The sequence below is a fragment of the Lactuca sativa genome, chromosome 7, assembly GCF_002870075.4.
Source record: "Lactuca sativa cultivar Salinas chromosome 7, Lsat_Salinas_v11, whole genome shotgun sequence".
NCBI lineage: Eukaryota > Viridiplantae > Streptophyta > Magnoliopsida > Asterales > Asteraceae > Lactuca > Lactuca sativa.
Window position 1 is genome coordinate 137,639,459 of NC_056629.2, and position 144,179 is coordinate 137,783,637.

At 36.8% G+C, this 144,179-nt stretch overlaps 8 protein-coding genes across 10 annotated transcripts; 4 read left to right on the forward strand and 4 right to left on the reverse strand.

The window, feature by feature from the left end:
- Nucleotides 1-29,539: 29,539 nt before the first annotated feature.
- LOC128127042 (uncharacterized) lies at nucleotides 29,540-31,272 on the reverse strand. The gene is made up of 2 exons (XM_052765275.1): nucleotides 29,852-31,272; nucleotides 29,540-29,705 (listed from the first exon to the last, which is right to left on the reverse strand). Exons 1-2 carry the CDS (start codon nucleotides 31,259-31,261, stop codon nucleotides 29,688-29,690), a joined length of 1,428 nt encoding a protein of 475 aa, XP_052621235.1. The 5' UTR covers nucleotides 31,262-31,272; the 3' UTR covers nucleotides 29,540-29,687.
- Nucleotides 31,273-32,100: 828 nt separating this feature from the next.
- Nucleotides 32,101-34,360, forward strand: LOC111913639 (protein WHAT'S THIS FACTOR 9, mitochondrial). Of its 3 annotated transcripts, XM_023909358.3 has the most exons (3): nucleotides 32,101-32,424; nucleotides 32,512-32,601; nucleotides 32,737-34,360. In XM_023909358.3, the coding sequence occupies exon 3, from the start codon at nucleotides 32,757-32,759 to the stop codon at nucleotides 33,915-33,917; it is 1,161 nt and encodes a 386-aa protein (XP_023765126.1). In that variant the 5' UTR covers nucleotides 32,101-32,424; nucleotides 32,512-32,601; nucleotides 32,737-32,756; the 3' UTR covers nucleotides 33,918-34,360. The 3 variants fall into 3 exon arrangements, with proteins under 3 accessions (XP_023765126.1, XP_042752612.1, XP_023765125.1); XM_042896678.2 differs by having other exon boundaries at nucleotides 32,101-32,601; XM_023909357.3 differs by lacking the exon at nucleotides 32,512-32,601 and having other exon boundaries at nucleotides 32,104-32,424.
- A 28,182-nt stretch (nucleotides 34,361-62,542) lies between these two features.
- On the reverse strand, nucleotides 62,543-64,177 carry LOC111913640 (glyoxylase I 4). Its single transcript, XM_023909359.3, has 3 exons — nucleotides 63,845-64,177; nucleotides 63,149-63,477; nucleotides 62,543-62,782 (listed from the first exon to the last, which is right to left on the reverse strand). The coding sequence occupies exons 1-3, from the start codon at nucleotides 64,027-64,029 to the stop codon at nucleotides 62,691-62,693; spliced, it is 606 nt and encodes a 201-aa protein (XP_023765127.1). The 5' UTR covers nucleotides 64,030-64,177; the 3' UTR covers nucleotides 62,543-62,690.
- A 7,674-nt stretch (nucleotides 64,178-71,851) lies between these two features.
- Nucleotides 71,852-74,960, forward strand: LOC111913641 (primary amine oxidase 1). The gene is made up of 4 exons (XM_023909361.3): nucleotides 71,852-73,094; nucleotides 73,209-73,322; nucleotides 73,979-74,511; nucleotides 74,597-74,960. Exons 1-4 carry the CDS (start codon nucleotides 71,952-71,954, stop codon nucleotides 74,754-74,756), a joined length of 1,950 nt encoding a protein of 649 aa, XP_023765129.1. The 5' UTR covers nucleotides 71,852-71,951; the 3' UTR covers nucleotides 74,757-74,960.
- An 18,062-nt stretch (nucleotides 74,961-93,022) lies between these two features.
- On the reverse strand, nucleotides 93,023-94,314 carry LOC111913630 (zinc finger BED domain-containing protein RICESLEEPER 2-like). Its single transcript, XM_023909345.2, has 2 exons — nucleotides 93,135-94,314; nucleotides 93,023-93,045 (listed from the first exon to the last, which is right to left on the reverse strand). The coding sequence occupies exons 1-2, from the start codon at nucleotides 94,312-94,314 to the stop codon at nucleotides 93,023-93,025; spliced, it is 1,203 nt and encodes a 400-aa protein (XP_023765113.2).
- Nucleotides 94,315-115,671: 21,357 nt separating this feature from the next.
- On the forward strand, nucleotides 115,672-117,823 carry LOC111913642 (uncharacterized protein At5g49945). The gene is made up of 3 exons (XM_023909362.3): nucleotides 115,672-116,922; nucleotides 117,174-117,377; nucleotides 117,452-117,823. The coding sequence occupies exons 1-3, from the start codon at nucleotides 115,840-115,842 to the stop codon at nucleotides 117,680-117,682; spliced, it is 1,518 nt and encodes a 505-aa protein (XP_023765130.1). The 5' UTR covers nucleotides 115,672-115,839; the 3' UTR covers nucleotides 117,683-117,823.
- A 9,679-nt stretch (nucleotides 117,824-127,502) lies between these two features.
- Nucleotides 127,503-130,559, forward strand: LOC111913643 (uncharacterized). The gene is made up of 11 exons (XM_023909363.3): nucleotides 127,503-127,659; nucleotides 127,984-128,232; nucleotides 128,333-128,413; nucleotides 128,532-128,627; nucleotides 128,805-128,888; nucleotides 128,980-129,049; nucleotides 129,158-129,240; nucleotides 129,326-129,504; nucleotides 129,622-129,730; nucleotides 129,963-130,052; nucleotides 130,343-130,559. The coding sequence occupies exons 2-11, from the start codon at nucleotides 127,987-127,989 to the stop codon at nucleotides 130,379-130,381; spliced, it is 1,077 nt and encodes a 358-aa protein (XP_023765131.1). The 5' UTR covers nucleotides 127,503-127,659; nucleotides 127,984-127,986; the 3' UTR covers nucleotides 130,382-130,559.
- Nucleotides 130,560-133,293: 2,734 nt separating this feature from the next.
- Nucleotides 133,294-134,294, reverse strand: LOC111913644 (primary amine oxidase 1-like). The gene is made up of 2 exons (XM_023909364.3): nucleotides 133,884-134,294; nucleotides 133,294-133,798 (listed from the first exon to the last, which is right to left on the reverse strand). Exons 1-2 carry the CDS (start codon nucleotides 134,057-134,059, stop codon nucleotides 133,639-133,641), a joined length of 336 nt encoding a protein of 111 aa, XP_023765132.1. The 5' UTR covers nucleotides 134,060-134,294; the 3' UTR covers nucleotides 133,294-133,638.
- Nucleotides 134,295-144,179: the final 9,885 nt, after the last annotated feature.

The following is a 144,179-nucleotide window of genomic DNA, read 5'->3' on the forward strand; positions in this document are numbered from 1 at the left end:
TCAAAGGGGCCAGTGTTGGAGCCTACACCAGTCTAGCAACAAGCTGTGGACTGTTAACCCTTTAGTGTCCAACCTGATGACAATGATAACAAATCCTCATATCCTGAGCTGGGACCGACTGACGGAAATCCCTTGCATAATGCCCCTCTTTCCCACACTTGAGACACACACCACCGGACCTACAAACTTTGGCATGATCCTTCTCACACTTCTCAATAGTGCGGCTGCTCTGACCTCTGATCCTAGAGTCAACAGTTTTGGATCGTTTCGGCGCCGGCTGCGACTGCACCGGGGCCTGCCTCTGCTCTCGCAACGGTAACTCCATCTCTAACTCCCGCCGCCTGGCGGCCTCCTGTAACTCTAACAAGGTATCACATCTCTACGTAGACACAAACTGTTTGATGTCCCTCTTAAGCATACTCAGATATCGGGACATCTGAGCCTGCTCTGAAGAACAAAACCCTCTCAGTGAACATCCTGGTGATCTCTGTCACCGACTCTGAATCTTGCTTCAGCTCCAGGAACTCCGGAGCCAACCTCTCTCTCTCTCTCTCAACCCGTGGAACATAACGAGTGTTGAACATCTCATGGAACTGATCCCAAGTAACCGTAGCCCACTGCGCATCTGAATAAGATCCCGTAGTCAACCTCCACCAATCCTTTGCCCCAAGCCTCAAAAGGTTCAGAGCACACCTAACCCTCTAATCCGTAGGGCATGAACACGTGGAGAAACAACCCTCCACGTTTGACAACCATCTCATAGCAACGATCGGATCCTGAACTCCATCAAAAGTAGGGGCTTCGTATTATCGAAGTCCCGATACTGAAAACCTCGACCGGTTCCTCCCCCTGCCGTTGATACAACCACTGTAGCTGCCACAGCAGACGCCTCCGCAAGAGTTGCATAGCACTCATCAAAGTACTCAACCATGGCGGTCTTGATTGACCCAAACGCTCCGGAAACTTAGCTCGGAACATAGTGTGACAACCCGAAATTTCCATTCTGTACAAACCATATCCAGCCAATAGAAGTAGAACAGTTACAGAGAATTTCCAAACTTTTAGGTATAAGTTTGAGTATTTCAGGATTTACACTTAAGGAGATATCAGGAGAGTGGATGCACTAGGGTTTTGTGCAACACTGGTATTCCAAAACTCTATGATATTAGAGTTCATTCCAGGAATAAAATATTTTCTGCCAAAAATCCCAGGACTATATATAGAAATCTGAACCATATTCATTCATTAGTTACATTTCCAACTAGAGAAAAGTCAAATTCTCTCTCACGGATTTTCGGTTTTTCATCCCAAATAGTGAGTACTTCTATCTAGTTGTAATATATAGCTTAGATTGTGCCTAATGACATCAAAATCGGATCAAAACCCCAAGATTTGAGAGTTTACCGCCCAAGAACACTTGGAGAGTAAACTCCTTTTTAAGAGCCAAAGTGTGCCCAATATCCCTCCAAGCCTTGGAACTCAACCTAGAAGCTACCATTACGTGTTTAGACCACGAAACAATTAAGAATCAAAGGCTAGAAGTGAGTTCACGGCCAAGGATGTTCTTGGGCCGTGAACTCCATTTTTAGGTGCCAAAACACCCTAAAATCCTTCCTTAAGCCAAGAGACTAATTTAGACATGTACCCTAATGAGTTTAGGACTAGCAAACACCCTTAGAACACCAAGAGTAAGGTGTTCACGGCCCAAGAAGTTCCAGGGCCGTGAACTCCAAACAATAGTACCAAATGGTGCTATAAACTATTCTAAAGCCTTGTACACTAGCATAGTTTAGTTCCTAGTTAAATTAGGGACTTGAAAACACCACAAACACCCATCCAAGGGAGATTACGGCTGTAATCTCCATGGGATTTGGTTCATGGGCCGTGAACTCCTCACAGGAGTTAAAAAGAAGCCAAACACTTGTTTAAGCCTAGAAGCACTTCACCAATTAAGTTGTAATAGCTCTGAGCTTCATTTAGTGCCCCAATGGAGAGTTTATGGCCGGGAGTTTACTCCCCTAGGCCATAAACTCCAACACACATGGTCTTTAGACCATAAACTTCCGTATGAGGTCTTGCACTCCTTTGTTGCAACCCATTAGCCTCCTAACACTTGACCAAAGTGTTTTCCGCGCATTAGGATATTTATACATGGTTAATTAATGTTTTAAATCACTAATTATTTATATACATATGTCTTCATATGTATTTAGGATCATTTTGTGTGTCTAAAGTCTTCACTTGACACCTAGCGGTCCTACCTCTTCAGTTCATCCGTATCACCCACAACAGGTGAGTTCATACCCCTTAATCAATGTTTTAACTATTTTATGGGGGGGGGGGTGGGTACAAGTAGAATTATGCTAATTATTATATCAATCGCATGTGACTAATAAGCATCATTCAAATGATTGGCTACTCATTAGCCGTTTTACCAAACAGATTCCTTCAAATGTTTTTCATAAACACTTTATGTGTTTAAAACTCTTTATTACACTGTACATATTACTCTGTATGTTACATTTCAAACTTATTTACAATTGTGTTTCAAACAAATGTTTCTTTATACTAAACTGTTTTATCAAACCCATGCCTTCAAAACTGCTTTACAGATTGACATCAAGTCGATCTTTTCTTAGATAATAATTATGTTCAAAGGTTTTACGAAACCTATTTTATGCTTTTATATTATCAATTGCATGCCTATATATGTATAGATATATAAGAAATGTTTAAAAGACTTAGGAAGGCTATCCACCTTATTTCCTTTTCGCGCTTGAGATGTGGTCTGGTGGGACATTGGGTATCCGTCCGAAGGTTGTTTAAATATTAGTTATATATCATATGTGCATATATAGTCATAAAGGTCCTTCTAGTTCATCCTAAGCCATTGGGTAGCAAGGGTATACATCCATGTCCATACGTACCAGTTAGATTACTAGTAAACTACCATATGGGTAGTTTAGGAAGATACTAGAACTATTACTAGAATGCGATATCATACAATGAGTCAGTTCATTCATGAGTCAATACTTGCTAGATAGAGAGAACATACATTACAACTAGAACATTATAGTACATTACTATACTTGCCTTCAAAACTGCTTTACAGATTGACATCAAGTCGATCTTTTCTTAGATAATAATTATGTTCAAAGGTTTTACGAAACCTATTTTATGCTTTTATATTATCAATTGCATGCCTATATATGTATAGATATATAAGAAATGTTTAAAAGACTTAGGAAGGCTATCCACCTTATTTCCTTTTCGCGCTTGAGATGTGGTCTGGTGGGACATTGGGTATCCGTCCGAAGGTTGTTTAAATATTAGTTATATATCATATGTGCATATATAGTCATAAAGGTCCTTCTAGTTCATCCTAAGCCATTGGGTAGCAAGGGTATACATCCATGTCCATACGTACCAGTTAGATTACTAGTAAACTACCATATGGGTAGTTTAGGAAGATACTAGAACTATTACTAGAATGCGATATCATACAATGAGTCAGTTCATTCATGAGTCAATACTTGCTAGATAGAGAGAACATACATTACAACTAGAACATTATAGTACATTACTATACTTGCTAGATAGAGAGAACATACATTACAGCTAGAACATTACAGTACATTACTATACTTGCTAGATATAGAGAACATACATTACAGCTAGAACATATACAACTATACTAGAAGGAGAACATATACAACTATACTAGAAGGAGAACATATACAACTATACTAGAAGAAGAACATATACAACTATACTAGAAAGAGAACATATACAACGATACTAGAGCGAGTAACAATACATTACATATACATGAATACGTTGACAAAATTGTGATCCACTGTATCGGAGCATGCCTTAATTGTCATGGCCCGAGTTGTAGCCAGAGTCTCTTGGAGGGAGAGCATGAGTTTGCGTATAGATCCATACTGGATTGACTATCCTACACCTTGCTGCTAGCTATAGCCGGACCTGCAGGTCTGCGGGTGCCAAACGTCATACCTTTTTACGACCTACATCTGTCGTTGTTACTCAGTCGATAGTATGGTACAATTAATCACATGATGCCTTAATATAAATCCGGTTTAAGGTAGTTAGTACAGCAGTAGTTCCTATAGCACTACACTAAAGTACTACATTAATTTTCCCTTTACATATATTTAGTGATCTTTTCACTTAAACATTAAATGTAAAAACTATATTTTGTTAATGATAGTTACATTTGGGAAAATTACACACTTTTACAAGAAAAAGACATTTAGAATAGTTAAGTCTTGGTAGAAGACTACATTCAGAACAGTCGGGTCTTGGTAGAAGACTACATTTAGAACAGTCGGGTCTTGGTAGAAGACTACATTCAGAGCAGTTAGGTCTTGGTAGAAGGCTACATTCAGAGCAGTTAGGTCTTGGTAGAAGACACCCTTATATAATAGTAGGAATCATAGGGATTTCTAGGGTTTTTCAAACATTTACAGTTGTTTTACAAAACATTTATTATACTTACAGTTCATATACATTTTCAATACTTACAATTCGTATACATACAAATACTTACATACAAATTAAGACACTAAAATACTTATGATCTCACCAGCTTTAAAGTTGATACTCTCTTTCAAAATAACTTGTATCCTCAGGTCAACCATAGGCATGTACCGATGCAAGGTTCAGAGAAGATGGTGCTCGTTCAAGACTCATCTTTCATTTTGTTTATACTTTAGTGTCTATTATAATTTGACAAAACACTTGTATTAAAATTATAGACTTTTGAATATCCAATCCAACCCTAAGCTCCTAATCATACAAGAACAGAACATAAGGCCAAATCAAACATTCTCAGGCTATAAGATTTTAATTATGTATAACCTTGATTCATACACTAAATAACTACAGTAATGATGTCAATTTCATACAAGGAAACCCTAGGCTAGCAGGCATCATATAATCAAACAATTCTATCATGCAATTCCTGAAGATCCCTAGCCTAGTACTAGCATGTTGTTCTAACATACCACATAATCAATAACTTGTATGGTATTCTGTGGTCAACTTACTGGCTCTGGCTGATCGTACCCTCTGCATCCTCCTTACTTATTTCAAAAAAAAAACCTTTTGAAAACCATTTTGAAAATCCCTCCTTGGCTTGAGATTGGATTCACATGAATGTTCCTCTAATTCACTCAAACCAAGGCTCTAATACCAACTTGTAATGACCATAAAATTTGAGCCAAATTAAAACATTTTATCTCATTCAAAAACCATTAAGTTAATACATCTTGTTTTTCCAAAATAGTTTAAACATCAGAGTATCTCCCAAAACCATATCACAGAAATCATAAAACATGAGGAGTGGTACGATCACGCCTTCGCCTTGCCATGATCTCCTGAAGTACCTGAAACAATACACTGAACTGTAAGCCCGAAAGCTTAGTGAGTTACCCCCCAAAATACCAACCACCCATAAACATACTCGTAACATATCGCAAATAGAACAGCCATGCACATCGGGTCTACTGTGTTACTGGTCCGCCCGCATCGGGCCTTCAGTCCAACTGGTCCACCCTCATAGTCTATCCATGTACATCGAGTCTACAGTGTAATTGGTCCGCCCGCACCGGGCCTTCAATCCACCTGGTTGTAACATCCCGAAATTCAGGTTCAACCATTTAACGCTTCATCTTTTCCAAGTTGTCATATTAGGTCCCTTGTGTTGAGTGTTAAGCATGTGAGTACGCTGGGCGTACAAGGAGTACGCTGCGCGTACTCGCACACTTATATTGTACGCGGTTCCATCCGGGTATGCTGGGCGTACCTAAGGTTATGCTGGGCGTAACCGGCCTAGACTCAAAACCCTAATATGACTTGACGGCTATAAAAGGAATGAGATGGTCTTGTCCCTCAGCCACCAACTTTCAGAAAGAAACCCTAAGAGAGTATTTCCTTCGTTTTTATCTTGGGAGTGAGTTTTGTACGCTTCAACTGTCATTCCAAGGTGGTGAAAGAGAAGAGGAGGCCGTTGTAGAAGCTAGAAGTGGGTGGACAAGTGTAAATCTGAGGACTACAAAGGTTGGAGCTTCTTCCTGAGGTAAAAAGTTCAGATCTTGCCTTGTAGTTTGTGTGGTGTGTTTCTTTGACCAATTTCTAGGGTTTTTGGTCCCAAGATGGAGACTTTATGAGCAAATAGTCTCCATTGGCCTAGATCTATCATATTCCAGGACTATATGAGTTGTATGTTCATAAAAATGCAATCTTGGACGTGAATGTTGAGCCATGCATGAGATCTAGACTTTTAGAGGAGAAAGGAAAGGTGTTAGAAGGTGTGGGAAACCTTTATAGCCGTGCAAAGGCTTAAAGATTTCGACTTTATGGATTAATAAGTATTAAAATGGCCAGATCTGGAATATGGGGTTATGTCTTAATCGTTTAAGACATTAGAATGAGGAAGTAAGAAACTGGGATGTACGTTGGGCGTAATCCTAGTACGCCCCGCGTATAGGAGCTGGTACGCCCCGCGTACTGCTTGCTGTTGACTTTTGTTGAATTTTAGGGTGTTGGTCAACATGTGGACTTTCGAGTCAGGGAGGGGTGAAATGGTCTTTCACCCTTCTGTGGGATAGTGGAAAAGGGTGTAGCATAGCCTTGAAAGCCGTTAATAATTAGAATGATTATTTGTTGTGATTAGGCGGGCTAGGTCGTCGTTTCGAGATTCAGAGATATCGAGCACGTGAGATTCTAGACATCATACGAGGTGAGTCTTCTCACTATACTGTACCTGGAAAGGTACTTATGTGTGACCGGAAGGTCTGGTGTGCTATGAGATATATATGTTACATGCTATGAGTTGTCTGTTTTGTATGCGCTATGTATGTGATATATATATATATATATATATATATATATATATATATATATATATATATATATATATATATATATATATATGCTATGTTTGATATGGGCCGGAAGGCATTATGATATGGACCGGAAGGTCAACACGGGTAAGACCGTAAGGTTTACCGAGTTGGGACGGAAGTCCCCAGAGACACATGGACCGGAAGGTCGTGTGAAGTATGGCCTGGAAAGGCGAATGTTTGTAAGTGGTATTTTGGGGAACTCACTAAGAATTTATGCTTACAGTTGTTGTGTTATGTGTTTCAGGTACTAGCGAAGATCGCGGGAAGGCGCCGACATGATTCGTACACACACACATTGAAGTTTATATATATTCTGATCTTGGGGTTTTGTACTGATACAATGTTGATACAATGTTTTTAAAATGAATGTGAATGATATTTTATGGTTTTCAAAAGTGAAAAATTGTTTCAAATTTTTATGGTGTTACAAGTTGGTATCAGAGCCATGGTTTGAGGGATTCGGATGCATCTTCGGGCGTATCTGAACCCAAATTGAGGATTTGAGGAAAATTTTTGATAATGAAGTAAATTTTTTGAAAAGAGTAAAAAGAGTTTTGAGACAAACAGAGCAGAGTCGTGTGTACGATCAGCCAGCGCCCGAACGGTGAATCCCCAAAAGTACCCTTACGTTATATGTTATGAGATATGTTATGTTACATTATGCATGCTAGAGTAGGCTAGGTATACATATTAGGACTAGAGTGGCCTGATTTGTGATGCCTTAGCCTAGGAGATTTCTGCTGCTGAGATGCTTTAAGAGTGAATAGATAGTAGTTAGGAGCTCATGAGAGTAGAGTACACGTAATCCAGGATCCAAGGAGGAGGACTTGGAGTGAATGTTGATGCGGTGTGGTCAGTAGTATTGGGCCCGTACTACTGAAGACACCGGATCAGTGGACATTCCAAGTAAGAATCTTTTGGACAACAGAGGACGAGTAGGGTTGCGTTATCGGGTATGAGTATGCTCGATCGGGTCTCTGATAATTATTGTTGCATTTCAGAAGCATCATGGTTGGGACTCGACACACACCTGAGAGCAGTGGTGTCAGCGACGAGGAGATCCGTTGATTGATTCACGAGGAGGTGGCTGCTTCCATCCGGGCTGAGATTCCTGAGATGTTTGGGGACATCAAGACCACACTGATTGAGACTTTTGATGAGCGGTATGTAGCGCTAACTGAGGCTGCTGCAGCTGCAGCTACTGCTGCTGTTGCTGCTGCCAAACCTCAGGGAGGTGACTCGTTGTTGTTTCGGGAGTTCAACAACACGAAGCCACCAGAGTTCGACGGGAGGCAGGACCCGATTGCCACTATGAGATGGATCTCTGACATCGAGGGATGTTTCTATACGTGTTCTTGTCCAGAGCACTTGAGAGTTCGGTTCGCCCTGAACCAGCTCCGCTTGGGAGCGAAGGATTGGTGGAAGTTTGTGACGGCGAACTTCACTTTGGCTGAGATTTCCAAGGTGACCTGGGAGAGGTTCACCGCTATGTTCATAGAGGAGTATGTTCCCCTAGTGGAGAGGGAACGGTTGATTCAAGAGTTCTTGAACCTCAAGCAGGGTACTGATTATGTGACAGTGATCACCCGGAAGTTTCATAAGAGGGCGATGTTCTGCCCTGAGCAGGTTTCTACTGATCAGGCACGGATGAGACGGTATTTGGGCATTCTGAGGAGGGACATTCGGGAGTTCGTGTCGAACTTGACATACCGGACATTTGCTGAGCTCCAGGCAAATGCCCAGAAGAGGGAGAATGAGTTGGAGACTCAGGCCAGGGAGGAGGCCGAGTCTCAGAGGATGGATCTGCAGCCGGCTCAGTCTCAGCCGGCAGCCAAGCGGACCAAGTCCGCTGATTTGAGGACTGGAGGCCAGAAGGGCCGCACTTACGGGAAGTGCGGCAAGGGTCACGAGGGGGCCTGTCGATTAGGTGCTTGCTACAAATGTGGCAAGGAGGGGCATATCGCCAGGGATTGCCCCAAGGGATTTATGGTTTGTTTCCATTGCAACCAGACCGGCCACCGGAAGGACGAGTGCTCTCAGCTACACCAGGGATCAGTGCAGGGATTTGCGCCTGCTGCTAGGGTTACCGAGGTTCGACCGGTGAAGGTCGAGGCTCCGAAGGCTCGTAGGAGAGCTTTCCAGTTGACTGCGGAGGAGGTTTGCGCGGCACCCGATGTTCTGGATGGTATTTATTCTGTATTTTATCTTTTGTTTGAGATATTACGCTTATATGATGATATGCGTAGGTACTTTTCTTGTGAGTTCTGTACCTGCTTTGGTATTATTTGACTCGGGTGCGAGTCGGTCATTTTTTTCCTTAGCATTTAGTCAGCACATTAGTATCCGTCGAGGGCGTTGAGTCGACCTCTGCTGATGAGTGAGCAGTGTATGCTTCGGAGGTGATTCGAGGGTGTATCCTCGAGATCTTCGGTGTGGAGTTCTCGATAGATCTGGTACCGATTGCGATGGGGGACATGTGTGTTATAGTGGGCATGGATTAGTTGAGCCGATTTGGAGCTGTTATGGACTGCGAGCGTTAGTTGGTGACGATACGAGACCCCAGTGGGGGAGTGCTTTCGGTGTATGGCGAGGGGACCCGATGTGGGTCAACATTTTGTTCGGCTGCCAGGGCGAGACAGAGTTTGCAGCAAGGCTGCAGTGGATTCGTAGCCTATGTGATGGACACACGAGTGGCCGTGAGGAGGCCAAGTTCGATTGATGAGCTTCCGATAGTGTGCGAGTTTCTGGATGTTTTTCCCGAGGAACTACCGGGTGTGCCACCTGAGAGGCAAGTGGAGTTTCGTATCGATTTGGTTCCGGGAGCAGCACCTATTGCCAAGGCGCCTTATCGCCCCACACCGCCAGAGATGCAGGAGTTATCCTCACAGCTTCAGGAGCTGTTGGGAAAGGGGTTTATTAGACCGAGTAGCTCGCCTTGGGGAGTGCCGATCCTTTTTGTCAAGAAGATGGATGGTTCACACCGGATGTGTATTGATTACCGGGAGTTGAACAAGTTGACGGTCAAGAACCGTTATCCGTTACCGAGGATCGACGATATGTTTGATCAGTTGTAGGGAGCGTCTTGGTTTTCCAAGATAGATTTGAGATTGGGTTATCATCAGATGAGGGTTCGAGATGAATATATACAGAAGACAACGTTCAAAACTCGTTATGGGCATTACGAATTCGTGGTGATGCCTTTTGGGCTCACCAATACACCGGCTGCGTTCATGGATCTGATGAACAGGGTGTGCAGACCGATGCTGGATCGGTCGGTGATCGTATTCATTGATGATATTTTGGTGTATTTGAAATCTAGAGAGCAGCACGAGGAGCATCTGAGAGAGATTCTCAGGGAATTAAGGTCGGAGAGGCTTTATGCCAAATTCTCCAAGTGTGATTTCGGGTTACGAGAGGTTCAGTTCTTGGGACATCTCGTCAACCAGAATGGGATATTGGTCGACCCGGCCAAGATTGAGGCAGTCATGAGGTGGGAGGTGCCGAGATCGCCCACAGAGATCAGGAGCTTTCTAGGATTGGCTGATTATTATCAGAGATTTATTAAGGACTTCTCCAAGATCGCCGTGCCACTTACCAAGTTGACCCGGAAGGGTGTTGCATTTTCATGGGGTCCGGAGCAGCAGACCTCATTTGAGACACTTCGCTAGAAGTTGTGCGAAGCCCCGGTGCTCGCACTTCCAGAAGGGATGGAAGATTTTGTGTTGTACTGCGATGCATCGATATCCGGTTTGGGAGCGGTGCTTATGCAGAGGGGGCATGTGATAGCATATGCTTCGAGGCAGCTGAAGCCTCATGAGTCGAGGTATCCCACCCATGATCTGGAGCTGGGGGCTGTGGTGTTCGCCCTCAAGATCTGGCATCACTATCTGTATGGGGTTCGGTGTACCATATACACGGACCACAAGAGTCTGAAGTACTTGATGGATCAGCCCAACCTGAATATGCGCTAGAGGAGAAGGTTGGATGTGGTAAAGGATTATGATTATGAGATCCTGTACCACCCAGGCAAGGCTAATGTTGTAGCCGATGCTTAGAGCCGTAGAGCGGAGAGCGCCCCGATTCGAGACGTTTGTATGAGGTTGACAGTGATGACTCCGGTGTTGGACACTATACAAGGGGCCCAGGTAGAAGCAGTGAGACCGGAGAACCGCAAAAGGGAGCGGGTGATCGGGCAGGTATCAGAGTTTGTTACCGATAGTCGAGGACTTATGACTTTTCGGGGCCGGATTTGGGTATCGTTTGTGTGCGGGGTGCATACCATCTTGATGGAGGAGGCCCATAGGTCGAAGTTCTCGATCCATCCCGGGGCCACTAAGATGTTCTTGGATTTAAAGAAGGATTATTAGTGGCCCTGTATGAAGAGGGATGTTGCATGGTTCGTAGAGAGGTGCTTGACCTGTCGCAAGGTTAAGGCCGAGCACCAGCGTCCGCATGGTAAGCTGCAGCCATTAGAGATCCCCGAGTGGAAGTCGCAACAAATTACCATGGATTTTATCACCAAATTGCCAAGGACTGCTAGAGGTGTCAATACAATTTGGGTGATTGTGGATAGGTTGGCGAAGAGCGCTCACTTTTTTGCTATCAGTGAGAGCTCTTCTGCTGAGAGGCTGGCAGAGTTGTATGTGAGGGAGGTGGTATCGCGGCATGGAGTTCCGATCTCGATTGTTTCAGATCGAGATGTGCGATTTACTTCCAGATTTTGGAAGAAATTTCACGAGGAGTTGGGTACGAGGCTGCATTTCAGTACCGTATACCACCCACAGACGGACGGGCAGAGTGAGCGGACGATTCAGACGCTCGAGGACATGCTTCGGGCGTGTGTTTTGGACTTTGGCGGAAGTTGGGACACGTATTTGCCCTTGGTTGAGTTTTCCTACAACAACAGCCATCACTCAAGCATTGGTATGCCACCTTTTGAGCTGTTGTATGGGAGGAGGTGTCGGACCCCCATATGCTGGGGAGAAGTAGGGCAACGCGTGATGGGTGGTACAGAGATTGTACTCCAGACGACAGAGCAGATTCATCAAGTCCGATAGAGATTGTTGACCGCTTAGAGTCGCCAGAAGAGTTATGCGGACAGGCGACGGTTTGAGCTCGAGTTCCAGGTCGGTGATTTCGTGCTGCTGAAGGTATCTCCTTGGAAGGGAGTGATCCGATTCAGGAAGAAGTGCAAGCTGGGGCCCCGATATATTGGGTCGTTTAAAGTGATTGCGAGAGTAGGCAGAGTAGCATATCGTCTGGAGCTACCTGCGGAGTTGATCCAGATTCATGATACCTTCCACGTGTCTCAGTTGAGGAAGTGTATAGCCGACGAGTCGGCAGTAGGGCCTCTTGAGGATATTCAGGTGGATGTGGGCTTGAATTATGCCGAGAAACCAATCGCGATTCGGGATCGGAAGATCAAGGTTCTGAGGAATAAGGAGGTGCCATTGGTGTAGGTTCAGTGGCAACATCGGAAGGGGTCCGAGCTGACGTGGGAGTCAGAGTCAGAGATGCGGGAGCAGCATCCGGAGTTGTTTTCAGTATTAGACTTCGAGGACAAAGTTTGGTTCTAGTGGGGGAGAATTGTAACATCCCGAAATTCAGGTTCAACCATTTAACCCTTCATCTTTTCCAAGTTGTCATATTAGGTCCTTTGTGTTGAGTGTTAAGCTTGTGAGTACGCTGGGCGTACAAGGAGTACGCTGCGCGTACTCGCGCACTTATTTTGTACGCGGTTCCATCTGGGTACGCTGGTTGTACCTAAGGTTATGCCGGGCGTAACCGGCCCAGACTCAAAACCTTAATATGACTTGAGGGCTATAAAAGGAATGAGATGGCCTTGTTCCTCAGCCACCATCTTTCAGAAAGAAACCCTAAGAGAGTATTTCCTTCGTTTTTAGCTTGGGAGTGAGTTTTCTAAGCTTCAAGTGTCATTCCAAGGTGGTGAAAGAGAAGAGGAGGCCATTGTAGAAGCTAGAAGTGGGTGGACAAGTGTAGATCTGAGGACTACAAAGGTTGGAGCTTCTTCCTGAGGTAAAAAGTTCAGATCTTGCCTTGTAGTTTGTGTGGTGTGCTTCTTGGACCAATTTCTAGGGTTTTTGGTCCCAAGATGGAGACTTTATGAGCAAATAGTCTCCATTGGCCTAGATCTATCATATTCCAGGACTATATGAGTTGTATGTTCATAAAAATGCAATCTTGGACATGAATGTTGAGCCATGCATGAGATCTAGACTTTTAGAGGAGAAAGGAAAGGTGTTAGAAGGTGTGGGAAACCTTTATAGCCGTGCAAAGGCTTAAAGGTTTCGACTTTATGGATTAAGAAGTATTAAAATGGCCAGATTTGGAATATGGGGTTATGTCTTAATCATTTAAGACAATAGAATGAGGAATTAAGAAACTGGGATGTGCATTGGGCGTAATCCCAGTACGCCCTGCATACAGGAGCTGGTACGCCCTGCGTACTGCTTGATGTTGACTTTTGTTGACTTTTAGGGTTTTGGTCAACATGTGGACTTTCGAGTCAGGGAAGGGTGAAATGGTCTTTTACCCTTCTGTGGGATAATGGAAAAGGGTGTAGCAGAGCCTTGGAAGTCGTTAATAATTAGAGTGATTATTTGTTGTGATTAGGCGGGGTTAGGTTGTCATTTCGAGATTCAGAGATATCGAGCACGTGAGATTCTAGACATCATACGAGGTGAGTCTTCTCACTATACTGTACCTGGAAAGGTACCTATGTGTGACCGGAAGGTCTGGTGTGGTATGAGATATATATGTTACATGCTATGAGTTGTCTGTTTCGTATGCGCTATGTATGTGATATATATGCTATGTTTGATATGGGCCGGAAGGCATTATGATATGGACCAGAAGGTCAGGGAGTTATGGACCGGAAGGTCAACACGGGTAGGACCGGAAGGTTTACCGGTTTGGGACGGAAGTCCCCTGAGACACATGGACTGGAAGGTTGTGTGAAGTATGGCCTGGAAAGGCGTATGTTTGTAAGTGGTAGTTTGGGGACCTCACTAAGCATTTATGCTTACAGTTGTTGTGTTATGTGTTTCAGGTCCGCCCTCTTGGGGCCTTCAGCCTATCCGGACCGCTTGCTAGGCCTTCGGAATATCCGGTCCGCCCTGGATATGTTGGCCTATAGCACAAAGCAGGACCCGCCTCAACCCAACCCCCGTCAATCAACCATGTGCACATAAAACAATTAATCACATAGCCAATCCTTAACCAGACAAATAGTCTAACATATCACATAGCATACCATCATCCTAACCAGGATTCCGACCTAACCGGTCTCTAGCATAACATTACCGTATATACCGAGTACCGACCTTAACCAGGTCACTAACATAACACCATCCTAAATACCAGGACGCAAATCTAACAAAGCAATAACATAACAAACAATACCCGGATTTCCATCCGATAAAGGGTCGGCCTTAGTGCCGTAGACCCTGTCGATATAGTGAGGATAACTCACCTGCAATTGCTGACTGGAAAGATAAGACCAAGATGCTCCGACCACCGACACGATCTTCACCATAGAACACTACCAAAGAACCAATTCCATAAATACCCAAAATTACCAAAATACCCATGGAAGTCAAACTGGTCAACTCTTGGTCAAAGTCAAAGTCCTCAGTCAAAGTCAACCTTCCTGGTTGATTCTACTCGCCGAGTCAACCCGTCGACTTGTTGTAAAGTCCAAATAAATGATCTTACCAGAGATCAATAGCAAACACAATCACACAAAGCAATAATAGAAGTGAAAAGAGAATAAACCAAGCTTGTACACGTTTTATATCAATAAACGTCTGGTGCAACTCGATGGAAAGCCGTGAACACTAAGGCATCAACAACCACAAAACGTCTGACTAACCCTATGTATATAGGGACCACGACCAAGAAGAGTTTATGGCCATAAGGTGTTTACGGCCGTAAACTCATTACAACCGTAAACTAACCAAAACACACTACTAACACACTCCCTACTATTACATTGAAAAGCCTAGACCAAACCACTAACTTGAGCCCTTCAATCTCCCCCTTGGTTTGGTGCTAGCTTGAAGTTAACCTTTGTTGACCACCATAACGTCTGCTTGCCCCATTGCCCCATTCCACATGCGCTTCTTAAGAATCTCAGCAACCATAGTCATATAAACCTTCACAGCATCTTCAAAAGTATCCTCTGTCACAAAAATCTGATAGTTGCTTAAGTGATGAATATCCCATTTTTGAAATTGTAACAAATCTCTTCGATCATAGAGTCGAATGCATCCATTCTTGAGCTTGATGACCGCAGCGGAAGTAATTTCATCGAAGACCCAACACTCCATTGAACTTAGAGATCCATCTTGATAATTTTGAAGCACAGGGAACTGTTTGACCTGCTTTGTCGCGGGCCACATCACAACTTGCAAAGGCTTGTCAGTTTTAGGATCAATGATGTCAGGATGCTCTACTATGACGGATTCAGCCGTTTTCATGGCTGGAAACCCTTTCTTGACTTGATCTTCAAGGAAGTGCTTAAACTGAGTCACCTGAGGATAGTTTGTGAGATTTAAGAAAGGAGCTCGAGATAATTTTGACAAATCGACCCTAGTCCATGAACTGAATTTATGACTATCTCTGTAGAGCTCAGAGTTACCACTTTTCCTTAGCACTATCCACATCTTGAGAGGATCATGAAATCCCCACAAAGAAATTCCCGACCTATCACCGAAAGTATCTATGAATCGAACGACTTCGAGATCAGTCATTGTAATCGCAGGTTCATCCCAAGAAGCATTTTGATTAAGGTTTCTCTTAAACAGCAGTTGCCCTTTCTTAGCTGCTTCCTCTTGTGCATTGCGAATGGTTGCTGAAACATGGGGAGCTTGAGGAGGCTCATCTTCAACATGATTAACAGCTCTTGATGTTTGACCAGTTGGCAGAGAAACAGGAAAAGCTTGGACATGTAGATTAATCTTGTATTCATCAGCAGACGTCTGGTATTTATCACCAAGGTCTTCCTCAAGTTTCTTCTTCAGCTCAAAGTAGCTTGAAGTCAAGAGATTGAAGTGATCTTGGAGATCGAAAATCTGTTTTGACTTTAGCTCTTTGTCCTTAGGAAGATCAGCAACTTACCAAGGTTTAAATTATCAGATTGAAGCTCAGACACTTGAACACTAAGCTTTGAGTTTTCAACTTGAAGACCAGACACGCGAATATCAAGCTCAATGTTTTTCTGACTCATCACTGATATCTCCTTCTGTAGCCCTGAGATAATTAGGTTGTCTCCTCCAGAACCATCATCCCTATAGCAATACCTTTACCGCGAGGAGATGGCATTAGAAGTTGCTCCTCAACCATAATTTTAGAGGAGATTAAGACTCAAGCAGCAAAGTATGTAGCTAAGTATAATGGGGAAGGAAAGTACCAAGTTGCAAGCACATGGCAGGATCAGTATGTGGTGAACCTAAATGAAAGAAGTTGCACTTGTAGGTTCTGGGAGATTACAGGTTTTCCATGTAGGCATGTTGTTTCTGCTATATGGAACAAAATTGAAAATGGAGAAGATGCCCCTAATGTTGAGGATTGGGTCCATCCTTGCTATAAGTTATCAACACGGAGAGCCATGTATCTAAACAAAATTGATCCAATAAATGGTCGTTCAATGTGGCCAAAAAGTGATTGTCCATTCACTTTAACTCCACCAAAACATCACACACAGGTTGTTATGTCAACTAGGCTAGATATGTACTTTTAATGTCAGCATGTATGTTAATGTTTTAAATATAATAAATGCATATGTGTAGGTTGGGAGGCCAAAAAAGAAGATAAGGAGAGGTGTTGATGAGCCCAACAGCCAAACAACTAAATTGAGTAGGAAATTTCTTGCAGTCACTTGTTCAAAGTGTCATAACAAGGGGCACAATTCCAAAACATGTAAAGGGCAGGGAGGCATTGGTGAAGCTGGATCAAAGGGGGAGACATAGGGAAAAAGGGAAGACACAGGCAAAGGGGAAGACACAAGGAAAGGGAAAGGGTAATTTAGGAAATTCTGTTAAGTAGTTAGTTGGATGTTTGGGTAGTTAGGTCTTTTGAAACATAAATTGTGGTTTGGTTGTTTAAATTATGGTAATTAGGTCTTTTGTAATGTTTGTATGGGTTAAGACCTTCCATCAGTAAGTATGTTGAAAGTAAGTCTCATGTTTGTATGGGTTAAACACAGACTTGTAATGATTTTATGAACATTTTGCTTATGAATTACCCTCTCCAAACCTTTCTCAAAAAGATGCATGTATAACAATGTAGATTTGAAATACCATTCCTAACCATTTGCAAGATGCAGTTATAACAATGTATCATACGAAAATGCACATCAACACCACTGATTTATAACAAAATACATAATCATCATTTCCATTAACTTAATGTGTTACACTTCATACAACAAAAAGAAACCAAAAATACTCATTCCATCACAATCCAAAACCCCCTGAACTAGTTAGATGCGTACAAAAGAAACCAAAAACCCCCCATCCTATTACCATCCAAATCCTTACTGGTTAAAATAAAACTAAAAAAAACATCCATGAACAGAACAACATCAGCCGGTAGTTCCACAGTTCTGCACTTGCAATCGCAACCCTCTCTTCCAATCGATTCATTGATCTTATCAGACCTGGAATCACCACCAATGCCCTTGCACACATCGGAGGGTCAACCCACCTTACGAAACCACATCTTGAACAATTCAAAATTTGCCTTCCTGGGTTACGATCCGTCCATGAGGTAAACTTCGTTGTTTCCATTCCACATCTACAAATCGCCATCTTTGACACTCGCAGAAATCGTTTTCCAATTGGATGCACAGTAGAGTGAGAGTAGAAGAGGGTGGGTACGAGAAGGGTTTTCAAAATATAGAAATGCATTTGGTTATAAAGAAGAGGGCACGGGTGAAAAGACCGATTTACCCTTATATTATTTTAATGAAATAAGGGTTAACGGTGGGTTTCTAACAGTGTGAGGGATAGGGACCATCTGTCAAAAGTTTTGAAAGCACAGGGACCATATATGAGATTTTTAAACCACAGGGACTAAACTTCAGAATCTGGAAAAACACAGGGACCATTTATGATGTTTTTTTTACGAAAAAATTGTGACCATAAAAATTATAAAAAGATATTATAATTTTTTCCAATTACACATTAAAATTTAAAGTTTTTGTAATATTAATCCACATTCAAAATAGCCTATAGACACGTTTTTTTTTCAACCCTAAAATAAAAGACGCCTTTTTTTTCTTTTTCCCTGCGTGCGTTCACCTTCAGCTAGAGATGGCAATGGGGACGGGGAACACAGAGGACCCCAATCCCCATCCTCATCCCCGAATCTTCATTCCAATCCCCATCCTCATCGGGGAATATAAATAAACCACCATCCCCACCCCCAACGGGGACTGGGGATCCCCAACGGGGAAACGGAGATTTCATTTTCTCTTTTAACATACAAACTTTTACGTAAGAAAAAACTCTATATTTCAGTTTTACCTGCATAAGTTTAAAGATTTTATAAAATATATAAGTACCCATAAATTGCATAAAAAATATAAATAAATTTTCTACCAAATTTAAATACATACATGAAAAATCAAGTAGAAAAAAATTATCAAATTGATATTTAAGGTAAAATAGATCAACCAAAGAGAATATATATATATATATATATATATATATATATATATATATATATACATATATATATATATATATATATATATATATATATATATATATATATATACGAGTTTAAATTAGATAAAAGAAAAGGCAAAAACTATAATTTTAACCAAGTAATTACTAATGAGTTAGGTTACTTAGATCAAATTTGATGAGTTATAAAAACTCTTTTGATCGATTAGATCTTTGTAACAGTTAAATAAAGAATATAAAAAGCAGTGAAATAAAACACAAGTATGGATCACAATGAGTCGAATGATTCAATTACTCAATCCTCAGCAGAGCTCGACTAAGAACTTCCGTTGTAGAGGATTCTAGGGTTACAAAACAAGAACGATGAATATGCTTGAAAATACTTATCTAATCGTCTCTAATCATTACGTTCTAGGATGCATGCAAGCATCTATTTATAATAAACCCTACAAAACTCACAGATGGACAGGCCCATACCAGAGATAAACATTGGACTAGCTAACGAGCCCAATAGACGCAACACAATACTTGACCTAACAATCTCCCCCTTTGCGTCAATTTGGAGCGAGACTATCATTTCTTCTTGCTTGGACCAGCAGCAGGAACTATCTTGGTTGTATCAAATAGACGCGAGATAAGTGCAAGGATAGTCTGTCTGAAGCGAATGTACCATTGAATCATGTCTTCAAAGTACTTTTTATCATCCACTGTGTTCTGCTTGCACCGATGGATAATCCCTAAGACATGTTCCAGACATGCAGTGGTATAGAGATGTTTGTCTGCCAAAGTGAAAAGACACTTCTGGCCTTCATCTCTGGTAAACATAACAGAGTTTCTCTTCGGGTCTATCTTTCCCATCTGCATCATGTTTAGGTCACTTGCTGAGCCAACAGGAGATATGGTAGGCTTTTTCTTGAATACGCTTGCTACCTCCTGATCCATTTTTGCGACTTCCATTATATAGCATACAAGCATCCTCTTAAAGTGGTCGATGATCGGACCATATTCAGCTTCGTTTGTAAGAAGGATGTTGTGCAAGATGATCTAGTCGTGTGGATTCAAGTTGGGAAGATCAGCAAGCGAAAGGGCATGTTCAGTCTTAGCAGATCCCCTTAGCACCTTAAACCAAACGTTGGTGAAGTTTCCTTCCCTGTACGGCTTTAGAACCCGAACATTGATAATCTTCTGAGCGCTCCATGTTTGGTACTGTGGTTAAGCGGCCCTCAGATAGAAATCGACTAAGTCCCGATCAACCTTTGGATGAGGATGAGGGAACTCAGCGGTGTTGTCAAAGGCATGGAATACAAACGCCTTTCGGGTTAGTGGCATGTCGAACTGAGAATTGACAGTGTTAGAACGATCTAAAGAGATCACCGGTTCTAGCCACAAGATATTGGGTGTTTCGATGGCTTCTTTCAGTAGCTTCTCAAGAGTCCAAGGAGGAAAAAGAGTTTTCCTGCTCTCGAGAAGGTCGTGAGCTTCTTTTTGTCTTCTTTCGGCTTCTTCAGCCTCTCTAGCTACACGAGCACTGATGTCTGCATCTTTATCTCGACCCTGTCTCTTTAAAAGGTCGGCAATTGTCTCCTTATCATCATCGTCGCTCTCCTCAGCAATTTTCTTGCCCTTGTCTTTCACGCCGAAACCTGAGGCTTGGCCTACTAGAGGAGGTTCGGTTGTGTGAGTTGCTTTTGAAGTAGGAGGCGGTTGAGACACATTCTCTTTTTCTCCCCCTTGTTTCCGGAATGGACACGAAATCAAGGAGCCCTTCAATCTTGCTCAGGAGAGAGAGGGAAGGAGCAAGTTTTTCCGCAAGGTCACGCCTCACAGAGTAGTTGAGGATCGGGTCATGTGCTTCCAAGATGTTGGAAATGGATACATGGACATCCGAAACACACGAAGAAATTATCTCTCTTTCAGATCGAAGAGACTCAATCTCCTGTTGAAAGTTGTAGAGTTGAATACTCTTGACCTTAAGAGCGGTAGTCTTCCTTGCAAGAGCATCCATGAGGGAGTTCTCGGCAGCTAAGTCTTCTTGAAGCTTAGATAGGCGTTCCTCAATGGTTGTTTTGAAGGTTGAGTTGTCGTCAGAAAGAGTTTGACGAAAAGAAGCGAACGACTTCAGCTCTGATGCAACTGATGTAGCCAGCTGGTTGACAATTGGTTCCAGCGTTGTTTTGGTGGCTGCAGCAGTTTCCTGTAATGATTGCAATAAAGAAGAAGCATCAGTAAATAGTTTATCAACTTTTTCGGTCGCTGCCTCACAAGCTTTGGTTGAGGCATCAATGGCTGCAGTGGCGGAATCAAGAGAAACTTGACGAGCTTTGGAAAAAGCATCAACAATTTTCTGTATGGCAACTTCAGAGATGGAGGACTGGGATGTAGAAGATGAGGCGATGAGCGAATCGATTTTATCGTGAAGCTCTTTGAGATGCTTCTTTGTGACAGGAGCATCGTCATCATCATCACTCTGAACTTGAAACGGACTATAGTAGACCGAATCAAAGGTCATGTCCTCTCCGCCGAGGAAGGGTTCTTCACTCTCAGCTGCATGAGCCGGAGATGATGGTGGTGTTGAAGCTGGAGGCTTTGTAGTAAAGGTAGGTTCAGGTTGGGTGGTATGTTCGTTTGTTGGTGTGGGTTCGGGTGCTGAGGTGGATTTGGGTGCGTCAGTATGAACCCCCGTATCAGATACGTTGGTTCTTACTTCTGCAGTTGTTGTTGTTGCTTCTGTAAAGATGGGTGGGGGTACTGGGATGTCGGTGGATGGTATTTGAGTGGTGGAGGTTATGGGGGGAATAGAAATAGGAATAGTAACTGGTGGACTAGAAATTGGAGAAGTGGAAATGTGAATCTCTGGTGTAGGCGAGCGTGGTGGAGTGTTACCACGAGGAGATCCGTCAGAATCAGAACCCTCTTCCTCAGATTCTCTTGAGGACGAAGCGATGATCAGTTTTCGCTTAGGTTGGGTTTTTCGCTTCTTCATCGGAGGGGATTGGACAGCTTTGGTGGTTTTTCTCTTCTTGGAAGATGGGCCTTTCACTCCCATTGCAACATGCTTGCCCTTATCAGTCTTCTTTCCTCTTGGGGCAGGCTTGTCAGCATCGTGAATTGACTTGAGCATCTCAGGAGTAAGCTCTCTCGTACCAGAGCGTCGGAACTCCTTGTATGTTTTTATATTCCGGCTGTCAGCAGGAACATCGCCGTACATCGATTCAAGGATTGAACCGTTGAAGGGAAATTTTGAGGCGTCGGAGACAATGATCTTCGTGGTATGGAAAGTACCAATCGAAGACATTGGAGAACCAGCAGCAATGGGGATGTTGTGCTTGTCCATCACCCACTTAGTAACAAGAGTCTAGAAACGGGCGTATGAAATCTCAGAGTGCCGAGAAGTTGAAGAGAGACTCTGAATAAGTTGTTGCCAAAGGACCGATCCGTAGTCCATATTGATTCCGTTGTAGACCCTGTACAGAATCGAGAGAAAAAGACGACTTGCCCCGTCCGATCCAACACTGCGTTCAGACAGCCCCTTGAACAGTACCGTAAATAACCCATTCCACTGAGGAGGCAGGCATGATTTTTTGAATTTCGTGACCGTAGTCAGCACCTCGGTGTACCCCATGTTGTAGAACATTGAAAACAGGTGACCCACCGGAATCGATTCAGGGTTAACCCTAGTTGAATCAGGTTCAAACCCCAAAATCGAGCAGAAACGTTGTTTGGATATCGACGCCTTGTGATCGAGCACGTCGAAGAAAATCCTGTCGACTGCCTTGTCGTAATGAGCAGTGGCGAAGATCTGAGATAAGAACTCTATAGGAACTGCGTCAACCTTGGTAAGAGCAGGAGCAATCGGCGAGTACTTGAGACACTCAATAATCGGGAACATGAAAGCGTCGTACACATGAGGAGTAAGATCAATAATCAAACTCTGATGGGGACGAATCGGCAAGATGTGTGAAGTAGCGTGAACTGATGAAGAATCTGCCATTGTTGTGAAGAAGATGGGAGAGATGATGAACAGTAGAGTGTTTGAGGGTTTTCTTGCTCTCTGGAAATATGGGTACAGTAAAGAGGTAAACAAAGGTTTACGTTAGCTTTTATACTGTGGGTAGAGGAGAGAGAAGAATCTTTCCCAAATCTTCGAGTGAAATACGAAGAGTTTTTCGGAGGCGATTGACGCGTGACAGTTGGTATTGTCGATGATTACACATGAGAGAGAGTGTCAGTACCGATTTACACGCCTTCCCATCAGGCGCCATTTTTAGATGAAACGTTTCCAATTCGCACGCCTGGCCTTCTAGCGCCGTTTGAAATCAAATTGATTTGACTCCCGCCTGAGTTAGCATTTTATCATCTTATCTTTTTAACGGAATCTTTAAAGCAAAATTACCCACGTGGATTAATATTAACCACAACCCGTTTATAACTGCCAATCCCATTAAAATGCCTTGTAACTAATGAAATCAGAATTTTGGAAAATCAAAAAGATTTCCATGCTTAGTGTGTAAAAGAAAAAGAAATAAAGCAACACATTTGAGGGATTATGTGATGTCAATAAAGACACGAAACAATGGATCCCGGGCACGAATCTCTTCCTTCAAAGTCAAGAGAGACCTTAAAGTGTGTGTGTGGTTTCCCGTTGAATAATGATCAGACACTTATTAAGAAGTGTTGAAAGGCTTCTTTTAATTAAGCTTATTTGGGTGGCTTTCGCTTCAATTCAGAATTCCTGATCTTGATATAAGACAGAAATCGAACGAAGTACTTGTGAGACTAGTGTAGTCTGTTGAACAAGTAGGTTGGAGATAATTTAAGTGGCAAGGTAAAATAATGTATGTAAAATCTCAAAAAAAAAAAAAAAAAAAAAAAAAAAAAAAAAAAAAAAACTGGATTCCAAGGGAAGAAATGTTATTGGTTTTAACAATTTCATAGAAATCACTCAAAAGGAAATTAGAGATTTTACTTTGTATCCCCATGGATAAGTATGTCAATTCATTAGTGAAAGCTAGAGCAAATTTATTGTTCACCGTCAATGCATAGTAGGAATTGAATTGTGGGTTTCCCTTAGCACGTAGTGACACGAGGCTAAGATCATGAACACAGAAATTGTGTAACCATAAACCTCAGTGGTAATTTCTGAGAGTCTCAAGGGTTACGTTTGTGAAGCGAATAAGATGAAGAAAAGTAGTGTAGATGGCGTAAAGAAACCAAAGTACCTCTGCTGTTAAAATAGGGACCAAGCAGAAAACTCTTATCTCAGGTGAGAAGAGAGTTAGGTAGCTCATGATTAGAATAAATATGAAAGCCTAATTGGGAAGACAAGGTTTGTTTGTACCAAGTCAGTAAGGCTATTATTCAGAATCAGGTGAGGCTTTGGACACATACAGCAGCATGCTTCTGGGGACACTTAACTAGTGAAATGATTTCCCCACAAATAGACATACAAAAAGATAAGACATAAAAGTATAAAATAAAAATAAAAAAAAATAAATAAATATTTTTGGAGTTTTTGAAGTAATGAAAAGAAAACAAGAAAAAGAGTAAAAAAAATTTGGAATTTTTGATTTAAAAAAAACTTAAAAAAAATGGAAACACTTAAAAAAAATTGGAACCGAACCCGAGCGTTCAATCTATTTCGGGTGCCAAAAAAAATAAGTTTGAAAAAGAAAAGAACTTTGATAATAAGATAAATGAATTCGAGAAAATAATACAACAGATTTACAACCAAAGAAACTACCTTTGAGTGATAAGCGAAGAGCAGATGATACGACCGAACCCGAGCGTTCGGTTCATTTCGGTACACCAGAACAAAACCTGAACCCGAGCGTTCGGTTTATTTCGGCATACATGAGACCCGAACCCGAACGTTCGGTCTATTTCGCTTCCAACTTTTGATCTTGAGAAGTAATCTTTGGTACTGATTCCGATTCCATCATTCCTAGCCCTTGTAGAATTTTGTTGAAAGAAGCTTCAGGAAGAGCTTTGGTGAAGATGTCGGCCAGTTGATCAGTGGTTCGAACAAAATGAATTTCGACGTTCCCATCTTCCACATGATCCTTTATGAAGTGATACCTCAGTGTTATATGCTTGGTCTTGGAATGTTGCACTGGGTTATGACATATCCTAATTGCACTTTCTGAGTCACAATATAGTGGGATCTTTTTCATATTGAGTCCATAGTCCCGAAGCTGGCTTTGGATCCAAATCACTTGAGATGTACAGGAGGCAGCTGCGATGTACTCTGCTTCGGCTGTAGACAAAGATACACATGTCTTTTTCTTTGATTGCCAGCTAACCAACTTCCCGTCTAGGAATTGGCAGCCTCCAGTGGTGCTTTTCCTGTCTAAACCACAACCTCCAAGGTCTGCATCTGAGTAGGCTTGAACGAAGAAACCTGAGTTTGATGGATACCATAAACCGAGAGAGGTGGTTCGTTTCAGATACCTGAGTATGTTCTTCACTGCAAGCATATGGGGCTCACGAGGATTTGCCTGAAATCTAGCACAGTAACAAACAGAAAACATTATATCAGGCCTGCTAGCAGTAAGGTACATTAAAGAACCAATCATCTGACGATATAACGTAATATCGACTGCCGGTTTCTCCAAGGATGGTGTAAGCTTAGTGTTGAATGCCATTGGAACTTTAACTTTTGAGTCTCCCATCATGCCAAATTTAGCAAGAAGAGTCTTGGTGTAAGCTTCCTGGTTGATAAAGATGCCTTCGGGTCCCTGTCTAATATTTAAACCAAGGAAAAAGTTAATCGGACCCATTGAGCTCATTTCAAATTTAGTCTCCATCAGCTTTCTGAATTCAGCTGTTAAGCTAGGATTCGTTGAGCCAAAGATGATATCATCGACATAGATTTGAACAATCATAAGGTGGTTCCCTTCCTTCTTACGAAAGAAGGTTGGGTCAACCGATCCTTGTTTGAATTTTGACATCTTTAAAAACTTGGTTAGCGTTTCATACCATGCCTTAGGTGCTTGTTTCAGACCGTAAACCTCTTTGTCCATAATATAGCAGTGATTGGGGTATTTTTCATTGACAAACCCAGGAGGTTGCTCCACGTAAACGGTTTCTTCAAGTTCTCCATTCAGAAAGGCACATTTCACGTCCATTTGGTAGACCTCAAAGTTCTTATGTGCAGCATAGGCCAGAAATATTCGAACAGATTCCAGCCTCGCTACCGGAGCAAAAGTTTCCTCATAGTCAATTCCTTCCTCCTGGCAGTAACCTTTCACCACGAGACGAGCTTTGTTTCGAATCACATTGCCTTCCTTGTCCATTTTATTTCTGAATACCCATTTGAGACCAACAACTGAGGCGTCTTTAGGAGTTGGAATGAGGCGCCAAATCTTGTTTCTTTTGAACTCGTTGAGTTCGTCTTGCATAGTTTGAACCCAGTCAGAGTGATCAAGAGCAGTATTAACTGTCTTTGGTTCAACTTTTGAGACGAAAGAATTGTACATACAGAACTCTACTTTGGAGAATAGAGAAGTTTGCTTTGCCTTCAGTTGAGATCGGGTCAGGACCTTTTTAGAGACATTACCCACTACCTGTGAAACAGGATGATCTCTGGTCCACTTAACAAGAGGAGGGTAATTTGGATCATAGGATGGATCCAATTCAGCATTCACCATTTCTTCTAATTCAGATTGGCTATCATCGTCGTAAAACACATCGGCATTCTCCCCCTCGACTGATGAGCTTTCAGGTGTAGTTGGACTTTCTGGTGCTACAGGACTTTCGGGTGGTGTTAAGCTTTCAGGTGGAACTGGAATGGAAATCTCCCCCTCAATTTGTGAGCTCGGTTGTTTTGTAGAAGGTGGATTCTACCCCTCAACTGAAGCACCATGCTTTGGAGGTTCGTTTGGAACATGTTCTCCTTCACCCATTCGTTTGGCGGCATCTTCGACAATTTGCTTCAGATGGTCGACTTTGTTGTCTGCTGCCTTGGCTTCCGAGAGAGTAGCTTTCTCTGGTTCATCTAATAGTTCTACAAACTGTTCAAACAAATTAGCAATCGAGGCCGTGACTTGACCTGTTTAAGTGAAGATCTCTCCAATTGCTTCTTCAGTGGCCTTTAGCTTTTTGACGTACCTGTCATCGAAAGTCACATAATACGTTTCTTCGATCTTCCTTGAACGCTTATTTAAAACCCGGTACACTTTTGAAGTGAGTGAGTATCCCAGAAAAATTCCTTCATCGGCTTTAACGTCGAACTTGTTACGATGTTCTTTAGAGTTGAAAAGTAAGCATCGTGAGCCAAATACATGGAAGAATTTAACGTTCGGCTTCCTGTTGTTGATGATCTCATAAGGAGGAAGAGAAAAACGCTTGTTGAGATAGGACCTGTTCTGCGTAAAACATGCTGCAGCAATAGCATCAGCCCAGAAATATAAGGGTAGAGAAGCGAAACTTAGCATCGTTCGGGCCGCCTCACACAAGGACCGGTTTCGTCTTTCGACAATATCGTTCTGTTGAGGGGTGTAGGGGGGCTGAGAAGTTGTGACTGGTTCCTTTTTCTGCCAAAAACTCTTCAAATTCTTTGTTTTTGAACTCCAGTCCATTGTCGCTCCTGAGTTTGCGAACGACTTTTTTCAGTTGCACTTCAACCTGCTTAATAAACATCTTTAGCTTGAGAGTTGCCTCAGATTTGTGCTTCAGAAAGAACACCCATGTAAAACGGGAAAAGTCATCAACAATAACAAGAATATACTTGCTATCGCCAATGCTTTCGATAGATGATGGACCACATAAGTCAATGTGAAGTAACTCAAGTGGTTCGACAACTTTAGTGTTTATAATGGATGGGTGACTTTGACGACTCTGCTTCCCTATTTCACATGCAGCACACAAATGTTCTCGATCAAACTTGAGCAATGGAAGACCCTGAACATGACCTCCAGTGACAAGCTTGTTGATATCCTTGAAGTTGAGATGGGAGAGCCTTCGGTGCCACAACCAGCTTTCATCATAATGAGCTATGGATAACAGACAGATAGCTGGATTTCCTTTGATAGGTTTGAGATTGAGAGGAAACATTTCTCCTTTGCGTTCTGATTTGAGAATTACCCTTTTTGTTTTCTTCTCTATGATTTCCGAACCCTCATCGTCAAATGAAACTTTAAGACCGGTACCTCCAACAAGCTGAGATACACTGATGAGGTTATGTTGTAGCCCTTCAACGTACGCCACCTTTCTTATAGTGAAATCTCCATTGGTTATGATCCCATATCCCTTTATCGTTCCATATGAGTTGTTCCCGAACTTGACATTCCCACCATTCTGAAGAAATCGAAATTCCCTTAGCTCTTCCTTCTTTCCTGTCATGTGACGTGAGCAGCCACTGTCAATATACCATTCTTCGTCGAACTGCTCGTCACTAATAACCTGCAAAAATTAAGCAGATTTAGGAACCCAAAGTTTCTTGGGTCCACGTGAGCCTTTCACAGGAACAGGAATAGTAAGAAAAACATCAACAAGATATGTTCTTTTTATTAATGTTGTTTCATCTTTCTTCTTAATGGTGTATACTTTGATTTTGTTAGGATTAGTTACAGTCGTTTTGGTTTCAGGTTTTGGCGTTTGGGCCTTGGACTACTTTCAGTCATTCTTGACTGTGGAAACCTTCGATTTTCCTTTCAAATCCTTTGAAGAATTTGTACTTTGAGCAGGAACAGAATTAGGTTTAGAATGAGAAGTATTAGAATGAGAGAATTTGGACTGAGAATGTTTCCTGACGTGAGGTTCTAAGTGACCCTTTTGTTTTTGATCATTAGAGGGACCGAACCTTGAACTTTGGTAGCTTTTGCTTTCGGAACCGAACCTATGCTTTCGGTTGTTGGTGCTCTCTGAACCGAACTTGTCCTTTCGGTTGTTGTTGCCCTCTTGCGGCCTGACAACACTTTTCTCTGACTTTGAATTTTTGTTATGATAAGAGAAATGGGCATTTTGAGATAGCCAAAACTGCTTTCGCTCTGAGAGATTCTTTTTGTATCTCAGATTCCTTTGCTGCTTTTGATCCTTCACTTGTTTTGGCTGTTTGTGAATGTTATCCTTTTGCTTCTGCTTCTTGTCAGCCGGTTCACTTTTCACTGATGATGTTTCGCTTGTGGAAGTGACTTCTTCTACAGGAACTTCTTTTGTACCACTAGTGCTTGGCACATCGAAGTTGTCAGGCTTGTTTAGTGACTCTGGCACATATCTGCCTTTGGTTTTCCAGGATGTCCGCTCTGACAGACCAATAGTTTCGTCGGCATTATCTATAGGAGCAGACAAGAAAAACTCATCACAGCCATCTGCATTATCTTCGTTCACTATGGCAGTGAGTTCGGCTGTTTGATGTTCGGTTACTCCTGTGACCTTATATACCTGATTTGGTGTTGTTCTCACCTTTTGGTACACAACAGCCTTTTCTTCTAAAATCGGGGACTTATTTTGGGACAATCGAGCAAACTCCACAGAATTTTCAAAAATAAGATTTTTGTGGTTTTCGGGTTCGCTCTTGACAAACTCAGAACAATCAACTTCATCCTATACAAAAATTACGCTCATATCATCATCCTCATTAAGCTCATACGCGTTTTCAACATCAATTTTATTTTCTGAGCTCAAATTGGCATTCAATGAGTCAAATTTTTGTATGGTTTCGGTCCTTAGTTTCAGTTTATCGTTTTCATCCAAAAGGTTTTTCAGCATGTCCTTATGGTCCTTGGACTTTATAAAAGATTCGATTTTGTCCAGACCATACATATAGGTGGGATTCACATCATCAAACGATACAACACTTTCGCAGTTATATGCTTCAGCATCGATTTCATCCTCCTTAAACTCAAGGAAGGGTAAAATCATACGATGAATTTTCTGCCCTATTTCACAATTTAGATGCAGTTGAGTGATATTAGTATAAAGACGTTTAGCAATTAAACAAAAAACATTTCTCTGTTTCAAAAGTTTTAAATTGTCTCTTTGTAAATAAATGTTTTCGTCCTTAGACTTAATCAGCTCTGACTCCTTCAGCTCTATCCACATCCTTCGTTCCTCACTCTTGGATGACACCCTGCTTATTTGGTCAGTTAGGTTAGAATTGGTGACCCGTGTTTGAGTTAAACAACTATCCAAATTTGAGATTCTTGAATTTAAGCTATTTAATTCTCTTTCATATGATTTCTGTGGGACTTTAAATGAAATAAAAAGAGATTGTACCTTCTTGATCAATTCATCAAGCTCATTGATCTGCACACTGAGAGGTTTTGCTGTGAAGCATAAGTCCTCTCGCTCCTTGGTGTCCTCATTCCCACCGTCTGTATTGTATCCCCTCATGTGAGATACATCAGTCACCATCAAACACTTCCCACTGCTTTCATCACCTCTCGCAACATATGCCTTTCCATGAGATGGCTTCCTGACTTCATCATCCTCTGAGTCGGCTGACCACACCTGCACGCCACCGAACTCGTCATCCTCTGCCGAACCCTGTACAATAAGAGCATTCATAGAAGGGTTAGTAGCAGCTTTCTTCCTCTTGATCTCTTCCAGCTTTTTCATCAACATAGCCTCTTCATCTTTCTCCTCATCCTTTTCTGCCATTTTCTTCAGAACGCAGTCTTTGGCATAATGGTTCTTTCCTCCACAGTCGTAGCAGTTGACGCCAGAATCTCCTTCAGCCTTCACCTCTTTCTTTGGTTCTTCTGTCTTTGGCTCCTCCTTAACCTTTTCAGAACTATAGCTTCCCTGCCAATTTCGGTTCTTATTGGTAGGGAACCTTTTCTTGATGAACCTCTTTGGATTAGACACCATCATTGCATAATCTTCAGAAGTAAGATCATAGTCTTCTAGGTTCAGATCTTCATCTTCTACCACATTTTTGCTTTTAGACAGGAGGGCCAAGGACCCCAAACTTGAAACAACATTCTTCTCTTGCATGACAATCTTTTCTTGAGATTTCAAGATTCCCACCAGCTTTGCCAGCGAATAAGATTTGAATTGCTCATGAGCTTTGACTGTGGACACGACAGCTCTCCACTCGGATCTTAGGCCATTCAAAAAGGTAACCTTCTGTTCAATCAGCTTCCTTTCTATATCATGTTTGATCATCTTGCTAAGAAGATGATTGAAGCGATCAAACGTCTGAGTAACAATTTCATCGGTATTCTGCTTAAATTCACCGAACTCAGATAAAAGCAACGTCTGAATGGAATGTTCCAAATCTTCATCTGTGGAATAAAGCTCTCGCAACCTATCCCAGATTTCTTTAGCGGTACTGCAGGAACTCACTAACCTGAATGTATCATATTGAAGAGCGAATCGGAATAGTCTCAATGCTTTGATATTGCACTGAAACTTTTCATTTTCGTCTTGAACGACGTCTTTTACATCTTTTAACAGATCATTATATTCTTTCTGAGTTTTGATGATCTTTGATGTTCCTGAGTGAGCGAATGGTCCAGATATGATTGCTTCCCAAATAAGATATCCATTATCTTCAGATCCGATGACATAATCTTCAAAATGATGCGCCCAGACTTCATAATCTTGGGTGTAAAGAATAGGAATCTTCGTCGTTGAACTAATGATGTTTGAGATGTTGATAGGATTAGATTGAGACTCGTCCATGCTTGATCGTTTAACCTGTTTGAAAGATCAGACTTGTAATACGTAATATTAGGGCAAAACAAATAAATGCTGAGTTACGTCAATTATGGAATGACGGCTCAATAAATATCAGTTAATGCGGAATAACCCTAATCGTAAACTCTTTCACAGAAAAGATGTGTATCGATTACACAACCTCCTGCTCTGATACCAATTGATGAGTTATAAAAACTCTTTTGATCGATTAGATCTTTGTAACAGGTAAATAAAGAATATAAAAAGCAGTGAAATAAAACACAAGTATGGATCACAATGAGTCGAATGATTCAATTACTCAATCTTCAGCAGAGCTCGACTAAGAACTTCCGCTGTAGAGGATTCTAGGGTTACAAAACAAGAACGATGAATATGCTTGAAAATACTTATCTAATCGTCTCTAATCATTACGTTCTAGGATGCATGCAAACATCTATTTATAATAAACCTTACAAAACTCACGGATGGACAGGCCCATACCGGAGATAAACATTGGACTAGCTAACGAACCCAATAGACGCAACAAAATACTGGACCTAACAAAATTTTATATATTATAAACTATACTATAAATATATGTTCTGTATTATTTTTATATATTAATATATGTTGGGGGCGGGTCTAGGGTCGGGGATTAAGGGTCTCCACATCCCCATCCTCATCTCCACTAATTATCATTATAAGAGATTCAATTTTTTGATCATTAAGGAGCACAATAGGATTAATCAGTTCTATTTCTCGATGGGGGCAAATAAAATTGAGGCTTTAGAGACGGTATTTCTTTCTATAAACATACTTGACACAAAGACTAGATTCCTTTAAGGGGTTGTTGTGTAAAACGTGAATAACGCCTGCCGAGCCGTATGAGGTAGGAAACTCTAAAGTACGGTTCTAAGGGAATGAATTAACCCACCCCGATGGTCAATCTGGGATTCCCCGGTCAAAAACGGGTGCGGGTTTAGGTTCCCAACCCATTGTGTGTGGGGTTTTTGCGATCCCTACCTTCAGCCTTCTCTTTCGTTGGACTCCTTCATCCTTCTCCACTGCTCCCTTTCTTCAACTTAGCCGGACCACCTAAATATCGGCGCCGCCGTCACACCAAACAATCGTCGCCGCTGCTACCTTGTCGAACCATCTCCTCAATACAGGTGTTTTTTCCAGTTCTGTAATCTACTAAAATCTGAGTGCTACGGTTCCATTGTTGCCTAAATGTTGGCTTTTCTTGTTGAAATCAGAAATTATTGCTAAAATCATATATTGAATCTCGAATCTTGGTTTGAAACGGTTTAAATGTTTAGTTTGAATATAATCGACGACTGCATCAGGTATTCTGAATATTCCTATTACCTATAAGGAATTTCCATAACAGAGTATGCATATTGGTTCTATAACGATGGCATCCAATTCTGTTTCTTTTCGGACAATTCTGATTGTAATTTAGTCCACCTCTTCTTCTGCAGATGAGATCCACAGACTGCAAATGGCACTATTTAGCAACTCTGCAAACTCAAACAAACACCTTTATCATCTCTTTCACCTACAACACTCTCGCACATTTGTTGACGCTAGAGTTAAATGGGTAAGAGATACATACCTTGATCTTGCAGTTGAAAAAGAGAAAAACCTTCAACAAATCATCTCCCTCAAAAACCTAATCCTCTCTCAACCCTCTAAAACCATACCCCTTTCATCTATATCTCTTCACAAAACACTTTTCAAACTCCCAACCACAGCCATAAATTTCTTCCAAAAATACCCCTCTATTTTCCAAATCTTCCAATCCTCCAAACCATTCCCCCTTCCTCAAGTCAAACTCACCTCACAAGCTGTAACCATTCACAATGAAGAATCCAAGATCTTGAACTCTTCTCATTACAAGAAAGATGTAGCTGAAAGATTAGCAAAACTTTTAATGCTCACAAGAGCTAAAAAGCTTCCTTTAGATATTATCGATTTGTTAAGATTCGATCTTGGGTTACCTCATGATTTTATCCTGACTTTACTTCCTGAATTCCCTGAATACTTTCAGATTTGTAACATGGGTGATAAAAATTCAAAGGGAAGTGAAATGTTTGGTGTAGAATTGGTTTCTTGGAGAGAGAATCTTGCAATGTCAGTGTTGGAGAAGAAAGTAATGGAGGAAAACGGTGGGATAATTCCCAGAATGCCCATTAAGTTTTCGATAAATTTACCAAAAGGGTATGATTTGGAAAAGAAAGTAAGGATATGGGTGCATGAATGGCAGAATTTGCCTTACATATCACCATATGAAGATGCATTCTTTTTGTCACCCAACAGTGATCAAGCAGAGAAGTGGACAGTGGCTGTGTTACATGAATTGATGAATCTTTTTATATCAAAGAAAACAGAGAAAGAAAATTTATTGGTTTTAGGTGATTATTTGGGCTTTGGGATAAGGTTTAAAAAGGCATTAGTGCATCATCCAGGGATCTTTTATGTTTCAAATAAGATCAGGACACAAACTGTGGTATTAAGGGAAGCTTATAAGAAGGATCTTTTGGTTGAGAGGCATTTGTTAATGGGCATGAGATATCGATACCTTCATCTTATGAATCAAATGGTGAAATCAGATAGAAGATATAGAATTCGAGTTAATATGGGAAACTACAAAATGCAATGAATATGCAATTGTAAATAGGATATATTTACAACTGATCAAATGTTTATGCTCAAGAAATCGATTCATGTAGATGCATCAGAATCTCCATGGTAGTAATCATCAACCAAAAAGCATTGTTTATGTTAAGTTTAGGCTTTTTGAAGTTGCTTCAACACCTTTCAATTTAGGGTTCAATGAAAGGGTTGAGTAAAAAGATGACGGGGGATGGAGGAGACAAGGGCGAAACTGTCATCTTACTACTTAACTTAGAAGAAGACCCAAAGATAGAAAGTTACAAAGCGTGCTGAATTTGTCTAGAGCTACAATTATGTTAGGTTTCTTCTTTTGTATCTTTGGATTGAATGTACAAATATTGTTTATGCTACTTTAGCTCTAGAATGTCATATTGTTAATGAAGTTAGAGATCTGAAATTGAAACTACTCAATCGAGCCTTTTGAAATGAGATATCGTTCCCTTGCGTCTTCTTACTCAAAATAACTTAGATAGATAGATCCTTATGGGTCATATTGCCTATGCATTTCTTGAAAATTCATAATAAAAAGTAGAGCTTTAAGAATTTTGAAATTAAATGCAAATTTTCTAAACTTTGAAAAAGGTGAAACTTTGTCATTTCCCACTTATACACCTTTTTTTTAAACAGCAAATCTAATATATTCCTAAACTACACTTTAAATCCACTTATGTCCACAACGAGACTTAGACCCTTAATCTCAAGGAGGAAAGGCAACACCGGTCACCGGATACCATTGGGCTAGAAGCCCTTTGGTACCCAATGTAGTTAAACATTTTTATTTCATATAAAGTAATGTTCGGGACGTATAAGGGTGTCAAAAACCCGACCACAGGGTTGTTCCCAAACAGGTGTAAATTTTAAAGTTTTTGGGTTCCAAGGAGAAGGATTTGCAAAATAATTTTTAAAAAAAAATGTAAATTATTAAGCCTTTTGTTGATTTTATGGTGGTGGATGAGGTGAATTCACAAATTGGGTGTCCCTAGCTGCTCAAAACTCTGTTTTCATACCTTGGTTTGACACATGGAAATAATAGGTGCAAGATTGAAGCTTGGAAAGGTATGATTAATAAGCTACTTCATAATTGTCATGTCGGAAGGCAATGGATATATTTATACGTGGTTGTTCGTGATTTTAGTATCATCATATCAATTTATGTAATTAGAACTAACACGTGAGTTAAGGGGCTTTACAATTTGTACTCTAATATATGTATTGGTTTGTGCGGAGTGCATGCATGCGTAAGATTGAATTAGAAGCCAGTTCGACTTGTTGGTCTGGGGCAGTGCCTCTTTGGCGGGGTCTAAGGGCAGCTCACCTAGTGGGGTCCAAGGGGCAGACCCCTGGCTTGCTTCGAATTCTTGAAGGTGATTATGGTAAAACTAACGAAACTCGTTAGTTTTCAAAACCCTAAATCCTCATTAAAATCTGGATTACCCTGACTTGTTTCCAAAGCAACCCATGACGGTCAACCCTAAGAGGCAAACCATAATCTCATTTATTATATAAACGGCTATTCTCTTTGAGAAGAGGAACACGGAAATCATTAGATCTCTTTTTTTTCAAACAAATAAAGAATTCTTCTAGCAATTTGGCTTATGATTTATGTGCATAGAATCGTAAGTGTCATCTTAGATTATCATAAGTTGAATTTCTTGTAACCCAGAAATAGAGGAGAAATAAGTTTAGAAAATATTTATACGATCCAAGTGGTATCCAGATGTCCAAGGTAAACCCTATAATTCCAACAGTTGTCTTACTTTGATTAAGTCCCTTCTGAATTATTTTATGTCTTTGTTTAAGGTCCATGTCCTAGAGTCCATAATGAATTTTTTTGGAATATTTTTTTTCCTAGGTGGTGATTTCGAGGAAAATAAGAGGATTTGGATTAGTTGGAAAAGTTATCGAACAAAGGCAAGATGGTGAGCTTGGTGTTGATAGCTTGTTCACACGAAACCAAACACTTTTTGGTTAGAGTGGTCAAGGCGATTCACGAAGAGCATGGCATAATCGACCTTCCTTTGCCAAAGAAAAACATTATAAAACACTCATTGGTTGAATATTCTTTAACGCTTCCTATCATATGTGTGTGACAATGGTAGTAATATTTGTTTCTATTTTTAAGAAAAAAGCTATAGATGGTTCTTTATCTTCCTTTTGGGATGATGTTTAGTTGGGGAATTCACCTTTAAAAGTCCATTTTTTAAGTGTATGCATGTATTCAATGGGCCGCCCTTGAGTTATTGTAGTCCGTTTGCTTTAGAGTTTAGCTGGATCCTTGGTTTTGATCTTTGTTGGGCCTGGTCGGTTTTTCTATTGCTTAAGTTAGAAATTTTATCGACTAGCACACCTTGGTTATTGACTCTTCTCCAACCCGGTGGAATACCTTAATTCCAACTAGAAAGGTTACCTCTGCTACACGGGGGGCAAGAAGCTTTCAATGTTGTTTCTGAATCGATAAATATGACAGACGTAGAAAGTGCAAGGATAAAAAGCTTGGGCTTTGCCCCGGACCGTTTTTTCATGTGTTTATGAAAAGATGCAAAAGTTTTGACTGCAAGGACCAGAAGTATCAAAATGGCTAAAGAATTAAAGGGGTATGAATTAGCAAGTTTTTAGAAAATGGATCAAAGTTCTCAAACCGTTAAAGTTTTGTGGCCAAACTTTAAATATTAAAAGATTCCTAAAAAGTGTAAAAATATTGATTGCAATGACCAAAAGTGTCAAAATGGGTCAAGAATGAGGAGCAAAGTTGCCAAAAAACATCCAAATTTACTATTCCTAACTTTGAAGCCCAACAATAATACAGGGACCAATTCTGCCAAAAAATAACAAGTAATCCATGTGTGTGGGTTGCATTTGAATAAGCTTTCTACTAGAGATATTTGCTTAGAAGAGGCATACATATACCCTCCATGCTTTGTCCAGCTTGTGATGTGGGGGTTGACTCTTCCGATCACTTACTTTTTTTTTTCTTATTCTATGGTTGCTTTGATTTTGGCCCAAGTTGGTTGGGAGATGGTGGGGATTGAATTATCCGATTTTTGCTTCTTTTGGTGATCGGTTGGTTTGGTTTAAGGTTTCGTTTAAAGGTTCTTGTTAAGGCTTATCTGAAAGCTATATGTTTCATAGTTTAGTGGAGTCTTTTGTTCATTCAAAAGACATTTTTTTGGTTAGGTTATGTTTGGGACATGGAAAAGAACATGAAAAAAACAAGTTGCATTGCATTTGATATTCATTACATTTGGTTGAAGAGCAAGATTCATGTTTAATTAGACAAGAATCATAATTCTTGTTCCACTAAAAAGATGGGAGGTAAGCTCGCTCTTGATAACTTGTTTGTACAAAAGATGTGAATGTATCTCATGCTGATAATGAAAAATAACTTTAGAAAGTTTCATCAGTCTCATCTCGTCCAGTTCGGGCTATTAGTATTCTACGTAATAGATGCAACTTTATTGTATGCTTCAGAAAATATTCACCAATGTTTCCATTTTTGAAATTTCTTATAGACAATATTGGTACTTAAAATATGAATTTTGTCATAGCTATTTGACAAGTCAAAAGACAATATTGGTACACTAAAACATGAATTCTGTCATAGGTATTTGATAACTCATCCAACATAAATTTTGAGACACAAAATTGTTATAAGTTATCACCTATTTGGATGTGAGTACTAGAGTAACGTATGCCAGTAAATAGAGGAATAAGTGGTCATGTAGTCGTTATCTAATTGATAAGAAGTTAAAATTGAAACATTGTAACATGAAATAGAGGACAAAGAAAAGGAAACTTCGAAGAAAGTCCTTTGTGTACAACATCTCACCTAATCCAAGTACCATAAATTTAACTCATAAAAGGTGTCGGTTATTAAACTCATACCTTATATGTTTAGTCAATCAAAAAAGGGATACCACATTTATACATAAAGACATCATTAACTACTTTTTTAAAAATCAATCTGTGTCATTATGAATCTTTTCTACGAAACTAACGGTGAATATGATGGTAACTTTATCCTATATTATCTTTAGTTTATTTTAACTTTTTTGTATCAAAAATGATAAAGATAATTACAATATTTGGTGCAAATAGCAATTCTTTCCTACCAATTGCATGGGTTTTCGTAGTAAACAATATGGCTTACTATTAGGGGTTTTCAAAATATAGGAAATCGAAAAATCGAACCTAAAAACCGACAAGTTGTATCGATTTGTACGGTAAATGAATCGTGTTTGCGGGTTTTTTTTTTCGGTTTGGTTACCTCTAAAATTTTTGGCTTCTCGGTTCAGTTACGGTTCATGCTTTTTACATTGGATGGTTAACCAAAAAATCAAAAAAATTATTCATTAATTTAGGAAGAATAAAAGTAATTTAAAATTATTATTAGTTATAGAATACAATTTTCATTTAACAATCATTATCGGTTAACATTGACATTTTTAGTATATAGTTGTCATTTTATAGTTTATTATTGACGAAATTGCAAATTTGGTCATTATGGTTTGTCAAATATTGGAACTTTGGCCCAAAATATATGGAGTTGCACCACCAGTCCAAAAAATTTATTTTGTTGCGAGTTTAGTCCAACAATTTTAAAAAATTTATAATGACATATTTTCCTTTTCCCATTTGTTTTAATTATTTTACCATTTCTCTAATTAAAAAGAAAAAAATAAACACCTCACCCCTACCCCACCTACTCACCCTTTATCAAACATGTTATACCATATTCCACTTAATTTCTTCATATCACTAGCAAACGATCGCCAGAGCAAGTCGTCGGAAATATGGGAACACCCCTTGAGCAGTCACCCTCGTCAGAGATTTGGAACACCACTTGAACAGTCACCACCACTAGAGTTTTGCAACATCAGTTTTCGTCTTGCTCCTTCTTTACCAACGAACAAATATCTCTAGCGATGAACAAATCTAAACAAAGAAAGGCGGAAAATAGATCTGAACCGAGAACTCCGAGCTAGGTTTCACAAACCCTGATCGGTGAAAGTAAGAGCGAGATCCGACGATTGGATGGTTGTAGATTCCGTGAAAGTGCGAGACAATGGCGATGTTGGTTGGTTGCAGATCCAACGACATTGCAAACCTATACTGGAGGTGGAGAGACGTGATTCAGATATACGACAATGAATAAGGTGGTTTGGATGATCAGGTGAAGCTTGGAGGAGCATGGTCGGATCTGGAATAAGATCGGTGAAGGCCTAGTGATGGCGAAGATATGGAGTTGTTCGTGGTGAGCCGTCTGGAGCTTCCGGCGACTGAGGTGATTGAGGCTTCTAGTTGACTAAAGGAGTAAGAAGCACCACCACCTCTCTCTAACGGTGGTGGCCCGATTCTCCAGACCTGAACTCCGGTGAACAGAAAGAGGGAAGAAAGATAGTCTAGGAAGAGGTGGTTTTCGGAGATGGTGGCGATTTCCGGCAATGGTGGGGGTTTCCGGCAGTGGTGGTGGTGGTTTCCAGTAGTGGTGGTTTTCGGTGAAACTATATATATACATACATATATATATATATATATATATATATATATATATATATATATATATACACACACACTAGGCGAATGCCCGCGTGTTGCGCAGAAACACCTATATAGTTGAAGTCTTTACACATATATGCTTTTTTCAAATATAACAATAGTTTTTAAATTTGATATAATAATTTTTATAGTAAATTGATATAATATATTCATTATTTTGAATTATATGATAATATATACATCTATTATAACTTCATAATCTCAATCGTTTGAATGACTTCTACCCGCGAGTTACACATGAATAAAATTAAATATAATATATGATATAATGTTATTTATAGTTGTTATTATTAATTAGTTTTTTAAAATTTATTTGCTTAATGTTTTAATTTCTAACATTATAATTATTTAAACATCAAACATTAATTTTTATTTTTAAAGGTAACAATATAATCATTCATTATAGAGTTATTTTAAACTATTGTTATTGTAAGTTATTTTAAGCTACTTATTTAAAAACTTTTAACGATTATAAAAATAGCTTTGGGAAATATTTTAGTTAAATCGAGATTACATTTTAGTTTTTTGCATTTATCACTACAATTTATCAATTTTAACTATTTACAAAATATATATTATTTGGTTTTTAAAGGGAACTGAAATTTATATTTAAGTTGACATTGTAATGTTAAATTTAAGTTAACAATTTAATTATTTTGTCAAAACTGTTCAAAAGTTGTAGCTTTAAACTGACAATGATTTACATATAACAACATATTAAATCTAATAAATTAAATATAATATTTTTGAAGTTAAACACATAACTTTATAAGTAGAAGTAAATATATTATTTTAAAATTGAAATTTAGTTTATTTATGATTATACTTTAGGTTTGATATTTGTTTAACCTTATTAACTAACTTATAATCATTATTATAAAGACGCTACAATTTATCACTTTTAACTATTTATAAAATATTATTTGGGTTGTTTGAGTTAAACTAAAATTTATATTTAAGTTGACCCTGTAATGTTATGTTTAAATTAATAATTTAAGTATTTTATACAAATTTTTCCAAAATTGTATCTTTAAAATGATAATAGTTTATATCTAACAATATATTAAAACTAATAAATTAATTATAATATGTTAAAAGTTAGAAAAATAACTTTATAAGTAGAAGTAAAGATATTATTTTAATATTGAAATTTAGTTTATATATGATTACACTTTAGGTTTGATATTTATTTAACCTAATTAACCAAATTATAATTATTATTAGAAAGAAATTGAAAAGTCATGGAAGTTTCAAATGAATGTGGTAAAAGGAAAAATAAATGGGAGTTTCAAATGAATGTGGTGAAAGGAAAAATGCTTCCTTTATAAGTATATAATGATATATATATATATATATATATATATATATATATATATATATATATATATATATATATATATATATTGTGACATCCCCAATTTCACGACCAGAAAAGACCGATTTGTTTATGTTTTATTTAAAATCAGAGTATCCTTTTTAAGAATAATATTGCGGAATTTGTTCCAAAAAAATATGATAAGTATATTATCAAAGCATTTCCGAAGAAATGTATTTTCATTATATTAAAAACGTTGGGATGTCATCGTTAATACAATGTATAAGCATAAACAGAAATAGGACAGGCCTTACAAACATCTATTATTTTAATAGCCTATAATCCATGGATCTCTCGTCCGATCATCACATCTGTGCTCTTATGCCACTACCTGTAATACAAGAAACTGAGTGGGTCATGCTTGGGAGTCTGGTGAGCACATATGGTTTTCAACCCACAACAATTAAGTTCTTTAATTTCATCAAATCATTCAACCCAATTACCCGTTCTCGTTATCCTCACTTTCTGTTCCCAAGACATCTAATTTAAGGGACCTATCCTAAGGATCATCATCGGGAAGAGAAGGAGATTCCTCAACAATATATGTCAGTAAGGCAACCATGAGGGGGATGGAGTACACCTGGTGAACAAGTAGTTCAAAAACACATACATGTTGTGAGTCTGTCAGCGTTCCACTGGACTGTCTAGAATAGTCTGTGGTCGTCATCTATACTCCGCTAGATGACTGGATCAACTTGAACATCAAGGCCTCTCATCATTTATTTCATCTTTTATCATCTATATTATCTACCCATCTTTACCCAACATAATTATAGGTATAAAATACATATACAGTTTAAATCGAGTAAAACATGTATAAATTGTTTATCTAGCATAGATATCAGGAACACAAATAATAGACACATATAACAAGTAATTTATTTTAAATATTTCATATTTATGTGTAAGATGAAAGTAACTATGCATTCACTTGTTAAAGTGACGACTTGAAATTCGGGCAGCGCTTCATTTCTAACAATTTTTTTCCTTTGACGGAACATAGTATTATTATCACTAAGTTTTAGTCTAATATTTATTGCGACTAATTATAAGTCTAGATTCATCATTAACTCAAAGTCTACTTTCATGATCTATCAAGTAAGGATCAACCAGGTAGGACAGTTGGGAGGCAGGACAATTTCGGCGTATAGCATTTCTGAAATCCAACAACCAAGCCAACATGACCCTTGTAGACACCACTCCCGTAAGTAGACCAATCAACATAATGACTTGGAATCACTGATAAATCTTTTTTATAGGTTCATAATAATGATAATGAATTTGAACATAAGTTACACTTAAAGTTAATAAGGGTAGCTCAACATACAAGGTTTCTAGCGAAAACTTAGGACTCCGTAGTCAAAACTTCATCGCTAAATCTTTTTTTCTAAAAATATTCTTGTAGCGCTTCCGTGCTCACCTTGTTATACTAAAACTACAGAAAGAGAAGTCGAATCACGAGGGACCGAAATGATCGGGGATAATGTGACATCCCCAAAATCACGGCCAGAAAAGACCGGTTTGTTTATGCTTTGTTTAAAAATCAGAGTTACATTTTAAATGAAAGTGTTGCGGAATTTGTCCCAAAACAAAAATATGATAAAGATTTATCAAAAGCATTTCCATAGAAATGTATTTCATTAAAAGACTCGGGATGTCATGTTCGTACAGATCAAAAGCATAAACAGTACAATATAAGCCTTACTACATTATTTCATATCTACAGGCCTATATCCGTAATCCCTTGTCCAAAACATCACACCTATGCTCATGCGCCACTACCTGTAATACATAAAACTGAGTGGGTCAGGCTTGGGAGCCTGGTGAGCACATAGGGTTTTCAACCCACAATAAATAAGTTTATTAATTTCATCGATCAACAATAACCCGATTACCCGTTCCCGTTATCCTCACTTTACGTCCCTAAACACCTATCATAAGGGACCTAGCCTAAGGATCATCATCGGGACGGACACTACTGCTAAGGGGATTCCTCAGCAATAAATGTCCTAAAGGCAACCATGTGGGGGATGGAGTACACCGGTGAACATATCGTTCACAAACACCTACAGGTTGCGAGCCTGCTAGTGTTCCACTGGACTGTCTAGAAGAGTCCGTGGTCATCATCCATACTCCGCTAGATGACAGAATCAACAACATAAACATCGAGGCCTCTCATCATTTTATCACACATCACCTATTGCATCTACCCATGTTTTACCCCAACATTTTCGTAGATATAAAATACATATACAGTTTAAATCATTGAAAACATGTATAACAACGTTCATCTAGCATAGATAGCAAGTATTCAGATAATATGCACACATAGCACGTAATTTATATAAAATACTTCATATCTATGTGTAAGTTGAAAGTAACTATGCACTCACTTGTTAAGGTGATGATTCCAAAATCGGGCAGCGCTTGCTTCTAACGATTCTATTTTCCTTCGACGAAACCTAGCATTATTATCGCTAAATTTTAGTCTAATATTTACCGTGACCAACTATTAGTCTTAGTATTATTATTATTATATAAGCGTTAAACAATATTTTCCAACCACTATGTACAGACAGGGGCCAGACATAAAACACCGGAGGGCAGGACCATTTTGGCATATAGCACTTCTGAAATCCAACAACCCTATGCGGCCCTTTAAACCAGATTCCTCGTACCGCGAGTAGTTAAAAAATATATATATTATAACGACACTTATATAAGTTATAATAATAGCTCAAATATTTATTATAAGTTCATAATAACAATACTAATTTTAAATATAATCTATATTAAAATAAGGTAAGCATAACTTACTTACAAGGGGGTTTTAGCTAGGAGTCGGGCTCTGCAGGGGCAGAACTTCGTCGCTGAATCTTTCTAAGAAAGATTCGTGCAGCGCTTCAGCGCTCACCTTACTATACTAAGCTACAGAAAGAGAAGTCGAATCACGAGGGACCGAAATGCTCGGGGGATAAGGAGAGAAAGACTCTTGAATCAAGAGAATGGTGCAAGAAATATGAGAGCCCAAGGCTCTTATTTATACTAATTGAATTTTCAAAAACTACCCTCCATAATTACTTAATGACCTTTTAGTTATATAAACAACTAAACACCCCTCTATAATACTATTATAAATGGATTTAATGATATTTGTACTAAACTAATGTCGAAAGAACTCAACATTAGTCTTATAATGACCGCATCGTCGATACCTTTCTAATGATATATACATATGTATATATATGTGTACGTATACATGATTTATACTTTATTTTAATACGTAAATATGCTATTATAATTTGTAACTCGTTCATACGAACTCCGTTTTTGACGTTATTTATATCCACGCGTAGGTGAAGACGTACTCTACAACTTTCGTTTAGACTCCGTCGGCTAATTTTGACTTTATTTTTAAAGTTATATTTTTAACAAGCCGGGACAGGATTGGTCTGTTTAAAATCTCATAACTTCTTCATACGAAGTCAGATTTGGGCGTTCTTTTTATCGATGTTCTTAGTTTAACATATTCTACGACTTTCGTTTAGATCACTAAGGCTAAATCTCGCTCTATCGTAAATTCGCTATTCACGCTTCCCGGTATCGTGCCGGTTCTGTCGTGAAACTTCGACGGGTCATAACTTCTTCGTTATAACTCGGATTTCGGCGTTCCTTATATGCACGGAAACCTTGAGACATATTCTACAACTTTATGTAGAGATATCGGGATTATCTCACACTTTAATTTTGACACTCATTTTTATTCTTTATTAATTATACATTTATAATTAAATAATAAACACATATAATTCACATAATACTCAAATATTTCATCTTTATTACTTCAAAAAGAGTTACAAGAGTTGACCTAGACTATTACATTGACAAAAATGCTTAGCCCTGAAACCCGGGCGTTACAATTCTCTCCCCCTTAGGATGATTCTGTCCCGGAATCATGCATCAGCAAACAGATGTGGATAGCGACTCATCATGTCATCCTCTGTTTCCCAAGTGAGATTCGGCCCATTCGAATGTTTCCATCGGACTAGCACCAAGTCGACCATCTTACGTCGTAACTTCTTAGTCTTACGGTCAACAATTGCCTCAGGCTCTTCGATCAACCTTTTATTTTCATCCATCCTTAACTCTGAGATTGGAATTATGTCGGGAACATCTCCCGTGAATTTCCTCAAATAACACACATGGAAGGTGTTATGAATACCATTGAGTTCTTCGGGCAATTCCAGCTTGTAAGCTTGGTTCCCTATCTTCTGAAGAACTTTGAACGGTCCAATAAACCTTGGACTCAACTTTCCTCGTTTCCCAAATCGTATAAGTCCCTTCCACGGTGAGACTTTAAGCAAAATGGAATCCCCAACTTCGAAAGTTATCGGTCGTCTTTTCTTGTCAGCATAGCTCTTCTGACGATCCTGGGCTGCTAACATCCTTTCCCTAATCACCTTCAACTTCTCAGCAGTCTCATGGACTATCTCGGGGCCCATAAACTGCTTCTCTCCGGCTTCAAGCCAACAAGACGGCGTACGACACTTCTGCCCATACAAGTCTTGATAAGGAGCCATCTTGATGCTCGAGTGAAAACTATTGTTGTAGGAAAATTCTACCAGAGGTAAGTGCTCGTCCCAATTCCCTTGGAATTCAAGGGTACATGCTCTCAGCATATCTTCTAGCGTCTGAATCGTTCTTTCGCTCTGACCATCAGTTTGCGGATGATAAGCAGTACTCAAACACAACTTTGTACCTAACTCCTCTTGTAGACTCCTCCAAAACCTTGACGTGAAACGACTATCACGATCTGATACAATCGTAAGAGGGACACCGTGAAGTCTTACAATTTCCTTCACGTAAGCATTTGCGAGCTTATCCATAGACCACTTCTCGTTGGCTGCTATGAAGTGTGCACTCTTGGTGAAACGATCCACGACTACCCAAATCATGTCGTGACCGTTCTTCGTCCTGGGCAGTTTAGTCACAAAATCCATGGTGATGTCTTCCCATTTACCCATGGGTACAGGTAAATGTTCCAAACTCCCATACGGTTTCTGATGTTGTGCCTTAACCCTCGCACATGTTACGCACTCGGCCACATACTTCGCAACATCGAGCTTCATCGTCGGCCACCAGTAGTAGGGTTTTAGGTCCCTATACATTTTAGTGCTACCGGGATGAATCGAGTACATGGTCTTGTGTGCTTCTTCCATCAGAAGATCTCTTATTCCTCCCGTCTTAGGTACCCAAATTCGATCTTGGAATACCTTCAGTCCTCGACTGTTTGTACCAAACACTAACGTTCTTCCCAAACGTTCTTCCTTTCGGTCATTTTTCTCTAAAGCTTCTTCTTGAGCTTTCCTGATACTTTCCACAATCGTCGAGACGACTTCAATTCTTAACGCTCTTGGCCTTTTCCTTTCCAGATTGACTTTCCGACTGAGAGCATCAGCAACAATATTTGCTTTACCTGGGTGGTAAAGTATCTCACAGTCGTAGTCCTTGAGAAGTTCTAGCCAGCGTCGTTGCCTCATGTTCAACTCCTTCTGATTAAAGAGATACTGGAGACTCTTATGATCAGTGAAGAGCTTGCACTTCGTGCCGTAGAGGTAATGCCTCCATATCTTTAAGGCAAAAACTACCGCTGCCAACTCCAGATCATGAGTGGGGTAGTTCTTTTCGCGCTCTTTCAATTGTCGAGATGCGTATGCTATCACCTTTTCTCTTAGGGTCAGAACACAACCCAACCCGACTCCAGAAGCGTCACTATAAACCGCGAAATCTTCGACTCCATCGGGTAGAGAAAGTATCGGTGCTTCACATAACTTCTTCTTTAGCTTCTCGAATGCCTCATCGTGTTTCTCACTCCACGTATACGTAGCTCCTTTATGAGTCAAAGCTGTTAATGGAGCAGCTATCGAAGAAAAGCCTTGGATAAATCGTCGATAATATCCGGCTAATCCTAGAAAGCTTCAAATCTCCATGAGACTCTTTGGACGTTCCCACTTCATTACAGCCTCGATCTTTGCGGGGTCAACCATTATTCCCTCCTGGTTAACAACATGACCCAAGAATTGGACTTCCCGTATCCAAAAGTCGCATTTGGAGAACTTTGCAAAAAGCTTCTCTTTCTTCAACACTTCTAATACTTCCCGTAGATGCTTGCCATGCTCCTCTTGGCTTTTCGAGTAGATGAGAATGTTGTCGATGAACACTATCACGGATTTATCGAGGAATGGTTTACAAACCCTATTCATCAAATCCATGAATGCTGCGGGAGCATTGGTTAGCCCGAATGACATAACCAAGAACTCGTAGTGTCCATATCTCGTTCTGAATGCAGTCTTCTCAATATCCTGCTTTCTCACCTTTAGCTGATGATATCCTGACCTAAGATCGATCTTTGAGAAGTAGCTCGAACCTTGCAGCTGATCGAATAGATCATCAATCCTCGGCAATGGATACTTGTTCTTCACCGTTGCCTTATTCAGCTCTCAGTAGTCTATACACATTCTCATACTTCCGTCCTTCTTCTTCACGAATAACACCGGAGCTCCCCAGGGTGATGAACTAGGTCGAATAAAACCATTGTCCAACAGCTCCTGAAGTTGCGTCATGAGCTCCTTCATCTCCGTCGGTGCTAATCGGTAAGGTGCCTTTGCTATCGGTGTTGTTCCTGGTAACAAGTCTATACGAAACTCCACTTGCCTATCAGGTGGTAATCCGGGAAGATCTTCGGGAAAGACTTCCGGATAATCACACACAACCGGTATATTCTGCACCTCTTTCTTCTCCTTCTTGGCATCGATTACGAATGCCAAGTATGATGCACATCCTTTGGACAAACATTTCCTGGCTTTCATCAGGGAGATGATTCCAGAATTCACTCTGTGTTTGTCCCCATACACCATAAATGATTGTTTTCCGGGTGGGTTTACCTTTACTATCTTCTTCCGGCATTGAATCTCAGCATCGTTGGCGCTAAGCCAATCCATACCCAAAACGATGTCGAAACCGTTTAAATCTATGGGTAATAGCTCTTCGTGGAATTCGTTTCCGTTTAGGTCAATGATGATGTTCCTAATATGATTACTAACAGGTACGAATTTGCCACTGGCAACTTCTACAATCAGGGCATTATCTAGTTTTTCTACAGGCAATGCTAATTTCCCACCAAATTTATGCGACACAAAGGAGTAGTTGGCTCCAGAATCAAATAGTATATTTGCAGGAAAACCATTTACAAGAAAGGTACCTGAAGCGACGTCTGCTGCCTCCTTTGTAGCCTCGAGCGTCATCTGGAAGGCTCTCGCCTTCGGCTTCGGTGGTATGTTGGGTCTTCCTGTCTCCTTCTTCTTCGGGCAGTCCTTCAAAATGTGCCCTTCTTCATTGCACCCATAACAGGCTTTCTGGTTGAGGGTGCATTCATTGGCGTAGTGCCCAGGCTTTCCGCACTTGTAACAAGTGACCCCTCCGTCACACTTCCCAGAGTGCTTCTTCTTGCACTTATCACACCACTTCGCTTCTGATCCTCCTCCCCTCGAACCAGACTTCGAGAATCTACTCTTCTTGTTGGACTTCGAGGATCCACTGAACTTCCGTTTCTCACCAAACTCAGCCCTCTCCAGACCTCTTTCCTTTTGTTGGGTCTCCACGTTCTTAGCTGCTCGAACAGCTGATTTCAGAGTGGTTGCCATCTTGACTGTTGGGCCAAAGTCAGTCGGCAGTCCGTTTGCGAATTTCTCAATTTTGGAAAGTTCGGTTGGCACTAGGTATGGAAACAACTTCATCTTTTCCGTAAATGCAGCAGCATAGTCATCGATGCTCATTCTCCCCTTCTTCAAATTTTGGAACTCATTGTTCAGATCAATCAGGTCTATCTCTGAACAGTACTGCGCCTTCAGTTGTTCCAAGAACTCATCCCATGACATTTTCAGAGCTTCTCCCCGTGGCATTGTATCTTCCAATAGCTTCCACCAGCTCAAGACTCCAGTTTTCAATTATATCACAACGAAGACAGTCTTTTGCTTCTCGCTGCAGTCGCAACTCTCAAACACCATCTCCATCTCGGAGATCCAGTCCATAATCTCAACAGGCTTTGGGCTTCCTGAGAGACTTGGTGGTTTCACACCCAAGAAATTTTTGTACATCCGCCCATCCTTGTTGTTTCTCCCTTCTGGGCCATCCTTTTGCTCACCTTGAGTCCCTACTTGACTCACTTGGCGGCTATAGTTCCCTTCCTCAGATGGCTCGGGAATTGGCTCCGTCGGTTCAACATGTATGGTAGGTTCGTCCCTATTTTTATGGAGCATCCGTCTCATTTCTTCCCTTTGTTCAGCTAGCATAGCCTGAATCATGGCTTGAACTCCAGCCATGGTGACTGGCTCAGGTGCAACTTCTTCAACAACAGGTATTTGCTGAACCACTGGGGGTTGGTTCCTACCTCCATTTGCGTTCACGTTTCCGCTACGGGTCCTTGCCATCTTGATCTATACACCGAATAAGGTGAATTTAGATCTTTATTTAGGATAGAAGTTTTAAATCGTCCTTATCACTCCGAAACGTTTACATGCTAGTTCTAATATCGTAGTCGTACGTTTAGAATCCTAAACACATAAGGTTTCCAGATCCGGTTGGCAACAGACCATAGATCCGAACAATTAACAGCATATTATGCACAAAGCATTTAGCACATAAAAGCATTTTAGGCACAATTCCTAAAATAAGCTAGTGCTCACACCTCACAATCATCGCTTAGCATTCTAAGTTTAAGTCTAGAAATCCTACAAATTCCTAGTTCGCTTAAACTAATGCTCTGATACCAACTGTGACATCCCCAAAATCACGGCCAGAAAAGACCGGTTTGTTTATGCTTTGTTTAAAAATCAGAGTTACATTTTAAATGAAAGTGTTGCGGAATTTGTCCCAAAACAAAAATATGATAAAGATTTATCAAAAGCATTTCCATAGAAATGTATTTCATTAAAAGACTCAGGATGTCATGTTCGTACAGATCAAAAGCATAAACAGTACAATATAAGCCTTACTACATTATTTCATATCTACAGGCCTATATCCGTAATCCCTTGTCCAAAACATCACACCTATGCTCATGCGCCACTACCTGTAATACATAAAACTGAGTGGGTCAGGCTTGGGAGCCTGGTGAGCACATAGGGTTTTCAACCCACAATAAATAAGTTTATTAATTTCATCGATCAACAATAACCCGATTACCCGTTCCCGTTATCCTCACTTTACGTCCCTAAACACCTATCATAAGGGACCTAGCCTAAGGATCATCATCGGGACGGACACTACTGCTAAGGGGATTCCTCAGCAATAAATGTCCTAAAGGCAACCATGTGGGGGATGGAGTACACCGGTGAACATATCGTTCACAAACACCTACAGGTTGCGAGCCTGCTAGTGTTCCACTGGACTGTCTAGAAGAGTCCGTGGTCATCATCCATACTCCGCTAGATGACAGAATCAACAACATAAACATCGAGGCCTCTCATCATTTTATCACACATCACCTATTGCATCTACCCATGTTTTACCCCAACATTTTCGTAGATATAAAATACATATACAGTTTAAATCATTGAAAACATGTATAACAACGTTCATCTAGCATAGATAGCAAGTATTCAGATAATATGCACACATAGCACGTAATTTATATAAAATACTTCATATCTATGTGTAAGTTGAAAGTAACTATGCACTCACTTGTTAAGGTGATGATTCCAAAATCGGGCAGCGCTTGCTTCTAACGATTCTATTTTCCTTCGACGAAACCTAGCATTATTATCGCTAAATTTTAGTCTAATATTTACCGTGACCAACTATTAGTCTTAGTATTATTATTATTATATAAGCGTTAAACAATATTTTCCAACCACTATGTACAGACAGGGGCCAGACATAAAACACCGGAGGGCAGGACCATTTTGGCATATAGCACTTCTGAAATCCAACAACCCTATGCGGCCCTTTAAACCAGATTCCTCGTACCGCGAGTAGTTAAAAAATATATATATTATAACGACACTTATATAAGTTATAATAATAGCTCAAATATTTATTATAAGTTCATAATAACAATACTAATTTTAAATATAATCTATATTAAAATAAGGTAAGCATAACTTACTTACAAGGGGGTTTTAGCTAGGAGTCGGGCTCTGCAGGGGCAGAACTTCGTCGCTGAATCTTTCTAAGAAAGATTCGTGCAGCGCTTCAGCGCTCACCTTACTATACTAAGCTACAGAAAGAGAAGTCGAATCACGAGGGACCGAAATGCTCGGGGGATAAGGAGAGAAAGACTCTTGAATCAAGAGAATGGTGCAAGAAATATGAGAGCCCAAGGCTCTTATTTATACTAATTGAATTTTCAAAAACTACCCTCCATAATTACTTAATGACCTTTTAGTTATATAAACAACTAAACACCCCTCTATAATACTATTATAAATGGATTTAATGATATTTGTACTAAACTAATGTCGAAAGAACTCAACATTAGTCTTATAATGACCGCATCGTCGATACCTTTCTAATGATATATACATATGTATATATATGTGTACGTATACATGATTTATACTTTATTTTAATACGTAAATATGCTATTATAATTTGTAACTCGTTCATACGAACTCCGTTTTTGACGTTATTTATATCCACGCGTAGGTGAAGACGTACTCTACAACTTTCGTTTAGACTCGGTCGGCTAATTTTGACTTTATTTTTAAAGTTATATTTTTAACAAGCCGGGACAGGATTGGTCTGTTTAAAATCTCATAACTTCTTCATACGAAGTCAGATTTGGGCGTTCTTTTTATCGATGTTCTTAGTTTAACATATTCTACGACTTTCGTTTAGATCACTAAAGCTAAATCTCGCTCTATCGTAAATTCGCTATTCACGCTTCCCGGTATCGTGCCGGTTCTGTCGTGAAACTTCGACGGGTCATAACTTCTTCGTTATAACTCGGATTTCGGCGTTCCTTATATGCACGGAAACCTTGAGACATATTCTACAACTTTATGTAGAGATATCGGGATTATCTCACACTTTAATTTTGACACTCATTTTATTCTTTATTAATTATACATTTATAATTAAATAATAAACACATATAATTCACATAATACTCAAATATTTCATCTTTATTACTTCAAAAAGAGTTACAAGAGTTGACCTAGACTATTACATTGACAAAAATGCTTAGCCCTGAAACCCGGGCGTTACAGATAAGAAGAGAGAAATATGAGAACCTAGAGCCTCTTATTTATAATAATTGAATTTTCAAAAACCACCATCTATAATTACTTAAATGACTTTATAGCTATTTAAACAACTAAACATCCCTTTATAATACTATTTTAAATAGATTTAACGATATTGGTACTAAAATAATGTCGAAAGTACTCAACACTAGTCTTATGACGACCACATCGTCGATACCTTTCTAATGATATATACATATATGTGTGTGTGTGTGTGTGTATATATATATATATATATATATATATATATATATATATATATATAGAGAGAGAGAGAGAGAGAGTTAGGTTCAAATGTTTCTACTATCTATTGTGTGCATCTAGGATTGATTCTGGACCAATCATTTTTGTTATTTTAAGAAAGTAATTAATGCATATTAAATGCTAAATATTTAATTAATACTCATTATATCTTCAACTTGTAATATGCATTAATTACTTTTTTAAAATAACTAAAATGATTGGTCCAGAATCAATCCTACATGCACATAATAGATAGTTAGAACAAAATAACATAACCATATATATATATATATATATATATATATATATATATATATATATATATATATATATATATATATATATATGATTTATACTTCATTTTAATACGTAAATATGCTATTATAAATTATAAATCGTTCATACAAACTCAGTTTTTGACGTTTTTGTATCCACGCGTGCTATCAACGAGATCTATAATTTTCGTTTAGACTCCGTCGACTAATTTTGACTTTATTTTTTGTCCATATTCTTATAAACTTAAATGATTTTGCTAAAATCATAATTCTCTCATACGGACTTCGTTTTTGACATTCTTTTTCTCAAAATTCCTATTTTAAGGAGTACTACGATTTTCTTTTTGGTGACATTAGCTAAAAGTCAACCATTCTCATCATACGGATTCGGATTTTGAATTTCGACGAAATTTATATTTTCAGGATTGGGACGACGTGTACTTTCTAAATATATAATAATATATATGTTTTAGCACACTTATTTTTACGATTTACAGACGATTCGGTTGATTTTTCCTATTTTATTATATTATAATTATAATGAAAAACATAAAATTCACATAATTCTTCTTTATTACGTCAAATAGGTTACAATTGTTGACCCTAACTATTATATCATCATAATAATATTTATCCAGAAACGCGGGCGTTACAATTCTCTCCCCTTAGGATGATGTCGTCCTGGAATCATGGATTAGCAAACAGATGTGGATAGCAACTCATCATGTCATTCTCTGTTTCCCAGGTGAGATTCGGCCCATTCGAAAGTTTCCATCACACTAGCACTAATCCGACCATCTTGCGTCGTTATTTCTTCGTCTTACGGTCAACGATCGCTTCAGGTTCTTTAATTGACCTCTTATCTTCATCAATCTTTAACTCTGAAAGTGGAATTATATCTGGAACTTCTCCTGTGAACTTCCTCAAATAACACACATGGAAAGTGTTATGAATACCATCCAGTTCTTCTGGCAATTCCAACTTGTAAGCTTGGTTCCCAATCCTCTGAAGAACCTTGAATGGCCCAATAAATCTTGGATTCAACTTTCTTCTCTTTCCAAATCTTATAAGTCCCTTCCATGGTGAGACTTTGAGTAACACCGAATATCCAACTTCAAAAGCCATTGGTCATCGCTTCTTGTCAACATAGCTCTTTTGGCGATCTTGAGTTGCTAACATTCTTTCTCTAATCACTTTTAGCTTTTCATCAGTCTGATGAACTATTTCGGGACCCATAAAGTGTTTTTCTCCGGCCTCAAGCCAACAAGACGGCGTACGACACTTATGTTCGTACAAGGCTTGATAAGGTTCCATCTTAATGCTCGAATGGTAATTATTGTTGTAGGAAAACTCTACCAGGGGTAAATGCTCATCCCAGTTACCTTGAAATTCTATGGTACATGCTCTTAACATATCTTCCAATGTTTGAATTGTTCTTTCACTCTAACCATCAGTCTGTGGATGGTAAGTTGTACTTAAACACAACTTTCGTTCCCATTTCCTCTTGTATACTTTTCCAAAATCTTGATGTGAAACGACTGTCACGATCCGATACAATCGTTAATGGAACACCGTGAAGTTTTACTATCTACTTCACGTAAGCATTTGCAAGCTTATCTATAGAACATCTCTCATTGGCCTCTATGAAGTGTGAACTCCTTGTGAACTGATCCACGACTACCCAAATCATGTCGTGACCGTTCTTCGTCCTAGGCAATTTTGTAACATCCCAAGTTCAGGAGTGCAAATTCAGGGTTCAAAGTGTAAGTACGAAAGGGGAACTCGGCGAGTCCATGGGTGGACTCGGCGAGTCCATGGGTGGACTCGGCGAGTAGGGTCGCGACTCTGGTCGCGTGTTAAGTGTGTTGGATTAGTGTCTAAGTCCATAACTATTTTGGTATGTACTTGACCCGATGGTGCATGGTCCTTTTGGGTTGCCTTCACCAAAGCAACTTGATAGTATGAATTATGGAGAGAAAGGATTAAATATGATTTATTAATATATTATGGGAATAATATATTAAAGGAGAAATCATATTGTTTAATTAATATTAGTCAAGAATTAATAAGAATTAATTTTGTGGCTAAAAGAGATTAATTAAACTTAAGGGACTGGAATTGTAATTATAAGATAATTGCAATTGGGCTATGGATTGCCTTATATTATAAGGTTGGACGAATTCTATGGGGAAACCCATTAGAAATCGTCCAAGGCCTTTAAGGAAATGAGCCCATGGGTTGCTTAGGGCTTAAGCATCCAAATTAGGGTTTCCTTGTTAGATAACCCTAATAGCCTCACTATATATAGAACCCTTATGCTCTAAAAACGTGGAGAACAAATGATCTAGGGTTTCCACATGTTTTAGAGAGCCTCCTTCTCTTCTCTTCTTCATCCTCTTGCTCTTGGTGTTTGTGAACCATTAGAGGAGTGACATTTGTGACTCTAAGCTTTCTAAAGTCATTACAAATAGGATTTGATATTGTTATTGCTACATAACAATCAAGGTATGATCTAAACCCTAATTATATGTTGTATTGATTATCATATGTTAGATCTAGGGTTTATAGTCTTGGATAAATTGCATGTACAATAGAGAAACCTAGATCCAAGCATTAGGGTTTGTATGAGCACATAGGATGTTCTTATAGCCAAAACCCATCAAAGTGGCCAACTCGGCGAGTCGGAGGCTGGACTCGGCGAGTAGGCGCTGAGTGGAGAAAACCCTAATTTTGGAGGATGAGCCCTATATAAAGGACATTGTACCCTCTCCCCAGCCTCTTTACCCTCTCTTGAAGTCCAGAAAACCCTAAGACGCGTTTGTGAGGGATTTGAGTGCATTTGAACCTTAGAGAAGATCTTGGAGAGTTAGGAGGCTTGGAGCAAGGGGCTTTGCTAAGATTCAGATTTCTCTTCTGTTGGGGCTTCCTTTTGAGGTATTACTTCGTTTCTTGGGTTGTTATTCATCTAGATTCATCATTTTGGAATGTGTGGAAAGTTTAGCTTGTGGTATTTCAAGTTTGAAAGTTAGATCTGAGGTTGCTACCTCAGATCTGGAATGGAGAAGGTCTAGAGTGCATTAAGTCCCTGTTCTTGAGTGTTTGGTGAAGTCATCTTGTCCCAAACCCTAGCCCTAGAGTGTATAATGCCTAGATCTCATTGGATTCATGTAAATTTTGCCACTTTACGTGATGGATGGGTTGTAGAAGGGTAGATCTATGTTTTGGATCAACTGCATGGCTTAGAAGGCTTCTATATGGGTTAAGATCTAGAGGCACTCGGCGAGTCACAAAGGTGTACTCGACGAGTTGCTTGAAGATGGACTGGAACTCGGCGAGTTGGAAGAACAACTCGGCGAGTAGGTTGAAGATAGCCTTGGACTCGGCAAGCCTGTTCTTGGAATCGGCGAGTCTGGTCGTGAGGTCCAAACTTCTTCTGGTGAAGCCATGAATCAGTGAGTCAAGGGAGGACTCGGTGAGTTAAGTGCGAGGGGACTCAGAGTCATGGGACTCGGCGAATCTCGGGGTGACTCGGCGAGTCGAGTCGTGGATTGGGGAAGTTCTGAGCATGAGGACTCGGCGAGTCATCGGGTTGACTCAGCGAGTAGAGTTAGTCAGGAGGTTGACTTTGACCAAGGGTTGACCAGTTGACTTCCAGGGGCATTTTGGTAATTGTTGGCTTTTGTTTGTGTTCAGTGTTGGTGTTGGCTAGTGGTGGAGATCGTATCAGTGGTCGGAGCATCTTGGTCTTATCTTTCAGTCGACAGTTGCGAGGTGAGTTATCCTCACTATATCAATAGGGTCTAAGGCACCAAGGCCTACCCTTTATCGGATTGTGATCCGGGTATTTGTTGTTATGTTATTACCTTGATATGCTTGCATCCTGGTAGCTAAGATGGTATATGTTAGAGACCTGGTTAAGATCGGTATCCTGGTATTTAGGATGATGCTATGCTAGTGACCGGTTAGGTCGGTATCCTGGTTAGGATGATGATATGTTATGTGATCTGCTAGATCGGCTTGTTGACTGTGAATTGTTATATGACTGCTAGATGGGCTTTAGGGTAAGGCCCATATGAGGGCTTAGGCCTAATTTGGAAAATCGGGCCATAGATGGGCCATAGTTTGGGCCTTAATGATTATATGTTATTGGGCCATTAGAGTGTCAAATGCTGGACCGGAATAAATGGCTTGGGCCCAATGTGAAAACCCTAATTTCACTTGGGCCTTGAGTTGGGCCTTTCTATTGGGTTTTGGTGTTTGGGCCAATAATGGTCCAACCAAGAACAATCAATGGACTAGAATAATTAGATGGGCTTTAGGGTAAGGCCGATATGAGGGCTTGGGCCCAATTTACAAAATCGGGCCATAGTTTGGGCCTTAATGATTATATGTTATTGGGCCATTAGAGTGTCAAATGCTGGACCGGAATAAATGGTTGGGCCTTTGAATAAGACCATGTAAAGGCTTAGGCCCAATTTGGAAAATTAGGTCATATGTTGGGCTTTGATTCCTAGTTTGACTTTTGGGCCTATGGATTGGACCTTGGGCTAGAATAAAGCCAAGCTTGGGGTAATGTAGTAATTATCCAAAGTAGGTATTTATGGTTATGTAGTGGAACCCAAGTATTAATTGGGTGATATTTTGATGTTTACAGTTCGGGAACCTGTCATCCAGCAGCTGGGGTTGGGTCTGCGGGACTTTAACAATGTCAGGTGAGTCTTCTCACCATAGCTATGGGTCTAAGGCACCATGGCCGACCCATTATGTGATTATGTTATATGTAATTGGTCATTATATGTTTTGATATGATATGTGATTGTGTGCTTTTGCATGGAAGAACCCGAGGGGAGCCCGTGACATTGGATATAAGACCATGTGGGGTAGCCCATGGCATTCCTAAGTAAAGACCATGTGGGGGAGCCCATGACATTGGATGTAAGACCAGGTGGGGTAGCCCATGACATTCCTAGGTAAAGACCATGTAGGGGAGCCCATGGCATTGGATGTAAGACCATGTGGGGTAGCCCATGACAGCCCTCGGTAAAGACCATGTAGGGTATCCCATGGCATTATTATAGGTTTTATGTATGCATGACTTATGTGTTATGTGTGTAGCTTTTATAGCTAGCAGGTATGTGATACAGGTAGCTTTTATAACTAACAGGATATGTGATATGTGATATGTGGATTGTGTGTATGGTATGCTCTGGGGAACTCACTAAGCTTCGTGCTTACAGTTTTTAGTTTTGGTTTCAGGTACTTCGTTTTCAAAGGAAATGAGTCGGCTCAATCGCAGCGCATCACACCATATTTTCCGCACATGAGATCTTTGGGATTACACTCTGATATTATTTCATGATAATATGTTTCGATTACTGACACTTTAGTTTTGACATGAGATGTTATTACAGATGTTTTTATACTTATAGTTTTATAATAACTTATCTAAAAAAAATTGGCATGTATTTTTGGGATGTTACAGGGATGAATCGAGTACATGGTCTTGTGAGCTTCTTCCATCAGAAGATCTCTTATTCCTCCCATCTTAGACATCCAAATCCTATCTTGGAATACCTTTAATCCTTGACTATTTGTACCGAATACCAACGTTTTGCCTAAACGTTCTTCCTTTCGGTCATTTTTCTCCAAAGCTTCTTCCTGAGCTTTCTTGATGCTTTCCACAATTGTTGAAACAACTTCTATTCTTAACGCTCTTGGCCCTTTTCTTTCCAAGTTTACTTTTCGACTTAGAGCATCAACTACGACATTTGTTTTACCAGGGTGGTAAAGTATCTCACAGTCATAATCCTTGAGCAATTTTATCCAATGTAGTTGTCTCATATTCAATTCATTTTGATCAAAGAGATACTGGAGACTTTTATGATCAGTGAAGAGTTTTCACTTTGTGCCATAAATATAATGCCTCCATATCTTCAATGCAAATACTACCGCTGCCAACTCCAGATCATGAGTGGGGTAGTTCTTTTTGTGCTCTTTTAATTGTCGAGATGCATATGCTATCACTTATCTCTCTGGGTCAGAACACAACCTAACCCAACTCCAGATGCATCGCTATAGACTGCGAAGTCTTCAACTCCATCAGGTAGAGAAATCTTTAATTTCTTGAATGCTTCTTCATGTTTCTCGCTCCATGTATATGTAGCTCCTTTATGGTTCAAAGCTGTTAATGGAGCAAATATCGAAGAAAAGCTTTGGATAAACCTTCGGTAATATCGAGCTAATCCTAGAAAGCTTTGAATCTCATTGGTTTTGGTCGTTCCCATTTCATCACAACTTCAATCTTTGCTGGATCAACCACTATTCCTTCCTGGTTAACCATATGAACCAAGAATTAGACTTCTCGAATCCAAAAATCACATTTGGAGAACTTTGCGTATAGCTTCTCCTTCTTCAAAACTTCTAATACTTCTCACAGGTGCTTGTCATGCTCCTGTTGGTTCTTTGAGTAAATCAGAATGTCATATGTGAACACTATTACATATTTATCGAGGAATGGTTTACAAACCATGTTCATCAAATCTATAAATGTTGTTGGAGCATTGGTTAGTCTAAATGACATAACCAAGAACTCATAGTGTATGTATCTCGTTATGAATGCGGTCTTCTCAATATGTTGCTCTCTTACACGGCGAGCCTAGAAAGAGAGCAAGAAGAAGGAGAATGGTACATATTAACTTAGATCATATAATATATTTTAGTTTAAAGGTAACCAAATATTTTGGTTTATTGGTAAAAAATAATGAAAAATCCCTAAAATTTTGATTAATTAATGAAAAAGCCCCAAAATTTGGATCAATTAAGCTAAATCTACGAAACCGGCCACAAAAGGTTATTCCGAAGTTTTAGCCGGTAATCTGTCGTTTTTTGTAAACAAAATTTAATTTGGGACTAAATCGTAAACTGACCTAAAATATTAGGACTTTATTGGAGATTTCCCATATATCCCTTTGAAAAATGCATATGCACATAAATTACACATACATGCGCGCGCGCACACACACACACACACACACACACATATATATATATATATATATATATATATATATATATATATATATATATATATATATATATATATATATATATATATATATATATATATATATATATATATATATATATATATATAACATCGAAAAAACCATGGTGAAAATTGTCAATTTTTAAAAGAGAAATAGAAGCTATTTTTATAAAACTCAAACACCATAAAAACCATTGTTTCACAAAACGGAATCAATCAGAGTATAGTAACATAACATCTCTCAACATCATGAAATCTCCGAGATAGTGTGTACAATCACGCATTTGTTTGCTCTGATCCTCAGAAGTACCTGAAACATTTAAATCCACAACTATAAACCAAAACTTAGTAAGTTACTCACAATACCCCACACAATATACACATACAATGCATACACACAAGAACAGTTGGAAGTTGTAGGTGAAGAAGTTAACAATGACCAAATATTTTATGATATTGTTGGTGGTCATGACAAGAAAAGAATAGCATATGGAGTTGGCTCATTTGTAAATGTGATTCGGATGATTAATGGTACAATGGAACTATGTTATATTCCGGACAAAATGATAAATTGGAAGAATTGAGGAAAATTGTGAGTAAGCAAAAAGAGCAAAATGAAGAACTGAAGGAATGCAGACCAAAGATGAACAACACAATACAACATGTGAGTAGCTTGATCGACAACTACTATTAGTAATGACGGTTATTAACGCTTTTAAATAACTGCAAAAGTAGTAGATCATAGAGTGTTGATTTGATTCTCGCAAAGTTTTTATTTTTAATTAGGTTACTTTTCATTTCCATGTATAAATATTTATTGTTTTATTTTATGGTATAAATCTTATTTTATTTTTTGTTATATTTGTTTTTATATATTCGTACAAAATAATTAAGAATTAATTTATAGATTAAATATCCATCTGTAGCTATCTATCTTTGCAACGAAAATATTCCTACAAAATTTGCTACAACAATGTGTTGGAGATTTTTCTACGACCGTTGCTACGAAAATACTTACATGGATTTTGTTATGGAAATACGCATATGGATTGTTATATGGAAATATTGCAATGGACTTTGTTATGGAATCATGGCTACGTAATTTGCTATGAAATCTTCGCTACGGAAGCTACTATAGAATCTAGACCACGAATTTAACTATGGAACCAATCCCACAAAAGTTGCTATAGAATCATCACCACAGATTTGGATATGGAAACATGTCCATGGAATTTGCTACAACGATATGCCTACAGAAGTTGCTATGGATCGACTACAATAAAATTTTCGACAAAATCAATGCAATGGCATTAGCTACAAAAAGAGGACTACAGAATTCACAATGGACACACGACTACAAAATTCGTAACGGAATCCGTCTATGGAAAGTGCGGCAGAATACATTGGATAGGGATTTCATTCTGTTGTCACATTTGTAACGTAATTACAGTTTTCATTGTAGACACCCCACTATGCGTTTTTTGGGGCGAATATGGGTCGTTGTAAATTTCATATCTATTCGTATTTTGCAACAGATTCCTTCCGTAGCAAAATCAACTTTTTCTTGTAATGCCATGATGAGTCGATATCAAGAAAATCGTGGCGATAGTCATTACACAGTCATAAAGAATATCATTAAGTATCTGAAAAGAATGAAGGATATGTTATTGGTATATGGTGGAAAAGAAGAATTGAGAGTTATAGGTTACACTGACGCAAGCTACCATACTGATAGAGATAATTCGTGCTCACAATTAGGACGGGTGTTCTTGCTTAATGGAAGTGTTGTTACGTGGAAAAGTTTCAAACATAATACGGTGGCAGATTCGATATACAAGTCTAAGTACATTGCAGCCAGTGAAGCAACAAATGAGGCTACATGGTTAAAGAATTCCATCGGTGATCTTGGAATTGTACCAAACATCAAAGAGCCTATGAAGATTTTTAGTGATAACGAAGGTGCAGTCTCCTTGACTAAAGAACCCAAGAGCCTTGGTAATTTGAGAAACATTCAGAGGAAGTATCATTATGTTCAACATCGTGTAGAAGATGGTGACATCGTCATGAGTCGGGCATCATCTAAAGATAATCTTGTTGATCCATTTAATACATAGTTCTGCATTATATCTTATTTAGTTACTTAGTTTTTTTATTATTAAATTTTAGCAACAATGTTAATCGAAAAAAATTGAGGGTTTAGTTTTTCCAAAGTCAAAAGCTGAAATTTTCGATTCGGTTTCAACTTTAATAAAAAACCCGAAACATGTTCACCCTATTAAGACTTCATTGACAACGAAATTTCATTCAAAGAGGACTTCAATGATTGACAGATTTAATTAAAAATCAGTATTTTAAGCTTTTAGATCATTTTACCCATTCAAAGATATAATAAATTAACACTTGCTGAATTTGTTTAACTACACTTTAAAAAGAACTCTCACTGCTCTCTTGTATTATAGAATGACACCGGCCTAAAAAAGATTGTTGTAAATAATTTTTGGACAATGATTTTGGGATTAGGGTTTTGTCATATGTTAATATTTATGTCCATTGCTTTTATACCATTTTGTGGTGCATAAAATGGTGATCGTCTCGATCATGTAAAAAAATATAAAGTGGTGCATAAAACGTTTGGTGTGGGCATCCATAAATCTTAACTACATACAATTATTTCTATATAACTTGAACAACCATATATTTCATAAATAATTAAATACGTATTTACTTTGGAAACAAACCTTGATCATTTTTTCTTATATTGCAAATAGACCCTCTTTTAATCCGTTGCTTTAGTTTGATTCTCAAAATCAATAGTTTTCTAATTAAATACACAATTTTTTATTTATTTACTATGAAACACATACGTAATCATAAGACCACAATTTTTGTTACTAAATTTCAATAACGACAAAATTGCTCTATTATTGAAAGAAAGAGATCAAAGAGTACAAAATTCTCATACTCAAAATGAAATACCCATCATGTCAATTACCAAATTTTCCATCATTAACGCCTCATCTTCTCCACAAAAGTAATTCTTGGAGCTCATCTTCTCTGCATTTTCACAAACACCCCCCAAAAAAAAGATGTTACCATTACCTTAAAAGTGTGCATTTTATTTTATATCTATAATTTTTTTAACACATCAACTTAATTTATTGATAATATATAATAGAATAGAAAATAATTAGACCTTCAAAATGAGATCAAAATTTATTATTGAACCTTCAACCTTCAACCTTTATAATTATTTCATTTGAATAAATAAATAAGTGGGTTAAGTAAATATTTTTTTTAACAAAAAAAAAAGTAAAAGATGAAAACTTTTTGTTTTTGTTTTATGATTTAGTGTAAAAATTATATGTAAAGAAGAAGATGTAAGCTATTATACTTGAAAAGAACTTGTGATTGTGATCATACCGTAGGAATCTCCATGGTTGATTTGTGAGATGTTTGGGATCTTTTTAAGAGGGCATGAAGAGATTGGAAGAACAGGAAGAACATGACAATTACATATCTCGATCATGTAACCATCTGGATCATGGAAGAACAATTGGTTGACCTCCACACCCCCTTCTTTGACCAATGCTGTAACATATTTGATCCCCAATTTCTCCAGTTTCTTGATTATGAGATCCATATCTGAGCATTGAAATGAAATGTGGTTGTCTTTTGGATTTATCACTCCTTTCTTTCTTGGAGTTGTGTCCATTTCTAGCAAATGTATTCCTATTCCATGGTTGAACAACCTGTTCCAGATCATCAGAAGAAAATTCATCATAACTTGGTACAATAAAGCTATTCGTGTTAATTCAGCTGATGCTTTGAATTTTTGCAATTGATCGAGGTTGCTTCTAGGATGTAGAAGAACTACATGAACTTGAATCAGAAGAAAATTAACATTCGATTTGCAATAATTTAAACATTCATCCTCGAGAGTTGCTTATCATTTCTATAAATGCACATTTGGAGCTAGTATACAACATTTTCATCCAAAATCTGTCAGATCCTGACTAAATTTGGAGAAAAAAACCAGTGGAAGTTGAAGTTCAGATACTTATGTTTCAGAGAGAAGCAAAAATAAGCAAGGAAATGGGATAAAATCAAAATACGCACCAAGCGCCTTCGAAGTCGAAAGAAGAAGGACGTCTGATAAGCACAAATCCCAATACCTCCTCGTAGAATTTGACAGATCGACGTACAGATTTGCAGATGAAGGAGACATGATTCAGAGATAATAATGGTAACGAAGAAGAAGATATCTCTTCGATGATTTCTTCTCCTCCATTTACAATCCCCATTGTCGATGATCAAGATTAAAAGTTCAAATGGGTTTTTTTAACAAACAAGTATTCGGATTTGGAGTTTTTGTGTTGTGTTGTATGATTGTATCAGACAAAGCTTAAGCTCACTCATTTTATAAGGAGAGAAAGTTCTAGAGAGAGTTCAGAGTTCATATCCGTCCACCTGTAACACGTGGTTTTGACGAAACTTCATTAACTTTTTTTTTTTTTTTTTTTTTTTTTTTTTTTTTTTTTTAATAAATTGAATTTGTAAAGAAAAACTAATGTTGTAAAATGCCGTAGATCCATAGATGGTATTTAGTCATCATATTTAGTCAGTTGACTAACAGCTAGAGATTGGTTAGTTTAGTTGGTGTTTAGTACTAACTAAAGATTAATTGGATGCCTTAAATTGTAACTTAGTTAATTTTTTAATAAATAAACATGATTAATATCATAAAAAATAGCTAAATATGATTAATATCATAATAAAATAAGGTGTATTGACTAATACAATATTAATATTTTCTCAATTAGTTTTTATTGAGAAAAGCTTAATTAAGATGTTGTTAGTTGGTCTGCTTCGACAACTTCACTAATTTTCTAAGCAGAGATTGATCACTAGGTGTCAACCAGTCAATCGTGTACAACCTAGAGATTAATCAGGGTTGGTTGAGATTTTTACAACAAAAACTTCTTTTAAATGAAAATCTTTATTTCCGTCAATCACTTTATTTTAAATATTTATTTTATGACATGGAAGTACTACATCATAATAATTAGTAAAAGAAGTAAAACAAATTATCCTTCGCTCTCATTAAGACCCTACCCTCTCTCGTATCATCTATCTTCTCTGGCGGGTGCAAACGTTGGGGGATTGCCACTTTTCTCTACTATTAGGCTTATGTTCCCCCTCTCCCGTAAGCTCTTATTGTATCATCTTTAATCAAGTTGTTTTCATTTGTTAGAGCTTAAACCCTGATCCATATTACATGTAGCTTCCGGTGAATTTCTAGTGGGTGGGGGCTACAAATTGTGATTTGATTTGCGATGGTTGTAAATGATGATTGGTGTGGAAATTTGGTAACAAAAAGTATTGAAAGAGAGCATGGGATGTTGATCAGCTTTCTGTTTCCTTCTTTGTCACCAATTTCACGAAGAATGTGAGATCAATTTGTGAGAAGCATGAGTTTGTTTCTGATGTTTATATGGTGAATAAGCTCTTAAAATTGGGTAGAAGGTTCGCATTTGTTAGGTTTTTACGAGTGTATGGTGAATGGGCATTGGAGTTGAAACTTAGAACAGAATGGAGGGGGAGTTTTCATCTTTTTGAGCTTTGGGAAGGAAGTCAAGGTTAGGAACCCTATAAAAGCTTTCCATGGTGGCATCAACTCGCATGTAACTAATTTTAAAGGACGAGAGAAAACACCATGCTCTTATGCTAATGATATGAATGGAGGATTGTCGATGGAAGGAACTGAACCAATGAAACAAACTGAATTGCTTGATAATGAAGTTGATGCTAATCAGGAATGAAAATGGCATTATTTGGTAAGGTAAAGGATGTTAGAATCATTCCTAAACTTGTAATGTTGTTGAAAGAGGAAGGATTTCCTGATCTTACAATAAAATATATTGGTGAAGATTAGGTGCAAGTCCCTTTTGGTTCTATGGATGTGTGCAAGTGATTCCTTCAACATAAATGGATCAAGTATTTGGTTTTTGGCTTGTAAACCTGTGATTGATAGGTTTCATGTGATTGAATGATTGGCTTAGTTTGAGATCTCTGGTCTTCCTCAGTGTGCTTGGAATGATACATGTTTCACCAAGGTGGATTCTCAATAGGGAGAGGCATGCTTCATGGAAGAAGATTCTCAATGTCCTTTGGAGATGAGAAGGGTGTGAATTAAAGATTCATCTACCTCCTTTATTCAATCTTTGGTCAAGGTGGTTACATATAAGGTTGAATATGAAGTTTGGATACATGAGGTATCTATGTGGGAACCGGATACTGAAGAAAGTGGGGATGCGGATCGTGATATTCTTTCTCTATTGGGTGACTCTGATGATGATGTCACTTCGATTGGGGGTCATTGTGTGGAGTATGAGGTTAACATGTTGCATGAGGAGTAGAGTATGTTGATGGATACATGGAGGATATGATGAGCGAAAAATATTATACCACAAATGGTGAGTATGGTGTTGGTGTTGTAGACTGCTCATGCAAGTATTTTGACACTAATGCTATTAAATCGAAGGCTAAAGAGGTGGTTCATGGGTCTCATGTTGATTTCTTTCGAAGTTTACAAGTGAAAATAAAAAGGACCAAAATGTAGAAATGGGTTTGCAGCTGCATAAGGTTGCTGCCCCGAGATTACCCTCGGTGGAACATCAATGTGGTAGTGTTGAGGGTGACTCATAAGCCTCCAAATCCTTGTCAAAACCATTTGGGTTCAACATTCCTATTTACGATTTACAACAAGGTAGACTTGGGTCTCAGCAAGTTCGTATGAAAGGGACATCAAAGAGCATGGGATCACAAGGAAGTTATGTTGGGAATTTATAGCATCAAGTACACAACTCATAGGTAGCAGAATTATAAAAAGATATACCTAAGTGCATATGCATCCTAGGATCTATGTTTTACTAGTTATAGCAACCTACTTTGAAAAATAACAAAACTTAAGGATTACCAACCTTAGGTTCACTTTCTTGTGATCTTGTATGTGATTTGTTGCAAAGATGAAGGATCCAAATGAGCACCCCTCTAATGGAATCAAACCCACAACCCCAAAGAGCAAAAGGATTTAACCCAACTTAGGGTTTATTCAAAAATCACCAAACCCTAGGTGAGAGGGTGTGGTTTTCATTCAAGGAGAGAGAGAGAGAGAGAGAGAGAGAGAGAGAGAGAGAAAGAAAGAGAGGTTAGACGATTTCTGAAGAAGGAATAATTGGCTCTAGAGTATACCCTAGCAGTCTATTTATAGTTGAGCAAGGAGTATTCAAGAAGGATACAAACTCTAGGGTTTATCCTATTTGAATGAAAATGCCATATCCCTATCTAAGGGATTTAGAAATCGTCCCTAACATCTCTCTAGGAGGTTCTGGAGTATTTCAATTGATTCCTCAAATGAATTATTATTCAACCTCATTTATTAATTAAATCCTTTTAATTAATTTATCAGAATAATTTCTAATTAATTTATTAATTACTTAATAAGCTAGCATATTATTAATCCCTTTTTTCCTTATGCTATTTAGGCCATGAGACCAACCCAGAAGGACCTTGCTATTTTTGGAAATATTACCAAAATAGTTAATGATTTTGGACACCATTTCTAACAGTCTCCGACGTACATGTCGTCAACTTTTTAGGATCAAAATATTTCGTAATACTCAACAGAGAGTAGCCAACTATTGCAACTTCCAAACTCTTATTAGAATTTGGTCATTAGACAAGTGATCAATTTGTTCCTTTGTTCTAGATATCTCTATGAACACGAGTCAATCTCAATGTTCAACATTTTATTTCCCGATTAATGATTTCGAGCATTACATCTGACTACAAAATCGAACACATCAATTTAGTCAGGGATCAACCAAGCACTTAAGATGTCAGTACTAGATCATTGAGGGGCCCATAAATATCATTTCCCAGTTATGAGAAGGAACAAATAAACTTTGACTACATAGTTTCTGTCTACTTGTCTAATTATATATGGAAATGCCTTTTATGACTATCAATTACAGATAGCGTTGGAGCACACCAATGCACAACAGATTTTGTAAACAAAACACATGTATCTTGGTTTGAAGAATAAAAGATATTGTCGCTTAAGAATTGCTCATGACTAGATCCATGAAGTAATCTCTAAGTGTGGGTTGCTCTAATACCTTAAAATGTCTATTTTCAAGTACTCATTCAGTATTAACACCATCTCAATTTAAATGCCGAACAACTTCGATCAATCAATCAATACTCATGACGGTCTTTAATACAAACATTCACTTCCAAAAATGCGATGACTTTGGAGTTTTAAACATAATTAAATATTTTGAAAGTTTGTTCAAAACATACAAAAATGAAACACAATATATGAATTAACACGATTTTAACAGCAAATTAATACTTTTTATTAAGACTCATCAAAATAAACATCAAGACTGTTACAATTCATATTATTTCGTAATAATTCAAACTAACAACGTATAAACTACTAAAATTTAATAAATAAAAAAAGTAACTAACTATAATATAATACAAAACTATGTAAAGCATACTTATCAATTTTATTTTAATAAAACTATAGATAACTGTTTTAATTTTCAACATATTTAATCAAATAAATATATGCATATAGGTATGTCATTTGGTTTGTTTATATTTATACAATAAAATTAAACTGAAAATCAGTTTTTTATGGAACGAAAAACAAAATTGTCGGTTTTTAAAATGGTTTGGGTTTTCAGTTTTGGATTTATTGTACACCCCTAGAAGTATAAGTCTACTTGAATAGAATCCGATGTTAATAAAATCTTTCTTGAACTTATTATCTTACTATAAAAGAAAAACAACTTTCTGCATCTATATTACTAGCTTGGACAGTTAAAATATCTTGGACCGCTATAGCTAAAACATAAAATACTTGGTTGCTTTTGCCATAGTTTTTAAATATCAAAACTAATCTATTATGCTACTTCAATCATAACATATAGTTTGTGTTGATATAAATTGATAGCCCATTTAAAGAATATTACGATTGATCGGTTTTAGTTGTAAAAATTTCAAAACCAACCAATATGATTTTTAGATTTTTTTTTTTCGACAATAATTTGATGAAGACGCACCAAAAACGACATTCATGCACTGTTATTACCGTTTTCTCATGTAGATCATGTTTTATAAAATAGTATATAACTCTTTAAAAATATATTGAATTAAATGTCGGTATTATGTTTAATAGTTTGAGAATCATAACCTAATGTCTTGCTCATACTTTCAATAAGGTCAAAAATCAATCTCTATTTCTGCACGGGTTTAATACCAAGCCATCATAAATAATGGTGGCAACTCACTATAAAATTTTGCTTAATTTTTCGTTCATGCTACCTATTATATTTATCCACGTATGATGAATAATAAATTGATGTAAATTTTGAACATAACATGTAAATTTAATAAAACTACGACAAGGATTTATTTATGGTAAATAGCAAAAAAAAAAAAAAAAAAAAAAACACTCAGTTTATACCAAACGTTTAATTTGACACTGTGTTTTTTTTTTTTTTTTTTTTCAAATTTGACACTGTGTTTTCCAGTTTGTTATAATTCTGACCACTTAATCGGTCAACCAGGTTACATGCTGATGTGACATGATAATGTGTCAGTTTTGATGACGTGGCATGCTGACATGATATGCTGACGTGTCAAAAATGATTTGTTTTCCACAAAAGACACTAAGTTTCACTTTTTTCGATTTTGACACTAAGTTTAATTTTTCTTTGAATTTTGACACTATGTTTTTTTGTTCCAAAATGAACATCATTTTTTTCAGTTTTGTTCAATGTTGACAATTTTCTATTTGAAACCGTATAAATATTTTTTTTAATACATTTAAACCGTATAAATGTTTTTTTTTTCAATTAAAAACCATTGTTTTGTATGAACATTTTTTTTACATTCAAACCAATAATTTTATGTATAAATATGTATTGGTTATATAAAAACCGTATTTTATATTAAATACGCAACTTTAAAATGAGTTTGGAGGTTTGGAAACGTGTAACCGATCAAAACCCGGATGTCAAGTTTGCAACCCATGAAATTTTTATGGTTAGTTTGATTCTCATGATACAACTAATACATATTTATACATTATGCTTTCAATGAAAAAAAAAATACCTTGTATTTAAATAAAAATGTGGTTTTTAAACGAAAAAAATATATTTATACAGTTTAAAATATAATAAAAATATATTTATACGGTTTCAAATGGAAAATTGTCAAAATTAAACAAAATTTAATAAATGGTGTTCGATTTGGAACAAAAAAAACATAATGTCAAAATTGAAAGAAAAAATTAAACTTAGTGTCAAAATCGAAAAAAAAAGTGAAAACTTAGTGTTTTTTGTAGAAAAAAAATCAATTTTGACACGTCAGCATATCATGTCTGCATGTCACTTTATCAAAAACTGACACATCATCATGCCACATCAGCATGTAACCTGATTGACCGGTCAAGTGGTCAGAATTATAACAAATTGGAAAACACAGTGTCAAATTTGAAAAAAAAAACACAGTGTTAAATTAGAATTTTGGTATAAACGGAGTGTTTTTTTTTGCTATTTACCCATTTAATTACTTCGTAAAAAACACAATATATTCTTTGTTTTTCGAATTGTCAATTAAATTAATTTATGGTGTAAGACCAAAAAATTTCTCTTCACCAACCTACAAACAAATCTTCAACAAATATCAACAAACCATATCAACCTCTTTTATCACATTCAACAAAATTCAACCAACATTACTAATCTAGTTTACAACAATCAATAAAATTCAACTATATTCAACTAAATATAACAACGTACTTTATAACATTCAACAAAATTCAACCAAAAATAATAATCTAGTTTATAACAATCCATAAAATTCAACTATATTCAAATAAAGATAGAAACATACTTTCTACAACAAAGTTTTTCATAATAAATCAACCAATTTTTTCCATTTTTATATTTTGATATATATTATATAAGTTTGAAGCATTATCGATCCAATACAAAACATACATGATTCATTGCTCTAATTTTTTAAAGTAAGTTATATATTTCAAAAGTTAAGCTTTTAAAATGACTTGGAGTAACTATTCTTGTAAATCCGATTATAGTTTTAACATCTTTATGTATCAATAAGATGAAGAATTATATGGGATAAAAAAATACCAAGTTAGGTGGGCGGTGGTGGGTGTTAGGTATTAGGTGTGATTTATTTCATATGGAGGGTTTATATTTCCAATTATCTAAATTCGGATTACATAAAAGGCTTAGTTAAATTTTGAGCTTTTTGACCATTTTACCCTAAGATAATACAAATAGATGAGTGATGTATTTCTTTAACCACGTTTAAAACAATGAATTCTCTCCACTCCCACCAAACTTAAACGATTGAGTCTAATCCCTATAAAACTTACTAGCTTCTCGCTATAGATTGTGTGATCAATCGTACCTTATTATTAAACATTTTGACACTTTTAAATGTTTTATAAATATAGGTTTTCTGATGTTAATTTGTGATGTATATGATCAATATATGGTGAAATTTTTCTATATTTCCAAATTTTGCCCTGCGAGGGGTATTTTAAAATCCAATGGTCAAACCCGTTTGATGTGATGTGGTTATTCGGGGTCTTACCAACTTTTAGCAACATGCACGATACATTTTAGTGACCAAATACATATTTGGTAACATTTTTATGTAATTTCCATACACATTAAATGCTTGTACAACTTATAGAATTAAATAAAACCACATTCAAATTGCATCTTACTTTCAAAATTTTTTTTCCAAATCCAATTTTTTTATTAGGACCCTGTACTTAAAAAAAGAAAAACTGTTCTTGTGAGCTGTGAGTATCTCCATATTCAAGTGATTCTTGATCTTCAATATCAAAAAATAATAATAATTAAAACTCATTTATAGACATCATTACAATATCCCCATACTCGCTCTCTCTACTTCAACCTTAAGCTAAACTAGCATATGCATGAGACTTGTCCACAAAGCAAAACCAGCTCAATATCATTATATCATTTATCAACTCATCTTTTTCCAATATAAACATAAAATATGCAACTAAACACAACATATCGACCATATCTTTCAAGAACTTGGAATAAACCCATTGAAACTACAATTCTACAAACATCTCATTTCCTTGATGGCTATTTTCATAATAATTCTAGTGATTACATTCCATGTTTTATTCACCAATAGCCAAAATCACCCTTTAGATCCTCTAACTCCTAACGAATTATCTCAAATCCAACGTATCATAACAAACTCTCATATCTCTTCTCTTCCAAATCTAACCTTCCATTTTGTTGATCTCAATGAACCCAACAAAAAAGACGTAATCCAATGGCTCTCATCTCCCCACAAACAAAACCAATCTTTCCCTTATCGAGAAGCCATGATTGTGATTCGTGGTGGTGGTCAAACCCATGAACTCATCATAGATTTGACCAATTCTTCCATCAAATCAGACCATGTTTATACAGGCGATGGCTACCCTCCAAATACATTCACCGAGCTACTTCAAGCAGCAAGATTACCCTTCAAAAGCTCTAAATTCAAAGCTTTGATCTCAAAAAGAGGCTTAAACATATCGGAAATCACGTGTTTTCCATTCACTATAGGATGGTTTGGAGAATCCGTCACTAAAAGAGCTGTTAAACTATCGTGTTTCTACCATGAAGGAACCACTAATGTTTTCTCAAGACCTATCGAAGGTTTAACCATTTTAGTAGACATCGAGTCGATGAAAATTCAGACAATTGTAAACATCGGAAGTAGAAGAACTCATTTGCCTCGAAGTGAAGGTACTGATTTGCAAAGTTCTAGCGAAAGTTATGATCCTAACGTCGATTGTGAGAAAACTGATGAAAAAGGATTCACGATTGAAAGAAACGAAATTAATTGGAAGAATTGGAGGTTTCACGTGGGGTTTAACGCACGTGCGGGAGTGATTATATCAACTGCATCGGTTTTTGATTCTGGGAAAAACGAATGGAGGAGGGTGATGTATAGAGGACACGTGTCAGAAACTTTTGTTCCATATATGGATCCAAGTAGTGAATGGTATTACAGGACTTTTTTGGATGTAGGTGAATTTGGGTTTGGTAGATCTGCTGTAACACTTGTGAATTTAACAGATTGTCCAAGTAATTCGGTTTATATTGATGGGTATATGAGTGGGGCAGATGGGATGCCTCAACAAGTGCCTAAAGCTATTTGTATATTTGAAAGGTATGCTGGAGATATTGCTTGGAGACATACTGAAATTGGTATTCCAGGAAAAGTGGTAAACTTTTTTTTTATTTTCAATAAAATTTCCTGTTTTGAAAGTTGATTAGTCATGAATCATGATGTTTATTATTAGCATGATGTTTGTGTAATTGTGTTATGTTGTATTTAGATAACAAGTGGAGAATCAGAAGTTAGTCTTGTAGTCAGAATGGTAGCCACAGTAGGAAACTATGATTACATTCTTGATTGGGAGTTCAAGCAAAGTGGCTCCATAAAAGTTAAGGTGAGAGTAAGATTCCTAAACTGTTTGACAATATTTTAGTTGGTATTTTTTTTTTTTTACTTAATGGATTAATTTATTAAAAAAAGGTTATATATGGTTGTTTCTTTTTTACTTAATGCTAACAAAATGTCCTAATGGATTAAGTTAGGAAGTGAGTGTCCTTAACATTAAGTCATGATTTTATATTAAGTTTTCCTGAATTGCCATTATTTCTCCGATGAAAATCGTGTTTATATCGAAAGTTATGAGTAATGGAATATCTTTTTATAGCTATATATTGAGTTATTTACTATAATATGTGTAAGTGTCGTACAATTTTCATGTGCTCGTTATTTTTGTTTTTCCATTATATATGTTCAATTTAAGTTACTAATCATGTTATATTTTAAAATTTCAATGTGAAAATATACAACATTAGGTTATTAAATAAATGGTAATGTCACATTTAAATACGAGAGTAAAATAGTCATTTATTTAGATTCAGACAGTACATTCGGTCCAAAAAAAAGAAATAATATATATATCAACAACATTGTATCTATACAAATATCGTTATCCAAGCCTTTGTCTTGTGAGATAAGCATTTTATTATAGTCTTATAATTTTCCAATTTTCCAATAAATTTAATCTAAATTCAAATTATATTGATTTTGAAGGTAGGACTTACGGGTGTTTTGGAAATGAAAGCAACAAGATACACAAAAGCCGAAGAGATCAAAGAAGAAACATATGGACCACTAGTAGCAACCAACAGAATAGGAAACAACCATGATCACTTCATAACATATTATCTCGACCTTGACATCGATGGTGATGAAAACTCTTTTGTAAAAGCAAACTTAAAAGTCAAAAAAGTCAACACATCTCCAAGGAAAAGTTACTGGAATGTCGTTAAAGAGACTGCAAAAACCGAAAACGAAGCAAGAATTAGGCTAGGGTTAAAGGCATCCGAGCTTTTAGTGGTGAACACAAATAAGAAAACCAAATTGGGAAATGATGTTGGGTATCGGTTGATGACAGGGCAGCCAGCTGTCTCTTTATTATTGGATGATGATTATCCACAAATTAGAGCTTCTTACACTAAGTATCAAGTGTGGGTGACTAGTTATAACAAGTCTGAGAGATGGGCTGCAGGGTTTTATGCTGATAGGAGCACAGGAAAAGATGGATTAGCTGTTTGGAGCCGAAGGTTCTTTTCGTTTTTTGAAAATTTTGTATTTTTTTTTAATTAAAGTAAAGTTTCTTGAATTAAAGATTGTGTTTTGGTGTTGCAGGAATAGATCGATTATGAACAAAGATATAGTTTTGTGGTACACTGTGGGATTTCATCACAACCCATGTCAAGAAGATTTCCCAGTGATGTCAACATTAGCTAATGGATTCGAGTTAAAGCCTTCAAACTTTTTTGAAAGAAATCCATTGATCAAGACTTGAAAAGAAGTTCGAGAAATGCTTTATCTCTTTCATCAGGTTTCTATGGTGTAACAACTAGAAAGTAAGAACACAGTTGAAAGGCATCACAAAGATTTGAGTGTAGTTAATTATTTCAGTGATTTATTTGACATTTTCTTGAAATTTCTATTTTGTGTGTCTATGGATTAAATATATAGTATTTCATAGGGCTCTGATTTCGATGTCTGTGTTGCCTTCAAACAAAAATTGATTCTAACAACATCAAGTCGCAATGAACAAACAAAAAAAAGTTCAACTTATTATGATAATTCGAATCATGTATGAGCAGCAATAATATATATACAAAAGAATGTGTTATAGTTATATGCCAAAAATGGTTATATTAAAGTCTATGTATAGTTAATTTTTCTACACCTTGAGATCCTTGTGTAACACAAGATTTGAAAGCTTCAAATGGGCTGTAGGCCCATCGGGCAATCCAATTATCAAGAGAGCATCTATAAATAGCAAACAATGTTGATAAGCATAAAACTAAACGGTATAGGCAGCCAATAGATGTTTTTGTTATTGGCGGAGGTTATGTAGGGCCAAGGGCTGTGGCCCCCTTATTTTTTTATTATTAGTCCTTATGTATTAAGAAAGTTACATATTATGTCTAAAACTATAAAATTTGACTTTGACCCCGTTCTTCAATTTTTATGTATATTCTATTCCCCCCCCCCCCCCCCCCCCCAATCAAAACTTCAAGCTCTGCCACTGGTTTTTGTGACGTGGAACGCCCCTCAACGACGTTATAACGCGGAACACCGCCCCGCCCTTTCGTTTTTAGCCGTTACGTTATCCTTCGTTTTCATGGCAACGGACGATAACGTGATTTTTTTTTTTTTCATTTTATACCGTTGAATAACGGTAACATTTTAAAAAAAAAAAAACTTTACCTATATAATCATAATTTACCTCTACATTTTCATATAAAAATCACAATTTTTCTCTCTATTCACCACTTCTCTCTCTCTCTCTCATATATTTTGAAGACATTCCACACAAAAAATGAATCCGTTCGATAATAGTGACGACGATGACATGTTTGTCAATATGATGTACGAGTATTGCACGAACGTGCTAATGCAACCAGCTCCAGTTCCTTTATTAACCAGACATGCGGCATTAAACAGAGATCGCGAAGAAGGGCACAGACGTTTAGTTCATGATTATTTTGCGGATGATTGTTTCTATCAGCCACGCGATTTCAAAAGAAGGTTTCGTTTGTTGAAAAATGTATTTGTTCGGATAGCCAACGCGTTGGAAAGGAGATATTGTTTTTTCTAATATAGCTTTTATATATTTTTTTTAATACATAGCTTCTTTCAAAATATAGTTTTTATATATTAAATATATGTTTAGATATGAATTTTCCAAATGAGATACGACGTTAGAGGTAAACGAGGATTCACAGGGTTACAAAAATGTGTTGTTGCAATTAAGCTTATGACAATGGAAGAGTCTCCCGATTCGATTGACGACTATATGAAAATGTCTGAGAGAACTGCAAGAGAATGTTTGTATAGATTGGCGATGGGTGTTGTCGAAACCTTCGGTGACGTTTATTTGCGTAAACCTTCGTTGAATGATATACAACTATATGCGACGCACGAAGAAAGACATGGTTTTCCGGGTATGCTAGGAAACATTGATTCCACACACTGGGCTTGGAGAAATTGTCCCGTGGCGTGGAAATGCCAGTACGCAAGTGGTCATCATGGAACGCCTTCGTTGGTATTGGAGGCTGTTGCGTCCTAAGATTTATGGATTTGGCATGCTTTTTTCGGGGTTGCGGGTTCGAATAACGACGTGAACGTTTTTGATCAATCACCGATTTTCGACGATATTTTGTCAGGGAAGGCACCAGATGCTCCTTTCACAGTAAATGAAAATGAGTACAAGTTTGGGTATTACCTTACGGATGGAATATATCCAACATATTCCACATTCGTGAAGGTGTTTCGACACCCAATAACACCAAGAGAAAAAAAAAAAAAAAAAAAAAAAAAAAAAAAAGGAGCATGTAAGGATGTGGAACGTACTTTTGGAGTTCTGAAGTCGAAATGGCACATAGTTGAGCATGCAGCACAGCCATATCAGTTAGAGGTTCTACAAGATATTATGTATGCATGTATCATAATGGATAACATGGTGGTTGAAGATAAAGGACGAAATATTGCGAAGTATTCGGCTTCGAAGCCCAGACACATGTAATTTCAACCTGGGACAACGGAATATTTACATAGGGTCGTAGATATTCAAGCGCCCGAAAACACAGACAGCTTCGAGAGGATTTAGCTGATTTTATGTATGATGGAAATGAAAACGAATAAATTAGGGGCGAAATGTAATTTTTTTTTAAATGTGATGTTTTCGTAATGTTTTTAAATGTTTAATTTAAAAAATAGGTTTTATTTAAAATAACATGTTTTAATTAATTAATTAATTATGTTTAAAAAATAAAAATTAAATCGAAAAAAAAAGGAAAAAAAGAAATGATGACATGGAAAGTTAAAGATGTTATAACTAGTTGTTCATTTCCTCCATTTGGTGTTATAACACCACAATGACATGGCATGTAAGATGACAATTTTTAGGTGTGATAACACCCCTTAACGAGTTGCCCACACCCACTAGTCTAAGAAAATAAATGTAACAAGAGTAAAAACAAAAAAAAAAAGTGATACCAAAATAAAATAACATAAATTCATAATCATTTACTCCATTAAAATAAAATAAATCCATAACCATAACACAAATCCAAAATCCATAAAGTGATACTGATATGACAATTAAAATAAATATCCTAAGCAATTCCCTTCTTCTGCAACATCATCAGGTGCACCCATTAATCTGCATAATGAATAAAGTTAGTAGCTTCAAATAACTTTACAGGTGTTGTTCTACTATGTAATTATTGTCCTTTGTGGTCACTTAAACCAACCTACAGTGTTTACAGCTAATTAACTTAAACATACCTTGCTTTTCACACAGCTTCTTATGCGGTCACAAACATTTTTGACTTTCAATGCTTTATTGGTTAATTGTACTTTATCTTGTAGGTATCTGAAAGAAAAATAACAAAAAAGGTTAGGAATTTCTTAATGATAAAAAGAGATAATAATGTTCTAAACTTTTACAGTTTTTTCATGACATAAGCATCAGTATATCTTTCAATCAATGTCTCCTTCTCTGGATGGCCATCTGGTAAACTGTCCATCCTCCTAATGCAGTGATGCATCTCTTGTTCCAATTCCTTTATGTGGGCGTCCCTTTTAACCTTGATAGGAGTTATCTGGATCACAATAAAAATAAAGGAATATCACTTTTAGGAACAAGAACATCCAAACTCTAATTGTTACGATACCTCATTCAATTCTGCCGTGATGTCAGTCATTTTACCTACATTCAAACAAAATCCCAAAAAATTTGGTCAAAACTGATATGTAGAACCCTAAGCGATGTTTTGTTTAAAATCAAATACAATTTCACACGAAAAACAATAATCAAAATCTCACCGATTATACAACTTACTTTTGATGCGTTGAAAAGTGTTTTCAGTCGACGGAAGAGGGAAAAAGTGAAACCGGATGAATAACGACGCCAGTTATCTTATTTCCATCTAAATCCCAATAATATAGCTGTGGGCATCCACAAAATTTTCCCAGATTCTATATCCATATTTGAAATCGATTTCAATATCTACCTTATATATCGCATAATATTTTCTGTGCATTTTATGTACACCTACAATACGCAAAACACAATCTCCAGTCCACCGACATAAAATTGATTTACCAATTACCGATCGTCTTCTTCATTATGATCGATCTTCACCAACAGAGCCTGTTTGTTGTTTCCAATCATTTTCTCTGCCAAACCTTCCATAAGTCCTGATTATTCTATCGGCAAAAGAAAGATAATGACTTTTTAAAAAACGGCAGGGACAAAACTACACGACACAACACAAACGGACGAAATCAAAATTCGAATTCATGGTCGTGTCGTTTTCATGTCAGGTTTAAAATACATGATGTTGTGTCGTGTTGTGTTTCTATTCGTAAATCGACATGAAATTAACACGATTGAGCATGTTTTTATCGTGTTTGTCGTTTTTTTTGTGTTATACATGATTAAGTATGAATTAAATAAAATGATATTTATGTAATGTTATATTTGTCGTATCGTGTCGTGTTGTCATGTTTTAATTGGTTCGTTTTCATGTTAGTGAAAAAAAAACACGATATCGTGTCGTGTCGTATTCGTGTTACACAAAACCTTGTCGTGTCGTGTCGTGTCAGACAAAAACACGACACGACTGCCCGATTTGACAGCCCTAAAAAAAGGTAATATATTTTTTATTTGTACACATTTGGTCTCTGAGTTTTTTTTCATCTATATTTATCCCTTCAACTTGTTAAACTGTACACATTCAGTCTTTATGACCGGTTACTCCTGGTTAGTCGGAAAAATGTCTTAATAGGGTAATATATTTCTCATTTTGTATACATTTAGTCTTTAATATTTTTGTACGCATTTAGTCTTTTATATTTTTTTGTTTCAAAATAAGTCATTTTTATTTTTGTACTCATTCAGTACTTATAAATATGGGACAATCATTAATGAAGTATGTGAAGTTGTTGATGTTTATGTGTAACGTCTCATTTTCACAACAAAAAATTTTCATTTTTAAATAAGGCAAAAGTCCCTGATTATAAATTTATTATTAAAAAAATGTTTATTCCAAATTACATTTATAAAAAATCAGAGTAATATAAGAAACGTGGAATCTTCAATACTATTGTTAAATCTATACAGTCATGCCTTTGTCTTCTCACGATCAATGATAGAACCTAAAAACATAAACAATTGGGTAAGCATAAAGTTTAGTGAATTTCCCCCAAAATATCTGATACAACAAACGTATTATCATGCATAACAGGCCCACACTCATCAGATTGGAATACCTTGGCTTAATCAGTCATCGGACTGGAATGCCAACATGCAATAGGTCCAATCAGTCATCAGACTGGAATACCCAGGGTTTGTCGGCATGCCGCCTTAACCCAACCACTCTTCTCGAGCCTCCGTGCCTACGGTTTACAACTGACTCGCACTAGGTATCTTGGCCTACAATATATAGCAGGACCACCTCAACCTATCCCACCACCATATGGTTATTTCACATAAGATGTCGCGAGAAAAACCTAAAGAAATCATTCATAGGTACTGAATGAGTACAAAATCAAAAATGACTTATTTTGCAACAAAAAAATATATATTAAGGACTATATGTGTACAAAAATATTAAGGACTAAATGTGTACAAAGTGATAAATATATTATCCTATTAAGTCATTTTCACCGGCTAACCTGGAGTAGCCGGTCATAATGACTAAATGGTACAGTTTAACAAGTTAAAGGGGTACATGTGAACGAAAAAAAAAATCAATGATTAAATGTGTACAAATCAAATAATATATTACGCTTTTAAATCATTATCCCGCAAAAGAAAATAGGAAAAGGAATTGATTCTTCCACGTGGGATTTTAATAAAATCCACAAAAATTATAATTGTATGACAATTATGCCCCTATTAAATTTGTAAAGTATTTTTTATTCATAAGCTAATTCAAATTATAATATTGACGAACTCTAATATAATTGTATGACAATTATTTAAAATGTTTGATACCATATTGAATTTAAATATCAAATTATAATATTGACGAACTCTAATATTGACGGTTATGATTATGTTTACTCCGAATATCAAAATAAATATATTAATTACTTGATTATGATTAGGGATGTTATCCGGCCGGTTTTATCGATTATCAGTATGTTCAATTTGGTTCGATTGTTTTTTTGACTTCCAAAATATTAAAGGAAACGAAACCAAATAAAGTTCGATTTAGTCGTTTTTGGTTTTAACTTGGTCGATTTAATTAGCTCGGTTTCCGTTAAAAAGTTTCCGGTTTTAATTTTGTTGGTTTAATTGGTTTGTTTCTTTTAAATCCAAATAACAAACATATAAACAACTAATCACATAAGAATGTTTGACTCATATTCTATGCCATCAAACTTGTAAGAAATAAAAACAAGTTAACAATAACAAAAGAAATAACAAAAGGGTGACTACACTAAAAGCAAAAAAATAACATAAAGTGACTAAAATTAATAATGTGAATAGTCATGGTCTCGTTGAAATATAACATCAACATAAATAATGAGTAAAGAGAAAAATAACTAAAAAAATAAGTAATAAAATGAGGGGTGAAATGTCAAAAATATATACGGTGGTTTAATTAAGGAGTAAATAGAGAAAAAAAAAAGAGGGTATAAACTGTCTATGAAATGTTTTTTTTTTGTATAATCAACTCATGATAATTAGCTTCTATGAAATGTTTTTTTTTTGTATAATCAACTCATGATAATTAGCATCTGTAAAATGTTAAAATACACTACAAATTTAAGTAAGGACATCGTTGTCACTACACTTATACTTTCAGTGGATTTATCAAACTAACTGTTGATGATAACTAACTGTTGCGTTTGTTCTTATTTGATCATTTTTTTTTGTACTCAATATACCATCGAACTTATTATTTGTGTTCACCATAACCCTTTTGACCGGCTTTTGACATGTGATAGCCACTGCAAACAAAATTACATTTAGTGGCACAAGTTTTCAGTGGCATATTTGTTTTTGTGCCACTTAATTAGGTTTTTAGTGGCACATATTTTAATATTTTTATATGCCACTATATCATGTTGAAAATCCTAATTTTTGTTGGGCGCTGGTTATTTTCCATCTAATTTTCATTTCCCGCTCCTAATTGCCTCCACCGTTGAAAGTATTGCACATAGCCATTTTAGCTTCTAGGTCAAAACCCATTTGAAATTTCAGATCCCTTGAAATCAAAATCCATTGAGTAGCCTTATCTTTGAGTATGAGGCAGAAGAGTTCCTAGGCTTGAGTAGCCTTGTCTTTGAGTTTGTGGGAATTTGTTGGTCAGGCCATGAAGAGACTGGGGTCTCCCTAATGGTCGGGAGTCGTCATAGACCAAGCGAAGGCATGGTTATCATAATCGGAAGAAATTGGAGGGATGATGTGTGCATAATCCACAAATTGTGGGTCATGAATGAGTACCAGATTGGAATGAGTAGTTCTAATTCTGTTGTTGAATCAGACTCTCGAGCTCGAGTCTGGATCCATTAATGTAATTGAATAGGTGAGATGAGGTGTCGGATTCGCAGGTGGGTTTCATTTTGAGGAATATTGATCTCCATTTGATATCTTAAGCCGGAATGGATCCGTTTCATTCATATAAGAAGTACCGTGAGATGCAGGGAATCAAGGGATGATAGATGACAGAGGTCGAAGGTGAGACGGTTTCAGATGAGTTGTAGCATTCGCTCGGGGTAAAGCGAATTTCGCGACTTGTGTGTCGCGATGAGTCGAGAAAGCGATCATGAGAAGGAATTCGGTCAGACGTTTTGGTTTGCAGTGAATAACCTTTGGAGGTTCATCTTTTAGGTCGGGAGTTGACCTGATGCTCGACGTCGGAAGGGAGATTTGGGAGGAAGCCGTGTCTTTAGATATCAACGGATATTTCCAAGCGAGAATGGAATTTTCTTGTGTTTGAGGTCAGAGTGTCAAGGATCATTCCTTCTGAAGGGTTTTCACAGTTGTTTAGGCAGTGGGTCCTTAGTGGGTTGTGACCTTTCCGTCCCTCTTAAGTTCGACCGGGACCGATTAGAGAATCAGAGGGGCAGTAAGCTTTTGGGTTGTTATTCAAGGAGCGAATAACATGGCTATATATTGAAAGGGGCGATTTGGTAGTGTGACAGACCATTAGAGTCTCCAGATTCAGGGAGCCAAAAGAAGTATCATAGCGGAAGTCGACTATGTCCTTTGTGGGGTTTGAGAGATTGGGACCAGGTACCATTGAAGGATGATAGTTGTGTGGTATGAAGTCATATTGGGTAGTGCTTCCCAGACTTTTGGGTTTTGAGCTGTGTGATGCTAGAGCGATTTCGAGGGTGAAATCAAATTAAGTGGGGGAGATATGTAACATCCGGATTTTCAGGTACATTATTTTTGTGTTTCAATTTTGAGGTTTAAGGAGAAACTCGCCGATTCGAAGGTCTGACTCGTCGAGTCATGTCGAGTTGTCCACGTGGATTTAATGAGTGGACTCGACGATTCAGAGGACTGACTCTCCGAGTAGATCCTGGGCAGAGAAAACCCTAAGTTCCAAGGTTGGGGCCTATTTAAGGGAACTTATAACCTAAGATGCGCGTCACCAGCTGCCCATACCTCCTGTGAGAAAACCTAGATCGCCATTGGAGCAATGAGAGAGCTCTTATGATGAAATCAAGTATTTGGTGGGTATTTTGGAAAGAGAAGAGTATGATTCAAGAAAGGAACGAGATGGGGGCTGTAGATCTAGCACTTCTTCACGTGGGGTTGTTGTAAAAGGTATAAGCTTGCATCCTTTTCATCTATTTTGATTAGATCTCTTGATTTTGGGAGTTTTAGGGTTTTACTCCCCTTCTTTTGTACCTATGAGCTATTTGAGACATGATCTGAGGTGGGAAACCTCAGATCTGGACCTTGTGAGGTCTTTGAAGACTAGATACTCCAGCTTTAGTTGTCCAAATGAGGGTTGATGAGCTAAATCCTTCATGAAGGGCATGTAATGGCGTTTTGGAGCAATAGCATCATGCATGAACGTAAAGATCGAAGCTTTACGTGATTATTGAGCCTTGAGATGATAGATCTATAGTTTAGAGTGATAGATCTGGTTGAAATCGTCTGAATGAGAATGAGTCTGGATAGACTCGCCGAGTCAATGAGCCGACTCGACAAGTCGGTTAGGGTTTTCCCGATCGAGCCGAATCGTGTGCTAACTCGGCGAGTTGTGGGGTCAACTCGACGAGTTGAGCTGAATCTTCTCGAAACTTCGGAGAAAGTGGGTGGAATCGACGAGTCACAAGGCTGTACTCGTCTATTCGGGTCAAATCTGGAATGTGGGCTTGAGTTGACTTCGGTTGACTTTAGGGTTGGGTCAACCATGTGTAATGGAGATCATGGAGGGGTAAAATGGTCTTTTATCCACTTCGAGAGTTAATTAGGTAGAGAGAGTGGCCCTTGGTGTATTTGGGTATGATTAAAGTATTATTTAGAGATGTGTAACCTATGTGTTAGGAGGAGGCCAATTCGAGCTGTCCCGGTACGAGATTTATACTGGCCAGCTTATGAGGTGAGTCTTCTCATTATACTTTACCATGAGTGGTATCTAACTATCTATATGTGACCGGAGGGTCTTATGTGTTTATATTGAGTACTGTGATATCATGCATTATGTCTATGTGATTTATGTCGTGTATTATTTTGTGCTTACTGAGTTAGGACCGGAGGGTCCACCAGAGTTATGGGACCAGAGGGTCCCACTGAGACACATTGACCGGAGGGTCTTACTGTGCGTGGTGTTTTGGGGAACTCACTAAGCTTCGTGCTTACCGTGTTATGTGATATGTGTTTCAGGTTTGTCTCAGGATCACGGGACGACACTGGCTTGATTGTACGCACCAGAGAAAGAGTTATGCTTTGAGGATCCTGGATTATTATATAAACAATTATGGAGTTATGTTTTATAAATTAAAGAGTTTTTTGTAATATGTGTTATGAGAACTGCGAGATTTTAAATGAAAATTTTACTTGAAAATTTTTGGTGTTACAATATGACTTGACCATTACACCCATGGGTTTGCCTTTGCTTTAATTCTTTTATGTCTTTATTTTGCAACTTATCTTTTGATGTTGTTTGGTGTTCTTTTAGATGTTTCCATTATACTCTTGACAACCCCATTTCAGCCTTTATTTCCCCCTGTTTCCATGGTTTCTAAAACTATTTTTCCTTACTAATCTTAGCATAAAACAATATCATACATGTGTTATTAAACTTTTTTATTCTTTGTCATTATAAATAATGTATTCACAACCATTTTATGTTATGTGTTGCTTATGCATCTGTTAGGAATTAAAAGAAGACCATGTACTTCACCCACTTTACTTGAATGATACGCCAAAAAAAAGATTCGACTGCCATATCTTATTATTAGGTGAGACCTTTTTTGTCTTTAAGCCAGAGCTACGGGTCATGGTAGCTTCTTTTTTACTAAATCACATAACCTTTGACATTCAACTTCTAATTTAGCTGTTTATTTCACACCTTCTAAATCCTGTTAGTTCCCATGTCAGTGTTGGATTAGTGTCTAAGTCCATAACTATAATTGGTATGTACTTGAACCGATTAGCATGGTCTATTTGGGTTGCATGGCATCTGAGCAATTTGGATAGACTTTTGTGAGAAAAGGATAATTATGATTTGTTAATATATTATAAGTTCTAATATATTAATATGAAATCATATTATTTAATTAGTATTAATCAAGAATTAATTTGGAATTAATTATGTGATCAAAATGAGACTAATTAAGTATATGAGGATTGATTGTGTAAATCATTCATTCTTATATATGTGGGCTTATGATCCATAGTTCTTCATGTTGGGCTAAACCCATGAGTAACCCATATATACTCCATGGAGGTTTTAATCCATGGAGCATGAAGAATATGGAAAGACATGAGTTATATGGTGTAACCCTAATAGCCACCATATATAAGTACCCCATGGCTCAAGAAATTGGCACTAGTTTGTGTACACATGAGGGCTAGCCAATTTGAGCATATGAACTTTTTCTCTCAAGTTATTCCAAGATGTTGGTGATGTTGTGCGGACCATTTGAGGTGTCACAGTTGAGGCACTAGTCTCTTAAGCTCCATGGAATCAAGCTACAACAAAGAGGCATGTAATTATGCTAGAATTTATATTATATGTTCTTCATATTATGCTAATTAGAACAATATCTTGGAAAAATTGATATTTGCATGTATAATAGAGAAAACATAGATCCAAGGCATTTAGGGTTGTATGTGCACCATGGGATGTTGTATTATACCAAAAAACCCAACAGTCAGTAGATCTAACACTCATGTTTGTTCCCCATTTTGAATCTCTGATTATTTAGAAGCTACAGAAATATAAAGTGCATTACTGCAATGTGAGCCATTGGCTTCTAATTTGCTAGAACGACAATACTAGATATTGAAAACGGAGCAAATTCTTCAAATCTTTTGATTCTACAAGATATTGATTTTCTCAGTAAGATCAGTCTTAAATGTCTAGTTGGATATATTATGCCTAAGAAAAATCAGTATCTACACCTTGTGCAGCACTTTCCACTGTTAGTTGGGACTTCAAACTTTAAAACATTAGACTTTACTATATTACCCTTCTCTGGATTATCAAGAAATGTGGGTTCAATACGGTTCACTTCCTTTTCATTTGGTTCATTGTTTATACTTTCATTATTATCCCCATTACTTTTGTTATCATCTAAGACTATACTAGATTATCACTTTCTGTTATGTACTCCTGTTAATATTTTAACTGTTGAGTGCCTTTGAGCATTTATTTTGTTAAAAATCTTTCATTAATCGATTATATTACAGATGGTTCAAAAAGTTTAATCAATAATTTCACTTATCACAAGTCAAATTTCAAAAGATTTCAAGCTTTCGAATTCAATGTCAGACTTTACTTGCTTCACTAATCATCAGGACAGACTACCTTTATTTGGATCCATTTGTGAAGTATTTTCTAAAACAGGGATTATTGATGACACATTGATGTTCTTGAAAGCAATGACTGTGAAAAAGGTACCTTCTTTTGCTATTTATTTGTATGTTTTAAAGCTTATTTTAAGGTTGGAAGAGGTAGCGAAGCTCAAGATTTTCTTGCGAAATGTCCAAGATTTATTAGGAACCATGTAGAGGTTTTGAATCTGTTTAGTGATTTGAAATATGGAAAATACGATTCTGCCCCTACCCTTACCCTTACCCCTACCCCTATGGCTGCTTAGGATTAAGAGTTTATTGTTTGTTTTGGTATGAGAAGTTTAGATGTTTAACTCCTTTTACATTGTTGATCGTTGGATTGAAATCCACATAGCTTTTTGTTATTTACAATTGTAATAATATTTTTGCTAGAAATCATTTATGGTTTGTACCCTTGATAAGTGATTATACCTTATGTGGCATTCAAATGACTTCATGTGGCATTCACATCAAAAATCAATTTATGTCTATTTTGTTTATTATTATTTTTTTGAGATATCAATCATTTTGTAGGAATCGACATGTATTTTGTAGTGATAAATATATAGTATACTTAGAATATCTTAACTATTTTTTGAAGTTGTTTTAGTAAATTAACATCTATTTTTGCATTATTTTAGGTTTGTATCACCAAGCATGCAATTGATGATGCCATGGAAAAGCTATTGGCTCGTGGGTAAGTTACTAAAATGCTCAAAATCTTGTCATTTGTTAATTTGTTACAAGTTCTTGGATTATCATTAAATAACTATTGACGAATTTTATGTAAAACTTGAAGGTATAAAGTTAGGTGAGTGGAACAATCAGAAACATTAGAGCAAGCAAAATTAGGGTCTATGATGTAAGTTTATGACTTAAATGTATTTCCATTTGTGCATAAGTGCCATATTTTTTCATTTGTAGATAACAGATCATTATTTATTTAAATATTATGTCTTTAAATGTTCACATGTAGTTCAAAGAAAATTAGTAAGTGTTTTTAAACCATGAACATTGGTCAATGGCTACATTCGGCCGAAGTTGTTCATCTTCTTGCTATAAGGAGGTATATTCTTTTCAATCATATAACTTTATTGCCATTGCCAGTACATTACTATTATTTAAATATAACCATATTCATTAATCATTACATTTATGTCCAGGATATAAGAAATTTTGATGATGATTCAACTACATATGGATCTGCATTTATTGATTGTGTTACCTTATAGTTTTAGGTTGGATCGGTTAGAGTTAGTAATGATGTTTCATGTACAACTTTAGACTTATTTGATATTTACTTGGACTTTAGTTTAAAAGAATTCAAAATATTGATGAAAAACAATGAAATTATTATTATTTTGTACAATTAAAATAGATTTTTATTTAATATGATGGCGAAAAAATGTGTCGCTATAAGTAGCAAGAAATCTACAATCATGTATAATTAGCAATTAAAAATATATCCCACAAAATATTTTATTGTATTGTGCAAATACAAAAGTGCCACTAAAGGTAAGATCAATTTTATAACTACATGAGTTTTTAGCAGGAAATCTACAATCATGTATAATTAGCAATTAAAAATATATCCCACTAAATATTTTATTGTATTGTGCAAATACAAAAGTGTCACTAAAGACAAGATCAATTTTATAACTACATGAGTTTTTAGCGGCAAAAATTATGTGCCAAAAAATAGTTTTTGTCTATCATGGCAAATAAAAAAAATGCCACTAAAACACTAAAAGTACAGCGTCAAAACCGAAAAGTGTCACTAAAGAGTTTTAGTAGGATCACTTCTAGGGGCATATTTTATTTGTGCCGTTGATTCTCTTTGAGACATTTAGTGGCACTTTTTTGGTATTTAGTGGCACTTTTTGTGTGTCGCCAAATAGCCTTTTGTTTGTAGTGAGTCGGTCAAAGGGTTATGGTGAACACAAACAACAAGTTCGATGGTATATTGAGTACAAAAAAAAATTAAAGGGACCAAATGAGAACTAATGCAACAGTTGGTTACCCTCCTGATTCATTTTCCGTTTACTCATTTATAGCAAATCTCATGTCATCTCCTGCTAATATTAATGACTTTATGGGATTCATTATTGCTTCTCTTCAAAACATAACCCTCGAAAGAATATTATTCGTATATGTACAACTTTGTAATGCACTTTAATATTTATTAGGGAAATCTTGACTAAGCAGGTACATTTCATGACTACATTTAAATGATTTATCATATCATGGATTCTAGACAAGTCTACAAACAAGTGGAATCACAAGTGTTGTGATTTTTTATTTTACTTATGTTTAATATCGAATTCATGGGATAAGATACAACATCAATATGTACAATATCATGTGGCATTTGCAGACACATCATCATAATATACCTTGAGGTAAACGTTTATGCTGATAAATATACCTCTCATACATTGTTATATCCTTGGGCAGAGAGGTGTTGACATCTAACCACCAGTAAGCATAACATATACCATGTTTTAACGAAGTTACCCCTCCGAAATGCTCTTCATATACGTTATGGCCAAAGAAGGTTGTAGTCTTTGATAATTTTGCAACTTTAATTTCATTTAACTTTTCGGTGGAAATGACTCAGCAGGGTAACCAACTGGTGAGTTTGTTCTCATTTGGTCCCTTTCCTTTTTTTTGTACTCAATATTACACCATCGAACTTGTTGTTTGTGTTCATCATAACCCTTTGACCGACTATCACATGTCAAAAGTCGGTCAAAAGGGTTATGGTGAGCACAAACAACAAGTTCGATGGTATATTAAGTACAAAAAAAATGGACCAAATTAAAACAAATGCAACAATTAGTTACCCTCATGAATCATTTTCCCAAATTCTCCTTGGAAGAATCGGCATTTTCTCTCTCGAACCTTCGATCTCAATTGTCAAGTCTTATTCTGATTACTCTGTCTCCAAAATAAAATAAGAAATCCAAGTTTTTGGCTCCTTTCTAATGGGTTAGGAGAATTATCTATAAGTTATATTGTTTAATTTCATTATATTAGATTATTACGGTCATTTTCTTTTGTAGCTTCACTTATTTTGACGAATTGCTTTCTAACTAGTGAGAAAAAATCTTGAAGGGTGTTGCTTGGGTTTGAGTACCAAAACCTTTTTTTGATCGTTTTGCGCACCAGGTTCCAACATGAGCCGAAAAATAAAGCAATTCTAGTTTCCAATTTCCACCAAAATTTGAAGCATCATCATTCCAACTAACATTTCGAAGCAACTCACTACAATCGATTTCGTTCTCGCGACTACATACCCAAGGTAAGTTTTTACATTTTCTCCCTATTTTATTTTTTATGCTTTAATTTTTATTATATACAATGAGAGCATTGTATGATTTAAGTGTGGAGTATGGAGATTGGAAAAAGGACAACAAACATGCTAGACTTTAAAATATATATGCTAGAAAAATATTGACAAAATAAAGACTTGAAAAATGGTCTAGCATAAAAAATCTTGTTAATTTTTAGAAATTTGTTTTGATATTATTGCGTTAGGACTAAGTTTGTTAGTGTTATGTGGGATAATTTGATGTGAATTTTAAGATTTGGTTGAACCAATATGTTATAATATATTTGTGGCTTCTCAATTATAATGAATTATGAGACAAAAACGCAAACTTGTGTAGTTTGAGTGACATAATATATTTTTCATCGTGTACCTGAAATTTATCTAGAAAAATTTATGTAGTCATTACACTTTAGACTAATACTTTTAACCAATAAAGGTTAATGTTAAGTTCTCTTGCTTAAGCATATGTTTTTCTTTTAGGTTTTAGTTTGAGAAAAAAAAAGTGAGTTATAAAAAAATGAAAAAAAGAGTTGTGAAAAAAATAGAAAATAAAGAAAATAAAGTTGTAAAAGTTTTGAGTGAATAAAAGTTATCAAATTATGAAGATCTTGAAGAAAGTGAAGAAATAAGGCAAATTGCCAAAAGCCAAGGGATTAATAGTCAAAGTTGTAATTTTTGTTTCTAGGTTATTTTATCATATATATGCTTGGGAACTTATCAAAAATACATTGAGGTTAAAAAAGTTTTCTGAGGATGTATTCAAAAGGATGCAGAAATAAATGTTGCTCAAAATAAGTGAGGATCGTTTATGAGGAATGTGAATATTTAGGATTTGGGAAGTAATTAGGATTTAGACACAAATATATGCATTTAGTTGAAACATAATTGGTGAATTCAAATGGGGTTATTGTGTGTGGTGTTGGTGAGCAAGGTTTTGATGTGTGGTATTGAAATGAAATAATAATGAATCAAGTTTTGCTTGGGGACAAGCAAAAGAATAGTGTAAGGTATTTTGGTATGACCATATTTAGCTATATAATTTAGGTCATTATCTTAATATATTTTAGTAAAAATGTTATAGTTTAAGATATATGATACTTAATATACTTTGAAATGTTCAATTACATTTAAAATGGAAGCTTGGAATGCAAAAGGAAGAGAAAGGACCTAAAAAGACGCAAAAATGATGTTGGACAGCTTAACCTATCGTCAGTGTTTTGACCATATCTCATGACTTGTAACTCCGATTAATGAGATTCAAGATGTGTTGGAAACTAGACAAAATTTGGATGACTTTCTTGTTTATGCCAAATTATGATTCACAGTACCTACATCGTGGAAAAGCCATTCCCACGACATGATGACATCACGAAATTTCGTGGATGCGAAGAAACCATCTCCCACTACGTGGAAAATCTTTTTCCAAGTCGTGACGATGCTGACACCCATAAATAGAGCCGAAAATTAACCCTAATTACATATCTTCAACCCTAATTCGCCCCATACAAAAATAAACCCCAAAGAAGACGTTTTGAGGGTCTTGAAGGCGGTTGGTCGTTAAGATGATATGGAACGAAGATCTAAAGGATTCGAGATCTGATTCGTGACAAGAATCATTTGGTTTGCAATTCTGAACATGATTAGAATTCTATTTGTTTCTATTTGTGTTTTTACTTTTTGAATTTTAGTGTTAAAACATGTTGCTTTTGTTTGGAGTAGATGAAACTCGATTTTATGTGTTGATTTTAATGATTTTGGATTTTATTTGTTTGGTTATTGATACGTATTTGGAACACTCCAAGAGTCCAGAACATGACTTGGATTCCCAAAACCACTATTAACTTAAAAACTGGATCTTGGAATCGAATTTGTAGTGGAATAACCCAATAAACAAGAACAAAAGACAAGAACAAGAACAAATGACAATAACAATAAAAGGATAGTATGAAGATCAAACTAGACCTATAGCTTGAAACTTCGATGAAAACAAATCAATACCTATTAATTTAATTTCGGTGAAAACAAGTTAAGACCTATTAACTTGAGTTCAAGATCTGAATCATGAAACACGTCCCAACAAAGACCAATTTTGAATTGTAAGCAACAACTCTAATGAACAATAGCTCAACTTTATATTTTCAACATAACACTTCTCACAAATGATATTTATATAGTCTTACAAATTATCGGTTAAAGAAATCAAAAGTCACCTAATAACTATGCCAATTAATGGCTCTATTAAATGCTAAATTTAAAAGAATAAATAAATGTTGGAAGTTAGTCTTGGAAAAAAAACGTCTTGGGAAGTGGAAAAGGCGGCCTTGAGACTTCCGAGGCTTCCTGAAAATCCCAACTATCATCACAGACAACAAGCACCCTTCGCAACCCATCACAACCACCATTCCTCTAGCATCTCTTTTCGCGTCCAACACTACTTTCGCACTCATCAACCTTTTTTGAAGTTTTCCCATTTGCATTCAATACCACTTGACTAGATAACATTCCAAGACTCGCATTCACATCCAAAAACAAGTTGCAACCAAGCAACCCGTCACATCCAAATATCCCATTAGAACCGAGTAGTCCATCAGAACTAGGGGTGTTGATCGGGTAAAATTTTCGGGTTTCGGGTAATTCGGGTCGGGTAATTCGGGTTTTTCATGTTAAGAAAATTACCCGTTACCCGACCCAAATTAAATTCAGGTCATTCGGGTTTGGGTAATTCGGGTAATGGGTTATTTTTTTTTTAATAAATTTTATTGGCATCTAAAAATAAATTCAATGAAATAAATATGTCATGATCTAACTTTGAACATTGAGATTTTTTAGTCAATTTAATCTAATCTAATAGAATCAAAAAATAGTTTAATATTTACACTAGACTTATTATTCATTGTATTAGATGAAAGATTTGTAAACTAAAATACTAGAAATAAGCCAAAATCGAATGACAAAGAAAAATATACACAAATGCATTTTGATTAAATAATAACAACCAAAGTCAACCCTTTAAATTACTTGATATTAATGTATATGCATGTATTTTGCATTTACCAAAAAACTCAGGTTTTAAATCTAGAAAACATAGATAACCATTACATATTATAAAAATAATAACATGTCATCTTCAAAAAGACATTCATAAATATACTCGTTCTTCTTGCACCTACTCGTTCTTCTTGCACCTTCACCACTTCATCTTGCTCAATTCTATATAAAAAAAAGTCAAATAATGTTAGTATTAAAAGGAAAAGATATTAAATTTACAGTCATTAAAATAATCAACGATAAACATTTACCTTTGTCAATTTGTTGATTTTCTTCCCAATCTTTTTCATAATCGATTGTGTCACTTATGCTACCCCGAATCCAATCTTGTGTACAAATTAAACTTTCAACAATCTTAGGAGTCAAAGAACTCCTAAACGGATCCAAAACCCTCCCACTAGTGCTAAAAACGGATTTCGAAGCCACGGTTGAGACGGGAATGGCGAACACATCTCTTGCCATCAATGATAGAATCGGGAATCTTGGACTATTCACTTTCCACCAATCTAGAATACTAAACATTTCTGAGTCGTCTTCAACACTCTCTTGCAAATACTTTTCTAACTCCCCAATTGATTCAACTATGTTCGTCTTCATCTTTTCTCTTAGTTTATTTCTCAAAGGGGGATTAGGTGCCATAAACTCCGGGTTTTGGCGTTTCCCTAGTATCGATGATGAAGTGGTAGACTCGGCGGTACTTGAAGTAGAACTTGGAGAATGAATTCTAATATAATCATTATATAATTCATACATAGAATCCATGATATATTTCTTTTTGGCCTCCACCCCCTTTTCTCCATAACGATCCTCAAGTAGTATAACCAAATACTTTACTTTGTTCCTCGGATCAAGAATCAAAGCAAAGTAGAGCAATAAATTCATTTTTTCTATGTCACCAAAATACTTATCAAACTTTATTTTCATGGCCAATGCAATATCACAAAGACTAGAATCGGAAATAGCATCATCCAAGAGCGTACGAATGGAATATATATCTTCAATGCATGTGTTTGATGTCACATAAAGTGTCCCATAAATCCTCAAAGTAACATCATGAAAAGGTTTTAAAAAATGACATACATTCCTAACCCTTTCCCAATCGCTTGATGAAGGAATCGACAAACCCGCCATTTCAATTTCGCACCGAAAATCAAATTCCTCAATATCATATCTCTCAAAAGTTTTTTTGTAAGCTTGGGCAATTTCCATCATATGGTAAGTAGAGTTCCATCTTGTTGGCACATCTCTTTTCAAGTGTTTTGTTATACCGGGATTAGCAACCTTAGCAAACTCGGTAAACTTATGAATTCTAGAAGGTGATTGTCTAATCCATTTAACCGCCCATCGAACTATCTCAACCGCCTTATCAACTCTTTTTATGCCATCTTGCACCACTAAATTTAAAATGTGGGCAACACGTCGAATGTGCATCTATTTCCCATTTAGAAGACACTTGTTGGAGTTTTGAAAACTTTTTTTCAAGAAGTCAATTGCCACATCATTTGCACTTGCATTGTCAATAGAAATTGTTAAAACATTTTCTATTTCCCACTCCATTAAACATTTCTCAACCATTTTTCCAATATCAACCCCACGGTGACTCTCTTGAGAAGAAAAACACAACACTTTTTTTTTCAATTTCCATTCGTTATCAATAAAGTGGGCGGTGAGACACATATAACATGATTGTTGTTTAGAAGTCCACGTATCAGTGGTCAAACATATTCTACCAATGTTTTTTTTAATAAATTCACGAATTTTTTCTTTTTCATCTACAAACAATTGGTAGACATCCGTTGTGCTTGTACTTCTACATGGAACTTTAAACAATGGTTGAGTAACACTATTGTAATACCTAAAGCCCGCACCTTCTACAAAGCTAAATGGAAGTTCGTCAACTACTAACATGTGGGCTAGAGCCTTCCGACTATCATTTTGATCAAATTTCCAAGTTGACAATTTGTTTTCATCACCATATTGGAAAGCTAGTTGTGTTTGCCCACCACTAAGTTTATCCAAGTAAGCTTTACATTTAGTCAAATGATAATCTAGATTTTTGGTCCCATAACCACTTGATTCGCACTTGTATTTCCCGCCACCACAATGCTTACATTTGCATCTTTGCACACCATTTTCGTCCTTATACCTTTCAAATTCTTTCCAAACTTTCGATCTTGGATTAAATTCTTTAGTTTTTTTCACATTTTCTTGTGGAACTTGATCATTGGTTGGATTTTCAACTTCAATCGTCTCATCATCCACTTCAATATATTCATCCGTTTTTGACATCTAAAACAGAAAAAAAAATTCAAAACAAAAAACTGTTAAAAACATAATAATGAAGAAAACTAAGCCCAATCAGAATGCAAAAAACAAAAAACAAAAAACTGTTCTGATTCAGAACCAACAACATGTAGCAAGCAACCCAGTGGAATGCTCTTCATCGCAACTAAGCCCAATCAGAATGCAAATATCTACAAGAACCAAATTCATCAGAATGAAAGATGTACTAGGAATCACAACTGAGAATCTCAAGTAAGGAGCCTCCAAGAATTGCAGCTAAACACAATTTATTGGACTTCGACAACATGAAACTCCAAATCGTTCCGATGGGTCAGAACTAATCACAACCAGTTGCAATCACATTGCCTTGAATCCCATTCAGAATGACAACTACCAACCAAACCCGATGCTATCCATTGTTCGCAACAGTCCAAATGTGAATGTAACACCTTGTGAGCGTTCGCACCCAATTGTACTTATTCACATCCAACCACTAGTCGCATCTTTTTATATCAAAACAATCATATTTTGACTTTTGCCACTAATGGTTGTTGGAATCGGTTGCAATCCATCGTCTCTAGAGTCTCAATTTGAAGCGCCTTCCAAATTCATATAAGTTATTAATTGTGTTTGATTGATCAAAACCTATCATGTTAAAGTTATGATTTTTATTGCCTATTGCTGAGTTATGTGTAGTTAAGAGAACCAATCTATAACACCAGTCAAAATAGGTCAATAATAGTCACATATGATCATGTCAAACAAGAAATTTAATAAACTTACCTTGTAGTTCATGGCAAATTCTAATACAAATATGAACTTTCGTACATACCTTATGGTATAAATCGAAGTACACGTCCAGATAATTCCAAAAGATTTTAACAAATATCAATCTAACTTTGCATGAAGAAGTTAGGATAAAATTCTAACACTATAAATCTCTATAATAAGAATAAATTAAAAAATAGTGAGAATTAGCTATTAGAATCTAAAATAAAGTTGTAGTAGTTGGAAATACCTACGCATGGATATGAAGAACGTCAAAAACGAAGCTCATATGCAAAAGATATGATCTTCCGAATATATAGCAGCCTAAGAACATGACACGTGGCAGAAACCCTAATTAGCCATGCTTCACGACGTGAACATAAAGGTTCACGACGTGAAAGTGATCTAGGACACTTCTCAAGGCTAGAATGCAGATGGCAAGTCTACGGGAGTGATTTGTTTAGACTTAACGACGTGAACATAAACGTTCATGATGTGAAAGTGTTATCCATACACCTTCCGAAGCTAGGACCCAAATGGCAAGTCTACGAGGTGATGCAGCTATGCTTCACGACGTGAACATGCAAGTTCACAACCTGAACTTGTCATGGACATCCTATAAATAGCAAGTCCGACCCTAACCCTCCTTACACCAAAATTTCTTTTCTCTCTCTCGTTTGCTGAAGGCATTCCTTGTCCCGAGCCCGAAAATCACGAACCGCTGACCATTTCTAGTTAGATTTTATCAAATCACGCTACTAGGTTGAGTTTCATGGCCTCACTTATTAATGTTTTCGGGGGAAAATGCATGCTAAATATTATATATAAGTTAATATGATAGTATGTTCGTATCAACATAAATAGTTATATTAACCAGGATATAGTTGTTTTGTATCATATATATCTAGAATATATCTGATATTTTGAAATCATACAACTATCCTAAACTTGTTAGCATGTTGTTGTCATAGATTTTACTAATTTTGCCCCAAGTTATACTCGGGAGTTCTATATAATATGTTATGTTATAGCCCCAGAATTGCACTCAACATTTCTATATAGACTTGTTAAGTATGTCACTCTTATTGGTTTTATGTTAGGTAAAACCCGATTTTTACATCAAGTTATAGTTGTTGTACTGCCTAAGTATTATAAAAATTAGGAGTAATGTTTAAAAGCATAGTCTAGTAACTTAGGGTTTTAGAGAAGAATATGCTTTCACTATTAGAACTAACGGAACTCAAAAGTCTACATGAGCTATTTTATTCATCAACAAAGACTGGAAATCTTAGGGGAAATCCTCTGACCTGTAACCGCTAATCCCGTGAGAGCAAGGAAGTTGTGTATAGATCTATACGGGTTGACACCCCCACCCATGGTTTCTAGCTACAACCAAACATTTGGTGGGTGACGAACTTGCCCAATTTATTCTATTCTGACGCCGATGAAGTGTGTGGAATCTATCACAAGGTGTGACACTTGTAAAATCAATCAGAGGTTTGAAACTAGTAATATAGTTGCGGTTATGGACTCATGGTAGCACAACTTTACTCTAGGAACACCATACTTTGTCGATATACAAGTATTAATGTTAAGTATAAGTTTCCCAAACACTTATACTATAAGTACAAGGAACATGTAGGTATTCTACTTATTCATTAAGTAAACAATTATACCTAGTATACATACTCATATAGAATTGAAATAATATTTATACGTAGAAATCTTCCTTGATACAGGATTACAAATACTTATACTCATAGTATAGGGAATTTATAGGCATATCACTTATTCAGTAGGTCAACCAGTATACCTAGGATATATACAATATGTCAGAAATAAGTATGATTCAGAATGATAGTTTCAAACTATGTTTTTATACTTTTCAAACTTGGAAAAAGTACTATTTTTACTCATAGTCAAAACCTGTGGACTCACCAACTTTATGTTGACGTATTTTCAAAACGCATGTGTTTTCAGGAACTTGATAAGCTGGAATGATACTCGAACAGGGGAAGTTTTACTGTTATCCTTTATGTTCATATGGAACATATATATATATATATATATATATATATATATATATATATATATATATATATATATATGTTAAGACATGTGCGATAATTCAGATACTATGTAATAATCACTAGGAAATATGAATAATGTAACAAATACCGACGTTTGGACGCCGTTTCAGTCGGGAGATCGGGAATCAAGTCGAGGTTGGCACCATTGATGTCAACGAAGGTGGAGCGCGTTTGTGGCCGTCGTTGTCCAATTTGGAAAATTGGGCCTTGGTTGAATATTTTTCTTTTGGGCCTTGAGGGTGTGAGTTTGGGCCTTGGTCTTCGACCAAGCTGGGTTAGGGGTAAAATGGTTTCTTTACCCTAAGTATGTACTTATGGTTATGTATTGGAACCCAATTGTTAATTGGGTGTTGTTTTATTATTGATAGGTTTGAGAGCTGTTAGCCATTAGCCAGGGTTCGTACGTGAGATTTAGAAGTGTGAGTTAAGTCTTCTCACTAAGTCCATGGGTCGAAGGCACCAATGTCGTCCCATTACTTGCTATGTGGAATGCTAGTTGTCTTTGTGATACTTATATGAAAGACCATGGGGGCATGAAATTTTGATACAAGACCATGGGGGAGCCCATGACATTTGGATATAAGACCATGGGGGAGCCCATGGCATTCCTGGTAAAGAACATGGGGGAGCTTGATGCGTGTATGGGGACTCTTTTCGGATGGAAGGGAGAGAGGGGTAGAACACAATATTATGAGGGTAGGGAAGAGGATAGGATTAGTTCTTACCTCAAGAACTATTGAAGCAAGAACTAGGTTGAATGCCAAGACCTATTGACACACAACAAAAACACAATAAAAGACCTATCTTATGTGAATAAGAGAGCAAAGTGCAACAAGCTTCAAGTCATGTTTTATTCATGGAAAATTGGCCCTATATATAGTTGGTAGGAACCATGAGTTACAAAAGTGAAAAGGCTCATCATTAAGAGCTTTTATTTAACTAGTTCACTAACTACTTTAATAACCACTAGAAACTCCCAAGAACTCTTCAATTTTCGTCCATGCTACACACAAGACTAGGAAATGGTTCAAATTTCTTCCATGATCACCAACAAGTCCAAAAAAACGTGGTCACAACTTCCATGTAGCCAAAAACAAATCGGCCCACCCCATTTCAAGCCCAAATCCACGAAATCAAGCACGCTCCAAATCCCAAATTAGTAAAGTCCACCTCTTTGGCAAGTAATCCATTTTTAATTGGGCTATCTAGGACCAAACATATATCATCTCTTCCCCCTCTGAAAGGAATTGACCTCAATTCTACAAGGTCATCATCATCAAGATAAGGGGAGAGATCTCCGATGTTAAAATTTGTGTGCACTTCGTATTCTCTCGGGAGTTCCACCTTATATGCATTGTCGTTCACACGTGGGAATATCTTGTAAGGACCGTCTGCTCAGGGCATTAACTTATTCTTGCGCTTTTCGGGGAACCTCTCTTTCCTTAGATTAACCCAAACCAAATCGCCTTTCAAAAATATCCGAGCCTTTCTGTTCTTGTTGGACTTCTGCTTGTACGAGGCATTAATGGCTTTGATACGATCACGAACCTGAGTGTGTAGCTTCATCATGGACTTCAGCTTAGCATCTGCATCTTTGTGTATTAACTCCTCCTTGGGCAAAGGGATTAGATCCAATGGTAAATAAGGATTCTCGCCGTAAACTACCTCTAAGGGAGAATGGCTTGTTGCATAGGTAGGCGAACAGTTGTAAGAAAACTCGGTGTGCGCTAATTTCACATCCCAATCTTTCTGTGTCTTGCTCACCAATCCATGCAATAAGGTACCCAAGGTTCGGTTCGTGACCTCGGTTTGGTCGTCCGTTTGTGGCTGGTGTGATGTGTTGAATAAAAGCATTGTCCCGAATTTCCTCCACAATGTGTTCCAAAAGTAACTCAAGAATTTGGAGTCACGATCAGAAACAATTGTTTTCGGAATCCCGTGCAATCGAGCGATCTCCCGGTGGTATAAATCAACAACCACACTAGCATCATCGGTTTTGTGACAAGCAATAAAATGGGCCATTTTTGAGAACCGGTCCACAACTACCATAATTGCATCTTTACCCCCTTTGAGTTCGGTGCAGGGGCACAATAAAGTCCATGGATACGTACTCCCAGGGGAGAACTGGGACGGGTAAGGGAGTATATAAGCCCGGATTGAATGAGCTTTTAGCCAAGTGGCACGTCACACACTTGCTTACGATATTAGTTACATCCCCCCAACATCTTGGGCCAAAAGAAGTGTTCTTTGAGAACCTCTAAAGTCTTGACCACTCCAAAGTGACCTATTAATCCACCCCCGTGTGCCTCACGGATCAATAACTCCATGATGAGGTGTTTCGGATGCAAAGACGGTTCCCTTTAAATAGGAATCCATCCTGCACCAAGTATTCTCCCTATGAACCACTATTAAATTTTACAAATTCATCAAGAAAATCTACATCATTTACATAATAGTCTTTCAACGCCTTGAAGCCTAGCAAGCGAACATCGAGTGTAGCCAGTAAAGCGTAACGCCGAGATAGTGCATCCTCCACCATGTTACTTTTGCCATTTTTGTACTTTGAGGAAAAATGGAAGGACTGCAAGAACTCCACCCACTTGGCATGTCTCGGGCTCAACTTCTGATGACCATTGATGTATTTTGGTGACTCATGATTTGAATGCAAAACAAAATGGTTAGCACGTAAATAATGGTTCCAATGCTCCACAACCCGCACAGTGGCATAAAACTCCTTATCGTAGGTGCAATAGTTCAAACGAGCTCCCCTCAATTTCTATGAGAATTAAGTATTGGGTCGCTTGGCCTGGATCAACACGACACCAATACCCACCATGCTTGCGTCACAGTCTACTTCAAAAGGTTGGGAAAAATCGGGCAAGGCCAAAACATGAGCATAACACAATCGTTCTTTAATCGCCTCGAATTCCTTTTGAGCATCCACTCCCCACACGAAGGCACCTTTCTTTAAACAGTTGGTAATCGGACTTGTCATTGTACTAAAGTCACGAATGAAAATCCGGTAAAAGGACGCCAAGCCATGGAATGATCGAATGTCGCTAATAGTTTTGGGGGCCAGCCACGTCTTGATGGCGTCGATGTTGGCTTGATCCACCATTATGCCCAGTTTGGACACCACATACCCCAAGAACTTCACCTTGTCCATGAAGAATGATCATTTCTCCATTTTGCCATAGAGTTTTTGGGCTCTTAGGGTCTCAAACACTTGTTTCAAATGACTCCCATGCTCCTCACGAATCTTGTTATACACCAAGATGTCGTCTAGATAAACCACCACAAACCTGCCAAGAAAATATTTAAAAACTTCATTCATTAGTCTCATAAACGTTCTTGGGGCATTCGTGATGCCAAAAGGCATCACGGTCCATTCATAAAGGCCATGCTTCGGTTTGAATGCCGTCTTCCATTCGTCCCCTTCACGTACACGGATTTGATGGTACCCACTTTGTAAGTCGATTTTCGAAAATACAGCCGACCCGTGAAGTTCATATAACATGTCATCAAGCTGGGGAATTGGGAAATGATATTTGATGGTGATATTGTTGACCGCCCGGTTGTCGATATACATCCTCCATGTTCCATCTTTCTTGGGTACGAGCAATACACGTACGACACATGGACTAAGGCTTTCTCGAACATATCCCCAGGCCACGAGCTCATCAATTTGCCTTTGCAACCCCTTCATACCCTCGGGATTGCATCGATAGGCCGCCTTGTTTGGTAATAGAGCTCCTGGGATGAGATCGATTCGATGCTCGATGCGACGGATCGACGGCAAGACTGATGGTAAATAGTCAGGGAACATGTCTTTAAACCCTTGTAAGAATTCTGCCACGTCATCATAGAGAGGAGTTCCCGCCTCATTATCCTTGGCTACCATTAGGTATAGCATGCCACCACCGTCAATCGCCTTTTCAACCTCCCGTTCAGTGGCGAAAATTGCAAGATTTGGTTTCTTTTCTTTATTCTTTATCGAACGAGTGTCTTGCGGCGCCATTGGTTTTAATATGATTTTTTTGTTATTATGTTTTAATTCATATTCATTGCTCCGCCCTCTATGTGTCACGTCTCGGTCATATTGCCAAGGGCGACCCAAAAGTACGTAGCAAGCATCCATGGGAACTACGTCACAAAGGATATCATCTATTTACGAGCCCATCGTCAAGCCGACCATTACCTACTTTGTAACTTTTATATTTCTATTGTCATCTAGCCAAAGGATAACATAAGGTTTAGGATGGTTCATTGTGACCAATCCCAGTTTTGCCACAATTTCACTAGATGCTACATTAGTACAACTACCACCATCCACTATTAAACTACACCATTTATCATTTACAAGACATTTAGTATGAACCAGTTGAGTTCTTTGATTGGCCTCCTCGTGTGTCACCTTTGCTTGCAATGCCTGAAGGACCAACAATGTGTCATGGGTGGGAGCTTCGTAGCTTTCATACTCCTCTTCTTCTTCGTGTTCGGTGTAACACCCACAGATTCCGGCTAGTCAGTTAAGATATAACAAGCATTAACCAAAGTAATAGTTGCGGCCAACAATTGTAACCTATTTGACGTAATATAGAAAAATTATATGAATATTATGTGTTTCATGATTATTATAATATAATAAAATAGGAAAAATCATCCGAATCGTCCGTAAATCATAAAAATAAGTGCACCAAAACATATATATATATATATATATATATATATATATATATATAGTGTTGGGATTAAATGTGAATGACATATATTGTATGAGTGTATGACAAGTTTTGGACCATTAGATGAGATTTATACATGGCTAAGATTGTATGGTGTATAGTAGTTACAATGGAACACAACACACATAAACTATCCATTTTAATAAAAAATATTAGAAATAATAATTATAAATCTTTTGATTAATTTTCAATTAGGAAGTTGAGAAAATTAAGGAGAACATAATTATCCTAATTAAAAAAATTATTCAATTCATTTTCACATATATATTTTTTTCATTCTTAAAGAGTATATAATACGACTTTAACACATTCAAATATGTTTTCCAGTTCATTTTCCCATATATTTTTTTTTATCATTCTCGAAGAATACAAATTCATTCAATATATCTTTGTAGAATTAACATTCTTAAAGAATCTGTTTGTAATATATATTACATTATTTGTTTAATATACAACATTCTTGAAAAATTTATACAAAAAATATAATATATATTACATTCTTTAATAATCAGTTTGTCAAATGACCAAATTGAAATACAAAAACCATACATTCTTTTTCATTGTTCATTGTTTTTTATCACCTATGTTCATATTCAACCAACTAACACTACGTGTACCATTCTTGAACCATCAATCCTCTTTTTTCGGTCTTTCATTCTGTAAGAATAGGCTGGTGTCGATCTTTCATTCTTAAAGAATACATTTATCATAAGCTAGTTTTAGTCTTTCATTCTTAAAGACTAAAAAAACTTGTGTTCATCATCGACTAGTGAACAGAACCTGCAAATCAAAATTATAGTTATAGACTAGCCTAATAACCATATTTAAAGAAAGATTAGTAATAAAACCATATTTATTGAGTATTCAATGATGATAATTGTTACACACCTAAATATTCCCATAACTTTTTTTGACAAATGATTGTTGTTATCTAATGAAAGCATTATGAGCCCAAAATCTTCAACTTGATTACTAAAACAATATTTTTCTAGCTTCATTCCAAAATTCAATAAAGGTGTTCATGTATATAGGCTTTATATTCATGCAACCAATCATTACTCTCAGGGGAAGCGATTCATCATTACAAAAGGCATGTATTAAAAAAGAAAACCAGTTAGAGGAAAGTTTTTACCCATCACCCTAGGGTAATTGAATGTTAATTTATAAGGGATGCAATTAATTTGGTCAGGAGTACTTGGAACATTTCAGTATACCTCAACAATATCAATTTCGTCTAGTACTTATGTAGGCCGAAACATAGTCTAAGTGAGGATCTTATTATTATCTGGGCTAAATGCCAAATAAATGCCAAACATAAACGTAGCTTATGTGAAAATCTTACAGGACCCATCCATTAGAAAATGTCAAATTTATTCAGATTATTAACTTACAAAGTACACACTAAATTAGCACATGTTGCAACTATAGAAACTTCTGTTCTACTTATGTTTACTACATCATGTCATTCTTGGTTCTCTGCCACTGTGTCAAGTACATACACCAATACCAAAATATACAAATATGATATGATCCATCAAACAGACATCAAGTGTGAAGGGAGGGGGGCAAATTGCTTTATGAAAACTTTGAAGATTTGAATTTATTGGAGATGGAAATGGCAAGAATTATCGATTTCTGAATTAAAAGAATAAGCAATATAAAAGTTTAAAAACTAATTACCTGTCAAAAAACAATCCCTTCAATCCTACAGCCAAACAAACCAAAATTCAAAAAAATCTGGCAGGTGGCATAAATCGTTCATCAGGTAACAAGATACATGGAAACAATTCCAACAACAAAATGCTCACCAAAGCAAGAAGAAATTACTACAAGAAAAACGAACAAGTAGAATGGATAGAACAACTTACATAATTTCTTGTATGGAAGTTAAACACTATAGATATTGGAAGAAGGTCAGAATCGCCCAAAACGAGGGTGAAAGGATTTTTAAATGAAAATGAGAAATCAAGTATTTTTATTACAATTGATGCATAAAGATTGAGTTGCAGGTTTAGACTCTTCATCTTGAAATCGATTAGCAAGTCTTGAAATCTAGACCCATCCCTATCACGCAGGTCCAAGAATCGAGCATTGGAAGGTCAAAGTTGTGTAGAGGCGTTGATTCCGACGAAGAGGTTGAGACCGTCCTCACTCATGGTTGGCGACAAGTAATTGCGATGAACTGTAAGATGATGAGCGACGGGAAGGATTTAGCCAACATGTAGGTTACTGGAGACTTTAATTATCGTCAATTACCATTTAGTTACCATAATTATAGGAAGTTTATATTAAATATTAATTAATTTAATTAATAAAATTACAAAAATATAATTATCAAATGATTGGTCAATAATTAGCCATACATTCACACAATAATTAGGATTTATATATGAACCTAACTCTCTCTCTCTCTCTCTCTCTCTCTCTATATATATATATATATATATATATATATATATATATATATATATATATATATATATATATATATATATATATATAGAGGGTTAGGTTATATTATTCTAACTATCTATTGTGTGCATGTAAGATTGATTCTGGACCAATCATTTTAGTTATTTTAAGAAAGTAATTAATGCATATTAAATGTTAAAGATATAATGAGCATTAATTAGAACTTCAGCATTTAATATGCATTAATTACTTTCTTAAAATAACTAAAATGATTGGTCCAGAATCAATCCTACAAGCACACAATAGATAGTAAAAACATTTGAACCTAACTCTCTCTCTCTCTCTCTCTCTCTCTATATATATATATATATATATATATATATATATATATATATATATAGAGAGAGAGAGAGAGAGAGAGAGAAAGTACACGTCCTTCCGATCCCGAAATATAAATTTCGTAGAAATCCGACTCCGTATTAATTAGATATGATTTTTATAAGATATAAAAGTCAGTCTCGCACAACGAATGTATGCCGTAAAAAGCTACGAAGAGAATAGTTGACTTTTAGCTAAAGCCACCAAACAGAAAATCGTAGTACTCTTTAAAATAAGAATTTTGAGAAAAATAATGTCAAAAATGGAGTCCATACGAGAGAGTTATGATTTTAGCAAAATCATTTAATTTTATAAAAATATGGACAAAAAAAATAAAGTCAAAATTATCCGAATGAGTCTAAACGTAAGTTGTAGATCTCGTCGATAGCTACGCGTGGATAAGATTATGGATAAAATCGAATTAAATAATATGGATAAGATCGAATTAAATAATGTGGATAAGATTGTGGATAAGATCGAATTAAATAATATGGATAAGAACGAATTAAATAATATGGATAAAAACGAATTAATTAAGCTTAATGGCTAAGTAAACTTAGTGGCTAAGAAATCCTAACACTACTAATAGGGACTCAAGTCTCCTCATTTCGTCACAACTTTCCCTCTCAAATATATCTGTTTCGAGATCCCAGTTACTGTGAATTGAGTTCTCGAGTGAAACATAGAAACGCTGGAGCGTTGGAGAATCGCTTCCTAGAAAAAGTCTAAGCATCAAATCCTTTTTCGATCTACTAATCAAGTGAGTGCATAGTCCCTTTCATGCACATGAGTTTAATACAAGTATTGATTAGGGTATTAAATATATGTTTGTGTGTGAAATATTTGTTATCGCCTAGAATATGTGTTAAGTGCATATCTGATAATTTAGGATACAGAATTAACCTAAATTAATTGAGATGAATATTGGGTAGTATCTCATTACGAATATGGGTGAGATATACATGGAGGGTCGAACTTTAAAACATGTCATTAATCCGAGAGCATGGATTAGACATAGTAATTCGTCCCTAGTCCGAGAGTATGGATTGGGCATAATCATTTGTCATTGATCCGAGAGCATGAATTAGACATACTTGATCCAGGAGTATGGATTAGGTAAAGCCATTAATTCTAGATCAGAGAGTATGGATTGGGCATAGTCATATGTCATTGATTCGAGAGCATGGATTAAACATAGTCAATGTCCCTAGTCTGAGAGTATGGATTAGATATAATCATTTGTCTTGATCCGAGAGCATGCATTTGACATACCTGATCCGGGAGTATGGATTAGGTAAAGTCATTAATTTTGGATCCGAGAGTATGGGTCCATATCGTTGTGAGGATCGACAAGGTGGGGTAAAATTGCTTATATGAGGTGAAATTATATATATTGTGAGTTCTAAAATATATATGATATAACATTGTGGTATTGAAATCCCTATGTACTCACCAGGTTTCCCAACCTCACCCACTCAGTTTATTTGTATCACAAGTGTCGATACGAAGCTACATTACACTGAGAGATTAACAGAGATGTAAATCATCAGTGTAAATGAATGTAAGGTCCGTTTATGCTTATGTTTATGTAATAACAATGACATCCCAATGTTTTAATATAAATAAAATACATTTCTTCGGGAATGCTTTGATAATATTATTATCATGTTTTTTTTCTGGGAACAAATTCCGCAACATTTTTTATAAAAAGGGTACTCTGATTTTTAAATAAAGCATAAACAAATCGGTCTTTTTTGGCCGTAAAAATGGGGATGTCATAGTTAGTATCAGAGCATTAGTTTAAGCGAACTACAAACTTAAGGAATTTTCTAGACTTATACTTATAATGTTGAGCGATGATTATGAGACGAGTGTCTGATATATTCTAGACACAAGCACTAGCTTATTTTAGGAAAGATGCCCAAAATATCTTTCTATGCTCAATGATTAATGTGATAGCTATAAAGATGCCTTATATGCTATTATTTGATTGGATCTAAGGTCTGTTGCCGACCGGATGTGGAAACTTTATGTGTTCAGATCTCTAAATGTTTGATTACGATATTAGAACCAGCATGTAAGCTTTCGGAGTAATAAAGAGGATTACACATCTAAACCTTCCTCTATCTAAATTCTCGTCTTGATACACCGAATGACTGCTTTAGTGTACAGAATGTCATGATAAGGACTCGTAGCAGACTAAGCAAATGGAGAAAATGAGAAGGCTTACGATAGTGAATGATACATATCTTAAGATATCATAAGAGAGGTATCTTGCCTTTAGAATACGTCTAAATAGATAATACATCTGGTACGGGAGAAGTACACTTTTGATTGGCAGAAAGAAAGAATTTTTGGTATAATCCATAAAGTTATCCCTTGGTTTGGAATTTCCACTACCAACCGAGTTGATTGATGATTGAAGATACGCACGGAAGAAGTCCTAGTAGATTTTAGTGAAATTTTTATGATTATTTGAACACATTCGTATGTGTTAAATCGTTTTGTGATTTTAAGAAATAAGAACTTGGGGACTGCGAGACAATACTTGGGACAAGTATGAGTAGGTGTGAAAGGTAGTAGAGGCCTATACTACTGGAAGCATAGGACTCACACTTGGATCGGGGAAAGTCACAAGGTTACCAAGGCACTAGTAATTGATGTTGTTTTATTCATGTATGTCGTTATCATCATTTTGATATTGACTAAGAAGATGATTGTTATTCCGACCCTAGTGGTCATATAAAATTGAGTCCAGCTAAGATGAGTATGTTACGTGGTTCAGAGAGCAAAGTTCGATGTAGCATTTGAATTAAGCTAGAAGATTAAAGTTAAAGATAATCGAAACAATCAATAGAAGTATCATAATCACTGTGAAAGTAAGAAGCTTGTAGCTAGAAGTGCTACATGCTAGAATGTGATTATATCGCATTAGAACATGAAGGGAGTTATCTTCCATTTTGGAATCTGACTAAAAAAGAACTGAGTCTAAGCATTGCATCATACGATGACATGTCATTAGAACATGACCCATCAGTCTGTTACGGTAACTGAAGTAAAGAACTTATCTTAATTTAAGTCTGTTTAAGAAGGACCATGAGTCTCTAATAAGGATTGATTTTGTAACTCGAAGGTTGCAATTAAAAGCCCAACATAGGATAAAGAGCAGACGCAAGATTGCGCACTGCCAACAGTCAAGGAGTCTTAGAGTTAAATACTCATTTGAAAGGACATAAGAGTTACGATTACCACCTAGGATTGAAAGGGAACGTACATAGTCATTATACAAGCCCTGTTTTGTTGATGATTCCAGGACGTAATCATCCTAAGGGGGAGATAATTGTAACACCCGCAGATTCGGGCTAGTCAGTTAAGATATAACAAGCATTAACCAAAGTAATAGTTGTGGTCAACAATTGTAACCTATTTTACGTAATAAAGAAAAAATATATAAATATTATGTGTTTCATGATTATTATAATATAATAAAATAGGAAAAATCAGTCGAATCGTCTGTAAATCGTAAAAACAAGTGCACCAAAACATATATATATATATATATATATATATATAGAGAGAGAGAGAGAGAGAGAGGGGGAGAGAGGGGGGGGGGAGACAGAGGGAGAAAGAGAAATTACACGTCTTCCTGATCCCGAAAATATAAATTCTGTAGAAATCCGACTCCGTATGAATTAGATATGATTTTTATAAGATATAAAAGTCAGCTGCGCACAACGAATGTATGACGTAAAAAGCTACAAAGAGAATGGTTGACTTTTAGCTAAAGTCATCAAACAAAAAATCATAGTACTCTTTAAAATAACAATATTGAGAAAAAAATGCCAAAAACGGAGTCCGTATGAGAGAGTTATGATTTTAGCAAAATTATTTAATATTATAAAAATATGGACAAAAAAATAAAGTCAAAATTAGCCGAATGAGTCTAAACGAAAGTTGTAGATCTCGTCGATAGCTAAGTGTGGATAAGATTGTGGATAAAATCGAATTAAATAATGTGGATAAGATCGAATTAAATAATGTTGATAAGATTATGGATAAAAACGAATTAAATAATATGGATAAAAACGAATTAATTAAGTTAATGGCTTAGTAAACTTAGCGGCTAAGAAATCCTAGCATTATAAATATGGACTCAAGTCTCCTCATTTCGTCACAACTTTCCCTCTCAAATATATCTGCCTCGAGATCTTAGTCACTGTGAATTGAGTTATCGAGTGAAACATAGAAACGCTAGAGCGTTGGAGAATCGCTTCCTAGAAAAAGTCTAAGCATCAAATCCTTTTTCGATCTACTAATCAAGTGAGTGCATAGTCCCTTTCACGCACATGATTTTAATACAAGTATTGATTAAAGTATTAAATATATGTTTGTGTGTGAAATATTTGTTATTTCCTAGAATACGTGTTAAGTGCATATCTTATAATATATGATAATTTAGGATACAGAATAAACCTAAATTAATTGAGATGGATATCGGGTAGTATCTCCTTACGAGTATGGGTGAGATATACATGGAGGGTCGAACTTTAAAACATGTCATTAATCCGAGAGCATGGATTGGACATAGTAATTCGTCCCTAGTCCGTGAGTATGGATTGGGCATAATCATTTGTCATTGATCTGAGAGCATGGATTAGACATACTTGATCCAGGAGTATGGATTAGGTAAAGCCATTAATTTTAGATCAGAGAGTATGGATTAGGCATAGTCATATGTCATTGATTCGAGAGCATGGATTATACATAGTCAATGTCCCTAGTCCAAGAGTATGGATTGGGCATAATCATTTTTCATTGATCCAAGAGCATGGATTTGACATACCTAGTCCGGGAGTATGGATTAGGTAAAGACATTAATTTTAGATCTGAGAGTATGGATCCGTATCGTTGTGAGGATCGACGGGGTGGGGTAAAATTGCTTATATGAGGTGAAATTGTATATATTGTGAGTTCTAAAATATATATGATATAACATTGTGGGATTGAAATCCCTATGTACTCACCAAGTTTCCCAATCCCACCCACTCAGTTTATTTGTATCACAGATGTCGATACAAAGCTACATTACATTGAGAGATTAACGGAGATGTAAATCATTAGTGTAAATGAATGTAAGGTATGTTTATGCTTATGTTTCTGTATTAACAATGACATCCCAATGTTTTAATATAAATAAAATACATTTCTTCGGAAATTCTTTGATAATATTATCATCATGTTCCGCAACATTTTTATTAGAAGGGTACTCTGATTTTTAAATAAAGCATAAACAAATCAGTCTTTTCTGGTCGTAAAAATGTGGATATCACATTTGGCCTCTCCCTCAAAGATGGAACTTTGTCTTTTCTCTTCTTCAAGTAACTCGTCCCAGAATTCTATTGCTTCCCGTAACGTCACAACTCGTTTATTTGGACATGCACTTTGGAAATGCCTGAAACCTTGGCACTTGTAGCACCGCACCTTAGACAAACTAGTCTCCTTGGAATATTTAGGAGGAGTCGCATTTTTGGGGACTCCAGAAGAACTACCTGCGACAAAAGGATTAACGGTTGCATTCTTGGGCTTACTCCAAGACTTAGGTTTCCCGAACTCGGATTGAGGGCTGCCGGTTTTCTTGTCTTTTTCTTGAGTTTCTAACGTTAAACACAAGCCAAAAACAGTGTCAAAATCAAAATATGGATACAAATCAACAATGTTAGCAATATTCAAGTTGAACCCGCGTAAAAACCGAGACATTTTTTGCTCCTCGACTTGATCAATGTCACCCATAAGTGACAATTTTTCAAACTCGTCTATATATTCCGCCACATTCATTTTGCCTTGTTTCAACTCTGCTATTTTTCTATAGGTTGACATGCAGTGATTAATTGGTACATATCTTTTTCTTAACTTTCTTTTTAATGATTCCCGTTATGCAATTTTATCCTTACCCTCTCGTGTTATCTTGGCTTTAAGCCCTTCGAACCACAAAGAGGCACCACTACAAAGTTTTAGGATGGAAAACTTACAAGCCTTATCGTCATCTACATCTTTGAACTCGAACATGTGTTCCATTTTTCTTTCCGACTCCCAGTACTTTTCTGGATCCGTACCACCCGCGAATTCCGGCAACTCGTTGACTTTGAATTCTTCACTTGACCTAAGTTCATGCCTTGCTTGCCTTCTTGGTTGGCCATCTTGGATGTTCCTTAGTGCTTCTTGAAGATTGTAGAGAAAATTGGGATCATTAAAATCCATAGTAACTGTAGGATTGTTTCGGCTCTTATACCACCATGACACATGTATGGGGACTCTTTTCGGATGGAAGGCAGAGAAGGGGTAGAACAGAAGATTGTTAGGGTAGGGAAGAGGATAGGATTAGTTCTTACCTCAAGACCTATTGAAGCAAGAACTAGGTTGAATGCCAAGACCTATTGACACACAACAAAAACACAATAAGAGACCTATCTTATGTGAATAAGAGAGCAAATTGCAATAAGCTTCAAGTCATGTTTTATTCATGGAAAATTGGCACTATATATAGTTGATAGGAACCATGAGTTACAAAAGTGAAAAGGCTCATCATTACGAGCTTTTATTTAACTAGTTCATTAACTACTTTAATAACTACTAGAAACTCCCAAGAACTCTTCAATTTTCGTCCATGCTACACGCATGACTAGGAAATGGTTCAAAATTATTCCATGATCACCAACAAGTCCAAAAAAAACGTGGTCACAAGTTCCACGTAGTCAAAAACAAATCGGCCCACCTCATTTCAAGCCCAGATCCACGAAATCAAGCACACTCTAAAGCCCAAATTAGTAAAGTCCACCTCTTTGGCAAGTAATCCATTTTTAATTGGGCTATCTAGGACCAAACATATATCAGAGCCCATGGCAACTATATATATGTTTCATTATATAATGTGGATGATATTTTGTGGTTGTATGTTATGTGCTATTTTGGGGGAACTCACTAAGCTTTGTGCTTACATTTTTCAGTTTATGTTTCAAGTACTCTGGTTTTTTGATGGAAGGGCTCGGGATGATTGCAAAGCACACACCGCACGTTTTCATTTTCTATGAAATACTCTGATTTATCAATGGTTTGTTAAAAATCAAATTACACTGGTTTTTATGGAAAAGACGTGAGTTATCGATTTATTAATCTAAAAATAAAAATTTTTATGTCATGATTTTTGGGGCGTTACATCAAGTACCGTATTTCCTCCCTAAACTCGGATAGATGTTGTCACATGTCATCTCTCATTTCCTCAATCTGCACTTGGGTTTCCATGGCATGAAGCTTGTAGTCAGTTGGTACGTCTAGGTCTGATACTTTGAAACCACCATATGAGAAGCTTTGTTCTGAGACCATCTTCTTGATTTATAAGGGGGAAAAGATCGAAATTGGTTGTATTAAGCAAAGGTTACAAATTAGGATAACAAAGTGGGCGGGGAACACAAATTTAGGATACCCTTCAATTTATAAGCGAGAGCATCAAGGATGACTTGGCAAACTTGAGGACCAAGATAGGAACAATACTAGTCCACTCTGGAGGTCACGCCACCAAAATATCCTTTAAACCTTTTACAATCGATAAAAGGACGTAATTAAATGGCCATATGAGAGTTAGTTTCCATAATGTGCAAAAAAAAATAGTTTAGTGACATTTTAAAACAAAAACAATAAGTTTGATGGGCTAATATGACATTTGTCTGTTAAACTAACATAACTACTTCGTTACAAGTCTAATCAACCAATTTTTTAACCCACTGTTTTGGTTAAATTTTAAATTCTAAGAACACCTTATTTGGTTATATATTGATTGGGTTACATGACCTTAAACATGGACTATAAAAGCTGATTTTTTTAATATTGTAATAACCCTGATTTTCGGTTATTTCCGATTTCGAACAGCAAACTGATTCCAAAGCTAGGATGCTAACAAATTTCTATTAGATCATCCGTTATACCCACCACATACCATATATGTGGTGGGTGCCGCATCAGCACCACATTCCCCCACCACTAACATGTGATAACTATCACTAACACACCACTCCACCTTATTTTTTTTAGTTCAAAAATACAATAAAATCATTTTTTCAATACTAGTTTTCCATTCAATTAAAATATCAAATTACATTAAATAAAAACTACATTAATTGAAAAAAAAAATAACATTAAAAATAAAAATTATATTACTTAAAATAATAAAAAAACATAAAAAAAAAACTAAAAATACCAAGAATGAATAAAATAAACTACCCCCTACGACTACGTCGGGTTCGAACCGACTCTTTCATCGCGAGAAAAGGCTCCAAGTCTTCGCCGTCGAGGTAGTCCGCATTCATTTTCAAGATTTTCATATCGGTTTTTGTTTGGATCATCCTGTGTCTCTTGAAATGATGCTTGTGCTTCAATTATTCTTTGTTCCATCCGAGTCATCACCTCGGCCTTCGGTTTTTGAACCTGTACATATCGATCAAATTTATCGCCAAAAAGATTCATAACACTAGAGCTCGAAGATGTTGAAGCCGCTTTTTTGCTTTATTTCTTTCAACGGGCCAACGAAGAGGTTGCTCGTTTTCAAGATCTAGCTGATCATCATTGATGTCGATGTGTGTTCGGTCGTCCGATTGTTGGGAAGTTCCATCGGGTTTTTTCGAACGCTTTGAACCGGAAGATTCCGAAGTTTCTTCCGTTTGGTCTTTCCATTTTGGAGCATCTTTCAATTTTAGCCACGATTTCATATACGGAAAAGCTTTGCGTGTTGGAGTTGTTTTTTCAAATTGATCCATGGCCACCTTGAAGACATCAAAATCGTTTGACCCGCTTTTGCGTATGTTTAGGAGGTTGTTGTAGATTCCTCCAAATTCGGTGCATTTTAGTCGAATATCGCGCCAATTCGACGTAATTTGATATGCATTTCGAGTTTCACTTTTCATTAACTCGTAGAAAATGGCTCGAACTTTCTCCCAAAAACTTTTGTAAGGTTGACTATCTCCTACAATTGGGTCTTGGGAAGCCGACACTCATGCCTCCGCTAACTTTTCTTCTTCGTCTTTTTATCTATGGGACCCTTTCTTGGGTGGTGGTGGGTCGGCCCGATTTTTTTCCTTTTTTCTTTTTTGGTTGAGGTGGTGATGAAGGTTGCGTTTCCGAAACAAAATCTGGCGAAAGTGGTGGTTGTGAAATTGGTGGTTATTGTGTTTGTGACGCTTGTTGTTGGAGTTGTTGTAGTTGTTGAAATTGTTGGTATTGTTGTTGTTGGAAGGTTGGAAAAGGTTGATACTGTTGTTGGAAAAGTGGTGTTTGTTGGATGGGGGGACCGGTTTGAAGCAAATCGACGAAACCGCATTGAGGTGATTCCATAGTCTGGAATTGACAAGGGGTTGTATCTAACGCAAAAACGTTATCGGGTTTACGATTTTTATAGTTTGGAGGGGTATTTTGGTTGAGATCCATGGTTTTTGGTTGTGAAGATGTAGTGTGTATTTTGTGTATAGAGAAAGAAAATAATGGTGTAAGAAATAAGGGATAAAAGTGTGGTATTTATAGGTAAATAAATTGGTTAAATTTTTGTTTATTTTTTTTTTAAAATAAACTAGCCGGCTATAAACATTTGGTCAAAAAGTGGGTTGCGATCTTAGGCCGTCCGGTATACCCATGACAAGGTTTTCGTGGTCTAACTGGCCACAAACCACGATCGTGCACACCGCACACCATCCCGGTGCCTCGTCGCGGCTCGTGATCGTGGCGGTTTGTATTAGGGACGACAGAGGAGGTCGATTAATCGGGTCTCTCTTCTCCTCTCTTCTTCTCTCTTGGAGACCACAAGGCATCATATGTTGAGCATCATCCCGGCTAGGTTGAGGAAGAGTTGTGGTGGTGACGTGGAGGTGGTCGTGAAGACCATAACAAATGGTATTATTCATCGTTTGCATTCGTTATTCCGAACACGAGCCATCACGGAAACGCCCGACCACGAAACAACAGGGTGGTGTGTACAGCCGTTGTTCGTAACCAGCTCAACCACGATCGGTCTCGTTGCTTGTATACGGGAGGCCTCATAACCGGTGTCATAGCCAAAATGACCGGTACCATATCCGAAAACAGGTTCTCATATATTGGTCAGATCATCGATCAAATATTAGAATAATTAGATATTTAATTAACTGTTTGGGCGAAAATCCCAACGAAAGCTCAAGTAAAGTATCGTGCCATTCGTCACTCTCGTTTCTTGATTCAGATCGAAGCTATCCATACCTTCATTAATGGCGAATCGACGACCTTCATCTCTCTTTTTCTCTTCTTTCTTCTCACCAAGAGGCGACACTCTCCTCTACCTCATCGCATTTCTCTCTATCTTCTCCCTCCTCCTCCACCACCTTTCCATCTCCGCATCCGCCGACTCGCACTTCGAAGGCTTCGACGCCGATGACGAAGTTGAAGATGATTCATTTCTCAGCCAATCATCGTTATCCGATCTCCCCCGTCGTTCCCCTCCTCCTTCCACCACCCTATCTACCTCCTCTGATCCTGAATCCCATCATGGCCCCCCTGATCCCTCCGACGACTCGTCCATGCCATCTGATCCCGATCTTTCCGGTAAACCCTCCACGACACCATCATCATTCGATTACTGGGATGAAGACGAGTTCGAAGGCTTCCCTACTGAACTAACACCACCAGAAGTCGCCAAAGATGCCGCACCTACCACTCCGGCTGATTCTGTATCAGCCGAACCGGATGATGCTCTGAAGATTTCGGAACCCGTTTCGTTGATAAAGAGGATTAGATCGTATATAATCGAGATTCTATGTGTATCATTCTTGATACTATTTACAATAAACTATTTCACTGGGAAAAAGGAGAACGAAACCCTAGCCCTAGCTTGGGCGGCGAAATTCGCCACCAGGGACACAATTTTTGAGAAGAACTTCAGCTTGTTAGGTGTTGGTGATGATGATGACTCGCCATTGCTATTGAAAGAAGGTCAAAACGTGTTTAAGTTTTACGCTAGCGGACGTAGGTATTGCCAAGGGTTGTTGGCTACAATTGAACTCAAGAGTCGACATGATCTGATAGCGAGATTGTATAATATGATTGTGCCATGTAAAGATGAGATTACTTTTGAGGTTTATATGAATGAAGACGCCATGGATCATGTGGTATTTGCTTTGGCAAAGAAGAAGGCTGCAAAAACTATGCAGAAGGAAGTGAGGGATCTTCAGAGGTTTGCTAATGTCTTGGCGTCTGGGCCAAATGGTAGGAAGTGGGTTGCAGATGAACTGTCAGTTATCACTGAGTCGAAGGAAGTGGCTGGAGATCTGATCACTGAAGCTGTTCTTGATCAGGTTAGTAACTATGCTTCTTTCCAATCATTTCACTAATAATCAATCACTTCTTTTAAAACCATCGGGTGTTTGGATGTGGGTATTCAAAGTGATTATTGCCATTTGAAGGATCAGAATTCAATAATTAGTTCATTAAATTCAGAGATAGTTACATAAATTTACATTTATTCTGTTCTATATATAGAAAACTAAATCACAAACTTATCATGTGCATGAGATTAAACAATGTAAATTCCATTCCATCTTTATAGGTATTTGGTGAAAAATCATTTGAGAAATTTGGAAAGTGGTTCATATCAATGCACTTCTCAGATCAACATCAGAGTTCACACAGGAAGATGTTGGTATTTAGGTTTGCAATCCCTGATGTTAACAATATGGCTGACATGACACGCCTAGTGGCTCTAGTGCCCTATTACATCGAGTTAATCGGGCGATATAAACTCAGTTCACAGGTGACTCAGTTTTTCCTTCACAAAAAAAAATGAAAGTAGGTTGCTATTTCTTACATTAAATTGTTTTGAAACAGGCCCGATCGAAAACTGAAGCAGCAAGAACAAAAGTTGCACAGGAGGTGTACAAGGAACTTCAAAATGCAAGGCAAGAAGCTCTGCAGAAAAAGAAGGCAGAGAGGAGGAAGATGCTGGAAGAAGCCGAGTCAAAACTTAATGCGGAAGCTCTTCGTAGGAAAGAAGCAAAAGAACGTGCACGACAACTTAAGAAAGCAATGCCTAAAATCAAGATGTCACGTGGTGCGTAGATTTAGGTTTAACATTTGTAGTCTTATCATCATTATACATCTTTGTAGTGAATAAGAAATTGTATTGGTTTCTAGACCTATTTGATGTATTCATTTGTTTGATTCTTAAAAGTTTTATGCAACTAGACTTGTGTTACGCAAGGATTCGAATGAGCCTTAATTTTCAAGCATGAGCCTGAACTCGAACTCGAACTCGATAAAATAATTTTGAGTTGAAGTCGTCTCCAATTGACTCGATTAGTTATTAAACAACTAAATCACATTAAATTGCAATAGAAATATGATTAAACTTAAGGACTTGACTTGATTATGTAAATATGGGGATTCTATCTATACCATGGTTGAATGCCATTTAAAAGGTCAAGGCCACTATTTGTAAAGTCAAATAGAAAAAATATTAAAAAAACTGTGATAATCATGTTAAACAATTAAATAATGATAGCTTTAACATCAAGTCAGTGTGACTCCCTTTTAGAGCATCTTTAATGGTTAAGTCATATTATGACTTAAAGTTGTTGCCACATCATCATTATAATAATTTAATCTATAATTAAATAACCACTCCAATGGTTAACCTCCTCAAATAGCTTTTTTCTATAAATTTTAACTAATTTACCAATATCTATCTAAAATGTTTTATAAAAACCTCTTATTTAATTATTCTTCACTTACACACATGTTGTATTTTAATTTTATTAAAAACATTATAATAAGTTGTTTCAAAATAAGTATATTACAAAATATCGTTTGGAAACATTAACACGAAAAAAGTATTACGGAATAGTGATAAAAAACATTGAAAAAAATATATAATCATTATAATTTTATATTCCATATAAGAAATGTCATTAGATATTTAATATAAATAACAAATTAGTAAATAGATAAAAAAAATATTTAAAACTAAAATATATTTAGGAAGGTAAAATGAAATATAGCTAAAGAAGGGTGTTAAATGACAAAGTGTAGAAGTATATTGACAACTCAATATATATTGAGTGGTCAATAAAAAAAACAAATAAACTTTACGTTTCAATGGTAATAAGCTATAAAAAAATAAAGGTCAATACTAATAAGTCATAAATAAGTCACCATTGGATATGCTCTTATATTACTTGACACTTTTAATTATTTTTATTTACATTCTTTTGTTTAAACTAATTATTTTATATCAATGTTTATAATATATAATTTTAGTTTCTAACTATTTTACACATTTTACTTTTTATTTATTGGTGTAACAATCTTTAAATTAAAATTCTTATAATAAAAAATAAATTTGTTTATAAAGTATCATAATTTTTTGTCTTTTACGTTATATTTGATTAGTCTCGTATTAATACTTTTGTCATTTTTTTCTATGTTGGTCATCCTAGCTGCACCTAACGGATTAATCTCTATGTATGTAGAAGGTCGGTTCAAAATATGGTGGGCTGATCCAAATTTAATATATATATATATATATATATATATATATATATATATATATATATATATATAGGGTCCGGATCCGGTATGAACATACAAATTGGTAGGAACCGCGATGATTATTCTCCACCAATCATTTCGTCAAGGGCATAAATGAGTTTTTCATTTTCTTTTTCATTTATTTTGTTTATTTTGTTTTTATTATTATTTTTCATTAAAAAATCATTTAAGTGTGGACTGGACCCATATCTTAGAATTGTTTATGATTAGTAGCTAAGTGTGGGCATGGCCTGTATCTTAGTATTATCTGAATATGTTTATGATTTGGTAGATTTTTGTATACTTGTTGTCTGTGTGATACTTGTATGTATGTTTAGGTAGCGGGGTGTGGGTGGGGGCCCGTGTCATCCGGATAGCAGAGTGTGGGCGAGGCCCGTATGTCACAACTGACATATTAGCCAGGAAATTTTGTGATCATGTAAACGTCATCTATGATAATATTTGTAACTCTAACTTGATATCATGCATTATGTTCATTCTATAACAACAAACTTAGTCAAAATCCACAATTGTAGTTCAAAACTCTATGCAAAACATTTCAGAAAGTCAATTGGGAGTTGAAAACCCTAAAAATCCTGGTTCAAGTTCTTTATGGACTATGATTTTCTTATTGGGCCTAATGGACCAATAAGCATTCAATTCGACTATTTTGGGCTTAGAAACCCTATTCGGATTCTAAATGGACCCAATTCATAAATCTACAACATTTTTGACCATTTGGGCCTAGAATGATTCATTCTAATCCTATTGGGCCTTATTGGACCATAAATGATTAATTTGCCCTAATGGGTCATAAACTCCATTCCTTTTTATTCTAATGGGCCAAGAACCTTCCATTTGGGCCCATAATATCGAAATCAAGCACTAAAGGCCCAAACCACTCCTCCTTTCTCCTATTCTTTCTCCCTCTCGACCCAACAACAAAAACAAAAAAATGAAGAAAACAAGATTAATGTAGGCTTGCCACCTAAATTTTATTTAATGGTAATCTAGGCTAAAAACTCTTAACCATCATGTAATAACCTTTTGATTCTCTCTCCCTTCTCCTCTAAATTTGGTCGAGAAACACACACACACCACCACCATCTTCATTTTCCTCAACCTCTTACAAGAAATCTCTCAAGAACTCTCCTCATCCTCTCTAAATTTTTGAGATTTGGTGTGTGTCTTCGAGAGGTTATCATCTGGATCATCCTTCTTAGTAAGTTATCATCATGCATTACTTGTTATCCTCCATTCCTATGCTAAAATTTCATACTTACAAAGCTTCATTTCATGATCATGTTTCCTAAAAACATTCAAGTTCGAAAACTTCTTCAAGGAAGCAACCAAGGCCGAAAACACCTTCAAATCTCATTCATATCTTCATCAAAACCGATCCAAACCCCAAGGTGAGTTCATACCCCCTTGTTTTTGGTTTTTACATGTTTTTGGGGGAGAATACAAGTGTTTATGTGTAGATCTATGTATTTATGCATGTTATGTGTGATTTTCTTGGTTTATGTTGTGATTTTGTGATAAAACTTGATAAATCTCGAAAACTTTAACCAAAATGGGTGAGATTCATAAACTAAAATACTCTGGTCATCATACTACAAAGAATAAAAGGGCTATACATGCTTATTGGGCCTTCGTGATCCATTTGGATTTTATTGGGGCCAATATAATCATTTCATGTCTATTTGGCCTGGTACTCACTATACATGCTTATTGGGCCTTCATGATCAATTTGCATGTTTATTGGGCCCAATATAATCATTTCATGTCTATTGGGCCTTCGCGATCAATTTACATGATTAATGGGCCTGACTTAGCCTTTACATGTTATTAGGCCTTATTGGCCCATTTACATGTTAATTTAGCCTGAAATAATTCATCATATGCTTAATGGACTTTAACATGTCCATTTGTATACTTAACAAGCCTGGAAATAACTTAAATGTCTAATGGGCCACAATTGTCTTTTTTTTTTTTAATGTTTGTTGGGCCTTATCCTTTCACATTCATGTATCATCTGGTGTTCGTAATTCTAAATACAGATAACGTTATACATATTCATGTGGCAATAATTAGGATCTAGTGAGACTTGTTGGTTGACATCATTGAGTGTATGGTCGTAGCCTGTAGTTATAATCATAGTCTTCTGAAAGGAGAGCGAGAGTTTGTGTATAGATCTATACGGGGGTGACTCCCCCACACCTGAGCTGTTCGCTACAGTTAGACTAGGCCAGTCTAGGGTGACAAAAACCTTGATCAAAACCGACGTTTGAAAAAATGCCAAGACAGACGAATTAGTCACTATCATGTATGGTTATAACGACTCACATAGAGATCCATTACCATCACAACATTACGGAAAATCAGAACTCGTAAATCATAATGATACAAAACAAATCATACGATAATGCAAGGACCACAACGTTTTTATATGTAACGATGAGATTTTCAAAACAAAATTTTCATTTTTCAACAACCAATATATATATAAAATATTCTCAAAAGTATTCCACAATAGTTATCAAATCAAAACATATCCCGAGATCACAAATCAAATCTCCTCTCTGTGTGTACGGGTCACGCCGGCACCTTTCCACGGTCCTCGCTAGTACCTGAAACACATAACAACTGTAAACATAAATGCTTAGTGAGTTCCCCAAAATACCACATACAACCATACGCCACTCGAGGCTACTGTACAACCCTCCGGTCGATGTGTCTCAGCGGGACCCTCCGGTCCCGTAGCTCGTTGGACCCTCTGGTCCGGTCATAGCTCGTTAGGCCCTCCGGCCCGGTTTGTCTCGTTGGACCCTCCGGTCCGGTCTATACAAATATATATATATATATATATATATATATATATATATATATATCATACCTACATCACATATCACATAATCTCATACATGGCACACAATCTCATACATAGCACATAAGACCCTCCGGTCAACTCATAATACCACTCTAGGTAATATATAATGAGAAGACTCACCTCGTGTAACTCGGTAACTCGGAAATCTCGGACTCCGTGAAAATAGGATCTAGCCTCCGCCTAATCATATGAAATAAACACTCGGCATCAACACATTTCCCAAGGCTATACCATTCCCTCTCTTAGCACTCTCAGGAGGGTAAAAGACCATTTCACCCCTCTCATGGCGCAAATACCCTAAAGTTGACCAAACCCTAAAAGTCAACAAAAGTCAACCCTTCGGGTTACGCTGCGCGTACCAAACATATACGCTGGGCGTACCCGGTGCCTTCACAAAATCAGGGTGCGCCACCCCCTACGCTGCGCGTACTGGGATTAAGCCCGACGTAAATCCCGGTTCAGCCATATTGAGTATTGTGGTCTTAAACGGTTAAGACAAGAACTCATATTCCAAATATGACTTCTCTAAGGTTCCTTACTCCATAAAGTTGAAACCTTTAAGCCTTGCATGGCTGTAAAGATCATCTATCACTCAAAACACCTTTCCTCTTTCCATATTAAGACCCTAACTCATGCATGACTCAATATCCACGGCCAAGATTGGATTTTTATGAATCCTCAACACATATTACACTGGGGAAGGCCAGATCTAGGCTTATGGAGACTCTTTGCACACAAAGTCTCCACCTTTAAACCAAAAACCCTAAAATGGGTCCAAAAAGCAAAACTCTTGAAGGACTAGGAAAGCTTTGAGCTTTTTACCTCAGAAGGGATCTCCAACCACTGTAGAACTCGGATCTACTCTTGATCTTCCACTTCTAGCTCCAACAAAGGCTTCCTCTTCTCCTTTTTCACCTCAAAAAGGTACCTTCAAGCTCAAGAACACACACACAAGCTTAAACACGAATTTCTACACTCTAAGGGCTCACTCAAGGGGGTATGGTGGCTGGGGCAAAGGACTAAACGTTCCTTTTATAGTGCACAAGCCAGAAAGTAGGGTTTGCATCTGGGCACACTACGCCCAGCGTACCCGGGCGAGTCCGCGTTCAAAATAAGTGCGTGAGTACGCGCGGCGTACTCCTTATTACGCCTAGCGTACTCACAACCAACACACAACCTTAAAGGACTCATCTTGTCAACTCTCAAAAATAGAAGGGTTATAAAGCTTACCTGAATTTTGGGATGTTACATTATAAATCATAAAATATCGGATTTTCTGGGGAAATACTATTATTTATTACCTTCTACTTACAGCAAATATAATACAAGGGAAATTTTGGATCGCTTACTTATACATGTTTTTACAATGGAAAACACACATACATTTATACTTGATCATTACATCATTTTCAAAGAAGAAAATATCGGATTTTCTGGGTTACACGAACAATCCGAAATCTTTCGATTAAATATGCTTATGAACTCACCAACATTATATATGTTGACCGTTTTCAAAATAACTTGTATTCTCAGGTAACCGTTAAGCATGGGAAACTTTCAAGTGTAGGGATTTATTTTGTGTAATGTCAATCATCATACAATTAATATTTTTGGATATTTAATCTAAGACAATATACTTGATGTGAACAATACCAGTTATATTATGTAATGTTTGGTGATGATTGTGTTATGTTTCATGTATATTCATTGTGATGATATTTCAATTTATAGTCATACGAGACCTCAGACGTTTCCGCCATCTGGTTCGAGGGTGTGACACCGTATCTCCGAGATAGTTGAGTGTGGGCGAGGCCCGTAACTCATAGTTAGCCGATTGTGGCCGCGGGCCCATATCTCCTTAAGTGTGTGCGAGGCTCGTATCTCCTAGCTTTATGTTATATGCTATGTGTATGGTATGTGGTAGTTTGGGGAGACTCACTAAGCTTCATGCTTACAGTTTTTCAGTTTTGGTTTCAGGTACTTCCGATAGCAAAGGAAAGAGATCGGGATGACTGCATTGCACACACCACAACGTTTTAGCCTGAGAGGATTTACTTTGATGATTTGACATATGATTTGGATATAGGATTTACTTAAGTTTTTATGTGATGATTGGATTACTATGATTTTATAATGATTTAAAACGAAATCTTTGGACCGTATTTTTGGGTTGTTTCATGTAAAACCAAGGATATGTACGATCACACCTTTGTCTTGCCACGAATCGAATGAATAACCTGAAACCATAAACAAAACTTTAAGCACGAAGCTTAGTGAGTTCCTCCAAAGTACCAACACTCAAACACATAGCATATACAAATAACAACATGTAAGGGTCCACAACTAAAAGATTGGATTACCCCTAAGCCCACAGTATAAGTCTTGCTTGCCTATCAGACCCACAACTCATATATGGCCTGCCCTTGAGCCCACAACATAAGTTTGGATTGCCCTCAACCCACAACTTATGTCTGGCTTGCTCCCCAACCCAATCAGTCGTCGGACTGGAATACCAATGTTCAGCTCTCAGTACGAGTCTGGCATACCATCCGGTCCTCAGCTCGTATCGGGAGTGCTATTGAGCCCTCAGTATGAGTCTGACATGCCCTACCTGACCCTCAGCTCATATTTGGAATGCTCCAATACCCTCAAGTCCTCAGTGCGAGTCTGGCATACTATTGGGTCCTCAGCTCGTATCTGGAAAGCACCTGGGCCCTCAATATGAGTCTGACATGCCCTACCCGACCCTCAACTCATATATGGAATGTACATGAGCCCTCAGTATGAATTTGGCATGCCCAACCCGACCCTCAGCTCATATATGGAATGTTGCAGTGTTTGTTGGCTACATCACGAAGCAGTACAACCTCAACCCAATACAATATGCCGACAGATAACAACACATATAGATAATCATTCAGATAGAATCACAGGTAGCCCTACAACATATCAACTAATATCAGGTTACCAAACCAATGGGCCGACCTTGGTTCCTTCGACCCGAAAATACAGTGAGGAAAACTCACATCGCATTGCCGAATCATATCGAAAAGTCCATGGCTGCTGACTGACAGATCCCCGAACTATCAAGATCAAAACAACAACCAATCAACAGTTGGGTCTCAATCCATATCTATAAATCCATTACTAGGGTAAATGACCACTTTACCTCTCACCTAGTTTGGACCAAGACTTAGGCCCAAACCTAATAATCCATAAGGCACAAATACCAAAAACCGCCCAAGGCCTAATCCATGGCCTAATGTTCCAAATTGGGTCCAAACCCAATGCAAGCCTTCTCAAAATAATTATTAGTCCAAAACTTGATGGCATAACAAGGCCTAAGACAACTAGGCCCAAAAGGTGGCACAAACTAAAGGCTAACACGCAAAAACCCACCTGACTGAGTACATAGGGCGTACTCAGTTGCACGCTAAGCATACACGCTATTTGGCTTGTATGCTGCCCGTACAGTCTTGTACGCCCAACGTACTCTTCCATTAAGTCAAACCCACCATTAAGCCCTTAATGCTTAAGTCCAGAAAGTCCAAATCATAGATCTGAGTCCTAATAAGTGTTTACAACCATAAAGTCACTGACTTGGTGACTTTGCATGCCCCATAAAGACCCAACTTTAAAATATAACACTCTACTATCAACAAATGGGTAAACTCTTACATGGATGAATCTAAACCCTAAAGGTGACAACTTTATGCAACCAGAACCTCATAAACACCAAGAGTGGCAACCATTAGCTCCTGGAGTGGTATCAAACCACTAGATCTCATTATTCGGGCCAAAAAGGGATCAAAACTCATATATAATATATCAAAGCCATTAATGAACAAGTTCATAGATTTTTACATCAAACAAGTTGGAAATGAAGCACATAATCAAGATCCATAAGCTCTTTCTTGATCCACAACCTTGTATCATACTCTTTCTTCTTGAAAATGGACCAAAAACACCAAGATGCACATAATGAGCTCAAAAACACCACCGTGGAGGCAACAAGGTCGATTTAGGGTTTTTAGGGTATGGGCCTTACTTAGAAATGAACAAAAGAGGCTAACATAAAGCTTTTACATGGTTTTTAGGCGTACGAGGTCTTGCACCCTGATCCCATCCTCGTAGTATGCTAAGCATACTCCACATTATGCTCAACGTACTGCCCCTTCGCATCAGTACGCCCTGCGTACACCCTAGGTACGCCCCGCATACTAGGTTTCTCCTTAAACCCCAATATATTCCGAATGCCATAACTTTCTTATTATAAATTCAATTTCGACGATCCTTATATCTATGAAAAGGTAACAAGAAATTCTACGTGTTAATCAACTCATACTTGTCTTACAATTTCCCGAACAAACATCCAATTTCCATAAAAGCCCGAGCTGATATATTACCAAAATACCCTTTGGATTCAAAACACAAACTGAACACCCATATCATTTAAATAACGTCACACATGACATTTTCTTCTTACTTAAGCCACTCAACTTTAACACCTTTTTCAGATTTGACCATAACAACAATTTTTTAGTTATAGACGGTATTTTTTTTTATGTTAATTACACGTTGAAATTATAAAAATAATTTTAAAGACGGTATTTAAAAATGATTCATTTTTTTCCTATTGACAGCTTTTTGTAATTTAACTAATTTAACCTATGATAATATCATATTTCCAAGTTTTTCTGGCTTATCTAGGATTTTAAGATGTCATGTTTAATTTTTAGATGATTTGATATTTAGAATTTTTTTTTATTTTTTTAATGCGAAAACCATCGTAAAGACAAATACCGTCACATCCTTCATTTGGTTTGTCATGGCTAAGTCCACATCCCTCCACACCAAGCTCCAACACACCATCACACCATGTGGGTGTTCATATGTCCTAGTCAACGTCACATAAACATCACACCAATGACACTATGTGTACACAACATAGCCTTACATTCGAGCTAACTAAGGAGAATACAAACAAGAGGTGGCAAACTGTAAATCTTTTAACAAGAAGGATTGTAGAGAAATTTAAACATAATTCACGGGGTAATTTTTCACTTGACATTAGGGGTGACAATTGATGACACGACACGAAAAAAATACACGACACGAAACGAAATTGGGACGAAGCTGAAATTCGAATTCGTGTTCGTGTCAAGTGTAAAAAAACACGATGTCGTGTCGTGTCGTGTTCGTGTTCAAAATTCGACCCGAAATTGACACGATTAAGCATTTATCTGTCGTGTTTTTCGTGTTTGTCATGTTATATATGATTAAGTATTAATTAAATAAACTAATTTTTATTTTATGTTATCATTGTCTTGTCGTGTCGTGTTTGTCGTTTTTTAATTAGTTCGTTTTCGTGTTAGTTAAAAAAAACACGACATCGTGTCGTGTCGTGTTCGTGTTTTTGCCACCCTAATTGACATTCGCCAGTTTCATTCCATCAATTGGGTCGGGTTTTTTTTGTTAGACGAGTGGAAACAAAGCCCTAATTAAACCCTTTCCGAGCCGCTTTGCCATCACTCTCTCTTTCTCTTCATACCCCTGTCGTTGCCGCCGGAACCACCGTAGATTGTGCATCCGTCGTCTCCAAAGTACAAGATCATCAGAGGTTAGTTACCTTCTTTCTCGTTTTCTCTCAGTCAATCACACACACACACACCCACACCCAAACGCAGCAAAAGTAGCTGCAACGTTATTTGTTGCTATCTTCCGCCATTGAATCCGCTTTACGTATCTATTTTTTCGTGATTGAGGCAATAACTGAATTTGCTCGAGATTTGTTATTCGGAGTTTGTTTCTGTAAAATTTTGGATTTTCCGATACCTGTATCTGTATATGTTGCATCGTATATAAATGAATAATAATTGTTATTTTGATTCGTACCTTGACAAACGTATTATTTAGATTAACATCTTCTTGTTTCGTTGACTAGGTAATGGGGAAAAAACGGAAGGAACGTGAAGCTCAATCTGACGATGATGATTCATCAAAATCGCGTACTAAGAGAACGGATAGTGATAAACTGGTTGTAAAGCCGCAGTTGCTACCATCAATGATAAAAAACAAAGACAAAAGGTCGGCTGTATACGCCAAGATAAAGCATGAAAAGAAAGTAGAGAAGCGAAAGAATGCTAAGGCTCGTGAAGCTTTGGAGAGCAGAGCTCTTGAGCTTGGAGAGGAGGTTTATTTAATCCCTAATCTAGCTGTTTTACACTTTCTACCATATCTTCCTGAATTTGATAATGATGAGATTGTAATTAACATTATCATTAACGTTTCAGCTTCCACCAAAGAAGATTCCCCGAACAATTGAGAATACTAGAGAGGCTGATGAAACTGTATGCAAGCCTGATGATGAAGAGGTCTCCTATTCCTTCAAACTCTTCCCTATCTTTACATAGCATAATGCTTAAAACTGTTTTCCATTGGTAGTTTTGTTATCAGCATGTGATTTTTGATACATTACATATGTTATTGCAGCTTTTTGCAGGTAATGATGCTGATGAATTCAGCTCAATTTTAACCAGTGAACGAGCCCCAAAAGTACTGATGACAACTTGTCGTTTCAATTCAACAGTAGGTTCTCATGTTCACTTGTATTATTTATCATCTGTATAAGAAGTTGCTCTTATTAGTTTGAAATATGTTTTGACTTTGAAGGGTATCTAATAGGGTTTGCAGAGTTTATATATAAACAAGCTAATGTTATCTTACTATTTACTAATCATTTCTTGTAATCCGCCTTAACTACAGAGGGGACCCGCATTGATCAAGGATTTACTTACTATAATCCCCAATGCAGAGTACTACAAGAGAGGAACCTATGATTTGAAGAATGTAACAACTACACACTCCCTTTATCTTTCCTCAATCATTTTTCTTGAACATATATGTTTCTAAGATGTTTATCTTTACCCCCAATTTCCAGATTGTCGAATATGCAAACAACAAAGAATTTACATCTATCATTGTTGTCCACACCAGCCGTAGAGAACCAGGTTATTTATCATCCATCTTTCATTCATTCCCTAAATCTTTTAGTTTTGACTTATATCTTTTTTACCTTTTCTTTTCTTATTCTTACCAACCTTGTTTGCTATTTATAGATGCTCTCTTGATAATTGGATTGCCTAATGGACCTACAGCTCATTTCAAGCTCTCGAATCTTGTGTTACACAAGGATCTCAAGGTGGAGAAAAATTAACTATAACATAGACTTTAGTATAACCATTTTTGTCATAACTTTTAACACATTTTTTTATATGTTATTGCAGAATCATGGAAACCCAACCAGTCATAAACCAGAGTTAGTTCTAAATAACTTCACCACACGCTTAGGTCATCGTGTTGGAAGGTTAATTCAGTCACTTTTTCCACAAGATCCTGAATTTCATGGAAGAAGAGTTGTCACTTTTCACAATCAGAGAGATTTTATATTCTTTCGTCATCATAGGTAAGCCATTTGGTATATTTAACTTATACAGTTAGTGATAACATGATGATTTATTTAGAGTTATTTTGGAAGGAGGTTTTCTTCTTAAAGGTAAAAGGAACTTGTGTTGATTTGTAGGTATGTTTTTGAAACTAAAGAAAACAAACAAATTGATGCAAATGACAAAAGCAAGGATACTGAAGATGGGAAGAAGCAGCTAAAAGGGAAAATTATTGCTCGGCTGCAGGTATTTTCTTTCTTTCCATCCACTGCAATGTGTTATAGCATTATACTTTCATTTAATTTCAATTTTTAAAGGGAAATTTGAAAGTAAATTGGTATAATTGGGCAGATTTCTGAACGTATTGCCCTTAATAAAAAGAAATTAAAAGTACAGTGTTATTTGTTGCATGTAATCTTAAAAAAACAAAGGACATTTGCCATTGAGCTTGCTTTAACTGTGTTTTAATATTGTGCAGGAATGTGGGCCCCGTTTCACACTAAAATTAACAAGTTTACAACATGGAACATTTGATACAAAAGGAGGGGAGTATGAGTGGGTTCACAAGGTATTATTAACTAATTTCACTAAATTTTTTGCATTCCATGGAATGGAATTGGAATTCGAGATTCCATTCCATTGACAGAATTTAATTCCCTTGGATTCCTTCAAATTTTGTGTTTGATGGATGTCATTCCAGTGGGAGGGTGGAAGGAGTTCAATTCTGTTCTTTTTTATCAAATGACTAAAATACCCTTGTATTATATGTTGAAATGAATAAAAATAACATCTCAATATACACACACACACACAATAAATTAAAAGTACGTAACTTGTGCCTTTTGTTGTGTATTACAGCCTGAAATGGACACAAGCAGAAGAAGATTTTTCTTGTGATGTGGTTTTGAAACTGGAGCTTCAAATTATTTACTTGTCATTAGTTTCTTTTGTTTCACAATTTTGTTTGCAAGAGAAGGTTAACTATGATATAGTTGTAAAAAAACTAATCTTTTGCCAAATTCTGAATCATTTTTGTTGTTTATTTTTATTTATGGAAATTGAGTGTTGATTGATAGTTTGATATTGTTTAAAAAAAGATTATAAGCTAAAAATGTCACCTAAAAATGTCAAAAAAATAAGTTGGTTGTCTCATGCCAAACATAGCCTAAAATAAAATACAATAAGCCAATTACCCGAAATGAAAAGTCACCAATTTAAACATCCAAGTAAGGGTGGTGCAAGTTCATCAATCATCCATTTGAACGCTCCTAAAAAACTATAATTGAAATCCTAAAAAAGGATAATTCAAATCTTAAAACGACAAATAAGATCATAAAATGATAATTAAAATAAAATGAGAAACTCTAAAACTCCTAACCCTAAAGCCTTGCTAGTTCTTACATGTGAGCGAGCATCATATTCAACATTGGTCATGTCAAATGGTCATACGGCTGAAGAAAGAAGCTCTTATCTAATCACTTTTCTTTTGTCATGCGCAACTCCTAATCTACAATCTATAGTTGCTTTTGCGAGATTATGAATTTATGATGGATATTGAGCTTCCAAAAAGGCTATGTATGTATTTGTCTCGTATGTTTTTGTATTTTTTGGGTTGAGGGGGATTCTCATTGCTTTTTCTTCGGTTTGAACCCGTATTTTTGGTTTTACCACAACTAGAATGCATTGAATATGGAATATGTAAGGTTGGAATGGAGTAAAGAATTTTAGAATGACATTGGTTAAGGTTAGAAAGTTATAAAGGTTCCTATCATTTTTGAATAGGTTTGTGAGTGGTTTGCATACAAAGTAAATTGGTTAAAGAAAAACAAAGGTAGCCGCTGAATAACTGTCATGAGGAAAGGGAAAAGAAGATGAAGGTACTGATATGAAGACGGAGGCCAACCCACTCCCACACTTCGGGTAGAGGGAGTCCATCTTTTCCATCCCTACCAAGTCCCAACTAATTGCTACCTCAATTTTCTCTTCTTTCACTTCTATCCCTCCTATTCCACAACATACGGAAACCTATATTTCTTATCCATTATAACCTAATCAATTTTTTTTTTTATGCTTCAAACTAAACTTAAAACCAAAAAATAAAAAATAACATTTTTTTATTAAAACATAATCCAGTACAAATAAGAAAAAGACAAAACAACAATTAAATTCAGACACAATAATTAAAAATCCAAAAAACGATTACTAAATTCCTAAAATGAAATCCTAAAACTACCAATCATATTTTGCCGTAATTTATCGTTTTTTCTCAAGCACCGTTCGTAGCAAACCTTGGGTCAGATGTTCATATGGATTGAGAAAAAAACCAAATATCTTGCTTCTCTATCTCACGTTCAAAGAGTTTAATTTTCAATTGTTCCGTTTGTCGCATGATGCGTAATTTTTCATCTCGATATATTTTTTTTCTTTCTTCAGCTTCCACTTAGTGTGGTTGGTGGCGATTTTGTTGATGAGATCGACTATTTCCGACGGTTTTGAGGATGCCGATGTCGTTTTCTTTCCTTTCCTTTGTCTCGGGTCTTGGCCGAATCTGGGATGAAATTGTGCATCCAAGATCACCTTTTCTTTTTCGCTCCATTTCTTTGACTTTTTTTTTTTTTTTTTTTTGGATAATCCTGTTCAGTTTCGGCGACGAATTTGAGATCGTTGCTTGTTTGTTTGTTTTGAACGGGACCGGGTTCGTCACTGTACTTTTTGGATTCTAAGTTTTGTGTTTCAGGAGAGAATCCATTTAGGGTGCGTTTGGTACAGAGAAACAGAATTACAGCAGATAATGGAAATGCAGATAAAGAAAATTAAGCTAGAGAAAGAGAATTGATTACACTGTTTGATAGAACTGAGAATCCACTAGAGAGATATTTTTGAGAATTTATATATTAATTTATCACATTACAATTTTGTATTTGTATTATTTTATTTTCCTTATGACTTATTATTAATTATTGTTTACATTTGTCAATTAACGCTTTATATATTATTTAATATAAACAAAAAATATTGACCTTAGAAGTTAAAAACAAAACTTCTAGCAATTATCTAAGCAATTCGAATTATTAATTATTATTTACAATTGCCAGTTAACACTCTATATATTATTTAATACCAATTCATATGCAGTATGCATTAGCAAAATAAGTAGTCCTAGCAAGATTCGAAGTCATTACTTGAAGCTGGGAATCAATTCTCTGATTTTTTTGTTTTATTTAATAGGCTATTTCTCCCCATTTCTTTATAAAAAAGGAGAATTGATAGAATGGAAATGTAATTCAAAATTTTCTCCTTTCTCTATATTTCAGTGCAAAACAAACGAGAGAAATATCTTCTCTTATTTCCCTATACCAAACCCGTTTTTAGAGAATTGAATAAGCTGGGAATGGGTTTTATTTTATTTTTTTATTTTTTTATTATTTTTTATTTTTTTTGTAGTGATAAAAGGTTAGTATATATTTTCAATGTATTTTGAGTTTTTGACCGTTCAACGGTCACAAAGCAAGAGAGAAAGCCAAGCATCGGATATAGTAGCCAACTTTTCTTCGATTCCGCCATACCTCGCCTTGCTAAAGTCGGAGGTAGAGGCGGTACTGCTGTAACCCGCCACAGAAATCGGACGACTCTGTCGGCGGTGGGGCCAAATTGAAATGAGATACAGAGAAGAAAACTGCGGTCAATCGTCTGCGTCTATATCTCGAATCTCGCAGCAAGATACGGATACGAAGGTTTCAGGTTAGTCTGTTTGCCTATTTGATTACTCTTATCTAATTTAGGGTTTCTAGTAGTTTATCTTGATGAAACTCCCAGGGTTGCGAATTTGACCTATGGCTGTTCGAATTATCATAGTAACCTGTGCTTTTTTTTTTGTTTGTTCTTTGCGACGACTTGATGTTGTAAGAATCAAAATTTTGTTTGAAGGCAACGGTGAAAGCGTAATGAGAGCCCAACGAAATACTATACATTAGTCCTATTTAAAATACTGATTCTTGGTTAGTTGATTTTGGATTGCCTCGTGATTAAACAACAGAAAATAAAGAATAAGGAAAGTCCAATTAATTACTGAAATCTTCAACTGTGTTCTTACTTTCTAGCTGTTACACCATAGAAACCTGATGAAAGAGATAAAGCATTTCTCGAACTTCTTTTCAAGTCTTGATCAATGGATTTCTTTCAAAAATGTTTGAAGGCTTTAACTCGAATCCATTGGATAACGTTGACATCACTGGGAAATCTTCTTGACAGGGGCTGTGATGAAATCCCACAGTGTACCACAAAACTATATCTTTGTTTATAATCGATCTATTCCTGCAACCCCAAAACACAATCTTTAATTCAAGAAACTTTACTTTAATTAAAAAAAAACACAAAATTTTCGAAAAACGAAAAGAACCTTCGGCTCCAAACAGCTAATCCATCTTTTCCTGTGCTCCTATCAGCATAAAACCCTGCAGCCCATCTCTCGGACTTGTTATAACTAGTCACCCACACTTGATACTTAGTGTAAGAAGCTCTAATTTGTGGATAATCATCATCCAATAATAAAGAGACAGCTGGCTGCCCTGTCATCAACCGATACCCAACATCATTTCCCAATTTGGTTTTCTTATTTGTGTTCACCACTAAAAGCTCGGATGCCTTTAACCCGAGCCTAATTCTTGCTTCGTTTTCGGTTTTTGCAGTCTCCTTAACGACATTCCAGTAACTCTTCCTTGGAGATGTGTTGACTTTTTTGACTTTTAAGTTTGCTTTTACAAAAGAATTTTCATCACCATCGATGTCAAGGTCGAGATAGTATGTTATGAAGTGAGATCATGGTTGTTTCTAGGGATGAGCATATGACCCGTTGGACCGGACCGGACCGGAAAAAAACCGGGACCGGACCCAGACCGGACCGGATATACATATTAATGGGCCGGTTTTCGGGTTTTGTTTTTACCACTAATTGGGTTTCGGGTTTGGACCGGACCGTACCCGGAATACGGGATTTAACCCGGACCGGACCAGAAATTTTTTTCTCCTTAAAATATATAGATAAGGATACTGAATTACTAGTTAATGTTATATATAACATTATGTATAAAACTTGATGTTTTTATTTTAACATTGTTTATAAATCTTGATCAACGTTTGTTCCTATCACTTTACAAGAAACAATGTATCTAGCATGCTATTTTTTGTTCAAACATGCAAATTTTTTTTTTATAAAAACATGCAAATTTTTTTATAAAAACATGCAGCTTTTTATAAATAATGCTGTTTTTTGTTGTTTTTTACACAAAAAAAGCTATGAAAATGTAGTTTTTTATTAGCAATGTTGTTTCTTTTTTGTTAAAACATGCATTTTTTTTTATAAAAAGTGTAGTTTTTATGCTAAATAGTGTAATTTTTATTTGTTCCAAATGTTAATAAGGTTTGTATTTTTTTTTTGTAGACGCCTCATTTGCATGTGATCTAAGTAAAGTCCCGCATTGTACCAATTTCAAAGCCTAATTCGGTCCAAAACCCGAAACCCAGTTTAGTACCCGAGACCGGACCGGACCGAACCCGAACCTGATACATCCAGAAACGGTCCGGTTTTCGGGTAAGAAAATTCACGATGTTTGGTCTTCGGGTTTTCGGTCTTCGGGCCGGTCTGGTCCGGGTTTGGCCCGTTGCTCATCCCTAGTTGTTTCCTATTCTGTTGGTTGCTACTAGTGGTCCATATGTTTCTTCTTTGATCTCTTCGGCTTTTGTGTATCTTGTTGCTTTCATTTCCAAAACGTCCGTAAGTCCTACCTTCAAGATCAATATAATTTGAATTTAGATTAAATTTATTGGAAAATGGGGAAACTATATCTAACAAAATCTACAAGTTATCTACTACCAAGAATATAATTTGAATTTAGATTAATTTTATTGGAAATGGGGAAACTATAATCATGCTTATAAAGGCCAATTTTTTTTCTTTACCTATTAATTCCTGAATAGATAAAGGATACTGAATGTATAACGATATTTGTATAGATATAGTGTTGCTGATATACCGTTTCTTTTTTGAATGCCTGAATCTAAATATATGACTAAAGACATAATTAGTAACTTAAATTGAACGTAATTTTAAAGTAAGTTCAAATAGTAAAATTAATTTCTAACAATTAATATTTACATACATAATGGGGAAACAAAAATAACCTGCACATGAAATTTGCATGATATTTACACATTTAATAGCGAGTAACTCAATATATAAGCATAAAAATATACTCAGTTACTCATAATTTTCAATATAAATGTGATTTAGAGAAATAATAGCAATTCCGGAAAACTATATTAATCCAAAACTTATTTTCAATATAAATGTGATTTAGAGAAATAATAGCAATTCCGGAAAACTATATTAATCCATAACTAAGTTTTTGCCATCCTACTTGTTGCATACATGCACACTAGGATGTGAGACTTGTAAGTCTCAAAACACTTAGATCAATACGATATCAATCAAACTATCTAAAGAATGCGGAATATAAATCAGATAGTGATTCAAGCCTTAACAGGCCCAAGCCCAAACTGCCTGAATCACTATGTGATTTCGGTCCCCATAAACGAAAACACCATAAGCCCACTACCAATAAACATAACTAAGCCCAAATAATAAACAAGCATCCATTAAACAATCTCCCCCTTGGCTTATTGCTGGCTGATTTTACGGCTTCTCTACAAGATGAACATTAGAATATGCCAATGCCCACAACCTCTTATCAATGATCGTCGCTATCATGCCGGTGAAAGCCTTTGCAGCAGCTTCAAACATTTCATTTCCACCATAAGCTGATGCTTGGATAAAGTATGAATGTCATGCTCGCTAAATTTCAGCAAATCCTTAGGATCAACAAGACGAATCTGATCCTTTTTCATCTTGATTACCACAGTCGTTGTAGCCTCATCATATACCCAATATGATAGGGATCAATACACGCTGAGTGATAGGGATCTGATCCTTTTTCATCTTGATTACCACAGTCATTCAAAGAGCCATCAGTACACGCTGAGTGATAGGGATCCTTTTCGCTTTATTTGTAGGTGGCCACATAACATTCACCATAGTCTTGTTGGTGCGTGGATCAATAACACCCTTGACCTTTTTAACGAACGATGACGCTGTTTTCAAGCCTTTACAGTTTTGCTTCGCTTTGTCTTCAAGGAACTTCTTAAACGCCCATGCCTTGGGGCCTGATGCGTGCAAATAGCTACACCTATTTGTCTTCAAGGAACTTCTTAAACGCCCATGCCTTGGGGTCTGATGCATGCAAATAGCTACACCTAATTTTATTTTTTATAACCTAATGGCCTTAACTAACTAATTGCACCTAGGCGGTGTACCTAGTCAAAATTATAGAATAGTTGGGTAAGTCGGGTGTCGATCTCAGGGAACGGTTTTGACTAATTAATTTATCTACTATTAAGTTAACCTACTTTTAGAGCAAAGAGGGGGTTTTATCTGATTTTGCAAGACCAGACGAACTTATATCACATAATTCAATCAATTAATTAAAAACACTCCTGTCTAGTTTGAATCCACTTCTTTATTTATGTTTAATAGTTATGGATTATCAAAGTTGGTCACCAATTATTATGTAATTAGCAATTCAAGTCCAAATTTACTAATCTTTTTACCAATTCATGAACTACCTTGTATGGTTACACATAAGCAAAACACATAATTAGTTATTACTTATAGGTGAGCTATGTAAGATTTATCTAATCAAACACAATTATGGTCATAAATTACTTTTATCACTTATCTAAGATTTTGGTCGATCCTAGCTCTAGCAATTCAATGTTCACTAAATCACTAGGTTTCAAGTTCATGTAATTTAATGGTTACTAAGAAGCTACCCAGAACATGAATTTAAGCAACTAAGAAACTAAAATAACATGCTAGGTAATGATAATCAAACACAAGCAATTTACCAACTAATCAAATTCAATAGTCATTGAGCTAAAACATAATTCAGAAGCTTCATCTAGCTAGACAAGAACTGCTAGATTCAGCTACTCATAGTAACAAGTAAGGAAAAACAAATCAAATTATCAAACATGTTCATAACTATCAAACTAATTTAACTAATTATGAACCTTTACTCCTTTTGATGTTGAAAGCCTTTTCAAGAACTCTTCTTCTGCTCAAAAAACTCCCCAAGTTGTAATGTTATGTTTTCTGATTTCCCGAGTTCACGTCGTGAACCATAAGGATTCACGTCGTGAACGCGATCTTTTCGTATTCGACAAGGACTCTTCCACCCGGATGCAAATCTTCTGGAACAATCGATTCATGTCTTGAGCATCAAGTTACTCATGTCGTGAACACATCTTTTTGGTGGAATTTTTTATCCTTCTTCCCTTCAAGCCTCCAAAGTTCCAAATATTGTCAATTCTGTTCCCTTACTTCGAAAATGTCTTACTTTGGCTGCAAATTACAATTTATCCTTATAAGTATCATAATTCATTGCAAATAACCAAAATATTAATAAAAATGTGTATAAATATGGCAATATCAAAATACCGCACACTTGTTCTTTGCTTGCCCTCAAGCAAATCTAATTATTAAATCAAACCTTCATCACCAATATCACATAGAACGATCCAACTCAAGCTCAGCCATTAAGCTAAGACCTCAACGCATGCATTTGTGTCTAAAATTTTTCCTAAGTAACCCCCCTCAATTCTAAATACTCACAATCCTCATGAACACCCGTCCACTTCTTTTGAACAACACTCATTTTATGCAACCCTCCGAATCTATCCTCAGAAAGCTTTCTAACCTCAAGATATTTTTGTAAAGCCACCCAACTTTTAGAAGATACCACAACTTGGAGCTCTTGAATTCCTTCTTTTCTTTGATATTTGATATTTGATTTCTTTGAATTCACCATCTTTTTGTGTAACTTTCGTATCTTCAATTTTTGAAACTTTAGAATTTTTGATCTTTGATCTTCATACTTTGATACTTTTATGCTCCAAAATTCTTCAAGCAGGGGCGCTTTATGTGCAATGACTACCTAATTTTTTCTGGATACATTTCAGGTTTAGGCTGCTAAACATATTGCATCCCTCAAACTAAGCGAGGTTGTATTTTTGTCCCATGATTTTACTAGAATAAAGGAGGTCACAAATGCACTAAAATGTATATTGGCTAAACTAAAACACTTGAGTTCTTATCAGATCATCCTTAGCAATACTGGCAACTTAAGTTTAAATTATTATTACTAGAACTAATTAGATTATTATTTCAAACCTATGAAATAATAATCTAATTAGTTCGAACTCCAAACGTGTAGTTGACATGTGCATCTTGAAACTCACGCAAAAATAATGAATCGAAACTTGGACTTGAACTCGCGCAAAAATAATGAATCGAAACTTCAATCTCCCATAAGAATGGTGTAAGTCTTCAAATTGTATAATAGAGAAACAGCTAGCATGCGCGTCATAAAAATCCCAAATATAGTGAAAATGGGAAACTCACGACGTGAGTAATATAGGCTAACGACGTGAGTAATATAGGCTAGTGAAAATGGGAAACTCACGACGTAAAAACCCCAAATATAGTAGAGGAAACAGCTAGCATGTGCGTCATAAAAATCCCAAATATAGTGAAAATGGGAAACTCACGACGTGAGTAATATAGGCTCACGACGTGAGGTCGTAGGAATGCGGATTCTGAAATCTATAGTAACTCAACTCACGACATGAATAGTGTATGCTCACGTCATGAAAACTGGGCGACCGAAAAATGAAACTGCCCATTCTTCTTATTACTTTTGGCATTCCATTCCAATTTCTAAATTGATAAAGAGACTTTTGAATGCAGAATTTCTATGATTCCTTGCTAATCTCATCCTCTCTCTCTCTCTCTCTCTCTCTCTCTCTCTCTCTCGACTCACCCCACACTTATTTTTAATTGTGAGTCTCGACTCTTAACTCTAGACATGTAACGACCCTTGACTAGCCGATCACGACTCTTGACTCGACTTTACTCTGTTCCTAAGTCTCCATAGCAAGCTGTAACCAACAATTGTTCAACAACCCGTACAACTAAAACCAAAGTGTTCGAACCAAACAACTAAAACCAAATAAACTAGAAACTAAAAACTAAAAAAAACAAACTAGCGACCGATCTTCCTCTTCATCCCGAGCTCCACTAGTGCCTGCCCCCATCTCCTCCTTGGCCTCGATACTCGCTCATCCTAGGGCAAATTGGGTAATGATACCCTAAATGAGGAGGCTGCTCCACATGGAAATGTTGTACCATATTCTCCACAGTCCCTCCAATCCAATTAATACTTAAAGAGAGCTGATCGAAATACCCAACTATATCATCCGCAAAATGTGACGCTACCATGGGTGCGGGTGGATGCACCAACTGCCCTCTCTCTCCTCGTCCTCACACGTTCCTCCTTCGAGGCCTTTGCTGTGGTTCGGGTTGGTCGGTCGGTTGCTCATCACCATCATCATTATCATTAAGAATCCCCCAATGTGTTCCATAATTCCTTACCACCCTCATCGTCTCCAAATACCCCATAGTAAACTTGTTCTCCTCCACGCAAGTCAAAGAACGAGTGATGCCGGGAACGATGAGACCATAAGACCGGGCCAAACGTGTAATAAAGTGCCTTCCACAAATAGGGCTATACTCCGCCAAATAGCGTCTGGCTGTAGAATGCACCATAAAAAGAACAAGTTAATTTTAGTCACCTTATCACCATGGTATGAGAATTGGGTCTCGGGTCTTGAGTTCTGGAGCAATATTGTGTCTGGTGTGTTCAATTGCGGTGTATCTCCGGAAAGCAACATCAAATCACCAATTCATTGCCTTATCCATCGCCTTATCACATTTTCTATTCACCACAAACGCCATGGTGATAAGGTTACTAAAATTAACTTGTTCTTTTTATGGTGCATTCTACAGCCAGACGTGTGTTGTAACATTCTGTATTTCTTGGCCCGCTATTTGGCGGAGTATGCAGCGAGTTCTCGTCCCGGGAGCCCTATTTGTGGAGGGCACTTTATTAAACGTTTGGCGCGGTCTTATGGTCTCATCGTTCCCGGCATCACTCGTTCTTTGACTTGCATGGAGGAGAACGAGTTTACTATGGGGTATTTGGAGACGATGAGGGTGGTAAGGAGTTATGGAACACATTGGGGGATTCTTAATGATAATGATGATGGTGATGAGCAACCGACCGACCAACCCGAACCACAACAAAGGCCTCGAAGGAGGAACGTGCGAGGACGAAGAGAGAGAGAGGGCAACCGGTTTATCCACCCGCACCCATGGTAGCACCCAATTGGAGCAGCCTCCTCATTTTAGGGTATCATTACCCAATTTGCCCTGAGCGAGTATTGAGGCCAAGAAGGAGATGGGGCAGGCACTAGTGGAGCTCGGGATGAAGAGGAAGATGATTGATCGCTAGTTTGTTTGTTTTTTTTGTTTTTTTTTTTTAATTTTTAGTTTCTAGTTTATTTGGTTTTAGTTGTTTGGTTCGAACACTTTTAGTTTCGATATTGATTCCTTGTTTTTGGTCAATTTTTTTGGTGTTCTCGGTTTTGTTAATTAAAATGGAATCTCAGTACAACAATTCAATGCATCAGGAGTTGGATTCCATTATGGGGGACTGCCTCGAATTCCTTGTCTTGTTCGCTGATGGGTTTCAGAATTGGAAATTCAGAATTGAGAAGTATGGAGGAGCATTCTCAGAGGTCCACTCCTACCGTGGCCCCTACGGCCTCATCTCCTGAAATTGCCCAAGGCAATATATGTCTGCAAAGGATTTATGAGGCAGAGCAGACAAGGCCTGCTTCTAGGGGAGTCTCTTGAAGTTCAACTGCAAACAAAGAAGTTAAACATGTGTGGGTGTGTCGGAATATTTTTAACAAAGAAGGGATTAAATATAAAAATTGTAAAAAGAAGACCGCGGTACTGTTAATCAATAAATGTAATGTTGTAACCAGCCTGTGTCGTTCTTTGGTCTGTGTGGTTGCTTTCCCTGTTGGCATCGTGCCTGCGGTATTGTTAATCATCGTCGACCTGCCACTCTGTCACTTATAAGTTTCATGACTCAAAAATAACAAAACAAAGATTTATTGATAAAGAGTTCCCAAAAAGGGAAAACTCTTACAATATTTTACATTTTCTCCCTTCTAAGGGAGGAATTACTCACTAGACATTGAACTGACAATTTACTAGATAGAAAGTGTTTTTTCTTGCACTCGTTATTGCGATGCCCCTAAACCCTAAACAAAACATTGAGAGGGTCTCTGCCTATTATGTCAGGCATGACGTTTTTATCCACTAAAGATTACATTATTGTGGGCAACTGGAAAGATGATGAGGAAGCCATTTGACATATTTCTTTAAGATGATGACGATTTGTCATCTTCAGAGGAGGGTCCCTCCTTTGTCTCCGAATCTTTGCTTTCGCAAAAGTGACAAAGATGTTCTTCGAAAAGTTGTTCTGCATGTCGACAGAAGTGTTGTTTTGTAACTCTAGCTTGTATTTATACAATGCGAGTCGGTACAATTATTCTTTTTTTTTTGAACCAGTAATCTTAATGATTTTTTTTGAGATTCTTCTTAAACCATTGATGCGATTTGGATGAAGAATTTCTGTGAAAGGTAGATCTTTTTCTTCCATTGGTTGAGATTGCTCAATTTCTCTATTGGCTTTAGAAAGACCAATTTCCAGAAAGTGATATGGAGAAAGAGTTGATTCTTGAATCCATTCTGGGAGTGAAGAGATGCATCTGATGTAGATTGGATTATCTTTTGCTTTAAGTACTTTCTTTCGAAAGTTCTTAATGGATTCTACCATGCTGCTTGGGAAGAATTTGAGTTCTTGAAGGTTGCAACTTGGGTAGATATTGTCAATTAGTCCAGCTTGAAAGGCTTGGTAGACTAATTTTGCATCTGCTCCTTCGAGGAAGTTGAACAGACTTTTTGTTTTCTTGTCCGTAGTGAAAAACTTTTCATGAACAAGGTCTTTCTGGGCATGCAACTTTTGCTTTCTTCCAGATTGTTTTGAAATCTTCAAAAGAGATTTCAGGATAGTTAACCGTTTGTTGAACGTCATTTGGAACGTCAAACCTTTGGTCTATGTGAGCACTTTTTGAATTTTTGGTCGAAGAAGTGGTTGGTTAGTCTTGCTTGTATCGTCTTGATAAGTGGCAAGGCTTAATCTTGCAGATGCTTCATTTCTGAATTTTTTGCAAGTAACTTTATCAACTTTACAGAAGGGTTCTGTAATTCCCCAGTCAGTATGAACACCGGCATGTGGTCCTTTGTAGATTACATAAAATCTTTCAACTCCTATGCACAGATTTGTTAGTGGGTGACAAAGTTGTCATTTTACTGATTCCTTCAGTACAAATCTGTCTCCTTTATTATGCTTTTTAGCAAAGCATCAACTTTCAACGGATTTGTTGATTCTTTACCAGGTGCCGTTTGCACTGGAATAACCTTTGTTTTTGAGCTTTCGCTTTCTGGTACATTGGTGACTGTTGTTACTTGTTCATACAAGTTGATTTTCTGCTCAATTGCAGATAGCTCTACGAGGAGCATTTGTTTCTTTATCTTCAAAGTGTTGAGGTCTTCCATTTTTGTAAACTCAATTTTTGTTTAAGGTCTAATCTCCCATTCTCTTTTTTGTAGGTGAAGTTTTTGTGAGGAAATATGTCATGAGGATCATATCCTTTTATAGGGCTCGAGAGGAGCGAGTGAGGAAATAGGTATACCTGAAGGGATATGATCCTCATGACATATTTCCTCACAAAAACTTCACCTACAAAAAAGAGAGGGGGAGATTAGAAGAAAAGTAAACAAAAATTGAGTTTACAAAAATGGAAGACCTTAAACACTTTGAGGATAAAGAAACAAATGCTCCTCATAGAGCTATCTGCAATTGAGCAGAAAATCAAGTTGTATGAACAAGTAACAACGGTCACCAATGTACCAGAAAGCGAAACCTCAAAAAACAAAGGCTATTCCAGTACAAATCCGTTGAAAGCTGATGCTTTGCTAAAAAGCATAATAAGCCTTCCTAATGGAAAAACTAGCTTATTGATTACTGAAGGAATCAGTAAAATGACAACTTTGTCACCCACTAACAAATCTGCGCAGAGGAGTTGAAAGATTTTATGTAATCTACAAGCAAGACTAACCAACCACTTCTTCGACCAAAAATTCAAAAAGCAAGAGTTGCATGCCCAGAAAGCCTTGTTCATGAAAAGTTTTTCACTACGGACAAGAAAACAAAAAGTCTGTTCAACTTCCTCGAAGGCGCAGATGCAAAATTAGTCCGATCTACATCAAATGCATCTCTTCACTCCCAGAATGGATTCAAGAATCAACTCTTTCTCCATATCACTTTCTGGAAATTGGTCTTTCTTAAAGCCAATAGAGAAATTGAGCAATCTCAACCAATGGAAGATAAAGATCTACCTTTCACAGAAATTCTTCATCCCAATCGCATCAATAGTTTAAGAAGAATCTCAGAAAAAATCATTGAGATTACTGGTTCAAAAAAGAAGAATAATTATACCGACTCGTATTGTAGAACAACTTTTCGAAGAACATCTTTGTCACTTTTGCGAAAGCAAAGATTCGGAGACAAAGGAGGGACCCTCCTCTGAAGATGACAAATCGTCATCA

Excerpts from the sequence above, each read along its gene's own strand:
- LOC128127042 (XM_052765275.1), bottom strand. The coding sequence starts at position 31,261 with ATGGACGAGTCTCAATCTAATCCTATCAACATCTCAAACATCATTAGT.
- LOC111913639 (XM_042896678.2), top strand. The coding sequence starts at position 32,757 with ATGGCACTATTTAGCAACTCTGCAAACTCAAACAAACACCTTTATCAT.
- LOC111913640 (XM_023909359.3), bottom strand. The coding sequence starts at position 64,029 with ATGGGGATTGTAAATGGAGGAGAAGAAATCATCGAAGAGATATCTTCT. Across the intron at positions 63,478-63,844 it reads TTCGACTTCGAAGGCGCTTG|GTTGTTCAACCATGGAATAG; the intron begins GTGCGTATTTTG and ends GATCTGGAACAG. Across the intron at positions 62,783-63,148 it reads CAACCATGGAGATTCCTACG|AGAAGATGAGCTCCAAGAAT; the intron begins GTATGATCACAA and ends GTGAAAATGCAG.
- LOC111913641 (XM_023909361.3), top strand. The coding sequence starts at position 71,952 with ATGGCTATTTTCATAATAATTCTAGTGATTACATTCCATGTTTTATTC. Across the intron at positions 73,095-73,208 it reads TTGGTATTCCAGGAAAAGTG|ATAACAAGTGGAGAATCAGA; the intron begins GTAAACTTTTTT and ends TGTTGTATTTAG. Across the intron at positions 74,512-74,596 it reads TTAGCTGTTTGGAGCCGAAG|GAATAGATCGATTATGAACA; the intron begins GTTCTTTTCGTT and ends TTGGTGTTGCAG.
- LOC111913630 (XM_023909345.2), bottom strand. The coding sequence starts at position 94,314 with ATGCACATTCGACGTGTTGCCCACATTTTAAATTTAGTGGTGCAAGAT. Across the intron at positions 93,046-93,134 it reads AAATCAACAAATTGACAAAG|AATTGAGCAAGATGAAGTGG; the intron begins GTAAATGTTTAT and ends TTTTTTATATAG.
- LOC111913642 (XM_023909362.3), top strand. The coding sequence starts at position 115,840 with ATGGCGAATCGACGACCTTCATCTCTCTTTTTCTCTTCTTTCTTCTCA. Across the intron at positions 116,923-117,173 it reads CTGAAGCTGTTCTTGATCAG|GTATTTGGTGAAAAATCATT; the intron begins GTTAGTAACTAT and ends CCATCTTTATAG. Across the intron at positions 117,378-117,451 it reads GATATAAACTCAGTTCACAG|GCCCGATCGAAAACTGAAGC; the intron begins GTGACTCAGTTT and ends GTTTTGAAACAG.
- LOC111913643 (XM_023909363.3), top strand. The coding sequence starts at position 127,987 with ATGGGGAAAAAACGGAAGGAACGTGAAGCTCAATCTGACGATGATGAT. Across the intron at positions 129,050-129,157 it reads CACCAGCCGTAGAGAACCAG|ATGCTCTCTTGATAATTGGA; the intron begins GTTATTTATCAT and ends TGCTATTTATAG. Across the intron at positions 129,731-129,962 it reads AAATTATTGCTCGGCTGCAG|GAATGTGGGCCCCGTTTCAC; the intron begins GTATTTTCTTTC and ends AATATTGTGCAG.
- LOC111913644 (XM_023909364.3), bottom strand. The coding sequence starts at position 134,059 with ATGACAGGGCAGCCAGCTGTCTCTTTATTATTGGATGATGATTATCCA. Across the intron at positions 133,799-133,883 it reads TTAGCTGTTTGGAGCCGAAG|GAATAGATCGATTATAAACA; the intron begins GTTCTTTTCGTT and ends TTGGGGTTGCAG.